This window comes from Ictidomys tridecemlineatus, unplaced genomic scaffold, assembly GCF_052094955.1.
Source record: "Ictidomys tridecemlineatus isolate mIctTri1 unplaced genomic scaffold, mIctTri1.hap1 Scaffold_91, whole genome shotgun sequence".
Lineage (NCBI taxonomy): Eukaryota > Metazoa > Chordata > Mammalia > Rodentia > Sciuridae > Ictidomys > Ictidomys tridecemlineatus.
Genome location: NW_027526141.1, coordinates 6,193 through 150,371, shown reverse-complemented (window position 1 = coordinate 150,371; position 144,179 = coordinate 6,193). Strand labels below are relative to the sequence as shown.

The following is a 144,179-nucleotide window of genomic DNA, read 5'->3' as shown; positions in this document are numbered from 1 at the left end:
CTTTTCTTCATGGTGGAGCTAGAGCCCATCTAGCCCAGCATGCTCATCAACCCCTGCCGGTACCTGGATTCCCTGCAGTACCATGTGTGGAAGAAGATGATCAGTTCCATCAAATCTGGTAAGGGGTTCTGGGAAGTGTTCGCGCCCAGGGAAGGTGCTTCATGCTAGCATAGAGCTGCCAAGCTCCACTCTGTCAGGCGCTACCCATTCTCTCCACTGACCTCCCAGCAGGCCCTTGACCCTGGTCATCTCCCTCCTGCCTGATGGCTGCAGCCCCTCCTGACAGACCACCTTCCTATAGATGCCCTGACCCTCTGTCCTCTTCAGAAAGAGAAATACTTCCTCTATTCAGAACTGTAACGTGTTTAATGAAAGGCTTTCTCCATCCAAGGTCACCAAAGGACCACACATGGGGTGCTTTAAATGACAGAAACCCATTCTCTCTTGGTTGTGAAGGCTAGAAGCTCATGCTCAGGTGACAGCAGGGCTGTGGTCCTCTGAAACCTGTGGCAGGGGCCCTCCGTGTCTCTTCTAGCTTCTGGTGTTGGCTGGCAGGCCTGGCTGCCCTTGGCCTGCAGCTGCAGCACCTCACCCTCTGCCCTCTGCCACATGGCTTTTCACCTCATGTGTTGTCTCCATTCCCCTTTTTATAAGGGCACAGTCAAGGTGGGTTCAAGTTCCACACTGCTCCAGTCTGACTTTGTCTTAACTGTATTTATAGTAATAAATACAGTTAAGTATTTATTACTATAACTGTATTTATAGTAATGCCCATTTCCAAATAAAGGCACATTCTGGGCCACTGGGTGGGGGTTAGGATTTTCACATATATTTTGGCCTTTACATTTGAACCCATGATTTCCATCAACCCAGGGAAACTAGAACTGAGGTGGTCATTTTGGGGCCCTGGGGACACCACCTGGTGTGGCTGGTGGGAGAGTATCAGGTTTGCTAACTGTCCCCCTTCTGCCCTCAGTGCCCTTCAGCTTCTATCCCAACACTGCAGCAGGCTGGCTTTCGGTGTCTGATGACCTCACCAGCGTCACTAACCATGGCTACTGCCTACAGGTGGAAAACCAGAGTGCTTCTCCTCAGCACCCTGCCTGCTGGGATCCTGCACCTTCTCTCAAGGATCCCATGCTTGGGAGGTGGCCCTGGGTGACCTGCAGAGCTGGCGGATGGGTGTGGTGGGGGTGCAGCCAGATACAGGTACAGAAGGCCACTCACACAGCTGCTACCATGACACACGCTCTGGCTTCTGGTACCTGTGCCACATGCAGGGTGTGGAGGGGGACCACTGTGTGACCTCGGACCCGGCCACCTCGCCCCTGGTCCTGACCATCCTGTGCCACCTATGTGTGGAGCTGGAGTGCAAAGAGGGTGAGCTGTCCTTCTATGATGCTGAACATAACTGCCACCTATACACCTTCCATGCATGCTTCTGGGAGGTGCGGCCCTACTTTTTCCTTGGGGGTGTGTGGGGTGATGGGCCTCCTGAGCCCTTGAGCATCTGCACCTTGCACATCGCTATAAAGGAAGAGCTGGACATCTGAACTGGCCCAGGCCTGCTGGATGCTGTGCCGTGGGCCTGCTTTATTCCTACCTCTTCCTGAAGCCCATCCCCGGCCTTGACACCTCTGCCCACTACCTTGTGAGGTGCCAGCATCCTCTGCCATTCTGTCTTGCCTTTTTTTGTGACTCTAGGGCTATGCCTCTTCTTTATTTTTGGTCTCTTCTCTGTTCAGTTAAAAGCCATCCAGGAAGTATCTCATTGGGTCCAGGCTCTACCCAGGGTGTGAATTTTTAAGTCCTCATTTGAGAATTTCTGGAGAAAATGTTTACTTCTAGAACAGGCCTGTTTTAAAATGTAGGTTTTATTATTTTCCAGGTATGGTTAAAACCAATTAATCAGGAGATGACTGCTATTGGAAAGAGTCTGTCACTCATTTCCCAGCCATGCCACATGGAGCCACACAGGAAAGCACTAGGGTCAGTCAAGATACAAAGGGAAAGAGGGGAAGGTGCTGGCAAAGCCTTTGTTGTGGTTTTCCTGGGAAGGAATGGGTGGGGCAGCATAGACCAGGTGGATGCTCGCCAGTCTTGAGTAGTTTTAGTAGGTTCTGGCATGGGAGGACTGCTCCTCGTTTCTTGCACCTGCCTTAGGATGATTAGGACAGGAGATGTTGACTTGGCAGAGAGCCTGCTACAGGAATTGGTGTGATTCCATGGTCTAGGTTGGCTGGACTCATGAGACAGGCAGCCTTCAGGCCTATTGGCTGCTTAGGGTTTGGCTAGCTTAAGAGCTGCAGTCACTCCAGTGCCAGAACATCAGGAATTCAGCAAAGAAGCAAACAGTTAGTGCAGGGCTCAGCTCAGCTACTGCTTTATGTTATTAATTTAAAACATTCACAGATCTTCCTGGGAGTCCTGTAAGGTAGGATGAAAAGCTGCCCATCTGTATCCATCAACTCCAGTTTATCTGGTTGTACATCAAGAGCTAATCTCCTGAACCAAGAGCTCCAGAGCACTTAACAAACTTAAAATCATGCTGTGCACCTGTTCCCTCGCTGGGACTCACTTTCCTCATCTGTACAATAGACAGTGGGACTAGAAGACCATGTCCTTCTATAATTCTGTGGGGTGAGTTCCTCTGGTGAAAGTATGAGAAGGGAAGGGAAGAGGTGCCCCCTCCAGTTAGAAAGAAAGGAAGGGTGTGATCTGAGGGAGGCCATTTGGAAGACAGGTGCTATGCAGTGGGAAGGAAGGCAGTGTCCCTCGTCCTCACTGCTATGTGTCACTGACCTCAGCCAGCTTGCTACCTGTTGGGTTCCATCCTGTTTCTCCTCTCCACTGTAAACCTCCACCTTTCCTTTCTCATGCCTGCAAATGCTTTCTAATTTCCAGCTCACTGTGTGTGTCCTGGGAACTGGCAACATGAAAGGAGATACTGTCCCGTGGGTACTGTGTTATAGTTAGGGGCACGTTCCAGCCTGGATTCCCCACTTTATAACAGCTGATGTTCTAAACAGCAATTAGGAGTCCTGGTTATAAGTGTGTTGTGCACATTGGTTATGTAACTAGTGGGGAGGGACCAAATGTGACATGCCACTGGGGCCAGCTTGGCAATTGGCAAATGAGCTCACATGTGTCAGATTCTCAGCCCCCACCGCCCCCACCCCCCAAAAAAGAGCTCTGGGCACTTTGGGAACCAAGCAGTTGTGAGTGTGTGTGCTCTGCTGGGGTTTAACCTGTCAAGTACACATTTTGTATGATCAGCCTGACTTGTTGGTTAGAATAAATGTTTAAAACTGTTTTCACCCAAGCTGTTAAAAGGTTTTTGTTTGTTTGTTTTGTTTTGTTTGTTTTAAGATATAGGATAATTTGGATAGCCTAGACCTCATTTTCAAAGAAATAAAAATGATGTGCTTTTTCTTTTGACATTATTTCTTTCGGTGTTCTTGTAAGCCAGAGTTTTTCCATGTTGTAGTGTGTATTCTTATTGTAATATTCCGTTGTATGAAATGATGTACTGTGTTTTATTGTTCGCCAGTTGATGGGTATTTGGCCTGTTTCCACATTTTGTTGGTTTTGAGCAGTGCTGCTGGGAACATCTGTGTACAGATTTTTGTATGGACCTGTCTCTCTTTCTCTTTGGGTCCACCCAGGCACAGACATGCTCTGTCTTATGGTGACTCTTCTTAACCTTTTGAGGAACCACCAAGTTGCTTTTCAATGCAGCCGTACCCCTTTGACTCCCACCAGCAGTGTGTGTGGATTCCGGGTACACAGCAACCTTGTCAGCACTGTGATCTGTGTTCTGACTTAGCCCTCCTGTGATGGTGAAGTGGTATGGCTTTGGCTTTGATATGCATTTCCTTGATGCTGATACTGAGTAGCTTTTTCATGTGCTTATTGGCCATTTATATATCTGTTTGGGGGGGACTGTCTTGAGCCTTTCCCCATTTTAGCTGGGTTTTCTTTATTGTTAAGTTTAAGGGTTCTCTATGTATTCTAGAGACTAGTCCCTTTGTCAGATATAGAACTTATAAACTTTCCTCTTTATTCTAGGTGTGTCCATTCACTTTCTTGGTGACATCCTTTGAAACCCCCAGTTTTTTAATTTGGATAATATCTGGTCTGTTTTTTTTTCTTTTTCAGTTGCTTACAGATCTTAGGAATCCTCCTTTTGACACTGCCCTTAAGACCATCTAGCCTGGATTCTGGATATGCTCAGGGTAAGGTGGTTATCCTGTTGGCAGCGAGCCCCTCTCCAAGGGTCTTCCTTGAATACTCTCCCACCTGTGCCTCTTTCTTCCCATTCCAGCGTCTACCCTGGAGGCAGCAGCCCACTGTACACTGCCTGTCTTATTCTCCTTTTGAATCCATCTATGTGCTGCCACCAGATGCACCATCTTTGGTCTCCAGTGGCCACCCAGAGTGGCCCCCACTCCTGACCTGCTCATGTGCATTTCTGCAATTCAGCTTTCAGAGCTCACTGTGGCTGGACTCTGTTCTACTGGGTGTCCTGCCTCCATCTCATATGGCTCCAGGCACACCTGGCTGTTACACACGCTGCCTGGTACTCACAGGGCCATTTGTATCACAGTGACCTGCTGTTGGTTACTCGGACTGTTCTGGTTATATTTGCTGCACCACCTGTGTGCACACTCCTTACCTGCCTGGGCTTATGTCCTCATCTGCAGATCTTCCCTAACCCCTAACTGTGTGCCCTTTAGATGGGAGCCTGGGGAGCAGACTTGTGAGTTCCAAGGCAAATAGTAGGAGAGTCCCCCCTGGCTCCTTGAACTTGCACGTTGGCACCAGTGATCACTTGATCATAACTCAAGTAATAGCCATTTTCTTCCTTTCTTCTTGCTTCTGAAGGGTGAAGTTTTGGCAGAATGAGATTATTGTTGGTTAACTATCAAAATGGCAGTCTGGTGAGCTCCGTGGTTATTGATGGTGCCGGGCAGGAGTGTTCCCAACACCTTAGAGAGATATTAACAAAACTCTGCCCAGTAGGCTTCTGCCTGCTTTGCCTCCATTGTTGTAGATCCTGCTCAGGGTTCCTGGGGCTGCTATTGCGTGTTGCCCCTCTTGCTGAAAGGCACCTGACTGTCTTCTCTGCTTGAATGTAGGGATTACATCATTCTCACCTTTGCTGTCCTAGGCCCAGGGATGTCCTGGGCCACAGTGGGTGGTTTTTTTGTAGATGCATCATGTCAATGATGGGTCATAATTACAAAGTAGGGGCAAGATAATAATAGGGCTGAAAAATTCTGATTAGCATCTTTCTGTGCCGTCTCTGTGTTTAGATATATACTGTGTCACGTTGCCCGACAGTGCCACTGCAGTAGCGTTCACACAGTTTTGCAGCCTTGGAGCAGGGGGCTGTACCACACAGCCCAGGTTTTGCAGTTGGCTCTGCCACCGAGGTTTGGTAAGCATACTCAGTGTTCACAGTGACAAATTTGCTGAAGAGTGCACATCACAGAACATATCTATTTCATTAATCAACATGCACCCTTTTGGAGGTATGACCTGCAGGTCAGGCAAGCTGTCCTCAACTACTCCACAAAACTACCAGCAGCATTTGGTAAGGCACAAGGGACAGGATCCTGAACACAGATTTCAACCCTGAGATGGAGAAGCTATCTGAGGCTTTTGGACATCTGTTGCAAGTAGAAAGAGGGTGTTAGTACCTGCCTCAGGCTTCTCAGGGATCCAGTGATGCAGACTTTGGAAAAATGCTGAATATTCCACCCTAAACCTAGTATAGGCTTATTACTGTTGGCTAATTCTTCAGCAAATGGGATGTTCTGCATGTTGAAATTCTGATTTACAGTCACGATGAATCCCAAAGAAAAGTGAGAAGCTGAGATGTGGAAGTTATGTTGGGAACTCTTACTTTCCTTCAGATTTTTGACAAGAGTATGTCTATACAACTTAACATTTGTGAAAAAGTTTCAATAACATGGAAAAGTGGTTATAAGTAACCAAGAAAAATAGGTTTCAGAGTTAAACATACAGACCTGGAATGCTCTTAGAAAAAAAGGCAAGCAGTAATTTGCCTTTAATTTGTGTGTGTGTGTGTGTGTGTGTGTGTGGGTGGGTGTGTGTGTGTGTGTGTGTGTGTGTGTGGTGCATGCTCACGTACATGTGTGCTTGTGTATGTTTGATAATCTGTTTACATAGCAATAAACCCAAAGGTACAAAATGTATTAGAACAATCTCACACCTCTGCACATTCAGCTCTTCTAGTAGGCAGTCCCTCCTATCAGTGTTTTTTCTCTTTACAGAGAGATTTTGTGTATGGCACGTAGCCTATAAGAGTATTCTGCCCCACCCTGCCCAGCACACTATAATTAAAATGCAGATTGTCCTATACTGTATCTGTAAGCAACCCAGCCATGAGGAGAAAACTCCAAGCATGTTATTAAAATAGTTTTCCCTTCTCAAGGGGGAGGTTTGTCTGGGATGTTTTCATGCACTCAGTTCAATTGGTGGATTTTACTTTATGTTTTTGTTTAAATATTGCATTATAATTGGTGTTTAAAACCAAGAGGAGAAAAGCTAAATGGAAACCTTAAACCTTATACTTCAACATAGATTTTTTTAAATCTCTATCCTCCCAAAGGTGTCCATTGGTTAAGAGGCTGGATATGGGATTGGATGCCCAGAGTTTAAACTGACCACCACTGTGACCCTGGGGAGAGACAACCCCTCTACCTCTTGGTGTCATGATGTGGAAAAGACCTAGTTCCTGTCTTTTAAGGTGGTTATAGACTTTAAGGGAGCAAGTATGTAAAACTCTGGAAGTTGGGCAAACACTAGTAGCCAAGTTCTCTATCGTTACTCCTGGCCCTGCTCCTTACATAGCTGCGAAGCTTTGGTAGAGCATCAAACTTTTGTAAACAGGGCAACCTGGACACTTGCATGGTTTTCCCCAGGTCGACCCATGTCATTGGCAAGAGCTGTGTGTCCCACAGAAGAGAAGACAGCTGCCTACCAGTATTAAAAAATCTGGGTGTGGTACCAGAGGCTTTGCCTCATGTTTTCAGCCTGGAGAAAAAGAGTCATAATGTTTTAGGCATAGCAGAAAATTTTAGAGAGGAACAGATCTTTATTACTCATCATATCATACACAATGAAATTGTGTTGTCAAGTTCCAAAATGGTTCATGTAGCTGTATGCATGAGATTAAAGATGATGTCAAATGCTGACTCATGCCCAGGGAAGGTGATCTTAATGATAGTGATTTGGATTGGACAAGACAATCGTTAGTGATGGGAGAACCTGCGCTTATTAATATCTCCCTTCAGGTTTTAAGAAAGAAGAGAACTTTGTGCCCTGGCCTGTCCCACCTGCTCCTTTCAACAGTAATCAGAGTGTGGGAAGACAGGTGAGTAAGGACTGAGTCTGATGGCAAGGGAAGCCTTCCTGCTCTGGGGTGTTTGTCCTTGTTTGTGGTTGTTGCTCCAGTGAGTTTCCTTTGCCAGGGAGCAGGCTGGGGAAGATGGGAGATTTGGTTTCTATGGATACTGGCTGGCTGGGATTTGCATAATGTAGTGTAGAGAACAGACAGTCTGGGAACACTGTAGACCAGGGAGGAACACAGAGGCACGTGGAAATGAGTTAGAGGGCCAGGGTAGCCAGGCTCCATTCAGCCCTCTTCTAGGGAAGGGAGTCTGTCCCTCCCTGCTCCCTGAACAGCAGCAGCGTGGAGCCTGAGGATGGAGGGAGGCATGGCACACACTGGGCTCAACCAATCCAGGGATTCTCTGCTTCCTCCCCTGAACTCCACTACTGGCAAAGGCTGCTCTTCCATGACCACCTGCTGTGTGGACCTCCAGTTTACTCAGAAGGCATTCCAAGTATGTTCTATTTTAATCCTTGCTTCCATCCAACCATGTGAGACAGGTGCAGGAAGCTTATCAAAGCCCCAAGAGTGATCTCTCATAAAGCCAGACCTTAAATACATCTCCTGGAGTTAATATCCCCAGATCCCAGCGCACCTTCTAGGCTGTACGCCAGTAAATGTGACCTAACTGGGATAATTCAGTTTGAGGATCTGACCCTAGGTAGGGAGTGTGGGATAAAGAGGAGAGATGCTATTGGAAATACTGAAGGAGGGTTGGATTGCCAGGCTGTGTCATGGATAGAGTGCTCTAGGTGATGAAAGTTGAGAGTCTGGTGGCTGTCAGGCTTCTGGCTTGAGTGACTAGTGGTGGCTACTGAGATAGGGACTAGAGGAAAGCATGTAAGTTTGTGCTGTGCTTGTGGAACTTTCTGGTGGAAGCCTGGAGAAGGCCATTGGTCACAAGAGCACTGTAACTCAGGGTCTGGATGTGAGAGAACAGGATCAGGAGCCATTGGTACATGGTCTTGTTGAGGTCACAGGAGTCTGGGCTCTCACATGGGAAGTTAAATAAGGAGATGGACAAAAACTTGGGGAGTGATGACCCTTTAAGAAGTATGCCAAGGGTTTGGTTAGAGAAATAAATTGAAGGCAGTACTGGAACCCAAAGAAAGTGATGTGATAAGGAAAACAAAATGAAAGTAATGACAAAAACCATGTTGAAGGTAGAAGGGAGTGAGCTGCTGGAGAGCCACATGAGACAGAGCTGTGAGATACTTCACTGACTCCACTGTAAGGTGGTGTGTGTGGTGGACGGCCCTGGAGCAGCTGTTCCCAATTCCAATGAAGACAGATGAAAACCCTTGTCCCCCACAAATGTGGCAGATGTCCAACATATTGACAGAAATAGGGAGGAATCCCCTAACTATAAAGCCATGGGAGATGGAGTTTTAGTGCCCACCTGGAAACAGACCCATGCCCACTTCTGCATCCTGAGGAGTGGGTGCTACTGAGGTTCTGACATTAGATTTTGGGGTTCCAGCAAGGTGGTGGTTTTTGTGCTGTAGAATTGAATCTATAGGTTAGTCCTTGGAGTCTTCCCTCTGGTTCTCTGAGGGCCTGGTCCCAGCAGTGGGAATGAACAGGAAAGGACATCGACACTAGGTGACAGAGAAGCTGGCTGAGATTTATGTCTGTTGAGTGTAAACAAATGAAGCAACTCCTCAGGTTGAAAGTGAATTTGGGAAACAAAAATTTAGGTTGTGGAAGCCGGCCATTCTGCTCACTAGAAAGTGACCTGCTGGTGGTTGAGGTTAGGGTCACGGCATCATTTTAATTGAGGGAGTTTCTGTACCTGTCCTAACTCTACTGATTCCATGCTATCTTTTTTAAAATAATTTTTTCACTTTATCTGATACACAAAAGTTGTACCTATTTCTGGGGTGCCAGGTGATGTTCAATAGATGCATACATTGTATCATTTCAAATCAAGATAAGAATCTCTGTCTCTTCAAACATTTATCATTTTTTTGTGGGGAAAACATTCAAACTCCTTTCTTCTAGCTTTTTGAAATGGACATTATACATCATTGTTCTCTATGGCCACCCTACTATGCATGGCACAGCAGAGCTTCTTGCTCCTGTCTATCTGTGACTTAGTCCCCCTTGGCCAACCTCTCCCCATCCCCTGCCCCCACTCTCCACAGCCTCTGGTAACCATCTTTATACTCTTCACTTGTATGAGATCAACTTTTTGTCTGAACTGCTTTTTTAAGTGGTCAGGGTTACTGTTTCCTTCTGTTTGTCTTGCTGTACCCATTCAGTTACTGCAAGCCCAAAAAAACGGTGATCAGAGGAGAGAGAACCAAGGATCACATCTTGCATCCTGGGAGGTATAATCCCTTCAAAACAGTAGAACAAAGATAGGAAGAACCCTTACCAGTATGCATGCATGTCTGTAGCTTACAGCTGGCTATGTAAGTTTTATTTATTTATTTTTTAGTTTTAGGTGGGTACAACATCTTTATTTTATTTTCATGTGATGCTGAGAATCGAACCCAGTGCCTCACATGTGATAGGCGAGCACTCTACCACTGAGCCACAACCCAGATCCTTATGTTTTATTCTAATCAGTCTACTTTTTCATAGTTGTGAGAGCTGTAGACACAGAAGATCCCACCTCCAGACAGATCACCCTACTTGATGCTGAGTGAAGCTGGGAAGGTACTGGGGCATCCACCTGCCCTCAGCCCTATGCATATCCTCATCCAATGGGTCCTACTGATGGCCAGTGAGTTTATCTTTTGGTAAACCAAGCTCATTTTTATTCTTTTGCAAATAACTAAATTTTTGTTGTGTTGTTTGTACCATCCTGGTTAGCAGAGTTTACTCTGTAAATTTTTTTTGAAGATAGAAGGGAGTGAGCTGCTGAACATTCCATACCCAAACCATAGAAGGCAAGTAAGAAATTCACTTACTTTACTTTTACAAAGTAAAAAAGAACTTTGTGCTATCCCTGAAGGCCGGTGGAGGGAGCATCTAAAGAACTGTAACAAGCCAGAAACTGGGAAAGAAACATGGAGGCAAATTCAGATAGCATTGCTAGAAGTTGGGAGAGGGGCTTTTCTTTTCTTTTTAAGAAAGAAAAAAGATGGAAGGCAGAAAATAAAAATCAGTTTCAAAAATCAGAACAGTGTGGAACTAAAATAATGGGTACAATTAGATTCAAATTCATGGGAGACATTCCGAATTACAGGAAACAAAGTAAATTCTAACATCCAGGATGGCACAGACAAAAAACAAAAATTTAGTTATTTGCAAAAGAATAAAAATGAGTTTGGTTTACCAAAAGATAAATAAATGGGGAAGAAGGCATAGAATCTTGAGCAAAGATTGTTCTGTTACTTTTGCTCCTGTTTCCTCTTTGCTGTGGCACAGTTTATGTGGCATGTTCTTGGGGCATTTAAAGAACCTGAGCTGTCACTAGTGGTAATTCTTTGATCACTTTTAAAACATGCATAATTTCTAGTCAATCCAATTCAATTAGTCAATTCTTTATTAAAATGTTTAATTTTAATTATTTCAGTTAAAATAATTAAAGTTTTAATTAAAAGTTTATTAAAAATTTCTTCATTAAATTTTTAAAAAGTTAGTAATAGTCACTTGGGTACAAATGCAAAATTCAAAAGGACGATAGTGAAAAGCATTTCTCCTCTGTTTCCAACCACTTATTTCCTCTTCCCATGAGCAACCCCCAATGCTGGTTTATTGTAGACCTTTCCAGAGATACCCTAAAAATAAGCACATTCCTTTTAAAAAAATCCACAAAATAATCACAGGTTACAAATACTTTTATTTTGCTTTTTAAAAAACATGATACATACTGGAGAGCATGTCTTAATTAGCACATGTAGAGTTAATTCATTCTTTTGAAGAGCTGTGTGATGTCCCATTGTATGGAACTTATTACTTGGTCACTTAATTTTTCAAAGGAAATTAGGATTACTTCTAATATTTACTATTACAAATAATGCTATGATAACTAAATTTACATGTATCAATCAAATATGTTAGTGGTTTCTTTTTTTTAAGCAAGTTTAGCCTATTTATAAGAAATAGCATGACAGATAAGCTTGGTGACTTAATTTTGTGCCAACTTCATATTATGAGTTCTGTTTTTATTACTTCTAAATTTCTTAGACTTTATTGTATGTCTGTTTGCTTTGTTCCTGAGCATGTAGTTGTCTCTTCTGAGGATTCAGAATATTTTACTTTTTGGTCTAGTGGTATCTTTAGTTAACTCTAGTCAAATAATTTTTTTTTATTGACGTCAAAGAATACAGTCTATAATGTCTCATATTTGTAATTGTTGATGCTTTGTGGTTTTGTATATAACCAATTTTCAAAAAGTGTCCTATACCCCATGTACTGGGTTTTTGAGTTTTTGTTTGTTTGTTTTGGTGGGGGGATTCATAAATTCTTTGATGCTCCTCCTTGTAAGGAAGGGATCCATTGAATGTGATTAAGGAGGTTCAAGGTTTGATCAGGAACAGGTTTCTTTTTTCTGTTCTCCTGGCTCCCAGCCCAGTGAAGTCATTCTTTGTACGAGATAGGCTGTGGTAATCACCTTACTTCTGCAGCCATGAACTCATTACCTAAAGACCTGTAGCTGCCTTGAGTCCCTGGAGTATGTGTCCAACAGCATCCCTCCGAATCTGAGAGAATCATTAGAGACCTTACAGGCTCAGTAAGCCAGGGTGATGTCATGCCCAATGTGACCTGCATCCTTCTGCCTCAAGGACAGCACTCTTTGTGCCTGTTTCTGGTGAACTCTCTCTAGGCAGGGAGGGTGTGCCCTCAGGCTGGGAAGGCCAGGTGGTTGGTGGCTTTGGTGCATTTCATTTTCCAGACCAGCTCTGGTCTGAGGTGGTGAGTTATCACTATGATATCAGGCCCTTCTGGATCAAGAGGGTGAACTGGGCCCAGTTCAGTGAAGACACTATAAAAAATGACAACCAAGTAATAAACTAACTAACTCTCACTCTCTCTCTCTCTCTCTCTCTCTCTCTCTCTCTCTCTCTCTCTCTCTCTCTCACACACACACACACACACACACACACACACATACACACACACACACACACACACACACACACACAGCTGGCCTTCTGTATCCGTGGATTCCACATCTCTGGACTTAACCAACTGTGAATCAAAAATATTTGAAAAAGTAATTCTAGAAAGTTCCAAAAAACAAAGCTTGAATTTTTTCATGGGCTGGATACTACAATGAATCCATACAAATGAAATTATATGTAGGCATTGATTAGATATTACAAGTAATATGAAAATGATTTAAAATAAATGGAAAATGAGCGTAGGTTATAGCAAATTATACACCATCTGTATCAGGAGCTTGAGCATTGTGGATTTTGGTATCTGTACAGGTCCTGGAGCCAATCCTCTATGGATGCTGAGGGATAGCTGGAAATAGCACCACGATGGGAAAGATGATTGACAATCTCTTTTCCTAGTTCTGGTGCACTCTGAAGTCAGTTTTCAAAATATAAACCATAAGCAGAGGCTCATCTTCCACAGATTTCCTTATACCCTCCCTCAGAGTCTATGGACCTTAAATTATAATGGATTGGGACCAACAGCTCATTTGGGGAGTGGTTGTGCAAAATTAGAAACCCATCACCATGAAGCAGTAAATGTGCTTCTGTTGCCTTGGAGTGAATTCTTCCTTGGCTCTGTCCTCCAGAGTCCTCATCTTCTTTGTTTCCCTTTTCTTGGGATGCTTCCTTTATGCTGGGCTCAGAGCCTGCTGGGCCGATTCCCAATGGCTGCCCTTGGGTTTCTACTGAAATGTACCAGAGTCCAAGGAGAGAAGGATCAGAGATGAGTACCCTCTAAGGAGAGAAGGGTCAGAGGTGAGTACCCTCTTCCTTCTGCCTTCTACTTCCTGGGCTCCTTGAGAGCTGCTATAACAACTTGGAAAGGGGCCTTAGAGATGACCCAGCTCAATGCCCTGTCAACCCACTTTCTCCATTCCAGAGAACACCCAAGACATCCTGCATATCTGTTGGGGTTTTTAGCCCCCTGTTCCCTCCTGATCTGCAGGAGAGATTGGGAGAGCATGCCCCAACCAGGAGAAACAAGAAAGGTAAAGGTCGACTGGCTGCTCACACCCAGCCCTCCCTTGCAGGAGGACAATCAGACATGCCAGGGAGAACAGTCAAAGCAGGATCTCATTTAATGAGAAAACACACACAGCTAATATAATGTACAGGAGCCAATCAGGGTAAAGGTCAGCAGGGTGGGGAGAATTTACATCTATACCTATCCTATAGGCAGTAATGGAAGACATGAACTGTCCATGAGGGCAGAAGGGTTCTGAGCCTATCCTAGAGGTAGTCCGATTCTTCATCACAACCCATGGCAATGCCTTCTGGCTAATCGCTAGGTGCTCTCTTAGCCACATGTGGCCCCAGGACTGGGAAGTGGGTAGCAGCCAGCAAGTTAAGTTTCCTCTCTTCTGATGCAACATGCCCCATGTTACATCATGCCCTACACATATCAAGTTCTATAACCATCTTCTTTATTTAAAATCTTTTTCATTTGTTATTTTTAGTTAGTTATGCATGGCAGTGGAATGTATTTTGACATATCATATATATATGGGGTATAACTTCCCATTCTTGTGGTTGTACATGATGAGGAGTCACACTGATTGTGTATTCATGTATGCACATAGGAAAGTGATGTCAAATTCATTCTACTATCTTTCCTATTTCCATCCCCCCTCCCTTTCCTTCATTCCTGTTTTTCTAATCCAAAGTACTTCTATTGTTCCCTCTCCACACCTCACCCACTGTGTGTTAGCATCCTCATATCAGAGAGAACATTTGGCCTTTGGTGTTTTGGGATTGGTTTATTTCACCTAGTATGATAGTCTCCAGTTCCATCCATTTACCGACAAATGCCATAATTTCATTCTTCTTTATGGTGGTGTAATATTCCATTGTGTATATATGCCAAATTTCTTTATCTATTCATCTGTTGAAGGGCACTTCGGTTTGTTCTATAGCTTAACTGTTGTGAATTGAGCTGCTATAAATATTGATGTAACCATGTCACTATATGCTGATTTTAAGTCTTTAGGGTATATATCGAGGAGTAGGATAACTGGGTCAAATGGTAGTTCCATTCCAAGTTTTCTGAGGAATTTCCATACTGGTTTCCCAAGTCGTTGTATCAGTTTATATGTGTACATTTCCCCCCATATTCTCACCAACATTTATTGTTGCTTGTATTCTTGATAATTGCCATTTTGACTGGAGTCAGATGAAATCTCAGTGGAGTTTTAATTTGCATTTCTCTAATTGCTAGAGATGTTGAACATTTTTTCATATATTTGTTGACCTATCATATTTCTTCTGTGAAGTGTCTGTTCAGTTCCTTTGCCCATTTGTTGATTGGGTTATGTTTTTTGTGTATGTGTGAAGTTATTTGAAAGTCTTTATATATCCTGGAGATTAATGCTCTGAGTTGAAGGTGGCAAAGATTTCTCCCATTCTCTAAGTTCTCTCTTCACATTCTTGATTGTTTCCTTTGCTGTGAATAAGCTTTTTAGTTTGATACCATCCCATTTATTGATTTTTTATTCTACTTCTTGTGCTTTAGGAATCTTGTTGAGGAATTGAGTTCCTAAGCCAACATGATGGAGAGTGGGACCTACATTTTCTTCTAGTAGGTGCAGGGTCTCTAATCTAATGCCTAGGTCCTTGATCCACTTTGAGTTGAGTTTTATGTAGGTTGAGGGGTAGGGGTTTAATTCCATTTTGCTACATATGGATTTCCAGTTTTCCTAGCACAATTTGTGAAGAGGCTATCTTTTCTCCAATATATGTCTATGGTGCCTTTGTCTAGTATAATATAACTGTATTTATGTAGGTTTGTCTTTGTATCTTCTACTATAACTATATTGAGACCAGGTCGAGGTATCAATGGCCAGTTTACTCCCTTTTTTTTATTCTGTCCCTAATTCCAGTTTTTGAGCCCCTACCAGACACTGAGATTCATGCAGAGAGGATGTTGGGTTACAAAGCCACAGTTCTTACCCTCAAAGACCTCATACACAAATGAGAGAGTCAAATAAATAAAATACATGGTGATAGTGCAGTGTCAACATTGTGTTTAAGCCCTGAGAGGAGAAGTGGGGTGCGGTGGGGTGCTATAAGGAGATGGCACAGAAATGTAGAAGAGAAGGAGAAGGCAATAACATATGTCCTCTCTGAGTTGCACACTCCTTGAAGGCTGGTGCACAACCCAGTTTCCTTTCACAGCATCCACCTACATAGAATAACACTCCTGGGTATACTGACCACTTCTGCCACATAGCAGTATGACCTTGGCCAAGTTGGTTAATGTTCCTGAGACTCAGTGTCCTCATCTTTAGGATGGTGATAGTCATTCCCACCAGGTTGATTTTTCATTAAAATTAAATATGGTGATCTATGTCAAGAACTTAGCAGAGGACCTGATTTGTGTAGGAGTCAGTATGTCTGAGCTCTTAGTGGTGTCATTTCAGGCTGAGATTCTAAGAAAATAAGACCAACCACTTTCCTATTTTAAAGAAAGGAGCAGGACCCTGAAGGATAGTGTGGAAGGGGTGTGGATGACCTCTCTCCTTCAGCCCATAACAAGTGGAAAAACCAAAGGGAAGAGCTGAGTTCAGAGGGAGTATTTCTTGAAGGAGCCTTGTTGGTGTGCTGTGGATCCATGTTCCTTCCAAGCCACCAACTCCAACTTCTTCCCACCCTGAGCATGAACAGCCTTGGAGAATGAAAGATGTGTTTCTCTCCAGCTCCATGACTAATGAACTACGTGGAACACCTGCTGTGCGACTTCAGGAGCTGGGAGGTTACAGTGGACTGGTGTGACCAAGGCTTGAGGAATCACACCGGAGGGCTGGTGTTGGACTGGCAGAGGCCATGTCAGAGTCTAGGAAGGCTGCCCCAAATGGGTTGTACCTTGCTGGGTTGCACCTGTAAGCTCTGTTAGAGCAACATGGATGCTAGGATCCCCATGGGAATCAGAAGTGGCCTGTAAGTCATGATACTTAGATTCTGTCCCGGGGGGGCTGCCCCAAGAGGAGAGAAATCTCATATAAAGAAGCTGAGGTGTACCCCCACCCCAACTCACAGGGACTGCTACAGATGACTTGGCAAGAACAACATAGATGAGGAGGAAAAGTTTACTTGGGCTCAAAGTTTCAGAAGTTCCTTCCATGGTTGCTGACTCCATTGCTCTGGGACCAAGTGAGGCAGAACATCATGGCAAAAGGGTGCTGTGGAGGGAAGCACCTCAGATGGGAGAGAGAAAGAGGTGGGAGGGTGGAGATCTGCTCTCCAGGATAAACTATAAACCCCAAAGGCATGTCGTCATTGGCCTGCTTCCTCTGTCCCTCCCCACCTGCCTACAGTAACCACCCGCTCATCCCTGTCAGGGGACTCATGCACTGGTTAGGTCAATGCCTTAGGACCCCATTGTTTCATCTCTGAACTTTCTAGTGTTGTCTCACACAGGAGCTTTGAGGGGACACCACAGATCTAAACTGTAATACCTCCCTTCACCTGGCAAGGGACCTGCAAGGGAAGAAAGGTCAGGACATGGGGGAGGACTCTTTGCTCCAAGAAAAATAGTATTTTTAGACACCTGTAAGGCCCACAGCGTGACAAAGAGTGACAAATTCATTCCCACGAGTGAATCCTTAGATGACCAATACTTTCCCCCTCACCCCCTACACTGCACCCATCCTGGTACAGAGGGTAGGAGCAGCAAATGCCAAGGCAGAGGGCAGAGAGGGAAGTGCCCCCAACCCCAAATGCTCCCGGGTCAGAGTGGGTGGGACCGGTAACTTCAAAGCTGCAAACCTGGTGGGGTGTGTGGGTTGTTGAGCCCCAGTTGTTTGGTGCCCTATTATTTGAGCACAACCCCCAGGCACAAAGGTGAGCCCCCATTACAGTCTGCCCTGTCGACCTCCAGGCCAGGCCCAGGCTGGTCTCGGGGCTTGAATCACCTCCTTTCCCCACCACTGAGGAACGACCCTGCCCCTTAGTCTACCTGCAAGCCTTGTCCACATGGTCTGCTTTGGAGAGTCTTTCATTTTTTTTTCTTCATTGAGATATTATTCGCAAATAAAATCATACATAATTAAAGCATAAGATGTGAATTGCTGTACATGTCCATTGCCCAGTGAGTTCCAAAATCAAGTTAATTATCATGTCCATCACCTGATGTGCGTACCTGCACCCCCCAACACTTAACATTTACTTTCTCATGCTAAGTGTTAACTATAATGACTGTGCTGTATCACAGACCCTGAGAGCTCATGCATCTTATAACTGACCAAACCTCCCATCTCCACATGTAGCCCCAGGCCACCATGTGGAGTTTTGTGCCCTGGCCCTGCTGCTTTCCTCAATGGATAGAGGGAAGGCACAGCTCTTCTGTTTCAGGATGATGGTGCCCGCAGTGCTCCTGGGGCAGCATTCCTTTTCTCATCATAGATCTAGGTCTAGATATAGACACAGACATTGCATTACTGCACAACATTTTCTTGTTTACAAATTAGTTTTATTGAGATATATTCCACCACCAACAACAACAAAAATATTTATTTTAAATTGGAGAGTTTTGACAAATACAGAAACCTATTTAGTCACTACCACAGTCAAGGTGTGGCATATTTCCATTTCCCCAAAATTCCTTCCTGTTCCACACTCACCAAAGCTCAACCCTGACCCAGCCCCAAGCAGCCCCTGATGGCTTTTCCATCCCTTCCGATGGGATTCATCACTTTCAGATGAACCTCACGGAAGTGGATCATACGTGCAAATTCCACGTTAATCAAGAACAATCTGTCCAGATAATAAAATGCTGATATTTTTCTAGAAAATCAGCTGAAAACATGTTTTTTTTTCCTCCTAATGAGAAAACTGATAACCATTCTCTCTAGAAAGCACAATATGAAGCACAGACTTTTTGACCATATTCCAGTGACCTCTAAATCTACCAAGCCTCCTCCCTCATCACACTTCCTTTAATTTACCTGTATCTATTTTTCCTCTAATGCCCTACTTATTTGGCTGGAGTACAAGAATGCCACTTGTGTTCTGCTTATGATCATAATTTTCTTGAATTTTTGATTATGTACTGATTTTTCATGGGAAAATGTATTTTCAAGATTACTGTGCTTATATTCACCTATCATTTACCTAAACTGATTTTGGATCCATTGAACAGGAAGGGTAAGATCCTAAACTACACCAGAAAGTGAGTGAAAGTCACAGTGACTTTTTGTTAACTTTGTGTGTGTGTGTGTGTGTGTGTGTGTGTGTGTTTCTATCCTTCCCTTTTTGAAGCCTGCTTTCATGATCTTCCAATTCTCTGAGGTCCTTAAACCTTTATAAGGGGGGATTCCAAGTCTGCCCTGTCCCCATGTTTTCTATGTGCTTCTGAGTAGGGTAGGAAGGGAATGAGTCAGGATGACCCTAGTGCTGATTCCAGCACCCTGATTTTAGCACCCTGTGCATAGAGAAACGTGTAAACAGGCAGAACTGGCTGGCTTGGGAGGTGGCCACCTCATGTCCCAGGGCCTGACCCTCTGCTGAAGAGTCACTTGTGGGCTGTCTGCTCTGCATCCTTGGACTGTTCATCCCTTGGAATTTTTGTGTGGGGACAGAGACAACTCTAGAACTACAGATGAGGGCACCGGTACTGCAAACATTCTTCCCATCACCAGTTTTCTCAGTCCCACCTAATTCAAGTGTTCTGCAGTGACCTTGTGTTCAAAGACATTTAGATGATATGCACAACATTCCTATCTCATTGTGGTTGCTAAACCTGAGGCAGCGCACCTACTGGCCCTCCACTACCCACTTGGCCTCACCCGGAGCAGGACTCCCATTCCATGAAGATTTGCACTAGGATACCAACCCACTGGCCCAAATCCCAGGTGCCACACACACATCTGTCCTGAGCTGAGCCAGAGAGAGTCTGGAGCTCAGATAAAGAGAAGACTGGTCTGTCTTTCCAAGATAGGAAACACAGAATGGTCAGGGCTGGGGAGTCAGTCTGTCATGAGGTAGGAGGAAAAATAGTCTTTTATTTATTATTTATTTATTTATTTTTATTGGTTGTTCAAAACATTACAAAGCTCTTGACATATCTATTTCATACATTTGATTCAAGTGGGTTATGAACTCCCATTTTTAGATACAGAAAGAAAGTGTGCAGGGAGCACAAGTACGGGAGACAGAGCCCGAGACTTCCAGGTTCTGTTAGTTTTCAATTCCTGGCTCTAACCCAGCTGTCCTTTGTGTGTTGGTTTCTATGTGATATTCCTTTAAACTTGAATAAATTTTCTAACTTTGCTCATGGTAATTTGGAGTAGTTTCCTGTTCATTTATAGCCAAATGAACTTGGAATAAGGTGCAACCAGGAAATGAAGCTGCACATGACCACATAGCTGATCCATTTCATGGGTGAGGACACTTGGATTCCATGATGCTGGAACAGAAAGCTGGCCATCAGTGATCTGAAGACTGAAATCACTAGTGAAATGATTGTTGGGTGGGTTTTGGAACTTGGAACATTTTTCTAATGAGACTGAGGCATTAGGGGCTCAGAAGGTCAGGTTGAAGGATGTCAGGTTGTGCTGCAAACACCCTTGGGCTTCAGCAAGGTGCCAGGGCAAGTGTCAAATCTGAGACTGTTGCTGCAAGTGTATATCAACAATCAGGTCAGTTATGCAACCCTGCTCCTGAAGGCCTCTCTGCTCATGGTATAGGATCGGAGACTACAGAGAGTCCATCCTAGAAGGTAAACTGAGATGCTTCTGTTACACTCTGCAGCAACCTACATCCAGAACTAAATTTGGCACATCAATTATGAAACAGGGAAGTTCTGGCAATTGGGAAGCTCACAGAGCCAACCAGGCAGAGGCAGAATTTCTTTGCTGGTGTCCTCCACACCCAAAGGCATAATTCATTAGGCAGAGAACTCGGGCACAGCTCTCCAGCTTCCTTCTAAGAACTGAAGCCCACAGGCACAGCCCGGCTCTGGCTATCCTGCTTAGCAAGCTGTCTGGAGATGGCTTTGAGTAAACGCAGACTCCCTAAATTAAATCAACAGGCTGCCAGTTAAGATTTTACAGGATTTTTGTTGCCAAGAAAACCGTAGCCTGGACAACAGGGTCTTTAGATGGACACAACTGCACTGCCAGGCATCTTGGGCCTTCAGGAGAGCACAGGCCCAATCCTGGAGGCTGCCAGCTCCCCGCAGAAGGCTTCAGGAAACCACAGCCAGTTAATTCTGCCCCAAAGTTGCCCCAGGGCGGCTGTGAAGGACCCTGGAGAAGGGCAATATCTTCATGGACAGAAGATGGACTGGCACCACTGACTCGCCAAGGGATTAGCTCCAGGTGCCAGCAGGGGTCAACATGCAGATGACCATGAGCTTTGTCAGGTGTCCAGCCGGAGCTAATTTGCACCTCAAGCTGGTGACCAATGTGTGGCTGTGGGCCTGAAGTTGCCTCTTTTCTTTTTAAGTGGGAAAATGATATGGCTGTGTCTAGCCTTCCTCCCAGGGTTCCCTTCAGGTGGGACTCGAGGGTGGATGCTTATCATTTTCTCTACAGGCTGAATGAGTTTCTCCTGGAGGAGAAAGAGGCCTTGCCTGTGACCCAAGCCTCACCTCTGTGTGCAACAGGAGCCGAGAAGGAGCAGGTGTTGGCAGGTAGAAATGCACATGGGCTCCCTCTGCCGTGGATCTTGGTATGGAAACCTGGCCCACACAGGGCTGGAAGATTTTATTTTTCTGGGAATTTTGAATCGGATCTAGGAGACAGCAAATGGATTTCTCTGTGTGGCCTAACTACAAAGATGCCAGTGCCTCTACTTAGCAGTGGCAGCCATGGGCACAAACAGCAGAAAGGTGGTCTGCAGAGAAGAAGCAAATGTCTCTGCAAAGCAGGCCAGGGTGGGCTGGGGGACAAGAGAGATGCAGAGCTGCTTCGTGATTGCTTGCCTGACTCATTTCTGGGATGGAACCATCTTTGGGTTCCATGAAATAGTCTTGACTCCTTTTTTTACTTTTATGGTAACTGTCTATATTTAAATAATCATAGATTCAGAAGGACTTGCAAAGATAGTACAGAGAGGCCCCATGGTCCCTACTCTCAGTTTCCCCCACGGTTGCAATTTAGGTAACTATAGTACCATGTCAGGACCAGGAGCCCACAGTGGTGGAGTGTGTCTTGGGCCATTTTACGCCCCTCATAGATTTGTGTAGACACCGCCACCCTCAAGATGCAAAACTGCTCCATCCCAGGAGGATTCCTTTCTCTGATACCTCTTTAGTCACCCTCCACCCCCATTCCTAAGCCCTGATAATTACCAATCTGTTTCTAAACTCTGTCATCTGGTCTTTTTGTGACTGTTCTATCCATGGAATCATGTAGTTGTAACCCTTTGAGACTGGCCATCCTTCCCCCACTCTGAGCATAATTTCCTAGAGATCATTCAAGTCACTGCATCAGGAGTCTATTCCTTTTTCACATCCAACAGTAAGTATCCGTGGTGTAGATATACCGGTTTGTGTAGCTGTTCACCTCTTGAGGGCCTTCTTCGGACTATTATGAATAAAACTGCTCTAACATTTGTACACAGATTTATGTGTGAATATGAGTTTTCATTTCCCCGGGAACAATGCTGAGGAGAGCAATTGCCTGGCCCCTGGTGTTGTAGTTTGGATCTGGGATGTCCTCTAAAGCTTCCTGTGTGGAAGGCTTGGTCCCCAGCTGGTGGCATTATTGGAAGGTAGTGGAAATGTTGGGAGGTGGGGCCTAACTGGAAGAGGCAGGTCACCGGGGGCTGCTCTTGAAGTGTGTATTTTGTCCCTGGACCTTACTGCTCACCCCCACTCTGTCTGCTTCCCAGCTGCTGTGGGGAGGTAAGCAGCTCTGCTCCACCCTGGCCCTGCACCATGATGATCCACTTCACCATATGCCCAGAGACAATGAGGCCAGCCAACCATGGATGGAACCTTTTGAAACTATGAGCCAAAGTAAACCTTTCATTCTTTTAAGTTATCTCAGGTATTTTGTCACTGCAATGAAAAGCTGACAAACACATCTGGTAAGTGTGTGTTAAATCTTTTAAGAAACTGCCAAACTGTTTTCTGGAGTACCATTTTCCATTCCTTCCAGCAACATCTCACTAATCTAGTTTCTCTGCATGCTCAGTAGCATTTGGAGTTGCAACTACTTGTATTTTACTTTTTTAATAAGTGTGTCGTGATTGCTCACAGAGACTTACACTTGTATTTCCCTTATGGCTAGTATTGTTGAATACCTTCTCATGTGTGTATATGCTATCTGTATATTCTCATTGATAAAACATCTCTTCATATCCACTGTCCATTTTCTAATAGGATTGCGTATTTTTAAATGTTTTACTGTTAAATTTTAATATAAACTTTTCTTAAGAAAACAAGTTTGAAATGGGCCTCTGCTACTTGCACAACTGAGACTTATGGATTGTCTGTGTTGCACTTAATGACAATCACGATAATGGCTGACATTTATTAAGCCTGTACATGTGCCAGACACTGTTCTCTAGTGACATCCAGGTCTTAGCTTACTTGATAAATGTTTTGTTTTTCTAAGCAGAGTATATTTTGTTATAAACATTAATTGCCAATACAATTTAGTTTACAAATCTAATCGTTGGCATAAACAAACAGCACAGACAATACACATTGCTTAAATTCTAATTGACTGCATTTATTTGTGTCTCAATTTACTGAGAGAAATGCAAGCCACTGCTCTGAGTCAGTGAAATAAGCATTCACATTTTAAAAAGTGATGTCATGCATGCATGTTTTTCATTAGTGTTAGGTAAATTCCTGACAATTGTCAGTTCAACTAATTCCACATAAATCTCCCAAACCTTTGTCTCCTCCTAAAGTAAAGGCAGAAAATAAACACTCATTTATATTATATGTTTTTACAAAATCACATTGGTGCAAGTAATATGGACACACATGTGTTGATCACGGCTTCTGAAGTGAGGCAAACACCCCATTTTCTGAGGTTTAGAAAGAGGTCAGAGGCTCTGTGAACGTCCCCAGGGAGACTATCCAATTGGTCTTCAGTAGAACTACCTGGGTCAAAGGCAGGGGTCCCTTTGGGGACAGAGGTGCTCCTTGTGCCCCAGTGGCTGCAAGTGTGTGATTACAGGGTGATCAGGTCATTGGGCAGCAGCTGCCCTTGGATTCTTAGAGATAAATGAATCGGGTCCCCACGGTGCAGCCTGGCAGTGTGTGGAGATTCAGGGTCTGAATGCTGTTTCCACAGTGCAGCCTGAGCTGTGAGGAGCTGTGAGAGTCTGCACAGAGGCAGGGGTATGTATCTGCATGGCATGGGGGGCCACACACCTTGACTGAGGTCCAGAGGCAGCACCTAGGGAACCAAACCCCACCCACCCACCCTACCCAACACTGACCATTAAACACATACCCGCCCCACCCAACACTTACTCGGCAGGTGCAGAGACAGTCTCTGGTCTTGTCTTCTTTAGCAAAGTTTCCTGGGAACTTTGAGCACCAAGCTGTGACGAGCTCAGCCCCTGCCCAGCCTCTCTTCCGTCTTCTCCCTGGTCTCAGTGCCACCCTTCCAAGCTTCCTAGCTTTGACCTCGCTGATTCCTTTGGTCTCTCCCAACCCCTTCTCCTTTGGACTCGATGCCTGTCCCGTTTCCTACTAACTGTACGCTTTTCTTTTCATCACTGCTGCAGGTGACTTTGCCTCACCCCAGGAAGCCCCAGGACTCTCCCACTGGGAAGATGTCCAGGCAGTAGCTCTGCCCAACCCTCACTCCCTCTCTTTCCAATATTATTTTCCCTTCTCTGCCCCAACATTCAAATTGAGGCCTCACCACTGAACAGGTGAGGTTGTTTGCAGAGTGTCTATTTGTTATAAATGGGGTAGATGCTCCCTGTACAGATTTTGTGTGTGTGTGTGTGTGTGTGTGTTGCCCACAACAACCTAGCACTCAAACAGAAGCTAGATAGAAATGGAGCAGCCCTCCCCACTTCTCCTCTTTCTTCTTTGGTCTCTGCTCTCAGGTAGTGATGTCCTGCTCCCCCTCACCCCCACTGTCCCCACCCCACCCTCCTTCCCAGTGAACATGGAGGACTCCACCAGGTGCTTCCCTCCCCTGGCAGCAGAGGATCCCTTATTGGGTGCCATCACCATGGCAACCCCCTGTCTCCACTCCCCCTCCCTCACTTTTCAGAGCCAGCAGATCTGTGGAGTTCAGCTCCTTAGGGCCGGGAGGGAAGGCGGGTGGAGAAGGAGGGAGGGATCCTGACAGCCAGGGCATTCGTACATTTGAGGTTTGCTTGGAATCCAGATCCTAGCTTGGCATGCAGTGCAGCCTCCATTGCCTCCACGCACTGAAGGAAATGCTTTTGCTATCCGCAGGCAGTTCAGTTCCCTCTGACATGGGCCATCTTGGCCTGAGACTCCTGGGTGGTGGCCTGGGACACTCATGGAGAGTGTGTTGTACAAAGGCACTTACTGGATGTGGAGCAGAATGATGTCTCTCCTGCTGTCCCTGCAGCCCTGTGGGGGGAGTTCAGGAGAGGACAGCTGCATAAGCTGCAAACCCCAAAGTCAGGTAGGGCTGTTGGTCATTCTGACACCCCCAGGCACCCTGACAAGCATCCTTGAGTCCTGATGAGGAGTCATCTTGGGAGATATATGTCCATGTGACCCCCCTGCAGAAGCTCGCAGGGCCTGGGCCCCAGCTGCGGGAAGCAGGCCGGGGTCTCCGCAGAGCAAACATTCCACTCATCCTCTACATTCAGCAGGCCACCTTCAGATCCTTGACAATGCTGTTGTAGTTAATAAAAGGATTTCAAAGCATGGGCTGAGTTCAAGGTAACCTTTAATCATTATGTGCAGTCTCAGTGACCAGAGGTGTGGTGGTCGAGGGTGAGGATGATGACATTGATGGGAGGTGATGTCATTCTGAAACATACTGCACAGGGATGATCCTCAAAGTCATCAAGTCATGTGCAAGAATCCCAAAACAAAAGGACAAATACTACATGATGTCGCTTATATGATATACTTAGAATCAGACAAATTAATAGAGTTGGAAAGTTGATCAGAGGTTAGGGAGAAAAGAATGGCTTTAATTGTTACAGATGAATGTTGGCGAGATGAAAAACTTCAGGAGATGGTTGGTGACAGTCACACAACACTGATTGTATAGAGTGCCACTGAATGAGATACTTAACAATGTCAGTGGGCTGGGATGTGGCTCAGTGGTACAGGGCTTGCCTAGCATGTGCAAGGCCCTGGGTTTGATTCCCCACACTGGAAAAAGGGGAAAACTTACATTTTGAATGTTTTACCACCATTAAAAGTGAGTCCTTCCCAAGAAAACTGAGTGAGGAAGGTTGGGTAGTAGATAGTGAGGATGGTCACATGGAGGTGCCCCCAGGAGGAGTCCTGCTCTGCAGGGCACTTCAATCCTCCTGCTGCACCTGCCCTCTCCTGTCTACAGGCTGATAGTGAGCAGCTAAGCCTCCTGCATCAGGGGCTCCCTCCTGTGTTCCCTGAGGGCACAGAAGGCACTATAGATGACCTATCCTCTCCCTCTAGGATCCCACCACACTTAGGAACCTCCAGGGTAAAAATTAGTCTGGGTTTCTACCTGTGGCTCCCTCTGGTAGACCCAGGCTGGTCATGTGGGCTGTGAGGACTCACTGGTCCTGAGGAAATGCCACAACACAGATGTGGCTGACACCTCCTGAGGGCTGCCAGGGGGATGCCCTGCTCTCCTGGGACCCCTGCATGAAGCCCTTGCCAGCTCCAGGCCTGGGCTTCCTGCAGCCCCTTCCCACCTTGTGAGTCACTGTCCTAACCCACCAGCCTTCTGACAGAGCTGGAAACAGGCATCAAGCATTTTGGGAAGCTATTTTTAGGGTTCATCTGTTCTATCTTCTTGCTTCTCTAGATTCCATATTCTCTCACCCCCAGATTTGAAGGAGCTAAAGATTCTCAAAAATCATTCATGGTTCCCCCAATGTGCAGGCTGTGCCTCACCCCCACCTTCCCCCTACCACTCTCTCCCTTCCCTCTCGCCACCATCACTCTCTGCCTCCCCGGCTCCATGGGCAGTGGGGAAAGCAGCCCTTTGTCTGACATCATCTCCCACTCCCTGGCCTGCTAAGAGTTACTTGCTCAGTCAATCCCCATTCCACCAGAGGAGACTGTCCAATTGCCATGAAACCTACTGCTGGCCAATCAGAGAGCTCGGAGGTGATGTCATGGTGAGAGAGGAGCAGTGGTGCTGATGTTGAGAGAAGCCGAGGGTACCACTAATTGAGGGAGTGAGGAGAGAGCAGGTCGCTTGCTTCAAACTGGGCTGCAGGTAAGAAGACATGAGATGCAAAGGGTCCGAGGTTTTCAAACAAAAGAAAGAAACAAAATAGCAGCCACCAAGAGGAGAGGTGGAGGGTCTGGGCCCTTTGTGTTGCCTTTGGTTTCACTCAGTCATTTAAACTTTGTCAAGCCTTGGGGAAAGCAGGACCAGGCAGGAGATGGTGCTTGGCGAGGGGCGAGGGGCCAGGGTGGGACCCTCACTTTTGTTCCAGAGCTCAGGAGAGAGGAAGTGTGTAAGGAGGTCCTTGGTGAGTTATTTTTGCATTAAAATATTTTGTTGCTGAGGGAGAAAGGGTTGGCTTGGAACCTGGTTTCCCCTGGAACTGCTTCTGACCTGAAGACCCATTTCAAGCCTGAAGCTGCCCTGTGTTTGACAGTTTCAGCTTTCCTGGTCTTTCTTTCCCATTTTCTTTTTTTTTTCCTCTGGAGGCAACTTTTTTTATTAAAGTATAATTGGCAAAAAAAAGTATATATTTTTTTAATATCTGTATACGTTATGGTATGATTAATTCAAGCTCATTAACGTATCCTTTACCTTGTATACTTAGAATTTTTTGTTGTGAGAACATGAAGTACTCTGTTAGCAGTATTCAAGTATACTATATGTTATTAACTACAGGCTTAACAATAGATCTCTTTAACTTATTTATCCTGTCCAACTGAATTTTCACCCTTTGACAAACATATCTCTGGCAACCACCATTCTACTCCTGTGCTTCTACAAGTTAGATTTTTCAGATTCCACATGTCAGTGAAATCCTGAAGCATTTTTCTTTCTGTGCCTGGCTTATTTCACCTGACATAAGGATGTGTTCTGTAGATATATCTGTATGGTTGCAAATGACAGGATTTCCTTTTTTTTCCTACTCAGAGTAGAATTCCATTCTCTTTGTGTATGTGCATGTGTTGGGGGGGGTCTTCTTCCATTCATTCTTTGATGGGTAGTTACATTGGCTCCATATTTGGGGTATTGTGAAAATGTTGCAGTTAACATGGAATTGTAGATATGTATGTTTGATATAATGATTTCATTTTTTTGGATATTTACCCAGAAGTAGAATTGCTTGTTCATATGGTCCTTCTATTTTTAATTTTTTTGAGAGAATTCCACACTGTTTTCCATAATGGAAATTCCTACCAACAGTGAACAGGTTTCTTCATATTTCCATCAATCCTTATTGCTATTGCTTGGATCTTGAATATTCCATGTGTTGAAGGTATAGGTCTCAGCCTGAGGTGCTACTGGGAGATGGTTTTCTTTCCCATTTTCATCCTTCTCCTTTGTCTCTCCATCACCTTACTTTCTCCTCTTGGTACTAAGGATTCAATGAGATCATCCCCTCTGCCTCGCCCCACCCCACCATGAGGTCAACCTGATCCTACCTGGCGGGGGAATGGATAAAAAAAAATGTGGCATTTATACACAATGGAGTATTACTCTACATTAAAAAATGACAAAATCATAGAATTTGGAGGGAAATGGATGGCATTAGAGCAGATTATGCTAAGTGAAGCTAGCCAATCCCTAAAAAACAAATGCCAAATGTCTTCTTTGATATAAGGAGAGTAACTAAGAACAGAGTAGGGACGAAGAGCATGAGAAGAAGATTAAACAGGGATGAGAGGTGGGAGGGAAAGGGAAAGAGAAGGGAAATTGCATGGAAATGGAAGGAGACCCTCAGGGTTATACAAAATCACATACAAGAGGAAGTGAGGGGAAAGGGATAAATAATACAAGGGGGAGAAATGAATTACAGTATAGGGGGTAAAGAGAAAAGAGGGGAGGGGGATAGTAGAGGATAGGAAAGGCAGCAAAAAAAAAAAAAACTCTGAGGCTGCAGGAGCGCAGGCCTGCCACGCCCTGGTCCTCCCTCTTCACTCAGACCCCCACCATTCCAGGAGTTTAGGCATTTTCCTTTTCTCATGCCTGGGACCCGGGACCCGGAGCTTTGATGTCCAGTGGCCGGCTCTGTCTCATGTGGTGGTGCTGACTTTGTTTTATTTCTCCCAGGAAGATGTGATCAGGTGTGGAGGAGCCTCATTGTCCTGAAGCTGGGCAGGTCTGCAGGATATCATAGGCGGGTAGGTCAGACATGTTCAGGGTGCCCTTGTCTGAATACCCCAGGCAGGGATGCCCCTGTGTCCCAGGGACAAGAGAACACTAATAGGGGTTGCTGGAAGTGGCCTGCTGGAGCCCTGGGGAGTGAGAAGATCGAAGGGAATGTGGGAGAATCTGTCTCCATGGAAGCTGAGGCCCCCTCTAGGGGTTAGAGAGCTCTCCCACGGGTGGGTGCCAGGGGGAATGAGATCATACATCAGATGTGGAAATGATCATAGTGCTGGAGTGGAAGGAAGGCAGAAGGGGCAGTTCTGATCTGTGGCTCCACAGAAGTGAACCAGAGCCTCCCAGAGCCCTGTTCTCTCCTGTAGCTCACTGAGCCCCTCCCTGCCTTGCTGTTAGAAACAGTGCTTCTAGCCGGCTCTGAGGCTGCCTAGCTCCTGCCAGCTTGTCCCAGACCTCTTTTTATCTCCAGCTCTGCCCAGCCACACCTGCAGCTTTGGAGTGAGCAAGGATCTTTAACTGCTAGATGGGTTCACCACAGAGCATGCTTCCTTGTGGGAAGTGAGTTTCCCTCACTGAAGCCATTCAAGAAGAAGGGGGATGACCACCAGCAGAGAGGCATTAGAGGAGACTTCTGTGTTGCATTGGAGATAGGTTTAGTGTTCCTCACTAAGACCTGTTTAGTAGATTATGAAATGAATTTTGTGGATTATAACCAGTATTTCTTTTAATTATATGAGATAAGGTAGAAATGAAAAAATTAGAACACAGCCAATATAATGGGTAAATTAGGTTTTCTCTGCCTTTTTACTTAGTAATGTATTTTCAGTTATGTGTGTATTTGTGAGTATGTGTCTATATCAGGAAGTACACTATATATTGTACACTATATGTGCTCATTGGCAGATACAAAATGAATGCCTGAAAGTTACAGTTCATTCCAAGTGTTATTTTAATTGGGAGACTGTTTCTTTCGTGAGATACTGTGTTCTAAAGGTTTGGTCTAGCATGTTCCCCCAGAGTCCAGTGTTTAGTAGACATACAGTAGTCCCCTCTTATCCATGGTTCTGTTTTTCTCTTTTTCAGTTACTTGCAGGCAACTAAGTCCAAAAATATTAAGTGGGAAATTCCAGAAATAAGCCATTTGCAAGTTTCAAATTACTTTTATCAGTATATAATGATAAATACTCTATTTTATTACTAGCTATTGTTGTTTATCTCTTGCTGTGACTTATTTATAAATGAAGTCTTATCATAGGTATGTATGTGGAGGAGAAAGCAGTATATCCTAGATTTCAGGCACCTGTGGGATATTTTGGAACGTGTCTCCATGGGTGAGTAGGACTCCGGGTTATACTGTTGGTGGGGTGTTCCTCACATTTTTGCTTGGATGAGTGGTTCATATCTAGATTCCATCTTGGCTCCATGAAAGGGATCTGAGGGCCAGGTGAGACTGGCCACTTTCCCTCCTTTGACCAGGCAGTTTAAACCACGTGCCTTCTCTAGGAGGAAAGAGGGTTGATTGACAGTATTTAAAACATAGCAACACAGATTGACAAATGGGGATATAATAAGATAGTGGAACAGGAAAGGACACAGGGCAAAGAAAGCAGGATAGGTGAGGAGGAGAGAGGTCAGAGTCCACCTTCAATTGATACGCAAAAAGAACAGGAATGTTCAGATCTGTTTTTCTTGATTTTACATATAGGATTTCAAATTATCAAGATCATAATCAAAGAAAAGACTAATTTTTCCAGAACACTTAAGATCCTGCATTCTATGTCCCTTTTTACAGTTTTATATTGTTTCCTGCTTACCCAAGGACTTTCATTTGGAGACAGAATTCCTAGAAAGTTTGAAGTCATAGATGGAAAGAAATGAGTTTTTATTTACTTTTTTTGGAAGAGGCATAGAAATTTGGGTGGAATTTGTAATGAGGAAAAATTCAATTTTTTATATTGCTTATTAGAGGACCAAACTCTTTGTTAGCTTGAGAAATGAACATGCATCATGCATTACCTGGTTTGCTTGTTAAATTAGCTTTTGCTATATTTAGAAATGTAAAAGTGTGGGAAAGGTTGATTTTTCTGTTTTTGTTTGAGAATGAGCAAGGACCTCCCCCCCATCCAAAAACTCACCCTTACCATTTATAGTCCCAATAGGAAGGTAGGAGGATCACAGATACATGCACCCCACACATATTCCTCTCCCACCTGCCCCCACTCACATGTACATACCTATGTTTCTCCCCCACCAAAGCCCAAAGCTTTTTGCTCCTTTCTTTTAGAGCTATGTGCCCTGCCTGCTTTGGGTCCTGCTGTCAGAGATGAGAGGCAGAAGAACAAGACAGATCAAAAGGGGCGGGAGCCCGCAGTGGCTGGCCTGGTTTATGACAGGCACTGGCAAATCTAGAGTTTATAGAACAAGCTGGAGAATGTGAATCTGGGGGAAGGAGGACAGGAAGTGTGCTGGGAGTCGCTGGGTCCCTGGACGGGCATCTGTGCCTGAAATCCAGACAGAAAAGGGAGCAAAGTGCAAAGTGCAGAGTGTGTATGTGAGAACAAGTGGATAGACAGCATCCAAAGCTAACTGCTCCCTCCACATGCAAGGGACTGTTGACCCAGGGTCAGGGCTGCCTGCCACTTACATTCAGCATCTCAGACACAGCTGTCTCAAGAAGCATACCATGAGGGCTTTCTGGAGAAAATTATTCCAAGAAGTACTGTAGATAGTAAAAACTGATCAAATTAAAAAAAAACTTGAATACGAAAAGGACATATAATGGTCATGAACAACCAGAACAATAGCGTTTAGAGCCATCTAATTATAGTAAATGTATTAACAAAGCTGAATGCAAATGTCAAGTATCTTAGGCTAGGGATATGTTGAGTAAGGTGATCATGTAGTCTTTCTTACTACTCTGCATAGTGCATACAGTAGGTTTTAAAAAAATATTTGTTGAGTGAATAACATTAAAAAAAGAAATTGGTAATGATAATACAAAACTGAAAAATCCAGATCATTTTGATAGAACCAGGTTTGTAGAGAGAGGAAATAAATTTTGTTAAATCTCTTATCTCATGCAAAGAAAATCAGTGGACACTATTTTATACTTAACTTATACTTAACTTGTGTACTTATAGTTGTAAGTGATATCCATTTAAAGTTAAAATTAAAGTAATGCAAAAAAATAAGCTCTGGAGAAGAATGAAAGAAAAAAGAAATAAAAATGATGTTGCAAAAGATAAGGGGTCTCTTTCAGTATAGTTAAATTTGGGCTGGAATTAGAACTCTGATCTTTGGGCCTCAGACAGGCACTAGATTTCCTAGACCCTTTGTCTCTTCATCTGAGAAGAGATGGGAAATAAAAATCTAGAGATTCCCTTGACTCCTTTCATCTGTGGGACTGCAGAATGGGCAAAGAACTTGACCCTCTGGGGATGTTGACAAGTTCTCTTGCTTTTTCTGTCCAGATATGAAAAGGACTCAATTTATTATGCTTGATAGGTTAGGTGTAGGCTATCAAATGGGGATTGTCTGAGGCCATAGCTAAACCCAAGGACAGCTTAATGGTAAGAATTTAAAGCATGAGGTCACCCAGGATAGGGAGGCAATTTGGAGATAGTCAACTTCAACCATGTGCCATGGGCATCTCTTCTTGCTCCCATGTAGGGGCAGGGCTGGGTTTGAGAACAGCATGGAGCTTTGTCAGGAACAGTATGAAATTTGATGTAAAAAGATTATGGTTCAAATTATGCCTATCCCTTCCTGCTTGTCCCACTTCAGGGAAACAAAATTGCTAAACTGACCATGTGGAAAATGGGTCCAATCATATTCATTTCATAGGTTTCAGGGAGAGTGAATGGTAAAATGTATACACATGGATTACAATAATGCAAACATAATAGACACAGGAAAAAACAAGAAAATGCTGAAAGTGTAAACTCACTAGAGTGCAAATACTTATTTTCTTTTCTCTGTCAATAGATTTTTCTGACATTCAGGGCTAGTATGTTTGCAATTGAAGCAGTTTGTGTAAGGTGCATAAGCACACATGTACCGGGAAGCTCCTGGTTAGCCATGGTGCACTGTCAAACATCCATGTCATTGTCAGGAGTGAAATTACAGAGCTTGCTTCAGGTGCTTGTGCCTGAGACTGCTCCTGACTCTGGGACCCCACCCAGAGCCTGACTCACAATCCCAGTTCTCTGCCTGTCCTGAATAATAATTCACACCCTGAACTTGACTTCTGCCATGCTGAATCTCTTGTATATATTGAATAGGAGATTAAAAATAGCCTGGGAAGTCCCATCACTGTGGATTATCTGGGGTTGTCTAATGGCTTCCTCTTGGCATAGCCATTAGAACCTGGAGGGCCTCCTCAGACCTAGGCCTCCAAAGTTCTGCTGTCAGCAGCAGGTCATTCCTAGAAGCACAATTATGCTGCATTCTGAAGCTCTCGACCATTTGCCGTCTCCTCTTGAAGCCCTGAAAAGCAAACCTAAGAGGAGCTTTGATACTACCAGTCCCCAAAGCCAGTGAATCACATACCATTCTGTCTGCCAGCCCCCTCTATGACTCACTCATCCCTAAATGGTCTTTACTCTAATCCCCCTTTCTTCCTTGATGACATGGTCCACAGTATTGCAGGAGACCCTGCTGAAGACCTGCAGAGCATCTGTAGAACTCCCTAAGATTCCCCTCCTGGGGTTATTCTAGGACTTAACAGAGGACTTGGCATGGAATTCAATATTTATAAATAGTGTGGAAAGACTGAAAACCACCTTCATGAAAAAATAATTTAACTCCTTTTGATTTTAAACTCAAATAAGACACATGCTGCCCATCAGAGCCCCTGGTCAGCATGAAATAAGCTCGGTTACTGTTCTAAGATGGTACAATTCCAGTCAAATGTAAAGACATGTGACACTGAGGTCACTTAATGCAGCTAATACCAGGTGAATATAGAACTTGACCTGGACTCCTAAGAGGCCAGTCCAGTGCACAGCTGGAAGAAGCCCTTCCCACTCTGCCTGTGGCTGGAGGACCTGGCTCAGCCTTCATGGTTCCCCCACCGTGAAGCTGCCATACCAATTCTGTGACAGAGTTCCTATATTTGGCCTCCAATATCCTTGCCAAGGAGAGCTCTATTCAAACCATTTGGTCATCCATTAGCTGCTTATCCCTCAAAAATAGTCCGCGTGGGCCTGGGCACATCCTGAGAGTCCTATTTGGGCATTTCTTAGAGTGACAAGAACAGTGCGACTCACTGTGCCACGTGGGCAGTCAGAGCATCTGGGAGGCAGTGTGCATGCTGGGGGTGGCGGCACCAGGTGGTGCCTGATCACTCAGCACTCTCCCCTGCCTGTTCCTGTTACTAACCGACTTGTAGAAAGCCGGGGAGCATGGTCCTGCTGATGCTCCCTGTGGCGTCCTGTCTGCATGCTCACCTTTGGATGCTGCTCTGCTGGCCTCAGAGTGGGCTGTTCCTCTCATCCAGCCTGGTGTTTGAAGGGGTGAAGGGGCCAGTGTGAAGGAGAAAGGTGCCAACGCTGGAGTCCAGATGCTTGGGCTCCTGACCTTTCTCTGCCAGCAACTTGCTGTGTGACCTCAGGACCTCTGTCCCCAGGAGGAAGTCACTAGCATTTCTGATGGGATATTTTTCCTGCGTGGAATTGTTGTGTGCAATGCAGGACATTTAGCCTACCTGGGCCTGATGTATCTCATCATGTGCTCATCAGAAAGTCTCTCCTGTTCCCCAGAATTGAGACAGCTCCTCCGGGAGAGTTCCCTGTTCTGTGATCATGCATCTGTTTAGTGATTTCCTCACCTCTGACATTGTGGTGTTCAAGGGAAATTGCGGGTACTGATATTTTCACTTTAGGCATCTTCTCCTCCCCACCATCCCACCATGAGATCCCTCTCATCAACATCTTTCCTGATTCTAGGGCTTCCCCAGCAGCCAAGCCCTCCCCCATTCAAAACTTACCCCTCTGTGTCTGAGGCCTCGTGGCTGACTCTCTGCTTGGTGGGATGATCCCTCACCAATTTATGTACTGGAGCTTGAGCTGGGGGAAGTGTATGGATGAGTCTGTAGTTGGGAAAGCAGTGCTGGGTGGGACACAAATGAGAGCCCAGGTTGGTCTCCAGCCTGCCTGTACAAAACATTGCCAGCCTTCCCCTCCTAATCTTTTCCCCAAGCTGACACTGCTGCTGAATCTCCTTGTGCTTGTACTTGAACCTGCGCACAGAGAAGGTTTCCTGATGGAACACACACAGGCTCAAATCCCAACTCTGCTTCTTACTGTCTGTGTGACTTGGTGTCCTTTACCCAACTGTGCAGAGCTGCCATTTCCTCATTATCAAAAATAAATTGAGATATGCCTTTGCTTTTCCTTGTACAAAGTAGATGCTGAAGAAATGGCAGCCGTTGTTATTGCTGTCCCCGTAAGCCTCACCACTGCCCTCTACTCTCATTCAAAGAACACCAAAGCCTTTCTAACTGAATACAAGGTACAGACTCCTTCGCTGGTGTGGAGGCCTCTGTGATTTCCCTGTCCCATTCTAGTGTTCAGTCCCAATGTACCCTGCATCAACCCAGTGGGTCCCCTCTGTTCTGAATAAACCCAGTCCACCACTCATTCCACTGTCAAGATGCAAAGTCATTTCACCATTCTAGGCATTTCACCTAAATGGCATGATGGCCCTTCATCACCTGGGGTAAGGCCGCACTGGCATCTGGGCCAGCTGAAGCTGAAGTCCTCTCCTACCTGCTGTGCTGATGCATGCCCAGGCCCACAGGGGTCACTTGACTGACCAGTGGTGTTCCTACAAAGTGCATTGGAGCATGCGCTAGGCTGTGTTTTGCTGTGGTATGACATGGCATGAATGTTGAACCACCTGTGCAAGATGACACTTAGGTCACACCAGCAGGCCGAGTGCTGAGGAGGCTGCTGTCCTGGCTCCACTGACCACTGATGCCAGAGGCTAACCAGGGTGCCACCAGGCTCCTCTCAGGCTGGGTGCTCCTTGGCACTGCTGATCTCTCCAGAGGTCTTGCCTACCCTCTGCCCCCGTATCTTCTGGTCCTTCCTCAGAGCATCCCATACAGAGCAGATCTTTCAGATCTTGGCTGCAACAGAAATGGTGTAGCACTTAGCATGAGGGTTTTTAAGGGTCCCATGTACCCTGAGATTCTTGTACACAGATGCTCTTGAGGAACAAATCAGACCATGTGCAAATGCTGGTTGCTGAGATAAGGTGGAAGAATCATGACTTTGGCTCATGGTTTTGTTATTTACTGAGGGTACTGGTTTCCTAGGGCTGGAGTACCTCACCATAAAACAGTGGTGAGGATTTCAAACTCAAGGTGCCAGCAGGGTATGATTGCTCCAGAGTTGCAGAAAAGATCCTTCCCTGCCTCTTCCAGCTTTTGGTCACCCTGGGCATTCCTTGGCTTGAGGTTTCTTCACTCCAATCTCTGCTTCCATTTTTGTATGGCTTATTTGTGTGTCACTCATAGGGACTTGCCATTGAACTTAAGGCCCACTTGGGTAATCAGAGATGATCTCATTTTGGAATCTTTAATGACATCCGAGGAAATCTTTTTTTTTTCCCTAATAAGACCACATTCACAGTCATTAGGATTAAGATGTGGATGAATCTTACTCAACTCACTCTACTGAATGAAAATGTCACTTGGCCTCTCTGACCCTCAGTTTCTTCATTCATAAAATGCAGATAGTATTGCTACTTCACAACACAGTTATGAAAACTAAAGTAAAAGAGTGTTTACATTGCAAATATTCTATGAGTACCAATTTTATCATGCAGATTCTGATCCAATGGTCATCACCAATTCCTTGACCATGCACACTGCTGATCAGCTCTGTGACATCTCCTGTTCCCTCCTTGGTCTTCCTCCTCTGGCTCCTGACATTCTCTATGTTCCCCAAACTCCTAGCACAGTAGCTTCCATGTAGAATGTTCTTAAATACATGGCACATTTTAAAATTAATCCATAGCCCTAGGCCATGGCTTGAGTTCTTAGGACCATGGAGGAAGCAGTAGTGAGAAACTAGTTTCTCCCCTGGCCACTAGGGAGGAACTTAAAAGTCACAAGATGGGGATGCTCGACTTGGCTCTGCCACCTCAGAACTTTGTGACCTTAGTCTAGCATTTTAACTTCTTTGAGCCCCAGGTCTCTCATCTGAAAATGAAGCTGATGATATCTCTCTTGTTGGCCTAGCTCTGGCTCAGTGAAGCTCAGCTAGGATGCTGTGGGTGCGAAGTGCTCCTTGAGCACAGCCTCATCCTCATTCTGGCTTTGGCCAAGGGCTACATCCTTTGACTCCAAGTACTTGCCCCTGCTCAGCTCCCCTTCTTTTTTCAGGTGGGCTTCTCTGCCTCCTCTTCCATTTCTGATCCATCACCCAGGTTAAGGTCCAAGGCCGCTGCCTCTCCTGGCAAGAGCTTCCTCACTCAGCCCATTGCCTTCAGATAGCCCGGCCCTGAGCAGATTGTGCAGGCTGCAGACTCATGACTGGGGATTTCACATCCAGGCACTAGGCCTGACTCCCTGCTCGGGTCCCGCTGGCACCATCAGGAACAGCCTGATACCAGAGAAAGAAGGTCCATTGTGTGACTCAGGAGAGGCCTGGCAGGGGCCTCTGGACCCAGCACATTGAGGAGAAAGGAGACCGAGACTGTGTGGGCAGCTAGAGCTAGGTCAAGTCTGTGCGCTCTCTAGTCACACAGACCCTCTGAGCCTCATTCTCCTCACTTGTGAATGGAGACGACACTCCTAGCAGGGCTGAGGGGAGGACCACACTGACACAGAGGAAAGGACCCTGACATTCATGACGCATTCTGTGTGCTGGTGCAGGGCAGAAGCTTTTCTCATCTAATTGGTACATCTCTGTGCAGAAGGTCAGAAAAGCAAGGTTCGGACATGTGACATGACTAGCCAAGAGTTGACATCTACAATCACACTTCACTGGTCTAGCTCTTACCCCAGAGCTGGCCCCGCTACTCACACGAGCTCGGACCCTGGCTCCTAGTGGGAAGGCACCATGGCTCTTGGAGGAAAGGGGCTCCAGTTTGGCCTCAGTGTCAGCCACATGAGGATGTGAGAAGGCAGCCTGCTGGCTCGTACCACCTTCCACTGGCAGAGTGACCAGTGGTCAAAGATGGAGCGGCCTGGGTGACAAGCACTCTCCAGAGCCAGCCCTTCCTGTCTTCAGTGAGCTCCAGGCAGTGCCTTCGCTGCTCCTCCTACCTCCTAACTAGCTCAAGGGAGCCCTGAGGACACTGAGCTTTTTCACCCTGACCCTGGCCTGAGCAGTTCCCTGGCAGAATGACCTTTTCACCAGATTCTGACCTGTCTCTTATGCTCTGACAGGGGTCCCTCCCTGGCTCCCCTGGCCTCATGCTGAGTAGGGAGCCCATCTCTGGCTCCCACAAAGCCCTGATATGTCCATTTGTGTCTATGAATCAACCAGGTGTGATGACATTGGGCCTTGATCCTTCTCTTTTTGTGGTCCAGGGTTGTTTTTAGTGGGGTCAGGGAGGGCCTGGGCCAGTGGTTCTTGGAGGGCGGGCAAGAGAGAGGCCATCTAGAAAAAGTTTTAACATCTCTGTCCAACTCTCTCTCACCCCATGTCAGAGCTGGCTGGAGACAGGTGGGGTGTGGAGACAGAAGTTCAGAGGGGTGGTTATTTTTAAAAATATCTCTAGGCAATTCCTACTGGAGACTGGCCTCTCACTAGCATCCTTGCCTTGGGAAGGCCACTGAGCTGCCCAGGGAGACAGAGGAACACCCCTTGTTCATAGGGGTTTGGGAAACTCAAGTTCACATTCAGGCCTCGAGACAAGGAAGCCAACAGCAACATTGGCATTAGTGCCTGAACTTGACCCGGTTAAGTGGAAGAGTGTTAGTATTTGGGGTAGTGAGAGCTGGTGGAAAGAGGACCTAGGAGTGAGGGCAAGTGCAGTACCCCAAGGTTCCTCTGCAGTTGTATAGAGACCCTCCTTAGGCTGAAAATCTATCAGTGGTAAACTATTTCTTTTTTTGTTTCAGAGTTTGACCATGTCCTGAGCTGGTGAGAGATGCCTTTTGTGACTTTCAGTCAGATCAGCCACTAGATCCCAGCAAACATGATCCTCGCAGGTAGGTCCCCACATGGCATGGAAGCATGGGCTATTTCTCTACACATAATGATTTATGGACGCACAGAGACATGTCTACTTGCAGGGCCAAGTAGAACCTGACCCCAAAGTTAAGCAGAAAAGGAGACACACATAATATGAAAACAGGCCTTCAATTTCTGAAAAGCAATGCAGGCCAACATCATCATCTAAACTTGGCTATCAGATAACCCACAACCACACTAGTGGGAAACTAGTGCCATCTCCCAAATTAGTGATTTTTAATTTTTTTTTTTGTGTGTGTAGTATTGAAGATTGAACTCAGGGTGCTATGTCACTGCTACATATCTAGCCCCTTTTTAATATTCTATTTTGAGGCAAGGTCGCACAAATTTGCCAAGGGTGGCCTTGAACTTGTGATTTTCTGGCCCTAGCTTCTGAAGTCGCTGGAATTACTGAACATGCGCCAGTACACCTGGCCCCAAAGTAATGATTTTGAAAGTGAATAAAAATAAGTGCAATTAGAGTTTTTTGACCACCCTCTCTCCCCCCAGTAACAATTTCTTCTTGTGCAAACATTCTGCCTCTGTTCTTTTAGCAGGTCTAACCACAGGCCTGGGAAGAGAGCACAGGGGTAGAGCATGGAGATATCTCCCATGAGGAGGAAGGGCTTTTATTCTTGTCCCAGCCTTTGTCCCACCATGGTGACTCCTGACCATCTCAGTCCCTGGGTTGTGGGTGGGACTATAACTGAAGTTTTTCTTCCTTTTGCTCATTGGTGTATTTTTTCTTTTAAAGTTTTTTAAATGCCCATGCAGTATTTCTGCAGTCACTTATGTTTTCTTAGCTTCACCTTTGTTCATTTCTTGAACAAACAACACCAAGGGGACCCAGGCAGAGAGTCCACCCTCAGGAACAAACCAGAAAGGAAGAGGGGACATGGGGTGGTTGAGGGGTCTCCTAGGGAAAGAGGAGATGCTCCAAGAGTCTGGAGATGGGAAGAGGGCTTCCTGCCTGGGCTGTGGTGGCTGTACTGCTCGGGGCCAGTGTCAGAGATGGTTCCTAGACACTGCATGTCCAGGTTCTCCTGCTGGGTGTGGGGGACAGGTCACCTCCTATTTCCTGTTGAGAAGAAGGGGTGTGGTTGTCCTGGCAGTAGGTGACGGTGGGTTTGGATGACCTGGGATTGTCTTTTCTGTTTAGGCTGGTGTGGGAAACCGTGTAGGAGGAAAGATCAAAGCCAGATGAAAGACAGTGCTGAATGGACAGAAAGAAGAGAACAGGGTAGGAGCAGTCAGTGTCCACAGGCCACACAGTCAGTGGGTAGCAGGACGAGGAGGGGCCTGGGTGGGCAGTGGGTAAAATGCACCACTGTCTGACACCAGCAAGGACAATGGGTGAAAGAGCTAATCCTCGGAGGAGGCTGGTGGTAGAGGCAGAAGCCAAGGCAGCTGCTATTGCTGTGGCTGGTGTCAGATATCACATGTCCCCAGGGCCCTAATTGAGGAGCCTGGGGCCTTACTGTGGCTATGGACCTGGGGCTCTATCAGCCCTCTGACCTTAGGTAGCAGTGCTCAGGACAGAACCAGGCCCAAGGCCACTGGTTTGTCACAGGGACCCAGCTCTCCTGGTCCATGTGCATGTTTTAGGGGGGCCCAGCTATTCTTCAGCAGGTAAGCAGTCCTCGCTCTCATCATGCAGCAGACACAATGGACATGAACTGGTGCGTCATCTTGGACATGGAAGTCATTGAACTGAACAAATGCACCTCGGGCTAGTCCTTCAAAGTCATCCTAAAGCCACCTTCCTTTGATGGGATGCCCGAGTTCAATGCCTATTTTCACTGGCGGCGAGACCCATCACTGGAAGAGATCCAGAAGAAACTAGAAGTGGCCGAGGAACAAAGGAAGGTAAGTGATTCCCTTTTTTTTTTTCCGCTCCCTCTTAGCATGGGCAGGAGGGAGCTAGAGAAGATGGTTTCTTCTCCAGGTATCTGTACGTTGTGCAGGCCCTGGCTCTGGTCAGCACGTGCCAGCCCCTCACTCTGATGCTATCCTTTGAGGGGCACCAAGGCCTCTACCAAATACCCTGTGGGCGGGAAGCAATCTGGGTCTGATTTCAGGCTTCCCCAATTAATAAGGGATGACTCGAGACAAACTCTTGAAAAAAAAAATCTACAGTCACAATAGGAGGGGGCATGGGCTCAGAGGCCAAGTCCAAAACAAATAATTGAGGCTGGTCTGGTGATAGAGAGTTTGAAAGACTATTTGCAAACACTTCTGTCTCATTATACTACTGCCTCACAAGTCCATGGTGGTAAGCAGAACAGGCATTATCCTTGATGTAGATGAGCAAACCAGTCAGAGAGTCAGATGACTTGTGCTGGATGACATAGCTAACATGGGCAGAGTTGGGACTAGAAACCAGTGCTTCAGCTCTGCGTCCAGGTGGCTCTTTGCTTGCCTTTGTTAGAGAGAAAAGCCCACCATTGTGTCACTAGGCTTTCATCACTGAGAGGGCCTTTGGAGACAAGGAAAGGGGGGCTGGAAACCCAGGGCCCATGAGCTCACCTGAGAAGCAATTGGAAAGGTTCACACTGGGGAACATGAGCTGTGGAGGTAGGGTAGACTCCAGGCAGCAAGGTGCCAGCATAGACATTTGAGAGGGCATCTTTCTCTGGAACCTTGATCCTACTCACCTTTATTCACTGGAGGAGACAGCAGGTGGGGTGGGAAAACCTTCTGGGCCAGTCTTTGGGTCACCAGTGGTCTACACCAGAATTATTTGGTACAAAGTTTAAAACTACACATACTTGGACCCTGCCACACACCTCCTACCATGGCTTTCTAGGGTTGGTCTCTGAGGACCATAGAGGTTCCCAGGTGATGCTGACACATGGTGGAGTTTGAGAACTACTGCTTGATCTACACTGTTGTCTGCCTCCAACCCATGGGAAGTTCCAGGTCCTCTCTAGGGACAGAGCTCTAGATTAAGGTCTAGCTTGGGAGCCTGGGTTGCCTCAATGGGTCTACTTCAAATCAATTCTGCCATTTGAACATGATTATACCAGGGACTGTAAGGTGGGTCATTTACCCAGCACCTGCCAAATGCAAGGTGCCATTGTGGGAAATACAAACTAGAAGACAAGAGGATCTGAAAGTTTTCACAGTGAGCAGTAGCATGAGGCAGGCAGGATGCAGCACTGCAGGTGGACACTGCCTTCACAGAGCTCAGGAGGTGCCAGAGCCGCCCTCCAGGCCCGGCCCTGATCAGAGAACGTGGCCCACCTTGAGGAGTCGGCTGAGGCCATGCAGCTGGCCATGTAGCTGGCCATGCAGCTGGCGGGCCGCAGAGGGCGGGGCCTGCCTTTGGGCTGAATTACAAATGAAGGATCTCTTACCTTAAGAAAGCAGGTGAAGGAGGCGGAGGGGAGTGAGCAATAAGCAATAAGGGGAATGGACCAGGAATTCAGGCAGATGGCGCAGACTGGTGACTTGTAGGCGGGGCTTGCAGTGGTCCTGCTCTCCTAGGGGCTCCTCCCGCACAAGCTACCCCAGCAGCTCCCTATAATAAGTCAAGCCAAGCTGCCAGTCCAGCTGTCACAGTAGCCAGATAAGGGGGAAAGAGGCTGGGGGCCCTGCGGGAGGCTGGGCCCCACCTGTCCCTGGGCTCACTCACCTGCCGCATTCTGCCACTCCCAGGACGCCTTGGCCGACACTGCTCCGCTGTTCCTGATAGCCATCCTGTGCTGCCCTTCTCTCACTCCTCTGCCTTCCTTTAGGCCCCGGGAAGCCTGTGTGACCTGCCCTGTCCCTCCCTTTCTTCCCAGGACAAGCATGCGGAAGAGGTGTGGAAAAACAAGGAGCTGAAGGAAGAGGCCTCCAGGTAAAGCCAAGAGGCCAAAAAAGTTTCCAGGAAAGCTGTATAGTCCCGCAGCTCCGGTCCCAGCAGCCTCCCCGTCGACTGCTCTCCCAGCGCTGGGTTTGGGGAGGAGGGGGGGCCTAGGGGCGTTTCCTCTGCTTTTGGTGTTTGTACATGTAAAGAATTGACCAGTGAAGCCATCCTGTTTGTTTCTGGGGTGGGAGAGGGGAAAGAAGGAGAGTTTGGAAAGGAGAAGAAGTCACGGACATTGCGACACTACCCACTGCAGAATCAGGTGACCAAGGCCTCCAATTTTCACGGCTCTGCCTGGAAGAGCAGCCTCCAGGCACCCTGTTGAGGGAAGATGAGAACAAGGGGCAGTGGAAGTTCAGGGTGAATGATGGGCAGAGTCCTGAGGAGCCGTGGCTGCAGGGCCCACAGGATAAGAAGCCCAGCCAGAGCAGTGCAAGGCAGACATGTCACTCTGCCTAGCAGCAGGAGGAATGAGGTGTGTGTGTGTGTGTGTGTGTGTGTGTGTGTGTGTTAACCATCATCTTTTGATCATCATGACCAATGAAACGTTTACTACAAATCTCCAGTGCTTTTTTTTCCTGAATTTGTTTTTTGGGTGACTGGTAGAAAGTTCTAGAAATGTATCCGCCTCCCATCTGATAGCAGGTGCCTCTTAATTTTGCCATCTATGTATCTGAGGTGCTGCTGGGAGAGGTTGGTTAAATTATGCTGGCCTTTGGAATAATTGAAAGGTTTGCTTTTCCCTTCTTTTAAACCTTCCCTGTGGGTTGTTCCTGCCCTGTCCCTCCCTTTCTTCCCAGGACAATCAAGTGGATTGAGTGTAATGAATTGATAAGAAAAGAAACCCAATCTTCCTTACTATGGACTAACATTCTAATATGGTCCCCAGGATTCATTGTAAGAAAGAAGTTGCCTTTATGTGTTAGGCTGCTATAACAAAATACCTTATTCTGGGTCATTTATAAAGGAAAGAGATTTATTGCTCTCACTTCTAGAGTCTGGGAGGTCCAAGATCATCTGGTCAAAGCTGCTCTCCACTCAGTCCTCATATGGCAAAACGGTAAAATGAGGGTAAAGCCCTCATGAGCTCATCACCTCCTGAAGGTCCTACCTCTTAACACTATTGCATGGGGGGTAGGTTTCAACATAGGAATTTGGGGGGAACCTCAATAGTCAGACCCTGGCAGAAGCCTTTCTCACCCTGGAAGCTTTGGGATTCTCAGTGCATCAAACTGTGATCAAGAAAATAAAATGTTTGCTAGTGGAAGGCAGAAAGAGCCATTCAGTACCAGAACTCATGTTCTCCAGGACCAGTACCATGGCTGGAAACAGAAGCCCCTCCCACTCCTCCCCTGCAAACAGGAGCAGGAGGGCAGTCTGCCTGTCCAGGGGCCCAGAGAATTGCTACACCCTGCCCTGCACACTGTGGAGTTTTGTACAGCTTTGCAAATAAACTCTTTGATATTGCCTTTTGTTTTTTCCACCAGTGATATTGCAATTTAGCCTTGTTTTAGGAAAGGATAACTGGAGGATCAACATTGATGGTGGTGATGAAGAAGGAGGCGGCGGCAGCTAATGCTTTGAACATTCTTACTAGATGCCTGGAAATTTTCTGAACTTATATATTATCTCACCTAATTCTCACACCAGCTGGAGGAGAAACTTATTCTTATTATCCTATTATATAGGAAAAGAAATTGAGGTATAGAAAGCATAACTCTTGCCCAAATTCACAAAGATAGTTAAGTGGGAGAACAGGGACTTGAATTTGGCAGCTTGCTCCAAGGGTCTGTATTTTTAGCCACTTCACTGTGCTGCTTCTTTTTAAAAAAACTTTTTATTTGTTCATTATAATAATACAGAACGTTGGAATCCATTCTCATATTCATACATGCACACAATATAACACTATAATTTGGCCAACATCCTTACCCTTTTCCTCCCTATCTCCCCCCTTCCTCTACACTACTGGCCTCCTTCTATTTTCTGTGCTGCTTCTTGACACTTCCAAACTAGGCTGTGAGTCCTAGATCAGTGTTTCTGAAGCTGTGAGATATGACTCATTGGATTGTGAGCTCAGCTTTATTGGCCCTACTCAATCTTCCTTCCTTCAGAATAGAACAGAAAACTAAACATTAAAATGAATTCCAGGTAATAAGTACTTTTTCCACAGAAATTGTATCTCAATTTTAGATTTTGTATATGTATTTCTAGCATGCTGCATAAAACATATACATGTATATGCACATATGTATGCATATATAAATATATATTTTTAAATTTGGGGTGGCAATCAGACCCTTTTGAATGAGCATGGAGACAGGACCTGACCCTGAAATTTCAAATTATGTGCTCTGCATGGCGCACCTTCAAAGCATTAGGAAACAAATCCTGCCTTAAAAGTGTTTACAAATGGGGCAGGAAGCTAAGTGGCAAGGCCATGGTTTTTAAATTTCCAATTTACATCAAAATCTCTCAGAGCTTGATAAAGTGTGGATTTCTTTGCTAAGTTTGTAAATGAAAATAATTGACTAGGCTTATTGAAATAGGGTCTTTTGAGGGTTCCATCTGCCCTGGAACCTACAATTTAGCAATCGATTTCCATTTTTTTTTCCTTTTAAAAAATGGTTTAGTAGGATTAAATCTTATTTTAAGTTTTTTTTTCTGGGAATTGGCAGGATTTATACTAAGTTGGCATTCACCAAGATGGGCAAACTCGTTGTTGACAGCTTTTACCTGTCCTCATCTGCCAGTGTCCCTCTGTTTGGCTGCATACGGGGCCCTTCCAGCTGCACAGCCCCTTCCCTGGGATTCTCTGGGCCTCCCCACAGTCCAGGAGCTGAAGAGTTTTGGCACTGCAGGGGGCCTCTGAAGACTGTCACTTAAGCCTGACAGCTGCCATCTATTCTTATTGGTTGCTAAGTACAGTATTTACTTATTTTTAATTAACAGATAAAATTATATGATTCTTCATGAACAATGTGATGGTCACAGTTTAAACCGTTCTGAACAACAGAAAACTAAGCCATAGGCAATGCATCCAAGGGTAAGAGGATGACAGGTCTCTGTCAACTGGAGTGGGAGAAGCCTTCCTGGAGAAGAGGGAGCCTGGGAGCACAAGGACACTTCCAATAGGCAGAGCGGAAGAGGCGGGCTGGGGCACAGTGGGTGCTGTGCTGGGCACTGGGGCAGGAGCTGACCCCCTAGAAGGGAACCCATCCATCATCAGTCAGCAAGAGTGTGTGCAGAAAGGGCGCCCGGGGTCCCCATTATGATGCAGCAGAAGGAGGAACTGGGGCTGAGAAAGGGAGGACTGAAGCAGAGGTGTGTTTTAAATCCTGCTGCCCTAAATCAATGACCTTTGATGGAGCTATAGCACTCCTGACAGGGGAAGGTTGGAAATGTGGCAGCAATTTTGGTTAGAACAGGAGAAGGTGCAGGTGGAGGCCTGGGATTCCATGTGAGCACCAGACAGTGTCTCCAGTCTCCCTTGACCTCAAATTGTAAATGAGAGACCTGTTCAGGATGATCCAAGCCCAGGACTTACAGGACCTAGCTTAATTCTGCATAAGAACAGTGCCCAACCCTAGCCTTTCTAGCTCTGCTAATCCTGGGTTTTTCCCCTGATGGGGTAATGGCCTTGAGTTTAGATTGAGGAGTGGGATAGCTGCTTAAATTGTGGTTCCATTCCAAGTTTTCCAAGGAATCTCCATACTGCTTTCCAAATTGGTTGCTCCAATCTGCAGTCCCACCAGCAATGTATGAGTGTGCCTTTTCCCTACTTCCTCACCAACACTTATTTTGTTTGTATTCTTTTTTTTCAACTGCTCCCAGCTGTTGCTTCATAAAGGAGAAGGAATTTTAAACTAGGCAGTTGAAGAAACACTAACATCTCAAACTAACCCATTTTATATCCTTTTTTGAAAATTTTCTGAACATGAAAACTTTGCTTTAAAACATTTTTTTATTTTATTTATTTTTAAAAAATAAATGACAGTGGAATGCATTACAATTCATATTACACATATAGAGCACAATTTTTATATCTCTGGTTGTATATGAAGTGTATTCACACCAATTTGTGTCTTCATACATGTACTTTGGATAATGATGTCCATCATATTCCACCATCATTGCTAACCCTCTGCCCTCTCCCTTCCTCTCCCACCCCTTTCCCCTATCTAGAGTTCTTCTATTCCTCCCATGCTCTCCCTCCCTATTCCACTATGAGTCAGTCACCTTATATCAGAGAAAACATTCAGCATTGTTTCTTTGGGATTAGCTATGTTGTTTGTATTCTTGATAACTGCCATTCTGACTGAGAAGAAATGGATGGTGTTAAAGAATATCATGCTAAGTGAAGTAAGCCAATCCCCCCAAACCTGAATATTCTCTCTGATAAGTGGATGCCGGTCCATAATGGAGGGGGGCTTGGGAAAAATGGAGGAGCTTTGATTGGGCAAAGGGTAGGAAAGTGAGGGAAGGGAAGAAAAGATGGTGAAATGAGATGGATATCATTACCCTAGATACATGTGTGAATGCACATAATGTGCAATGCTATGTCTTGTACACCCAGAGAAATGAAAAGTTGTGCTGCAATATCACAGCAGAATGCATTACAACTTATATTATACATATATAACACAAAGTTTCATATCTTTTGTTGTATACAAAGTATATTCACACCATTCATGTTTTCATACATGTATTTAGGGTAATGATGACCATAACATTCCACCATCTTTTTTACCCCCATACCTTCTCTCTTTGCCTACCACCTTTTTGCCTATCTAGACTTCCTCTAATCCTTCCATGCTCCCCTCCCAAACCCACCATGAATCAGCCTCATTATATCAGAGAAAACATTCAGCATTTTTTTTAATTTTAGGGGGGGATTGGCTAACTTCACTTAGCATTACAGTCTCCAACTCCATCCATTTACCTGCAAATGTCATGATGTTATTCTCTTTTAATGCTGAGTAATATTCCATTGTGTATATATGCCACATTTTCTTTATCCATTCATCTACTGATAGGCATCTAGGTTGGTTCCACAGTTTAGCTATTGTGAATTGTGCTGCTATAATCATTAATTATGATTAATGTGGCTGTGTCCCTGTAGTATGCTGTTTTTAAGTCCTTTAGGTATAAACCAAGGAGTGGGATAGCTGGGTCAAATGGGTTCCATTACCAGTTTTCCAAGGCATCTCCATACTGCTTTCATATTAGCTGCACCAATTTGCAATCCCACCAGCAATGTATGAGTGTGCCTTTTTCCCCACATTCTCACCAATACTTACTGTTGTTTGTCTTCATAATAACTGCCATTATGATAGGAGTGAGATGAAATCTTGAGTAGTTTTGATTTACATTTCTCTGATTGCTAGAGATGATGAGCATTTTTTCATATATTTGTTGATTGATTGTATATCTCCTTCTGAGAGATGTCTGTTCAATTCCTTGGCCCATTTATTGGTGGGGCTTTTTTTTGGAAGGGGGGCATTTGGCTTTTTGAGTTTTTAATATACCCTAGAGACTACAGCTCCATTTGATGTGCAAGTGGTAAAAATTTTCTCCCATTCTATAAGCTCTCTATTCACCTCACAGATTGTTTCATTTGCTGAAAAGAAGCTCTTTATTTTGAATCAATCCCATTTATTGATTCTTGATTTTTTAAAAAATCTCAAAGGAAGAAACAAGGATTGTTTCAATCAATCCCATTTATTGATTCTTGATTTTTTAAAAAATCTCAAAGGAAGAAACAAGGATTGTTTCTGTTGGAGATCAGTATCTTTCCTGCTTCCCTTCTCATCCGATTTTGTGAGGTCGCTTGTTGTTAGCTGGTATCTCTGCCCTCAGGATGGCAAAGGTAACCAGGGAGGAAGGATTGGTCCTGGGTAGAGGGTACCTGGAAGTAGGGTATGGGACCTCTCAGTCCCCGAAGGGAGATTGCACCTCAAGGATCTCATTTTGGGCATGCTCGTGTGATGTGAGTGCCTGGTCTTATCTCTTTATCTCATCTGAAGACCTTCTAGTTCCTGGTCTCTGTGTTCGCCTGTAAACTGTATCACACTCACCATCTCCCTTACTGCTTTATAATAAGAGTCCTTTGTCTATGGGGCTTTTATATGCTGCGTACCTGCCATGCTAAGAGCTGTTTTGCATTGGGCAGTCACTGTGCCAGGTTAGAGACTGCTGGGGAGATGGGGGAGTAAGTAACTGGTACCTGACAAGCCTGAGTTCCAATGTGGGAGTTGCCCCCACTAAAGGTGGTGATGAAGGTGACCCAAGATGGAGGCGATTGCTTTCAGTGATGGGGTGTCAGTTGGGTGGGGAGAGCCAGGCGATGGCATTGAACGATGAGTTCAGAGACTAGCTCCACCATCCTGAGGGCAGAGATACCAGCGTGTGGCTATCAGCTGTCTTCAGAGCCTGGATAAAGTTCCCAGGTATAGGCAGGCTACCACACATAGGGGACTATCTTCGCTGCTGCAGAGTCCCAAGATGGAGGAGACAGGGGGGCTCCACGTTGGTATATGGGGGTCCACATGGGAGTGGAGGCCAGAGTTCCTGCATATGGGTAGCAGCCAGGTGTCCTGCAGGGGGGGCTGAATCTGGGATTTGTGCTTGGGTGGGTGGCCAAAAGTTCTGGCAGGTGCTGATGCCAATGGTCCCACTCAGGCACCCATTAGTAATGCATGAGCAAGTAGTTGGGAGACCTACTCAGACACTGAGGCCTGGGGCCCTGCATGGGCAGGGTGGCCATGATTCCTGCACAGGAAATAGGAACATTGCTTGCAGAAAGCAGTATTCTCACTACTTGAATCCCAAGTCACATAGTGACACAGAATGCTGCCTCCCTCTGGCCTGCCATCTTGGATTACCCCAATCTTAATTTTTAATATCTTAAACACTTCATATATATGTCTTATACATTATATATATAATTCATGTGATGTTAGTGCCTGGTCTTATCTCTTTATCTCATCTGTTCTCTTTAGTCTCCATTTTTCTTCAGCAATATACCTTATTAGGAATAATTGATTAAATTTCAGTATCCATTCTTTAACTTGTATTTGACTAGGGTCACTTTGATCAATTTATCTTTTGATCATGATCATGGAAAATCCCATGAGAAAACTGAATGTGACTGAAAATATGATTAAGGATGTTTCATTGTTTTGCTAATGTCTCAATTCAGGTTCTGTACTTGCAGCTTCCTCAACCTGGATGTGGTTTTTGCAGATTTTGCCTTTGAATAACCTAAAACACTGAGGTTCCAGACTGTTTCCCACAGAAACAACTTGGTCAGGTAGGGAGCTGTCCCAGCTGGTCAGGATAAAAACTCTTCAATTTGGACAAAATGGGGACTTGATGTTTTCTGAGCGACCTACTCCACTACAGTGGTTTACTTATATAAACAAGGTGTGGATTTCTTCTATCTTGGCACCTGTACTCAAAATAGAGTAACTTATAGCAAAGTGCTTCTAACATGGAATAACTCAGGGTTAAACACAGCCTGAAAACTACTGTTTTATGTATCACAGAATCACACAGAGTGGGGCACAACCTGCTCCTCACCAGTACAAAACAAAACAAGTCAAAACAAAATAACAAAACCCAGGCCCCAATGTGAAATTCAAAATATCTGACATCCAATACAAATCTATCAAATTTACAAGGAGGCAGGATAGAATTACATGTACTTATTAGGATATAATATCCATGGAAGCAAACATAGAAACAACCAATGGAATTGGTAGACACACATTAAACTAGTCACCAGAAACACACGTCCTGTGTTGAAGAAAGTAGAGGAAAGGAAAATGGAAGGAGACAGAAAAATATTTGAAGAAGTAAGGGCTTATATATTTATAATTTCCTAGAGTACAAAAGTATCAGATTTAAAATTTCAACAAGCTCTAAGAAAAAAAATACAGAATAAAAATTCTGGAAGAAACATCTTGAGCAAATTCTTGAAAAACAGTGGCAAACAAAATATTCAAAGAAACTATGGTGGTGTAGCTTGGTGGTAGAGTACCTGCCCAGCATGCACAAAGCTCTGGGTTCAATTCCTAATACAGGAAAACAAAACAAAACAAACAAACAAAACATTACATACATAGGCTCAAAGCTAATCATAGTACATTTCTTGTTGCAAAACGATTCTCATATCTGAATATATTCCTCCCAAATTCGTGTCTTGAAGTTCTAAACACAAAATACTTAAGAAAGCATAGAGACCTTAGAGGGAATTAAGTTAAAATAAAGCAATTAGGTTGGGTCCTACTCCATATGACTAGTCTCCTCATAGGAAGAGAATAGAACCCAGTAACACAGAGGGAATACCACACGGAGACTGGGAGATGATGGCCTTTCACAAGCCAAGGAGAGATCTCAGAAGTAACTCACTCTAGTAACACCTTGATCTGGAACTTGTCGTCTCCAAAACTGTGAGAAGATGAATTTCTGGGGAGCTTTGTATGGCAACCTGAAAAATTCTGTGTAATAATAGAGCAAAATCTTTAAAGGGCTGAAAAAAAATCCTGACAATATTGAACTCCATCTCCAACAAAAATATCTTTCAAGAATGCACGTGAAGACATTTCAAGGCTGGAGTTGTGGTACTAAGTTCAAGGCCAACCTGGGCAACTTAGTTTGACTCTTTCTCAAAAAAAAAAAAGTGGAGTGGGGAAGGAGTTCAGTTGTAGAGTAGCCAGAATTCAATCCAAAGTACTCTAAAAAATATTTTTTAGGCATCAATATCTAAGAGAATTTACTGCCAGCAGACCTAAACTAAAATAAATGATGACAAAAGTTTTTTAAGCAGAAGAAAAAATGCTATTAGATTTGTACAAAAAGCTAAAGAGAATCATAAATCATAAATATACAAATACAAATGCATAAGAATTATTTTTTCCATTTTTAAGTGTTAAAAGCAACATTAATAAAAGTTCACTGTGGGATTTACAATGTAAAACTAAAATGAACTACAGTAAGGCACAAAGGATGGGATGGGCAACCTGTGATGTAGAACTTCCGTCTACTGTACACACATGCATATAACTTCCTTAGATATACTGTTGTAAAGTTTCACACTATAGGTGAAGTGGTATTTTATTTTTTGTAGGTAGACTGAAATAAATTGAATATGTATGTTACAAAACTTAGAGCAACAGCTAAAACAACAATGAGAAGGATTTCAACAGAAACAAAGAGGTACAGATAACAAGCCATTTTAACTTGAGATAAAATGGAATACTAGAAATATGGCAAACCCCAAACAAGGCAAGTGAAGAAGAGAAAAGGAATAAAGAACAGTGTAAAAAGCAGGAAACAGGAAGCAAGCTGACATTTAATGATGATTTCATTAAATTTAAGTAGTCTAAATACTCAAGTTAAAAGACATAGACCATCTCAATGGGTCAGGAAGCAAGACTGAGCTATTTGCTAGATTTCAAGTTACACACTTTACATATAAATAGGATGATTGTTTAAAGTAACAGGATGAACAAAGATGTATCATGTAACCACTAATGAAAAGAAAGCTTAGTGGCCACGTTAATATTAGACAAAAGATTTCAGAGCAAGAATTATTATCAAGGATAATGAAGGATTATATCTAATCATGAAGATGAATTCATCAAGACAACATAATTCTAATATATTAACAATTAATTATAGAGATTTAAAATACATGAGGCAAACCTGATAGAACTAAAAGGAGAAGTAGTTAACAAAGTAGAATGTTTGTATAATTTTTCAAATTAATATAGAATAGCCATTAGAAAAGCCCATAATGTAGACCATAAAACCACTGTCAAAAGTTTAAGAGGATGAAAATCATATAAATTAAGTTCTTTGATCATGATGGAATTAAGAAATTAGTAACAGAAAGATAACTGAAAAATCCCAAATATTTGAGAATTAAATAATACACTCTAAATAATACATAGATGAAGCATAGATCACATGAATGGTTATAAATCTTTTGAAATGAATTGGAATAAAAATGCAGTGTATCTAAATTTATGGGATGTAGCCAAAAATGCTTAGAGAGGAACGGATATCTTTAAATGCCTTCTTGCGGAAGGCAAGTTTCTGTTTCTTCGGAACAGAGATGGGCAAGTCTTTATCTCTCAATGAGAGAACAAGACCAAAGACTGGAAAGTTTCTACCTCAAGTATGGGCAAGTTTCTATTTCTTGAGGATAAGAACAGTATTCATAAAGTGGGGGTGGGGAAAGGAGGATGGCTTTAGTCATGCCAACAGCTTCCTTTTGGTTTTAATATTGGGGTTTAGGGTGGCTTATAGATGGAGGTTTCTTCTTCTTTGGCTACTTCCTGCTGGCATGGGGGTGGGTGACAGGGGCAGAGGCAGTTCCTAGAGGGGTTTCTTCTGTCAAGAGAGTATATTCCCTCAGAAGTGTCTCATTGACCACTTGGTTGGTCAAGGTCTTAGTTCTTTTCATGATGGCTTCCTGTAAACACTTAAAAACACATGATAAAAAAAAACAACAGGCAGAGAAATGGCAGAGAGAGATCCCAGAAGGTGTAAGCCCCAAGTAAGGATGGGTTCCCTAGACTGGGAAGAGAGGAAGCAGGGAGTGGCCAGAGAACGTGAGTTTGAGCATAGCTGTTAGATTCAGTAAGGTTTCTATGTTTTGTTCCACTTTTCCTGATTGGTTGACATAGTAACAACATTGTTCTCCAAGGAAAAGGCCAGTGCCTCCATTTTTGGCTATTATTAGGTCTATTGCCCTCCTGTTTTGTAGGGTGACTTCTGCCAGGGAGAGGAGCTGAGCCTGTAGGAGGCAGATCGCCTCAGTTGAAGTGTCCATGGATTAGACTACTTCCTCGCCAAGTTGGTCAAGTTGGGAGGCCAAGTTAAGGCTATGTCCAAGAGCTCTTTCTTCTGTCCCCAGGGTTACCAGTGAGGATGTTTGACTGATGACTATGAGGACTGGAAGGACGACTGCCCACTTAGATTGTGTTGTCACGATGGAGGGGAAAATGAATACAGCCATCTCTGCTGAAGTATAGAGAGTGAGCTGGGAGAAAGGACAATCAAGATGCAAAGGCCTGGGGTGGAAGTATTGATGCATATTGTGAGGGAACTATTTTGGCATAAGAAGTGAGTTCCTGGGGGGCTCATGGAAGAGTCTGATCCCATGATGATATGGTGTAGAGAGCAAGGGAGCTGGTGTGGGTGTTAGTTGGGGTGTTCCAGCAAGACCTGTTTAGCCCTGCTGTATGAAAGGACAGCTGTCAGTGAATTTTTGTAAAATGGGGATACAAGAGTTGATGGGTAGGGCCACATTGGATAGGAGAATGGCTGATATAGGTTGATCATCCATTGGGCCACATATGAAGCAGTCTTGTTTATAAAGGGACTGATTTACTATATGGTGTAAGACGGAGAGAGAATAATACATGATTTAGAGCTAGGAAGTTTGAGGGTGTCTCTTTTGTAAGTTTTGGGAGATTTCATGGGAGCTGTCCTTTAAAATATCAATGACCTATATCTAATGGGGTGTGTGGTATTTGGTCATAGGTTCAGATTATCTGGGTGGATCCATGAGGGTCTGAGTTTTCTACATAAAGGTCTATGGAGCCAGTTACTCCTTTTTCCCATTTTGTGTCTCAAGGATCATCAATCCTGAAAGTAAGTAAAGGCAGGACCCTATCGTAGGGGTTTGGAGAAGTAGGGGGTTTGTCTGTTGAAAAGCAAAGGTCTGTTGGAAAGAGCCATATCTACTATCCATATAATGGTCATTGCAGGACCATTTGGAACATCCCTTCCAATCCATGTAGTTGCATGTATTGGAGTTATCAGAAGTTAACCAGAGATAGAAATGGTGATAGGAAAAGCTTGTTTGGGTGTATTTGGCCCAGTAAAACATTTGGTGATGCAGATCTGTGCAAGTTGAATATGACAGCCCTTAATGGGACAGAAGGTGGTGATGATTGAAAGTGGAGGTTTTCTGCCCATTGCATATATCTTAAACTGCCAAGCATAACGAGTGCCAGGAGGATTCTGGGAGCCGTGAGAGGGAAGCAGAGAAGGAGATGTAATAGGATGATCATGGCATATGGAAGAAGGAAAAGACGTAGAGGAGAGAGTGAGGAAAGAGGTTAGTTTCAGTTGGGATGAAGTCAATGAAGGATCCTTGAAAATATAAGTCCTGAAGGAGCTGGAAGTGAGAGGACTTTAAGTCCTGGGTCAGAGGCCAGATCTGTCCATAGGATGAAAAGAAATTGATAGTAATGAGAAGGGGAGAGGTCCTGGAGGAATTTGGTATGGTTAGTGGGTGAGGGTTAGAGATTGTATGGGAAAGTCACTTAGAGAAGACAGGTTAGGGGGAAGTAAGTGGTGTAGATAGTGAGGATGTAATGGGTACCTTGGGTAGTTTTGGGGATGTAGATGTCATTTGGACAGTGTCTGGGGGTGTAGAAAGAAAAATGGTGTTGGATTCTTTGTTGGGGAGGTAGAATAGAGCTGCCTGCTGGACCATTTGGTCTGGCAGGCTGTTGACGGCTGTCATAATAGAATTATCTGTCTGATATGCTTTGCAGTGTACTCTGCCAATAGGAGAGGAAGGAGGGAGCCTTTAGGATGACACTGATGTATGAAACATTGGATATAGAGGAGTCTTTGGTAGTCATGGGTCCCCGTTTTTTCCATATTGCTGTGTGAGCTAATAATATATGAAAGGCATATTTAGCATCTGCATAAATGTTAGAGACGTACTCTTTGCTAGGATAAAGGCTTAGGTTGGAGCTATTAGTTCTGCTTGTTGATTGTTAGTGTTAGGGGGTAAGGGGTTAGCCTCTATAACTTCTATTTTTTTTTTACATAAAGGCCTGTTATTCTAAGGCCTTTATATAAAAAGGGACTCCCATCCATGAACCAGGTATATGAGGGAGTTGGCAAGAGTCCTTCCTGAGTATGGGAGGGATGGGGAGCAATTGTTCTAAGGTCTCTGTACAGGAATGGAGAGGTTGATGTGGATTGGAGTCACTAGGAGGAGGAATCAGAGTTGAGGGATGGGCAAGTTTTGAAGGTTGGAGCAGGGTCTTCAATCATTGAGATCTGAAGGGAAAGAATGTGGGAAGGGGGCAGGGTCTCAAGACCCTTACGGGAGAGTAATCTAGTTAAGGGGTGGGGAAGAGGACAGTTAGAGGTGACCCAAATGTTAGTTTCTTTGACTCCTGGATCAGGATGTCTGAGGAGGCCAGTACCCAGAGGTAAGGTACCCGTCCCCATATTGCTGGATCAAGATGCTCCGAGAGAAATGCCACTGCTGCACAGGATGGTCCCACCTGGTGGCCTCGAGCTCCTGGGCGAATCCTTGTTTTCTGTTACATACAGAAAAAGGGGTGAGACGGATCAGGCAAGTGAAGGCCTGAGGCCTGCAGGAAGGCTTGCTGGAGGCCGAGGAGAGTGTTGATGGGTGTGATGAGAGGCTCCACGAGGGGGCCCTTTGTGCTGACATAAAGGGGTTGAGCCATCAAACAGTTATTGGGTATCCATGCCTGAAAGTCTTCTGTTAATTCCAGGAATGAGAGATCTTCAGCCTTGGTAGTGGGAACAGGAAGGTGAGAAATGAGTTTTTTTTCAATCCATCGTAATGGCCTTGTGGGACAGGATTAGTTGGAAGCCCAAATAAATGACTGCAGTAAGAGAGAGCTGAACCTTAGAGACGGAGACACAATATCCTTGCAAGGCCAAGAAGTTCAGTAATTTGGCTGTGTGGGTTTTACTTTGATATAGGGAGGGACTGCAGAGACGAAGGTCATCCACATATTGGAGGAGGAATGATGGTAACAAGTATAGGCAGGTGGGATTATCTCTAAATCCCTGAGGAAGGACTGTCCATGCAAGTTTAGTGGACACCTGGATGTCTGGGTCAGGCCAGGTAAGAACAAAGGGGTCTTGAGAATCTTTGTGCAAGAGAATGGAGAAGGAGGCATCCTTAAGGTCTAGAATTAAATAGTGTGCTGTGCAGGTGGTGATGGAGGACAAGAGAGTACATGGACTTGGAGCAATGGGGTTTAACTGACCACTGCTGAGTTGGTGAGGCAGAGGTCTTGGTCCGAACAGAAGGTGCCTGAGGTTACTTCACATGGAGAATGGATGTGTTATAAGGGGCATCTGTACAAAGCGAAAGCAATAGGCCTTTGGCTAGGAGGTCATAAATGATGGATCTGAGTCTCCTGAGCCTCTTTAGAGGTAGGGGGTATTGGGATTGGGATGAGAAAAGAGAAGGGTTTTGGGGTGTGATGAGGATGGGATCTTGGTGTGTGGCTACAGAGGGGTTGTGTATGTCCCATAACTGGGATTGACCAAGGATGGGGGCCAGGATATTGATGAGGGGGTGGTGGTAGGTGCTAGAAGGAGGAGGAGTGGGAGTGGAGGAGAGTCTTGGAGAGAGCCCCTCCTGGGAAAAGTGGAATATCCACATTTACTTAGGAGATGTCAACCTAGAAAGGGAACGGGGCTTGGGGAATAATGAGGAAAGAGTGGGAGAAAGGGATCTCGTGAATGGAGCATGTGAGAGGTGGGGTTAATAATAGTTGAGATGGTTTGCCTTCTACCCCAACAGTGGAGGTTATGGAGGTAGAAGTGGGTCCCCCAAATTGGACAAGTACTGAGAATATAGCCCAGGTGTCCAAGAGGAAAGAGATGAGCATACCTGCTACCACAATGGTTACCCTCGGTGCCTGTGATGGTAGTCTTTGGGTGCTGGGATCCTGGACCCTGTTAGTTGTCTGTAGCCAGTCTCAGAAAGTCTGCCTGTGGTGAGGTGGGTCTGTGTGACCTCCTATCTCTCTGGGCAAGAGGGCAATCAACAATGGTCCACCTGGGATATTTAGGACAGGGAGTGGGAAGTTATCGAGAATTAGAGCAAAATTTTGCCCAGTTGCCCAGCTGACCATACCTATAGAATGTTCTGGAGTGTTTTCTGTGGGTTGAAGGGGCAGTATCAGCAGCAGGAGATTGCAGAAATGCTTTGGTTAGCATTTGATATTCAACTTTGTGGGACTTTCCATCTCTGCCATTGAAGGCTTCCTCAAGTACTTGAGCCTGTGGGGTGAGGGGATCTTGCTCCAGCTTTTAAGTTTGGTTTTAATGTCAGGGAAGCTATAGGAGAAGTACGCCATGAGTAAGTTTGGACCATCAGGTGACTTGGGATCTAAGTTGGTATATTGGAGTAAGGCTTCAGTCAGGTGGTTTAAATAGGAGGAAGTGATTTCATTTTTATCTTGAATTACCACTTAGAGATGATCATAACTGATTGCTTTATGAGTTCCCTGTCAGTAGGCAGGTGATGAATTGGTCCCTTCTTGTCTGACCCTCTGGAGAATTATAATCCCAATTGGTATTTTGGTTAGGGACCTACTCAGTGCTCATGGGCAGGTGTAGTTTGGTGGACTTAATCAGCATAGTTGAGGGCTTGTTTCCAGACTCATCTTTGTTCCTCTGGGAGGAGGGTGTTGGATAGGAGCATGTGCATATCATGAAAGGTGAGGTTGTAGGCTGGTGTTATGGATTGTAACTCCTTGGTATATATGTGGCAGGGTTGAAGGTCAAAAACCCTACTGCTGAGAATGAGGGTTGCATCTCACTCATCCTTGTCACAGAGCCCGGGGTATGCTAGGATTTTAATATGTTTATTGAATGAAAGAATGAGTAGGTTTTCCAAACTAAATATTATTAATGTCCCTTTGGCTACAAAAACATTGATTTATTTTTTTCATGTGGTTAATATTTGCCCTGTTTTATTTGCTGCATTATCTTTAATCCTTTGAACAAATCTTTACAACCCTCCCAAGAAACTGGCTAAACATTCTTAATACAGCTTTCCAGGTGGCAGCTCTGCGGGGAGTCTGGGGGTGCCTCCCCTCTCTTGGCATTGCTCTTGAAATTGTCTGGAGGGGTTTCTCTTCAGGATTACCACACCCTGCTGTTCTCACCTTGAAATTATTTGCTTTTTTCTGGGAAAAATGTATTGAATACCCTGCTTCCTGGGTATTATGATTTCTTTCTCTCTTGATGGTGTACTTTGCTAGGGAATCATGAGAAATATTTTTGAGTCTTCACCAGCCTGAAAATGCTTTGATATAAAGCTAACAGCTCAGTAGTAGTCTTATTGAATATAGTTTTAGTCATTTTCACTCTTTTGAAGGCGTTTCTTTATTGTTATTTATTTACATACTGTTGTTTTTAAAGAATTCCCTTTTGAGATATATTTTTGTTTGTTTTCTCTCTGAAAGTTTCTAGGGTCATCTCTTTATTACTGATGTCCTGAAGTTTCATTTTTCTTGGAGTGAACTTGAAAAAATTCATTTTGCAGGGCACTGTGTAATGTAAACTTTTTAATCTGGAGACAAATCCTGATTTTTCTTTTTCTTATATTATTTCTGTGGTATGTTCCTACTTTCAATTTTTTCTTCTATAATTTGAAATCATATGAATCAGATGTTGAGCTTCTTAAATTGATCTATTTTTTATCATTTATTCTCTTTCAACTTTTTTTGTCTTTTTCTCCTACTTTCTGGATAATATCCTTAATTTATTGTTTGCATTTTGAAGTAACATTTTTGTTTTAGTAATTATATCTTTAAAAGTTAAGGAAAACACTTTTTTCATACTTTCTTATTTCTAAATGTTACATTTTATTTTTATAATATTTTGATGTTGACCCTGCCAACTCTTTCAGGAGATTATTTATGGTTTTCTGAAGTTATCTTTTTCCCCATTCATTGTGTCTTTTTTTTTTCTTTTGATTTGCTGTGCTCCCTTACTTCTCTGTTAGAGATTCTCATCAGGTGTGTTGACTTTTTGCCACAGATTCATATTTCAAAATGAGTTCATAAAACAGTGACTGAAAGCTCTGTTTGTTGGCTAGTAACTTTCATGGTAGAGCAGTATAAAACAAACTTCACACATGCACCGAAACGTGTGGTTTTCCTTGCAATATTTGAAATGTCGCCACTGTGCTTGGACGTATGAGAAAACCCCCACCCCTGTCTCCATCATAGCCTAGGCTTCCCTTCTGCATGTCCTGTGTTAGTATTTATTGCTTTATGCTGACGGGCACCCAGAGCCGCCACAGACTTGGGCCATGCCCTGCTTGCTGGCCCCTCCTGGTGCCCACGGCTATGGCTGTGTGTGCTGTGAATGGATGCTGCCATCCAAGAGGTGGTGCTCAGGTCTGTGTCTTTTTAGGGTGAATGTGTGAGTCCTCCCCTCACCTGTGTTGTGTGCCTCAAGGGAAGAAAACTTTGAAATTACCAAAAAAAATAATAATAATAAAATAGCAATATTAAAACATGTTACTATAAATACATTTTATAAATAAAACATATTATAAATATAAGACATTTACAAATAAAACATGTTTTATAAATAAAATAGAATAGGATTGGTAATTAAAAAGAATAATAAGAATCACAAAGGATGTGAAAGTTATTTTATAAGTCAGGTTATTCAAAAAAATGGAACAAATGTTTGATCACCTGGGGACAAAAGAGTAACTTATATTTCTATTTCATGGCTTATTCCAAAATAAATTCCAGAGAAATTAAAATTCATTATAAATAAATGAAACAGCAAACCTACCATAATATAATATTAAATATTTGTGTGATCTGTGGCAAGACAATACTTTTTAAGAGTTGCATATCTGGTACCAAAGGCAGAAACCATGAAGGAGATTACTAATGTGTTTAGCATAAAAATGCATACGATGTAAATATCTCTAAAACTAACATTTAAAAGTTAAAGGCATGATCTTCAAAGGTGTCAGAAGTCACCTTTCTGAGAGGAAGTGACTGAGAACCACACAGATTTTAATAGACCAAGGAGACATGAGGTCTAAGTGCCATGTGTTATCCTGAACTGGATTTGGTATTAAAACAAAACAAAAGACATTTATGGAAAATGAATAAAATTCAAGCACTGCTATTTATTTAATAGAATTCCAACAAATTTAATATTTTAGTTTTCATCATTATTTTGTGGGTTATATAAGATGTTAACACAATGAGAAGCTGGATATACAGTAGACAGGAGTTTTCTAGATTGTTTTTCCATCTTCTATAAATCCAAAGTAATCTTCAAATAAAACTGGAAAAAAGAAAGATAACAAGGTGGAAAGTTATTTTTAAGTTATGACTCATGAAAGATCAATATCCTTAATTTTTGAAGATCTCCTTCAAGTCCTTATAAAAATAATGCTCTAATGAAGAAAGGATTGAGTGATATCAATAGAAATTACACACACAAAAAAAAACAACCATAAATGGATAAAGATATATTAAAATGTTCAGTCTTAATCAAAAAACGCAAATTACATAATTTAAAGCTTTTTTCATCTAAGAAGTTGGCAAAGATTTCTTTAAAACATTTAGTATAATCTTAGGATATGAGAAAGTGTAAACATAAAATCTAATCATCTCAATATTTTTAGTAATGTATCCAAGTTTCGATCATCTCAGTGATTTATCCTAAGGCTTTTAACTCTCAACAGACACAAAGTTTTAGCCACAATGGAGCAGGACTAATAGTAAGAACAAACATTGTAAACAGTTTCTAAATAGATTCTAACATGAGACAGATAAAGTAAATTATAATTGTTCCATTAGTGGAATAGTATGCAATCATTTTTAAATGACATTACATGAATAGCCCAGCACAGAAGGATTTTTATATAAAAAGACCAGCACAGAGGGATTTTTAGGGCAGGGATTCTTCTCTACATGATACTGCAGTGGTGGTGTAGGTCATGCACATTTGCCCGGACCCAAGGCACATACAGAGCAATAGAAAACGCTAAGGTAAACCTTGAACTTTAGGTGATCACTGTGTGTTAATATGGATTCAGTGATTATAACAACTACACCATTCTAATGGGGCATATTTCTAATAGGGGAGGCTAAGCATGAGAAATAAAGGGGGAAGGTGTGCCATATTTGTAATCTCTGCTCATTTTTTTCTGTGAATTTAAATCCGTTTCAAAAACTAAAATCTAGTTTTTAAAAATATCATTACGAAGAAAAAAATAGTGATAGGAAACACAATAATATTTTTGAAATGCACAAATTCTAACAGAAACCTTTTCCCTTGACTGTGTCATGCTTTTCTGTAAAAAAAAATAAGTTTTTAATTTTAGGTTTAAAATAAATAGAATGCTGTGGCAAGGAGGGCAAGAGGACACAGAAATCATAGGCAAACCAAGTTGGAAAGTGGAAATAAAACAGAAAAATGTATTCCAGGTGAGTTAAAAAAAAAGACAGAATGAAGGTAGAAAGTAATTGGTTAGAGATTCAGGACTGAGTCATAACTGGAGAGTATCCACCCGAGATCTGTTGGCTCAATAAGTGATGTATATGATGGGAAACTCAGCTGAAGGATGAGTTATGCAGAGAAGAAATTAAAGGGAACTTTAGTCCAATTGTAGATTTCCCTAAGATCTCTTCATTCAGTTGACTGCAATTATTACAGAATATGAGGTCAACATTAAAATATTACTAGTATATCCATTTTACAGACGTTTAGCAAATTTCATGCAATGTAATTTATGAAGTGCTTAGCACAGTGCTTCACATAAAGTGACCAAAAATAATGAATATATTTTTTATTTATCACCTTATCATTCTTAGGATGATTATTATCAAATTGAGGCTCAAATAAGTTAACTGACTTGGGCAAGGGCACCCAACTAGAAAAGAATCTCTGCTCAGAATTGTATTCTAATCTATATAACTCTGAGAGCCTTTTCTCTCTTGCCTGTTTTGAAAATTGTATGGGTGTAGTATGCCAGCATTGGGATATTAAAAAAATGAAGTATTGCAACTCTACCCAGCATGGGAATGTAAAATTGCTATTCCAATGCATTTTTGTATCAATTCCATAGATGTTTAATTCTGAGAATGAAGACTCGAGGAAAGGGTGGCCAATAGAAGTGTCTTCCATTGAGTAATCATAGGTTTTAGTTAGTATTTTTTTTATTTAAAATGCTGTTAGCTTATAATATCACTAATCTGCCCAAGAAGATATATCCCACACTTATCATTTGTTCATTCAACTAATAAATGTTTTGCATCAGCATATACCGCGGTCTAGACTCTCACATTACCAAAATAAATTAGACCCATGATCCCTCCCATTACATCAATTAACCAACTAATATTCACCTTTTTCTTCTTGTCCCTCTTTCCTATGTCTACTTGCTTAGTCAAGCAATTATTCATTGCTGCAGTCCAGCTGCAGCAAAATAACTGGGTGGTGATGAATAACTTGTGTAGATTGATACAGCAGGAGTGGGAGCCCTGTATTGTAGGACAACAGAGGTATTTATACATTCCACACAGCTTATCTTAATTAATATAAACTAGATATAGCAGTCAACCAATGAGAAATCTCCACACTTAATGGATTACTGGCGCCACTTCATAAACCACTCCCCCTGGCAAAATGCCAGGCACCATCCTGACTTGTTTACAGACTCCAACAATTCATTACCTGTGTGTTTAGGATTGTCACAATGCTCTTACGTTATTTATAGTTAAGTTTTATTCCTGAATTTGATAATATAAACATATTTCAATTACTTTTAAATGATGGAGGCATTCTCTTGACCATGATTTACTATTTATACAATAATTTCTCTTTCTCTTAATCAGATACACCAGTAAAGTTGGTTATCTCTGTGATGTAGGGGTGCTTAGAACTTCTGGCTTTATCAAAAGTCTTTAGAGTGTAAACCAACACTAGAACAAAGAGTGTCATTATACCATTCTGTTGAATATATAAGGCTTATTCTCTGGTAATAAGAAAATGATGTTCATGTTCAGGAACAAAACTGACAGGAGGCTTACATTGCATTGCATGTGATTGACAGTGCATAAACAAATAAATATGTGGTGATAAGTGTTCCAAAATTAAAAGAAAATAAAAGAACCCTAACTATTGATTAAAGAACAATATAGGGAGAGAGCTTGCTCTTTAAATTGAGTGGTTCGTCAAAGCCACTTTGAAAATATATTTGAACAGAAATCTTTAGTAAAGTGAGGGGGAAAATCTGATAATAACTTGAGGCCTTCCTAGAAGAACAAAATGCATGAGCTAATAGCAGATCTGGTGTGTCCAAGAAGCATCAGGGAAACCAGATGTCTCACTGAGTAGCCTAGAAAAGAAGTTGTAATAAAAGATGATTTGGAGCAAAGGTGGGAGAACAGGTGAAGCAGAGCCTGTAAATCTGGCTCTGAGGAAGACAAGTCCTTAGAATGCTATGAGCAGGAACAGTGGCATGATCTCAGGTTTTTAAATTGTCACAATATTTGTACATACATATATTGTATGCATAGTTGACCCATGCATATGATATGTAATAATAAAATCAGGGCAATTAGCACTTCCAGATACTTAAACATTTATAATTTCTGTGAATTGGGAAAATTCAGATTCCTCTGGTTGTTTTGAAATATATAATAAATTGTTATAGACTGCAGAAATTTTTCTGTGCTATAGAATACTAAATTAGCTCCTCTTATGTTGTTGTGCTGTAGTACTCATTATCAAATCTCTCTTGATCCCCTCTCTCCTCTTCTTCTTAGCCTCTAGTGATCACTCCACTCTTCTTCTATGAGATTCGACTTTTCATCTTTTGCGAAAGAATGAGAACTTGCAATATTTTTCTTTGCCTTGCTAATTGTATCTAATAAAAGACCCTCCAGTTCCATCCATGTTTCCATGATGACAAGATTTCATCTATTTTATGGTTGAATAATATTCCTTTTAAATGACTGCCCCAATTGCTGTCTTAAAAAATAGCCTCAAAAGGAAAAGTTCTTTAGCAGGAAGATCAAGCTAGAAGTGCTGCTATAATCTAGGAAAGGGATGACAGATTTAGAAGCCACTGAAGAAGCCATGAGAAAGTGCTGGATATAATTTAGGATGTGTTTATAGATACTGTAGGAGGCTGAATAACATTTATCCAAAATATCAGCTCTTAATCCTTGAAACATGCTATATTATTTGAAAAAAAGGATCTTTTGCAGATCTGGTTGAAAATTTTGAGGAAAAAAAGATTATCTTGCTTTATTGGTGTGGGCCCTAAATGCCATCAGAGTGTGATAAGAAAGGTACAGGGAGCCTCAACATGAAAACAGAAAAAGTGAAGGCAATGCCACCACCGAAGTAGAGGTTGATTCTAAGTCAGAAGTCAAGGAATGCAAGGACTCACCCGAAGAGACAAGGAACAGATTCTCCTCCAGATCCTCTGGCACCTTAATTGGTCTGTTAAACTAATTTTGGACTTCTAGACTCCAGAACTGTTAGAGAATAAATTTTAAGGCAGTAATCTTTTGAGATACCTGGTAACAACAGGCTCACAAAACTAACAAAGGCTTGATGTCACATGTGAAAGGAAAAGAAGAGCCAGAGAAAACTGGAGGCAATTTTGTTTAAGTGAAGATATGGTGTTTCCAATTTCTGAGATAGAGACCTTTGGGACAGTAACAACGTTAGAGGAGAAAAATAAAATTATAGTTCAGACATGTTATGTTTAAGATTATTATCAGCATTTAAAGGTAGCAAATCAGAAGACTGTGAGTCTGAAATTGAAAGGACAATTCAGGGCTGGAGGTGGAGATTAGAGTTATTAACAACATCAAAAAAAGAGTCATTAGCAGTGTATAAGTGGTAATTAATGTCATAGTACAGAATGAGCTCACTTAGGAAGCACTGGAGACAGGGAATGTGTTCAATGACGTAGTTCAGAAACTTCCTCATTCGGACATCAAGAAAATCAGGAGGACCTAGCAAAAGACATGGAGAGTAAACTGTGATTAATCTGTGAAAAGAACCAAGAGAAGATGGTGATCTAAATTACAAATAAAGATTATTTATCACAATGCTGGGAGCAATTCTGTCAAATGCTGTGGAAAGAATATAGGATGGGGAAGTTTAGAGAGCTAATAGGAATTTTGGGGGAGTGGAGCTATAAGTGAAAGGAAATAGGGAAAATAACAGAGTATCAGGTAGGAGTATGTTTTTAAGATGAAAATTGTCCTAGCAATAACATATGGTCTTAACAGGGTCAATGATCAGAGGATGATGAGCATATGAGCTGAGTCAAAGAGGATTATGAACATAATGTTGGGAATGTATTCTGCAATAGGGAGAATCTAGTCTTTGAAATCTAAGAAGATAAATCGAGTCTTGACATGAAAACAAGAATATATATATATATGTATATATATATATATATATATATATATATGCATGTGAACACAATATCTTTATATTCTTTATTTATTTTTATGTGGTTCTGAGGATTGAACCCAGTGCCTCACACATGCAAGGCAAGCTTTCTACTCATGATCCACAGCTACAGCCCCTAAAAGAAGTTTTTTTTTTTTTAAATATCTTTGAGAAGGATGACATGATAACCGGTTTAACAACAATAAAAATAAAGTTAAGAAAATATATGTTTATATAATAACTTAATTTGTAAGGTCTTTCCTATGCATTATCTTTTTCTGTTCTTACAACTTCCATGTGTTGTTAAGCGGTAGTAACTACATTTGATAGAAGAGTGAACTGGTTGAAGTGATTTGCACAAGACCTAGGAAGCTAGTAAGCCATGACATGAAAATGTTTAAAGAAAAACAGTATTGAGTTAATGTAGCACATAGGTCATTAGGAGAGAATAATAAATAGAAAAAGGAAAAGAGAATGTAATAATCCAAATAGAATATATTAAAGATCCAATAAAGACAGTGGGTGCCAAAATGAGCAGAGTGTGTTTATGCATATATGTGTGCAAGTGCATGCACTTATTTTTATAGTCTCGGGCCATGGTATATTACTGGAGTGTGATTTTGCATCACCACCATCACAATAATACACTCCCTTTCAATCTACATTTTGTTCCAAACTTTTTTCATATTTATTACTTCATTTTACAGTTGTTTCTAAAATGAGTTGTAGATCACTGATATCTTATTGATATGAGAATACAATTTTCACAATGTACAACTTGACCAAAATTATGAGACTGGAATATAAATGAAAAGTTACTCAAAATTCAAATTTATAACTCTAGACCCAACCTAATGTGTTTTCTTAAATGAGGAAAATAGAAGAAGAAGGAAGAGAAGAATTAAATTAGACTGGAGAGGTCCAGGAGAATTACACAATAATGAATCTGGGATCATACTTACCAATTTGGTCAAAATATTATTGGAAATAATATCCTTAAGTAGCAACTAGATGTACTTAAGTAGATCTATCCCAGAGAAAATTCCTGGATTTTTGACATATATATCCACTGTACGTGAAATGCACTGTAGCATCTTGAAATCAGCATGCCCTAAATTCCCTTCCCAATCATGCTTATCTTTTTGGATTTCCCATTGGGATAAATGTTAATCCAACAGAAGTTTGACACAGAAATCTTAGAGTTATCCCCAGCTTTCCTTTCCTTACTCTCTGTATCTAATCAATTATGAACACCTATGAAATGTATACCTCCATTTCTCTTGTCTGAATCCTCATTGCTACTCTTTATTTATAACATCTGTCTTTCTTGCTTCCTTTCTGCAGTTTCCTCCAATTTGTTCTCTTTGCTGCTGGTCTTTTTATACTACAGTAAAATCTCCACATTTATATACTTGTAATTCTAAATTGAAAATAATATCATATCACTCTCTCAACTTAAACTTTTCAGAATATTTTTTACAATCTATAGTTCAAGCTCAAACCCATCACACAATATACATAAACTTGTCATCTTACTGCTATCTACACTTCATCTCCTTTCAATTCATGTAAACATTGCATAATGTTCAAATCAGGTTAAATATATTATCACCTCATTTATCATTTCTTTATGGTAAAAAAATCAAGTCTTTCTTCTAGTTTTTGAAATATACAGTACATTTTTGTTATCTATAGTTGCACTACTGTGCAAAAACAGCATACTAGAATTTCTTACCCTTAAGTAACTTCAACTTGGTACCCATTGATCAACCTTTCCCAAACTTCTGCTTTCCCCAGCCTCTTACAACCACCATTCTACTCTCAACTTCTATGAGATCAACTTTTTAAAAGTCTGCATATGAGTGAGATTGTGTGGTACTTGGCTTTCTGTGCATGGCTTATTTCTCTTAACATGATCATCTTCAGTTCCACTTGTATTGCTTCAAATAAAAGGGTTTCATTCTTTTTATGAATACTATTCCACTGTATATATACACCACCTTTTCTTTATCTATTCATCAGATGATGTTTAGATTTTTTCCATTTCTTGGCTATTGCAAACAGTGCTGTAATAATCATGGGAGCACAGGTGTCTCTTTAACATACAGATTTCATTTCATTTGATATAAGTACCCAGTGGTGGGATTGTAGATCTACTTACAATTTTTTGAGACACCCTAAGCTGTCTTTGATAAGGTTTGTACTAATTTACATTCTCACCAACAATGTACAAGAGTTCCCTTTTCTCCACCAGTTCTCATCACTACTTGCTATCTTTAGTGTTTTTGATGAAAGCCATTTTTACCAGAGTAAGGTAATATCTTATTGTGGTTTTTATTTGTAGTTCCCTGATGATTAGTTCCCTGATGATTAGGTGTTTTTTTTTTAATATATACATGGCCTTTTTTATATCTTCTTTTGAGAAATGTCTATTTATGTTTATTGCTCACTTAAAATTTTTCTTTTTTGGCATCGAGTTTTTGTAATTCCTTACACATTGCAGATGTCAACCATTGTCAGATATAATCCCATTTGATTAAATATAGCAACTTTTTAAATGTTCTGTTGGGTTTGCAGTTATTGTTTTTTCTTCACCATGTTATTAAACTCCTTGAGTTCAAAGGTTCTCTTATATATCTCTCTTTGTATCTCCAGTAGGCTTGGCACACTGTATGCCCTAAAAAACTAACTGATAAAGAATGGAAAATGATATATTAATGGAATGCAATGCCTGAAGAACTGAAACTCAGAAGAATGAGATCAACTCAACTTACAGCATAAATCTGCATATCTTTCTTTTATTTTTAGACCTTGGTTTTCCTATCTTTAAAATCATGCCTCTTGACTAAATACTCTCAGAGGCCCCTTCAGCTCTCCAATGTTCCAAGCATGTCTGTTTGAAATTGGGTTATGTTAATGTAGTTCTATGTTTTCTGCAAAGTCCCAAAGCATGCCAAACCCTCTAGCTACCTGAGAAAGTCAATTGTTTTCCAAACAGTGAACAATTTATTTCCTAACCATTGGCTGAAACACTGCAATCCTTTATAAAAAAGAAATCTTCCAGTAATATAAACATAATAGTTTGAACCCAGAGATTGAGATTTTGGAAAATATGAACAGCTCTCTCATCTCCTTTGGAAGATGAATATGATTTTGAGAGGTTTCATCTGAAGTCAGCTTGTACATGAAAATCACACTTTGGATGTAAATGGCACTTATGCTTGGATTCATTCTACTTAATCTCTAAAGTCCTTTGCTAAGTTAAAAAATATTTAGCAAAGTAAGGATTTTTTGACAGAATCTGTGTTTCTCTAATGGCATTTGGAACTAAAAATTTTTCTTGCTTATGCTTATGATACCCTGGGTGCTGTGGCTGTGTGGGGAGCTTCCCCGCAACACACAGGTTTGAGAGGCCTGCCCACTAGAGGGGAGAGTGCCCCTCTACCCTGGGTGCTTTGGCCATGTGGGGAACTCCCCAGACACCCAGGGGAGAGGGGCCTCCCCACTCGAGGGGGCAGTGCCCCTCTACCCTGGGTAAGCTGGTGGTGTGGGAAGCTACCACCAAAACCCAGGTGAGAAGGGCCTCACCCTGCGAGGGGGAAGTGCCCCTCGACCCTGGGTGTGGTGGCAGTGTTGGTAGCTCCCCACCTACAACCAGGTGAGAGAGGCCTCCCCCTGGAGGGGGGAGTGCCCCTCTACCCTGGATGTGGTGGCAGTGTGGGGAGCTCCCCCTTACCCCTAGGTTAGAGGGACCTTTCCCTGGAGGGGGTAGTGTTCCTCTACACTGGTGCGGTGGCGGTGTGGGGAGCTCTACCCCACCACACCCAGGTTAGAGGGGCCTCCCCGCTAGATGGGGGAGTGCCCTCTACCCTGGGTGCAGTAGTGCGGTGGGGAACTCCCCACACACACCCAGGGTAGAGGGGACCCACCCTAGAGGGAGAAGAGGCCCCCTACACTGGATGCAGAGGGGAGATCCCCCAAACACTCAGGGTAGAGGTGCCTGGACTCATAGTGGGGGGGAGTGCTCCTGTACCCGGATCGCAGTGGGGAGGTCCTCCCTGACACCCAGGGTAGAGGGGCCTGAGCCCTAGAGAGGGGAGTACCCTCCTACCCTGGGTGCAGTGAGTTGTCTCCCCCAGACACCCAGGGTAGAGGGGCCTGCCACTTAGAGGGGGGAGTGCCCCCTACCCTGAGTGCTGTGGGGAGCTCCTCCAACACCCAGGGTAGAGAGGCTTCTCCCCTAGTTGGGGGAGTGCTCCTTTAACCTGGGTGCTGTGGCGGTGTGGGGAGCTCCTCCCCTCAAACCCCGGTTAGAGGGGCCTCCCCCTAGAGGGGGGGAAAGTCCCTCTTCCCTGGGTGTGGTGGCGGTGTGGGGAGCTCCACCCCCCACATATTCAGGTGAGAGGGGCTTCCACCCTGAAGGGGGGAGTGCCCCTATACCAGGGGTGCAGTGGCGGTGTGGCAGTGTGGGAAGCTCCCCCCATCACCCAGGATAGAGGGGCCTCCTCCCTGGAGGGGGGATTGCCCTTCTACCCTGGGTGCAGTGGAGGTGTGGGGAGCTCCACCCCTCCACACCCAGGTTAGAGGGGCCTCCCCCCTCGAAGGGGGAGTGCCCTTCTACGCTGGGTGTGGTGGTGGTGTGGGGAGCGCCTCCCACACACACCCAGGTTTGAGAGGCCTACCCCCTCCACCAGGGAGTGCCCTCTACCCTGGGTGCAGTAGTTCTGTGGGGAGCTCTTCCCCACACCATGGGTGTGACGTCGGTGTGGGGAGCTCCCCCCTGACAACCAGGTGAGAGGGGCCTCTCCCTGGAGTGGGGAGTCCCCCTCGATCCTGGGTGTACTGGCGGTATGGAGAGCCCCCCGCCATGCTCAGGTGAGAGCGGCCTCCCCCTGGAGGGGGGAGTGCCCCTCTACCCTGGGTGAGATAGTGGTGTGGGGAGCTACCCCCAGACACCCAGGATAGAGGGGCCTCACCCCTCAAGCTCCACCCTGACACCCAGGTTAGAGGACCTTCCCCCCTAGAGGGGGGAGTGCACTCTACCCTGGGTGAGGAAGTGAGGTGGGGAGCTCCCCCCAACATCCAGGTTAGAGGGGCCTCCCTCATACAGCAGGGAGTGCCCTCTACCCTGTGTGAGATGGCGGTGTGGGGAGCTCCCCCTTGACACCCAGGTGAGAGGGGCCTCCCCCCTAGAGGGGGAAGTGCCCCTCTTCCCTGGGTGCTGTGGTGGTGCAGGGAGCTCCCCACACACACACACACCCAGGTTCCAGGGGCATCCCTCTGGAGGGAGAGTGCTGCTTACCTGGGTACAGTGGTGGTGTGGGGAGCTTCCCCGGACACCGGGTTAAGGTTAAAGGGGTCTCCCCACTCGAGGGGAGAGTGCCCCTCCACCATGGGTGTGGTGGGAAACTCCCCATGCCACCCAGGTACGAGGGGCCTAGGGGCAAGTGCCCCTCTGCCTTGGATGCTGTGGTGAGCTCTACCAGACACCCAGGTTCGAAAGGGCCTCCCCTCTGGATGGGGGACTGTCCCTCTGCCCTGGGTCCGGTGGGGAGCTCTACCCAACACCCAGGTTTGAGGGGCCTCACCACTGTAGGGTGGAGTGCCCCTCTACCCTGGGTGCATTGGGGAGCTCCATCCTATACCCAGGTTGGAGGGGCATCCCCCCTGGAGGGGGGAGTGCCCTTCTGCCTTGGGTGCCTTTTGGAGCTCCTCTGGACACCTTGGTTGGAGGCTTCTCCCCGCTGGAGGCAGGAGTGCCCCTCTGCCCTGCTTCCCCCTCGAGGGGGAAGACCCATCAAACCTGGGTGTTGGGGGGAGATCCCCACACCACCACTGTACCCAGGGTAGAGAGGCACTCCCCCCTCGAAGTGGGAGGCACCTCCAACCTGGGTGTCAGGGGGAGCTCCCCACAGCACCCAGGGCAGAGGGGCAGTCCCCCCTCCTTGGAGGAGGCTCATCTAACCTGGGTGTCGGGAGGAGCTCCCCACACCATCCCCCCTCCAGGGGCAGGTCCTCTCTGACATGGGTGTATTGGGGGGAGCTCCCCACATCACTACCACAAGGAAGGTAGATCGTAGTCCCTTGCCAGTACAGAGGCCCCTGTAACCTGGGTGTCCAGAGGGAGCTCCCCACACAAGTACTGCACCCAGGCTAGAGGCCACTCCTGCTCCAGGGGGGAGGGAATCTCCTCTAACCTGGGTGTCAGGGGAGAGCTCCCTACCCTACTATGGCACCCCGGGTAGAGGCCACTACCCCATCTAGTGGGGAGGCCCCTCTAACCCGTGTGTGGATGGGGAGTTCCCCACACCAATAGCTCACCCATGGTAGAGACTACTCTTTCCTCCGGGGGGGAGGCCCCTCTAACCTGGGTGTGGTGGGGAGATTCCCACACCACTATCCCACCCAGGGTTGAGGACACTCCCCCCCTCCCCCTCGAGGGGGTAGGTCTCTCTAACCTTGGTGTTGGGGGAATCTCCACACACCAATACTGCACCAAGTGTAGAGGCCACTTGCCAGTCTAGTGGGGAGGCCCCTCTAACTAGTGTGTGTGTGTGGGGAATTACCCACACTAATACTGCACCCATGGTAGAGACTACTCCTTCCTCCAGGGGGAGGCCTCTCTAACCTGGGTGTGGCTGGGAGCTCCCCATCCCACTATGACACAGAGGTTAGAGGCCACTCCCCAATTAGGGGGAGGCCCCTCTAACCTGGGTGTATGGAGGAGAGCTCCCTACAAAACTAGTGCACACAGGATAGAGGCCACTCCCCCCTCCAGGGAGGGGAGCTCCCCATTCCACTACTGCACCCAGGATAGAGGACATTCCCCCCTCCAGGGGGGTCACCCCTCTAACGACTACTGCACCCAGGGTAGAGGCCACTCCCCTTCCACAGCGCAGGCCCCTCTAACTTTGGTGCTGTAGGGGAGCTCCCCACAACACTACTGCACCCAGGGTAGAGAACACTCCCCGCTCCAGGAGGGAGGCCCCTCTAACCTGTGTGTCAGCGGGAGCTTCACATACTGCTACTGCTCCCAGGGTAGAGGCCACTACCCGCTACAGGGGTAGGCCCCTCTAATCTGGGCACTGGTGGGGAGCTCCCCACCTCACCCAGGACAGAGGGGTAGTCCCCCCTCCTGGGGGGAAGCTCATCTAACCTTGGTGTCCAGGGAGCTGCCCACACCACTATCACAACCAGGGTAGAGGCCACTTCCCCCTCCAGGGGTGAGGCCCCTCTAAACTGGGTGTCAGGGGGGAGTTCCCCACACCAATACTGCACCCAGGGTAGAGGACACTCTCCTCTCCAGGGTTGAGGCCCCTCTAACATGGGTGTTGGTGGGGAGATCCCCAAACCCCTAAAGCATTCATGCTTTTGGCCACTCCCCCTCAAGGAGAGAGGACCCTCTAACCTAGATGTGGAGTGGAAGCTCCCCACACCACTACCTCACCCATGATAGAGACCTCTCCCCCCTCCAGGGGGGAGGCCCCTTTAACTTGGCTGTCCAGGGGGAGCTCCCCACACCACTACCACACCTAGGTTAGAGGCCACTCCAACCTCCAGAGGGGAGGCCCCTTGAACCTGGATGTCAGGGGGGAGCTTCCCACAGAACTACTACACCCAGGATAGAGGCCACTCTCCCCTCCAGGTGGGAGGCCCTTCTAACCTTGGTGTTGTGGGGGAGCTCCCCACACCACTACTGCACCAAGGGTAGAGGCCCCTATAACCTGAGTGTCAGGATGAATTCCCCCAACCACTACTGCACCCAGGGTTGAGGCCACTCCCCGCTCCAGGGGTAGGCCCCTCTAACCTGGGTGTCCAGAGAGAGCTCCCCACACCACTAAGACACCCAAGGTACACACCACTCCCCCCTCCAGGGAGATGACCCCTCTAACCTGGGTCTCGGGGTGGGGAGGAGCTCCCAACATCACTACCACAACCAGTGTAGAGGGTAGTCTTCCTGCCAGTAGAGAGCCCCTCTAACCTGGGTGTCCAGGGGAAGCTTCCCACACCACTAATGCACCCAGGGTAGAGGGCACTCCCTCCTCCGGGGGAGGCCCCCCTAACCTGGTTGTGAAGTGGGAGTTCCCTGTACCAATACCACACCCAGGGTAGAGCCCACGCCCCACTAAAGGGGAGAGGCCCCTCTAACCTGGGTGTCGGGGAGGAGCTCCCCAAACCACTACCTCACACAGGGTAGAGGACTCTCCCACCTCCAGGGGGGAAGTGGAATCTTTTCTATGATGGAAGGCAAGTTTGACATTTAAAATCAATCAATTTAATCACATAAGCAAGCTAAATATGAATATCAAGTGATTACATAAAGTAAAACAGAAGGAGAATTTGATAAAATCCAACAATAATTCACGACTAAAACTCTTCATACATGTAAACAAATTGGGCTAGTTCATTAATTAAAGCATACCTACAATTATACTTAGTATCCCAGCTAATACCCTATCTAAAGCTGAGAGATTGTATACTTTCCCTCCAAGTATTGTTTTCACTACTCTGTTCACCTAGAAGTTCTAGTCCTTGCAGTAAAAGTAGGGAAAGAAATGCAAGGCATTATCAATTGAAAAGTAAAAATAAAATTATCCTCATTTGCATATATGATATAATTGTCTATATGAAAAATCTTAAGGATTCTATTTTCACAAAGACAAAATTTTCTTCTTTTTAAAGGCTATGTAGTTTTCATTGTACACACACACATATCACATTTAAAAAATGTTTATGCATTAATTGTATGCTTTAATGGGGTTCAGTGTCATATTTTAACACCTGTATACCAGAAAAACTGATCAAATCTACTTTTCTTTATCTATGCTACCCCTACAACCTTCCCAATCTCTCATGATTACTATTGTATTTTTAAAAATCATAAAACTGTTAAGTGAGTTCAACAAAATTTCAGGGTTTACAAATAAATTACAAAAATCAACTACACTTTTATGTACTAGAAATAAAATTTGAGACACAATTGACAATAGCTTAAAAAACATAAAAGGAAACATTATTAAGCAAAAGTCTAATATAACAGAGGATTTGCATCCTACAAATTACAAAATGAGATTGGAAGAAATAGAGGACCTATATAAAGGAAGAAGCATAGAATGTTTATGGGGTATAGAACTCAATATAATAAAGATGTCAATTTTCTCTGAATTGTTCTCTAGGTTTAATGCATCTCTTTAAAACAAAATGTGCATTGAAGATATACTTGACATTTAGGCAGTGTTAAGGTTTATATATAAAGTGTTCCCCCCAAAGCTCCTGTGTTAATACAGGAGTGCTTGGAGGTGAAATGATTGGATTGGGGGACCTGTAACCTAATCAGTTTATCCTAGTTTGAATGGACTGACTGGGTGATAACTGAAGGCAAGTGGGGTGTGGCTGGAGGAGGTGAGTCACTGGGGGTGTGCCCTAGAATGATGCATCTTTCCCATGTGCAAGCTTCCCCTCTCTCCAGTTTTATCTCCCCTTCTCCCTCCCCCACCCCTCTACCTCTCTTTCCTGACCTTGCCTTGTGTTGAGCAGCATTTCTCTGCTGGGCGTCTTCCCCCATGATGTACTGCCTCATCTTGGGTCCAGAGCAATGGTCAGCTACCAATGGACTGAGATCTCTGAAACCCTGAGTCCCAAATAAACTTTTCCTCCTTTAAGTTGTTCTTATCAGGTGTTTTGGTCACAGATGAAAAAGCTGAATAAAACAGACCAGCTTATATGCTGTACTTGCATTACAGAGAGTGATAAGTACTTACCTAAGTTTTCATGGTTTAGCCTTATTACCATTTAGTAAACTTCTTTATACATCTCACACAAGTTATGTCTAAAAAATTTACTTTTTCTTAAATTCAAGGTTTTAATATAAATCATCATTTGAGTTAAAGTGTTTTTTTTCATTTTTGATTGATTTCCAACTTATTGAATTTCTAAAAATGTTATTTAACAATACTTTTTATGTTGTAGATTCTGATATTTATTTCTTCAGCTTTTATTTAACAATATATGACAAACAAATGGCAGAAAGCAGTGATCAATGAATGAGAGGTCTTTGGCTAGGTAAGTTGGGAAGGGTCCTTGTCTCATTCTTCTCTCCTGATAGTAGATCTGGAGTTTATTGCCTTGTGATTTTTTTCCAACAAATGGAAAAAGCATTTATCTTTAAATGTTTGGAATGACCTAGTCTTCATCTGACCTTCAACATTTATATTAAGAAATCTAGGTCTTTGAAATAAAATATGTCCAAAAAGCTGCCAACAGTAAAAGATGAAATCTGAATTTAGTTTATTTGTATTATATCTCTTTACTGGATGACTATCGTCTTTAAAATTTCCCTCTATTTAAATTTAAAATACTACTAACTTTTTGGCTTGCATGAGAAAATGGTTCCTATTTACTTAACTCAATTTATTCTTACTAATGTTCTGGAATGTGAGATAATCAGTTAAGTGAGGTAATCAATTAAAGTAACATAGCAACGTTATTACTATAATAAATTTATGTGTATTATTTTTCCAAGTCCCTGAGTTCTTGAGGGCATAAATTACATGTGAGCTAATGTCTCATTTTGTGACTCAGTAAATCAGGAGATGATTTCATATTCAAGCCCATTCCAAAAAGAAAAGGAAGTTCATTATTTCACATAAGTGTTAATTCCAGGGATCTCTATGGCTTCAGGGAATATTGAATGAATGATGCCAACAGAAGTTCATCGCAGCTCTGTTGTCTTCTGTGCTGGTTCTCTACCCTAGGAAAGTTTCACCACACCTCAGCCTCTGGCAACACTGAGTTTATATTCTATAGCTCTGCAGGCCTGACAGAGAGATTGCTCCTCTTATCAAATTAATCCAGTAAAATTTCTAGGATTGAATATTAATAATGGTGCCATTTAATGATCCCTAATCCATTTACTATAAACAGAGTATGTGGCACCCTGATAAGATATACATGTATTACCCCCACCTAAATTCCTAGATGGAGTGTGATATTAGGGCAAGGGAAATGGAGAATGTATTATTTAAAAATAAAAAAGTGTTAGGCTGGCCCAGAAAAGAGGTATCCACTGCAACCTTGCAAACATAACACTTTCAATACAAATATGTTAAATGAAATAATTAAAACAAATTATTTTAAAATTAATTAGAAAACACTGGGGTTGTATTTAAAAAATCAGTATAGGTGTTACAGTTCTGCCATGTTTAAGCCCTATAGACTTCAGTGAATGACAATATCTGTGAACTTTATTTTCTGCGTTTTTAAAATTATTTTTTAAGAATGAGCAAAAATTTTATGAGCTACTGTTGAGATAATTGTGCACAAATAAAAATCCAAACATATTTTTACAAATTAGAATTTATGTAAAAGTTCCGCAAGTTATTGGGATTTATCCAAGACAATAAAATTAAACAAAACTTTATGCTTTAGCAAGAGTTCAAGACTGGATTTTGGAAAGCATTTCATCTAAAATAACATTATTGATATCAAGCATGTAGGAATAAAACTCCCATTAGTGTGTATAAAACCTACCGACAAAGTCAGGTTTATTGGTTATAATTCAAATATGATAGAATTATTTTTTTTCTGAGTTCAGTTCTATAATTTTTAAGACATGCACACAGCCATACAAGAATTGTCAAAATTAAGAGAATGAAACTTTAAAATTTATCTTTTTAGTTATACATGAATCCATTTTGGCATAATTATGAAAGCATGGAATATATCTTGTTCTAATTCAGTCCCCAGTGTCTCTCCTTCCCCATCCCTCCTCCCACCCCTGTTCCCTTCCCTCTTCTGATCTTTCTGCCACTTACCCATAGTGATTTTTTTTTAAATTAATTTCTTGTGGATGTATACATAGTGAGATTCACCATGGTATTTTTCACTTATGTACATGGGAATGTTATGTCAGATTCATTCCACTCTTTCCTTTTCCCATCTCCCCTCCCTTCTCTCATTCCCCTTTGTCTACTCAACTGAATTCTATTCTTTTTTATCCCTCTACTTTTATTGTGGGTTAGCTTCCGCATATGAGAGAAAACAGAGAATGAATATTCATATCACCCCACAAATTACCACATGGTCTTTTGTAGTCAATCTACTTCCTTCACATTTAGTCCTTTGGCTAAACTGTTTTCTTATAGTTGTAACTCTTCCAGGACATAACATGAATGGAATAATACAATTTGTAGCCTTTTGAATCAGTCTTATTTTACTTAGCATGATGAATGTGCAGTTCGTCCATGAAACTGCATGAATTAGTAATTACTTGTGTTACTGCTAAACAGCATTCCAATGCATGTATTCCATAGTTTATCTAGTCAACAGTTTTTTGGCATTTGAGTTGTTTCGAGATTTTAGCCATTATAAATAAAGCTGCAATAAACTTTGCCACCCAAGTTTTTTTTAAATAAATACATACTTCATTTCTCCACTTATATCAAATTATCAACAAAATTGCAAATAACCAAACTGATTTCTTAAATGTCTATCAATTTGTATTCCATTAATAACATATACATATTCTAGTTGCTCTACACTCTCACAGGTACTTGATATTATCAGTCATTTTACTTTTAGCTATTTTAATAAATGCATAATGATAGCTCATTTGTTGATAATACATTACACACTCATTCACATACACTGCTAGATTATGTTTGCTTAACTTATTCAATATAGTTACATTTATGTAGACAAAACAAAGTTATTCTATAATTTTCTTACATTGTCCTTATTTCTTTTTAATATCAAGTTATACTAGACTTATAAAGTAAGCCAAACATTTTCCTCTATTTTGCTTCTCTGAAATATTCTGTCTAAATGATAGCAAATGATTTGATTGTATCAATTTATACTTTTATCTTTATAATATCCTTTCTTCTGTGTACTTTACAAAATAAATCTATGTGCATGCAGAAATACACCACAATGAATTCCAGCTATATGTATATCTATGAAGCCTCATTAAAAATAAATAAGTGAGTGGAAGGTAGATCAGTAGAATAGAGGAAGGGGAGGGAGAAGGGGAGAGAAAGGAGAAGCAAGCATAGGGGACAGAAATGGAGTAAAGTCAATTTCATGCATGTATGATCATATCAAAATGAACCCAACTATTATGCACAACTACAATGCACTAATAAAAGCAAAGAATAAAAATTTTAAAAAGTAATAGCAAAGATTGGAAGCAAAATGTCTATTTAAAACACTGTATGAAAAAAATATAATTTATTTCCAAAATTAGAGATAGAGTGCTAAACAATAGTTAAGCTTAATTATAGATACCGTAAATATAATGTTGAACATAAAAATTTCCTTTTTTAAAAGGAAATGCATAGAGCAAAATAATTAAAATTTAAAACAGAGTAAACTATATTATATATTCTCAAAAGAAACATGTATATCTGGCTAAAAGGATGAAAAATTTGCCAAGTTATGATGATGTTTACTTCTGGAAGAGTAGGGAAGAGGTAAATTGTGCTGTGGTAAAAACAGAAAGGATTCTGATTTTTCCATAATCTTTAATTTTACTTTAAAAATCCATATTATGCATATGTGGGGAGCACTGATGATAATTTTATAAATTGTACAATTATAGATTATAATTTTAATTATATTTATATTATAAATTTATATTTGCATTATAAATTAGAATCTTATATAATCCTGTGCATTTCGATGTGATTTTAAAGATTTTGAACTAAAACAATATTTTCCATTTTTGTTAAGATCAAGGTAACCTAATAAAGGTAAAACTCTTCATAAAATTGCATGCATACTAAAAACATTACAACCCTTATTCGATCAAAGTTTAAACTAATGTCATGCACCCATCTCCCACAAATGGTGGCTTGATAAATGAATGAGCTTTTAAAATGCTTCAAATCTTTTCATCATGTGTCATGTCGTTGGTAATTATTAAGTGAATAACAAGCCAATGACCAACTTCAAAGTGCCAAGAAACATGACAATACTAAAATGAAGGAACCAGATGGAGGTGGGAGGGGGAATGTGCATAAATGAATGCCTTTCCAATATTCCACACCAGGCTTAGCACACTGTCAATATTCAATAAATGTTAAACAACAATTGTAATGATGAGTACCATCTGCATGCCAAATTTAGAGTGGTAGAAACATACAGGATTGACAGCCCAAAGGCCAGACTCCACTTTCTGAATAGGCCCAGTGTGTACAACATTTTTCTTAGTGCAGTTAATAGCACAAATATTCTTTCAGTCACTCAGAAAAATAGTTCCAATTATCCCTAACTCTGCTCTCTGCATTTTCATTCACAAACCCTTTTTGAAAAATAACTGTCTTCATTTTGTCCCTCCTAAGTCATGCTTAACATTTCTGTCAATTGTTTCTATAAAAATTTCAAGTCTATGTATTATTTCATACTCAGAAAACTCTGACCATGCTATTTTATCTACAATGACAAAAACTTAATTTTTTAGTTCTATTTGTAAAATTTTGTAAGGCTTTAATTTATGTTAGCAACATAATGTTACATGATGTAAGAACTCCATTTATCTATCTATCTATCTATCTATCTATCTGTCTGTCTGTCTTATGTCTGAACAAGGAAAAATGACAATCATATTTTTTTTCAGTCTTTGGTTCCCATGAATAGAGACTAAATAGGCCTTGGAATTCTCTAGTTACAAGCTGTTTTCCCCATGAGAATGATTAATAGCCATTTTGTGTTTCCTATCTGCAAGCTGAAGGTTGAAACTGCTCTAAAGATATTCTCAAGATGCACAAGTTCTTTGGAAGCCTAAGATCTTTGAGAATGTAAGGACAAATTATCCAGAAGGAAACCCTGGGGACTGTACAAAAAGAAGGTAGCCCTAGAATCTGGTTTGGTGTGCTTTTCCTCAAAACTAAAAAGAGCAACCATATGGAGGGGTGACATCAGCAAGACTGCTGATTAGAGATGTCTGGTGCACTTCCCTCCAAAGCAGAAGAAAAAAACACAAATAAAAATAACACATATTCCACTGAAGCATTTGAAGGAGAGTGCCAGAGTACACTAGGAATGTGACAGAAATGCTATGGAGAACAGAGACCCAGGATAGCCTTGTAAAGAAGGGAACAAACCCAGAACATCTACCATCTTACCTGCCTAGTTGAGATAAACCCCCAAATACAAGAGATTTAATATGGGAATCCGTAATCAGGAGGTCTCCAGCAGCCTTCACTAACATAATGAGCAACTGACATATTTGCCGCTAGAGAGACCTAAAGTCCTCACAGCTCCTGCGTTCAAGTTGGGGTGCTTCTAAGGAATTCAAGCTGCTACATTACCCAAGAGAAAGGGGTCAACCTATCCTCTCCCACTAAGTTCCTGCTACATGAACAATTTTGGAATTCTACCAACCCATGGTCCCAAGAAGCAGGCCACCCTGCCCCCCTATACATGGACCTAAAATGTACTGAGGGGGCTTTCTTTGAGTATCACAGCCCACAGAGGCCCTGAAAACTAGAAAACAGCCTGAATTACCTACTCACAACTGAAGGAATAACCAAGAGACCTGTGAGTGGAATAACCAAAGGCAATCAGCACAAACAAAGGCAATCAACACAGTCCTCTGACACTGACAGGCTCCTTCTGAGCACACTGGTGAGGTTGGGTCCCTACACTGTCCTCTGACAAAGACAAATACACCATCCCCACTGTTGGGGGCACTGTTTCATGCTACCCAGGGCCATGAGAGTGATCTGGCTCCATGCAGTCCTCAGAAATCGGTGGGTACCCCATGCCCTACTACTATACACACAGTGCCAAACCCACCTGGGCCTTCCAGAACAGCCCCTCACCCATGGGTTTATTAGTAATTGACAATTTCTTGCTTCTATTGTCACACCAGCCACATGGCACATGCCTAGGCCTACTAGAGTTGCCCCATTCCTACATGACCTACAGAAACTACAAGTACCTTTCACCTATGGCTGCAGATACTGTATCCAGAGCCACCAGAAAACCTGCCCTTCATAAGAAAGCTGAATCCCAGATCACAAAGCAATTCTGTAAACCACCCACACATCCACAAGTATCACTAGCCTGATTCTAGCTGGAAACACTACATAGAGACCAAACTGCTGTGCCCACCTAGAATTAAAGTGACAAAAAATATGAAAAACCAACATAATGTTATGCTTCTAAAGGATAAAATAATTCTAATGACAGATCTCACGGAAAGGGAAATTAATAAATTACCTGAAAAATAATTTGAAATGGTGACTTAAAGGAAACTCAATGAGAATCAACACAAACTAGACATCTTAACAAAACTAGAAAATCAGCTCATGCTTTCAGTAAGAAAATTCAGCAGAGGTCAGAACCAAACAGAAATCTTAGAACTAAAGCAGTCAAGAAATTGCATTCAAAAATGTAGTCAAGTGCCTCAACAATAGACTAGATCAAGCAGAATAACAACAACAACAAATTCTCAGATTCAAGACACTTCTTTGAAATGTCTTCAAATATCTTTTGAAATATCTTTTTTTACTCAGATGAACAAGTTTAAAAAATAAGTAAAAAGGAATAAGGAAAGACTATGACACTTATGGGATAATACTAAGCAAATACTTGCATTATTATGTTCCAGACGAAGAGAAGAAGAAATAGTTATAGAAAGCCTACTTAACATAATAATAACTGAAATCATCAAAATTTTAAGAAAAATGTGAAAATCTAAGCCCATGTAGTCCAAAAAAACCAAACAGATTTTCCAAAATAAAAGTATTCTTTGAGGCATAATATAGTCAAAGTGTTAGAAGTCTAGGAGAGAATTTTAAAAGCAGAAAGAGAAAAGCATCAGGACGTATATAAATGAAAAGCTGTTTTCTCAGAAGAAACTGTAAAGATAAGGAAAGATTGGGATAAGGTATTTAAAGTCAAAACATAAGGAAGGGAAGAAGGCAGGCAGGCAGGCATACTAACATTTAGAATTAAAAGATAAATTTTTTCCAAGATAAGCAAAAATTGAGAAAACTTGCCACCAGACCAGCCTTAAAAGAAATGCTTACCACAATGTGGAGATTCCTTTGAAAACTTGGAATGAAACCACCATTTGACCCAGCTATTCCACTCCTTGGTCTATACCCAAAGGACTTAAAATCAGCATACTTTGTTGACACAGCCACATCAATGTTTATTTATAGCAGCTCAACTCACAATAGCTAAATTGTGGAAGCAGTCTAGATGCCCTTTAATAGATGAATAGATAAAGAAACTGTGGCATATATACACAATGGAATATTGATTACTCAGCATTAAAAGAGAATAAAATTATGGCATTTGCAGGTAAATGGATGGAGTTAAAGAATATCTTGCTAAGCGAAGTCAGCCAATCCCAAAATACCAAAGGCCAACTATTATTTCTGATAAGTGAATGCTGATCCATAATGGGAGAGGGGGTGGGCATGGGGAAAATGGAAGAACTTTGGGCAAAAGTGAGGAAGTGGTGGGGAGGGGACATGGGAGCAAGAAAGACAGTGAAATGAGATGGACATCATTACCCTAGGTACATGTATGATTACACATATGGTACAATGCTACATTGTGTACAACAAGATAAATGAAAAGTTGTGCTGAAATTGTGTACAACGAATCAAAATGCATTCTGCTGTCATATATACCTAATAATAATAAATAAATAAATTCTTATCAGAGTCCTATTTCCAGATGTGAAGGCTTTGTCATTAAAACATGTAAAACTACAAAACTCACTAGGACAGCAGATATACAAAAGAGAAAAAGAATCACCTTATCCATACAGAAATCACCAAATCAAGGATAAATAAGAAAGTAAAGGACAAATGAAATAAAATGAAAGCAACCAGGAAAAAATTAATGATTTAATAGCAATATGTTCTTAACTATACAAAAGTTGAATGTAAATTAAAGTACCCAATTAAAAGATTAAGACTGGCAGAATGAATAATAAAACAAAATGTACTGTTATGCTGCTACAGTTCATGTGTTTTTAACTGTGCAGTAAAAACTTGTGAATTGAGGGATGAAGAAAGCTATTTCATGCAAACAGAAATTTAGGGGGTAGAAATAGCTATACTTATATTAGATAAACAGACTTTTAAAAGTAGAAATCTATTAATAGAGACAAAGATGGGCCTATAAAATGATTAAAGGACAATAATAATTATGAAAAATGAAAACATCAAAAGCTTTAAAATTTAGCATTTAAAACATAATCTTATCACCTGGGACATGCTGGCACAAACTGTAATCCCAGTGACTGAGAGACTGAGACAGAAGGATGGAAATATCAATGTCAGCCTCAGCAACTCTCATAATAAAAAATAAAAAGGGCTTTAGAAGTACCTCAGTGATAAGCACCCCTGGGTTCAGTCTCCTGTACCAAAAATACCCTGGTACAAAAAAGATTGGAGTGTAGCTGGCCATGGTGGGGCATGCCTATAAATCCAGTGACTCTGGAGGCTGAGAAAGGAGAATCACAAGTTCAAAGCCAACCTCAGTAACTTAGGTCCTCTGCAACTTAATGAGACCCTGTCTCTAATAAAAAGTAAAAAGACCTGGGGATGAAACTCAGTGGTAAAGCATCCCTAGGTTAAACCCCTAGCACACAACCTCCTCCCCAAAAAATGTCATATAGGTGATAGTCTGATGCATTATTTGGGGAGATGACCAAGACTGACCCCAACATCATGCAGGATCTCACCTTATTGAGCACATGCTCAGGAAATGAATGCAAGATACACGTCAGACTACATCTCATCAGATCATTGCAAAAATTGACAATATTGGTAATCACACGGTTGGAGAAAAGCACTCCAGGCTCCATAATTTAGGCTAGGGTGGAAAAGTTTGGAAACAAAAATCGGATATTGCCACACAGAAGAGTTGAAGGTTGCTAGTAGTTTACCCTGAAATTTGGAACACTATTTTCCTAAACTAAGAATGGTTTCTTGCAGCTAACTACTATGTGTAGAAAGATTTTATATTATAAGGTGCATTCTTATGACATACCATGTAGTGAGTTTATGGAGTGATTTTCCCCCCAGTTTCTTGAATATAGTATCTTAAAGTCTTGACCCTGGTCTTAATTATTATTAAACACTAACTTGGAATAATGCCAATTATCTAGTACACTATACATTAATAGTGAAGGAAAAACTCAACATAATCATTTGATGCAGAAAAACATTTGAAAAAATCTAATACCTTTCCATACTTCAAATACACACACAAAACAAAGACAAAAGAAAACTTCTTCAACATGATGAAGGGCATTTATGAAAAACCTAACATTATATTTATTAAAAGTTACAGCCAAAGAAATTAGGCAAGAAAAAAATTAAATATCTGATTGGAAAAAAAAGGAGAAAAATTATCTATTGGCAGATAGCAAGATCTTACATATAGCAAATCCTAAGCCAATTATGACACTGAATTCCTGTAAAGTCTTGGGAGGCTGTGTGGGAGGCTAAGAAAAGAGGACCACAAGTTGGAGGCCAGCCTGGTCAATTTAGTGAGACCATGTCTGAAAATAAAAAAGAGCTGGGACTGCTGTAGCTCAGTGGTACAGTGCATGCCTACCATGCAAAAGACCCTGGGTTGGATTTGATCTCCAGTACCACACATAATTGTTGAGAGCCACAGCCAAAGGGGCCCCAGCAAACTTCCAGCTGCCGGCTGATGATCCAGCTGCCAGCAAACTTCCAGTTGCCGGCTGATGATTGGCTCACAGTGGCCCCAGCAACATCTAGCTGATTGGCTCCTCTGCGGTGATGTTCATTGGGCTGTTTCCCTGCCCTTCAGATTGCCAGCTGATGATTGGCTCACAGCGGCCCCAGCAACATCTAGCTGATTGGCTCCTCCACGGAGCTGCTCATTGGGTGACTTCTTTGGCTCTGCCCACGCAACCCAGCCAATCGGCCTCAAGAGCAGGAGGATTGTGGGAGGTTGAGAGGCTGGTGTGGGGGAGGAGAGGCTTGTGGAAGCCGGTGGTGGCAGTTGGGCTCTGAGGGTTTTTTCCCTGAGGAGCTGTTTTGTTTGGCGTTTGTAGTTCTAAAAATAAAGTTAGTTTCTTTTTGACAAGTGGCTCCTGATTTGTGCCAAGCCAGACTTCGGCATTTGGTGGCTCGCACGGGGAGCAACTGAGGGTAAGTAAACTGCTCGCCCCTGAGGGCAGGGCGAGAGGATGGGTAGCCATTTTAAGTGTCCTCTTTTGTTTTGCTTTGTTTTTGTTTTAACTTTCCTGTCCCTGGAGATGAGTAAGAGGGAAGAAAAACCACTCACATCTGAGGAAAAACTATTTGCGTCTGAGGAACAGATAGGGAGAAAGGACGGATGCATATGTCAGGAGGATAGAAAGGCTGTTATAATGATTTTGTGTGGTTCTATTTTTATTGGATTCTGTCTCGGTTTGGTTTGGTGTTATCTTGCTGGGTTGTATTATAGTAGAAATACGGGATCAGCAATTAGTAAAAAACAAACCGAAAGAGTGTTAAGTAAATTGTTAGAGGAAGGAAGCTTCCCAGTAAAATCAAGAGCAGTCAGGGCATACGTTGATGTAATACAAGAATATAGCCCATGGCTTTTTAAGGAGGAGTTGTTAGATATATCACAATGGAACCATCATGGTGAAGATTTAAAAAGAATAGAAAAGAACAACCCAGGGACTCTGCCAGTTGGCACATTGTCATTGTGGACGTTGGTATCTGGTTTGCTTAGTCCAAAGCCTTCAGTTCAGACATAGGTAGAGGAAGAAGAAGACATATTGATTCAAGTAGAAGAGGAAGTCTCTCAAGTTAGTCAGAAAGAGGAAAAGATTCAAGTAAAAGAGAAGGTCTTTCGAGATAGTGAGACAGAGGAAGGAAGTTTAGAGCAGAAAAATCTATCAGGGGAAAAGTTAAAACAGGAGACTGCTAATAAGACCTTTTTATTAGAGAGCGTAAGTGTCCAACCAACAGCACCACCTCTACAGGAGACTGCTACTAACAGCATTCTATCACCAGAGGGCGTAAGTGTTCAACCAACAGCGCCACCTCTACTGGAGACTGCTACTAACAGCACTCTATCACCAGAGGGCATAAGTGTCCAATCAACAGCACCACCTCCATATGCTAGGAGACTCCCAACCCCCGCAGTTGATAGTTGGGATCCTGAGACAGGATCTCAAGTATGCCCTGTATTTGAGGTAGGAGGGCAGCGAACTTACCAGGGTTTAAATTTCAAATCAGTGAAGGAGCTAAAAGAGGCTGTAACAACCTATGGTCCTCAAGCACCCTTCACTGTAAGCTTGGTTGAATCCATTACCAACTTAAGCATGACGCCAGCAGATTGGGCTAGTATGTGTAAAGCTGTGCTAAATGGAGGACAATACCTGTTATGGAAGGTTGCCAATGAGGAATTTTGCAAGGAGACGGCTAGTCGAAATGCAGCAGCTGGTTATCCTCAGAGAAATCTAGATATGTTGTTAGGAAAGGGACCTTATGAGGATCGGCAGCAACAAAATGCATATGATCCTGGTGTATATTCACAAATTGCTGTAGATGCAGTTAGGGCATGGAAGACTTTACAAGAACATGGAGGTTTACAAGGTCAATTTTCTAAGATAATACAAGGAGCTAATGAACCTTACGCTGAATTTGTAGATAGGCTTATTCAAACAGCTACCAGAGTTTTTGGGAATACAGAACAAGCAATGCCATTAATAAAACAACTGGCTTATGACCAAGCGAATCGTTGGTGTAGAGATATCATTAGACCATGGAAACAGGAAGATTTAAACACATATATTAAATTATGTAGAGACATTAATGAACAAGGGCAAATGGTGGCAGCTGCAGTAAAACAAGCTTTAGATGCCAGAGACATTAATGAACAAGGGCAAATTGTGGCAGCTGCAGTAAAACAGGCTTTAGATGCCAGAGACATTAATGAACAAGGGCAAATTGTAGCAGCTGCAGTAAAACAGGTTTTAGATGCCAGAGACATTAATGAACAAGGGCAAATTGTGGCAGCTGCAGTAAAACAGGCTTTAGATGCCAGGCCAAGAACATGCTACAATTGTCAACAAACAGGACATTTTAAAAGGAATTGCCCCATAGGAAGAGGGTTTAACAAAACTAGGTATCAAACAAGTAGAATACCGGGTATTTGCCCACGATGCCGTAGAGGGAGACATTGGGCTAATGAATGCCGTTCTCAAACCACCATAGAGGGTACTCCATTATATTGGGCTAATGAATGCCGTCCTCAAACCACCATAGAGGGTACTCCATTATCAAAAAACGAACAAGGACAAGGTGTTTATCCACAATATCGTGGACAAAGGCATCGGGCTCCGTTGCCAAAAAATGGACAGGGGGCCCCAATGCTCCGGGGCCCCAAACCACAAATATACGGAGCACTGGAGGAACCCAGCAACCCCAGCAATCCCATCAAGGTAGTGCCCAGCACATCAGATCCCTCATCAGACAAACCAGAGGGAGCGCAGGGTTGGACATCTGCGCCTCCACCAAAATCAGTACTAACTCCAGAGATGGGAGTTCAAATCATTCCCACAGGGGTAAAAGGACCTCTTCCCAAAGGAACAGTAGGCTTATTATTGGGACGCAGCTCTTCTACTCTAAAAGGACTTTTGATAAGTCCTGGGGTAATTGATTCCAATTATGAAGGTGAAATAAAAATTATAGCCAGTTCTCCAAAGGGTATATCAATAATTTCACCAGGAGATAGAATAGCACAGTTACTAATAATACCAAGCCTACATGATAAATTTTCCAATCATGCTGTAGAAAGAGGTTCCAAGGGATTAGGCTCCACAGGTGTAGATTGGGCTATGCTTTCTTTAAATTTAGATTCTTGCCCCATGCTAAAACTAAATATTCAAGGACATGAATTTAATGGGCTACTGGATACAGGTGCAGACCTTAGCATCATCTCTCGTCAAGAATGGCCAAAACATTGGCCATTACAACAAGCCACTCAATCGCTTCGAGGCCTAGGAGTGGCGACTAATCCCGATAGAAGTGCAATGCTATTAGATTGGAAGGATCCTGAAGGATGTGAAGGAACTATACAGCCATATGTATTGGATCATCTTCCCGTAAATTTATGGGGACGAGATGTCTTAGATCAATTAGGTTTGACATTAATAAATAATATCAATCAAAATGCACCCACTATTATGGCTAGACAAGGTTTTAGGAAAGGAAAAAGATTAGAAAGACAAGAACAATGTATAGCAGCACCAATACAAATAGATCAAGGAACAGACAGACATGGGTTGGATTTTCACAAAGGGCCACTGAGACAATAAAAATTACATGGAAATCAGAAAGACCAGTATGGGTTCCTCAGTGGCCCTCGACTAAAGAAAAGACACAAGTAGCCCATGATCTGGTCAAACAACAATTAGCGGAAGGACATATACAACCTTCTGTATCTCCCCATAATACTCCCATTTTTGTCATCAAAAAGAAATCTGGTAAATGGAGATTACTGCAAGATTTAAGAGCCATTAACAATGAAATGGTCATTATGGGACCTGCTCAATCGGGGATTCCTCAATTGTCTGCTTTGCCAAAAACTTGGTATGTTTTAGTTATAGATATTAAAGATTGTTTTTTTTTCAATTCCAATTCATCCTGAGGATAGTCCACGTTTTGCATTTACTATCCCTGCACTAAATCATGAAGGTCCTGATCAGAGATATGAATGGAAAGTACTCCCTCAAGGGATGGCTAACAGCCCAACTATGTGTCAAATTTATGTTAACAAAGTAATCCAGCCACTTAGAAATCAAAATCCTGAACTACAAATATTTCATTATATGGATGATGTATTATTAGCACACAAAGCTAAAAACACATTGCTAGAATGTTATGTCACACTTACAAACTTATTAAAAAATTATAATCTAGAGATAGCAATAGATAAAGTACAATTAAATTTTCCAATTAATTATTTAGGAGTTCTATTATCCTCAACCATGGTCCGTCCACCAAAAATTCAAATACGAGTAGATCAACTCAAATCACTTAATGACTTTCAACAGTTATTAGGAGACATAAATTGGATAAGGCCTTATCTAGGTATTCCAACAGGAGAATTGGGACCTTTATTTGATATCCTAAAAGGTCCATCAGATCCAAATTCACCCCAAATGTTAACGCCTGAAGCAAGAAAGGCATTAAAAATCATTGAAACATATATGGAAAATATGCATTTGGATAGAATTGATATAAGTTTGCCTTTATTATTTATTGTACTACCAACAAAAAATATTCCTACAGGAGTATTTTGGCAAGAAGGTCCATTATTATGGATACATTTATCTTATTCTCCTAACACTATTCTTACTAGGTATCCTGAGGCTGTAGGACAATTAATACTCAAAGGAATAAAAACAGCAAAGGCAGTGTTTGGAATTTCTCCCCATAAAATTATTACTCCATATACTATGAATCAAATTGATGAATTAGCTAATGAGTTAAATACTTGGGCAATAATAATGTGCAAATCTAATGTTTCATTTGATAACCACTTACCATCTAATCCTTTATTGTCTTTTTGGTCATTGCATCCTGTAATTTTTCCAAAAATGACAAGAAAAACACCTATCATGAATGCTCCAAATATATTCACTGATGGGTCAAATAATGGTACAGCAGCAATAGTTACACCTGATCAAACTTTTACATTTTTAATACCCAAACAATCAGCTCAAAAGGTAGAGCTTAATGCAGTATTACAAACTTTTGTGATGTTTAAAGATTCTGTATTTAATTTATTTTCTGATAGCCAGTATATAGTTAATGCTATAGTATCCCTTGAAGATGCTGGTAGGATTTCCCCTTCTTCTACTGTTTTCTCTTTGTTTTCCACTATACAAAGTTTAATCTGGGACAGAAAAGATCCATTCTTTATAGGACATATCAGGGCACATACAGGATTGCCTGGAGCCCTTAGTTTGGGCAATGATTTAGCAGATAAAACTACACATGACATACATATTTTCTCTACACTAGAAGAAGCTATAAATTTTCATGAAAGATTCCATGTCAATGCTAATACTTTACAAAAGCATTTTAAAATAACTAAGGAACAAGCTAGGCAAATAATAAAACAATGTCAAAATTGTGTGACCTTTTTACCACAAGTTAATCTTGGAGTCAATCCTAGAGGATTGATGCCTAACCATATTTGGCAGATGGACGTCACACACTTGCCAGAATTTGGAAAATTAAAATATTTGCATGTTACAGTTGATACTTCTTCTGGATTTTTGATGGGCTCCCTTCATGCTGGCGAAAAAACTAAAGATGTTATAGCTCATTGCTTACAAAATTTTGCCACTGTGGGCATTCCAAAACAGTTAAAAACAAATAATGCCCCTGGTTATACGTCTACTTCTTTTAAACAATTTTGCTCATCATTTGGCATTACTCATATAACAGGAATCCCATACAATCCACAGGGACAAGGCATAGTTGAAAGAGCTCATCAAACTATTAAAATGTACTTATTAAAGCAAAAATATGGAATTGGGAAGGGGTATATATTCCCCAAAGATAAACTTAAAATAACCCTTTTTACTCTAAACTTTTTAAATTTGGATTCATCAGGACTTAGTGCTGCAGAAAGGCATATGTGTCCAAAAAATGTACATAAGCCCAAGGTACTTTGGAAAGATATTCTAACAGGACAATGGAAAGGTCCTGACCCAGTAATTGTCTGGAATCGGGGGTCTGTTTGTGTGTTTCCACAGGAAGAACAGCAGCCAATTTGGATTCCAGAGAGATTAACCAAGGTTCTGACCCAGAACAGCAGCCGATTTGGATTCCAGAGAGATTAACCAAGGTTCTGACCCAGTGATTGTCTGGAGTCGGGGGCCTGTTTGTGTGTTTCCACAGGGAGAACAGCAGCTGATTTGGATTCCGGAGAGATTAACTAAAATCCTGACCCAGTGATTGTCTGGAGTCGGGGGTCTGTTTTTGTGTTTCCACAGGGAGAACAGCAGCCGATTTGGATTCCAGAGAGATTAACTAAAGCGATTTCTACAGACCAAAAAGAAGATGATTTAGCTCAAATCCATAATAGCTGATATCCAAAACTCCAATTTGGCTATCCTTACATCTGCGACAGAACCAGGATGCTTTTTTCAATATCTATTTTATTATTGCCCTTTCCCATATCATGAAGTTCTATTTTATTTTTTTTTTTTGAGCTCATACAGACCTAGGTTAATGTTTTGCTGATCAGTTCTATTTTTTTTTGACTATAGAGTTTTTAAACATTGCAATAGAGATTTTACCTGTAAAAAGTTATAAGGCCTTTACTATTGTTATGTGTTGTATGTATTATATTATGTGTGCACACTTGTGTTTTGTGTTATATGTTTGAATGTACGTATGTCCAATGTACGTATTTCCATATATCATATATGATGAGTGCTCATGAAAAGATGGATCCAAATATTTTTTTTTTATTCACGTGATTTAAATGGTTTAATTTAAATTGGGTAAATAACTGTTAAGAATTGTTTTAATATGTAAACAAAAAAGGAGGTTAACAGATCTGTTTGTTTACTCTCACCTTTCGTTTTCATTATATTTAATAATTCTCTTCACTATAATGTAAATTGTTAAGAAAATTGTTTTCTTTTAGTGCCTTCTGGAATGTTACCTAATTTTTTCTTTAGCCATTATTGCCAGAATTTCTATCTTCAGATGAAGATAATATAAATTGTTAAGAAAATTGTTTTCTTTTAGTGTCTTCTGGAATGTTACCTAATTTTTTCTTTAGTCATTATTGCCAGAATTCCTATCTTCATCCCTGTGCTGGTGAAGACAAAGATAAAACTAATCTACAGTTTCTGCAATAGCCATCACTGAACTGCTTACAGAACTTGCACTGAACTGCTTACAGAACTATGTGTCACTTGTATGCATTGTGAACTATCTGTTGGTGCAGCGACTTGTGGTAGTGTTGGGGTATTTTTGCTGATGATATCATCGGTGGTACGATTTTCCCAAAAGGAGCCGTCAATTGACTTGGTATATCTTCCTCCCTTCTGCTTGTCATGATCATTCAGCTAAAATTTGGGGGTCAACAGAGGTGAGGCAAAGAACCTCACCCCCCCCCCCGCTGAGACCTCTCCACAGGTGTGGCTGTATACTGGACCGGTAGTCAATGACGGGTAAGATCCAATTACAATGGTACCAACCTAAGACAGGAGGCTGACGCCCTGAGGTCAGCTCATCCGAAGACGGGTAAGGACCATATGTAGTATTGGACAACCTAAGGCAGGCACGGTCCATAAGCCACATGCTTGTTGTTTAAACAGAGAGGGGGAGATGTTGAGAGCCACAGGCAAAGGGGCCCCAGCAAACTTCCAGCTGCCGGCTGATGATCCAGCTGCCAGCAAACTTCCAGTTGCCGGCTGATGATTGGCTCACAGTGGCCCCAGCAACATCTAGCTGATTGGCTCCTCTGCGGTGATGTTCATTGGGCTGTTTCCCTGCCCTTCAGATTGCCAGCTGATGATTGGCTCACAGCGGCCCCAGCAACATCTAGCTGATTGGCTCCTCCACGGAGCTGCTCATTGGGTGACTTCTTTGGCTCTGCCCACACAACCCAGCCAATCGGCCTCAAGAGCAGGAGGATTGTGGGAGGTTGAGAGGCTGGTGTGGGGGAGGAGAGGCTTGTGGAAGCCGGTGGTGGCAGTTGGGCTCTGAGGGTTTTTTCCCTGAGGAGCTGTTTTGTTTGACGTTTGTAGTTCTAAAAATAAAGTTAGTTTCTTTTTGACAAGTGGCTCCTGATTTGTGCCAAGCCAGACTTCGGCACATAATGACTCTTCTCACTCTCTCTCTCTCTCTCTCTCTCTCTCTCTCTCTCTCACACACACACACACACACACACACACACACACACACTCCTAAAGAATACACACAACTAAAACTAATAATAAGTTTTATTTCTGTGTTTGAGGTACATTTGGTATTATCCTGGATGATTGGTTTTCTCTCCCCTCATCTCCAGCCCTTGCCAGGAAGCAAGCCATGTCAGTCACTGTGATTATTACTGTCACCATATTTTAAGGATGAGAGAAATGTTAAGTGTCTTGCCCAAGGTCAAAGAGCCAGACAGTGTTGGTTCCTGAGCTTGGGTCTCCAGAGAGCTAGGATCTCCCCTTCCAGGAGGGCTCTGTCCCAGCCCCTCAGAGCCTCCCCATACCCTCAGGAAACAGGTTTCTCTGAATGTAGAATAGACAGGCAGGCCAGGGTTAAATAATATATATTATTTATGAAGGTGAAAACATCATGAGGGAGTGGGTGAGGACTCAGGACCCAGAGGCCTCCATGTGGAAATTTGGATTGTGAGAGTTGTAGCCTACTCACGTAGATGAATCCACTGATATGAATTAACCCAGTGATATCTGTAGAGAGATGGGTCAACTAGGGGCATGCCTTGGGGCTTGTATTTTTGTTCCTGGTGAACTGAAGTGCTTCTCTCTCTCTCTCTCTCTCTCTCTCTCTCTCTCTCTCTCTCTCTCTCTTTCCTGGCTGTCATGTTCTGAGCTTCTTTCTTCTGCCACCTTCTGCCCTCATGTTCTGACTCAGCTTGAGCCCAGCACTATGGAATCAGCTGACCATGGACTGAACCTCTATAAATGTGAGCTAAAATAAATTTTTCCTCCTCTAAATTGTTTCTTGTTGGGTATTTTGGTCACAGTGATGCAAAAGTTGACTAAAACAGTGAAATTATTCTTCAAAAGTGAAGCAGAAATAGAGTTTCTCACATAAACAAAAACAAAGGGTATTTATCACCAGCAACCTGCTCTGAGCCAACGTTCAAACAAGTTCTTCAAGGAGAAGAAAAATGATGTAACCTGGATCTACATAAAGAAAATGAGAGCACTGGTGAAGAAATAAATGTGAAATGCCATCTTTCTTTGTCTTATTCCTGATATAAAAGATAACCATGTGTTTAGAGCGGTAACAGTAACCATATATTGGGTGATTATAGCATAGGAAAAAGTGAAATTAATGAGAGCAATATCATAGAGTACCTGCCCTACACGTGAAAGGGTGGAGTATTATTTGAGGATGTTCTTATATTCTTATGATGTACATTGCAAACTCTGGGGCAACTACTAAACATCTGATAAAGGAGGATAGTTGATATTCTAAGAGAGGGAATAAATGAAATCATATAAAATGCTCATATAACCAGAGAAATGGGAAAATGCGTAAAGAACAAAGGCAATATAGAGAAAGAAGTTATAAATACAATAAATACTACTCCAACTCTACCAATAATCACTCTAAATGTGACTACTCTAAATATGCCAATTAAAAGAACAAAGTGTCAAACGGAATAAGAAACAAGACTCTACCATATATTGTCTGTAAAAAAAGCCACTTTGATTAGGAAGACCCAGTTACAATTAGAGCCAAATTATGGACAGAGATGCACTATAAAAACCAACTAATCAGTGGGCATCTGCAATAGCTATATTGATTTTACATAAAGTACATTTCAGAATATGGAAAATTATCAGCAATAAAAGGGACAAACTCCAAGAAGACATAGCAATTCTAAATATGTAAGAATTTAGCAACAGAAATCTAAATATGTGACACCAAAACTGATATAACTAAAGGAGAAATTGACAAAATTTACTACTATATAGTTGGAAACTTCCAAAAACTTCTGTCAGGGCTTGATAGATGAAGCAGGCAGAAAATCAATAAGGATATAGTTGACCAGAATGGCACTGTCAATCAACCTGATCTTATTGGAATTCTGAAATACTCTCCCCCAAAAGAATAGAGTACACATTCTTTTCAAGTTTACATAAAATTCAGAAAGGCACACTGTGTCCTGTATCATAAAATAGTCATCAATAAATTGAAGAGATTGAAAATCAAATATATTCTTATATCACAACGAAATTAAGCTGAAAATCACCAATAGAAAAAGAACTGAAAAATCCACAAATATTTGGGAATTCAATAATACATTTGTAAATAACAAATGAGTAAAAATAGTCCCAAGGGAAATTTTTAAATATTTTGAATTCAACAAAAGAAATTACAATTTATCAAAATTAACAATTTATCCAATGAACTCTGTAAGCATTTAGTGCACTTAGTGGAATTTATAGCACTGAAGACACAGATGAGAGAAGAACAGTGGGCTAAACTCAGTAATCTAGCTTTTAAAAGCCAAAGCCAAAAGAGCAATTTAAGCCTAAAGCAAGCAAAAAGAAAAATCAATAAAATTAAAAACTATAGAAAGTTACTACAAACCACTTTATGTCCACAAATTTGATATCTCAGCTAAAATAGATGGGTTCCTTGACAAACTAAACTACTCACACTCACACAGGGAGAAATAGACAATCTGAATAGGTCTGTTTCCATTAAGGAAAATAAATAAAAAGCCCACAACCTTCTAAAAGAGAAAACATCAGGTTTCTTTGGTTTTGCTGGTGAATTCTATGAAAAATTTGAAAAACTAAATGACCTCAGTGGTGTACTATTTCTCCATCATCTCTCCAGAATATACTGGTTCATCAATTCTAATAAGTGTGCCATATTAACAAAAGGTATAATAATAAGGACAGCTGGGTGTAGAGCATAGGAGAACTATGTCTTTATATCCATGCAATTTTTCTTTAAATAAAAAACTATTCTAAGAATAGTTTAATTTTTTAAACTAGAGCTGAAAGGAAAAATTGTCAAACTAGAATTCTATATCAAGCCAAAAAAACCAAATAACATCATAAACATGAATACACATAATGTGTGTATATATGTATATACTTTATATATGTATACACTTTGTATATTGAAATCAATATACAAAGTATTAAGAGAAAATGGAGACAATTCTGATAAAGAAAAGCTGGCAGATCCCATCACCAGCAGACCTGTACTCCAAGAAACACTAAATGAAGGTCTCTGGATGAAAGTAAAGTGGTACCAGTAGATGATCAGATCCTCAGAAAAATATGAGTGCCAGAAATGGTAACTATGTAAATTATGCAGGAGCATAGTTTCAAACTATCACATTTTCTCTTAATTCATTTAAAAAATATCCTACAGTTCAAAGAAAAATGACAGCATTGTATGGTGGGATTTATCAGGTATGGAACTGGAATTTTTCTCAGAACTGTGGCATATAATAGGAGGTTAAAATTAGTATGGACTGGGCGAGTGTGGTGGCACATGTCTGCAATCCCAGTGACTCAGGCTGAGGCAGGAGTATCAAAGCTAGCTTCAGCAACTTAGCAAGGCCATAAAAACTGTACTGAGACCCAGTCTCTAAAAATTAAAAAAAGGGGGCTGGAGATGTGGCTCAGTGATTAATTGCCCCTAGGTACGCCCCTGGTACCAAAAAAATAACATAAAGTAATAGTGTATGGACTTAGAAGGTTTTTACATTTTAAATAAAGACATTAATTCTAAGTTGATGGTTAAAATTTAAGACTGCAGAAAAGTAAGAACAGAAGAGCAGAGGTCAGATGGTACAAACTGGAAACAAAGAGCAAAATATGAGGCCTAAGTCCAAATATATCAGTAGTACATTGGACAGAATGAATTAAACACCTAGTTAAAAGGCAGAGATTATCAGAATGGGTTAAAAAATCAAGACTTAATCATGGCTACAAGAGATGTGCTTAAAATCTAAAGATACAGATAGATTGAAAGTTAAAAAGTCAGGAAAATAATAATGCAAAAATAAAGAACGAAAAGTTGGAACTGCTGTATTAATATAAGATAAAATAAACTGCAAAAGTATTAGCATAAATAGAAATCCTGAAGAAAGATATAACAATAATTAATGTTCTTGCACTAAGTAACAGAGCTTCAAAATATATAAAACAAAAATCAACAGAATGAAAGGGAGAAACAGTTACCAACCATTGCGGGAGATTTTGATACGTGCCTCTCAGTAAATACATTAAATGGGTAAATAGAAGGATGGAGGAACAGTATCAACTACCTCAGCCTAACTGATGTTATATAATACAACACCCAACAACTACAGAACTCCCGTTCCCTTTAAGGGCACTTCATAAATTAATTGAAACAGATCATATTCTGGGCCATAAAATGATATTCCTTACCAATGAATGGGATGGATTAAAACTCAGAAGCTTCTTCTCAGAAAAGGGAATGACCAACAATGTGAAGAGAGAGCCCACAGAGTAGCAGAACATCTTTACTACACACATATCAGATAGAGCACTAACTTCCAGGATATATAAAGATTTCAAAAATCTTAACATCCCCGAACCAAATAACCCAATCAATAAATGGTCTAAGGAACTGAGCAGACAATTCTCAGAAGATGTATGTTCATCAACAAATATGTGAAAAAATTTTCAATATCTCTAGCAATTCAAGAAATACAAATCAAAACTACTCTCAGATTTCATTTCACTTCAGTCAGAATGGCAATTATCAAGAAGACAAGCAAAAATAAATGTTGGTGAGGATGTAGGGGAAAAGACCCACTCATAGATTGCTGGTAGAACTGCAAATTGATGTAATCATCATGGAAAGCAGTATGGAGATTCCTCAGAAAACTTGGAATGAAACCACCAATTGACCCAGTTATCCCACTTCTCAGTCTATTTCCAATAGACTTAAAATCAGCATACTACAGTGATGCAGCCACATCAATGCTATAAAGTAGCTCAACTCACAAGAGTTTTACTATGGAACCAACCTGAGTGTCCTTCAACACAGGAACAGATAAAGAAAATGTGGTCAATATGCACAATGGAATATTATTCAGTTTTAAAGAAGAACAAAGTGATGGCATCTGCCAGTAAATGAGTGGAAGTTAAGAATATCATAGTAAGCAAAATAGGCCAATTCCAAAAACCTCAGTTTAAATGTTTTCTCTGATATTTGACACTAATTCACAATAAGGAGCGTGGCTATGGAAGAATGAAGTTACTTTGGATTAGGCAGAGGGGAGGGAAAGGAGGGGAGCCAGGTATGGGGTGGGAAGAAGAGTAGACATTATTGCCCTAGGTGCATGTGTGACCACATGACTGATGTGATTCTACATCACGTACAACCAGAAACATGAGAAACTATACTCCATTTGTGTATGATGTGTGAAAGTGCCTTCTACTGCCATGTATAACTAATTAGAACAAATAAAAGAAAAGAAAAAAGAATGGTGGCAGCCAGGGGTGGAGGAGGAGGAATGGAAATTCTTACTTACATGGTGGTAGAGCTTCTGTTTGGAGGGACAAAAGTGTGCTGGAAACAGAAGGTTGTACAATATTGTGAGTGTAATTAATGCCTCTGAGTTGTCCACTTAATAGGGCTAAAATGGCAAATTTAATGGTACCAGTCCTTCAAAACAATGAACCCTTTAATTATTAAAATTTTTAACATTTTCCTTTCCAGAAAATTAAAAGAGTAGGATACCATTCATAGTTTTTTTTCTTGAGAACCTCCTTGGCTCCCAAGATGTGAGGCATTAACTTGTGAGCCATTTCACCATGTTCAGGAGTGGGTACTGCAAAGAGAAAATAAAAAGTGCATAATTTAGAAGCAAAACATTTTATGTACTTTCAACTAAGGTCTGAAGACTACTTATGAATACAGTTGACTTAAACAACCCATATTTTAATACCTGCCCCAAACCTCTGTTAGTCACAACCATAACTTTTATAAGCTGTTTGGAAAACAGTTGTTTTTAATTGTTCTAAATTCTGAAAGTCAACAGTTAAACAGACCATTAATACACTCATGTCAGTATCAAAAGGACACGATATTTGATTGAACCCATGGTGGCTTTACCAGTGAACTACATCCCTAAACCTTCTTTTAAATTTTTCAGATAGGGTCTACCCCACTTCTTAAGGCTGGACTTAAACTTGTGATCCTCCCTCTTTAGGCTCCCCAGTCACTGGGATCACAGGTGTACAACCATTGAGTATAGCATTTATGACATTTATAAGGTAGCTCAACAAGTTATAATTTATCAAGTTACTGGAACTATTTTGAGTGTGTGTGTGTGTGTGTGTGTGTGTGTGTGTGTATGTGTGTGTGTGTGTGTGGTGTTAGAACCAAACTCCGGGCCTTGTGCATGCTGGCAAAGCACTCTACCACTGAACAACATCTCTAGCCCCTCTGCATTCTACAAAGAAAATCACTATAAATACTACAGTGAGTAAAATGAGGTTATCATTCTCTCTTCCTGCTTGAATTTTGTATCCTCCCGCCTTCCCCTTCCTTTATTGTTTCTCCTCCTCCTCCTCCTCTTCCTTCTCCTCCTCCTCCTCTTCTTCCTCCTCCTCCTCCTCCTTCAACTTCCCTCCTTTCCTCCCTCAATTCTTTCTTCACCAACTCCCCCCACCACTGCCCTTTCTTTGTAGGAGGTGGTGCAGGAACTGAACCCAGGAATATCCTAGGCAAATAAGTGCTCTCCCACTGAGCTATACACCAGCCCTCTTTTCACTTTATTTGGAGACAGGGTATCTCTAAGTGGCCCAGGCAGGCTCCAATTTGAGATCCTCCTGCCTGAGCCTCTCCAGAAGATGAGATTACAGGTGTGTGCCCCCAAGGCCTGGCAGCTTCATCTTTTCTGGGTTAAGTATAAATACAATACATTTGCTTAAAGAAAACAAAATCAACCTGGGATGCATAAAAGTATTAAGAAAAATGATGACAATCCTTCTATCAATATGGACTATCCTGTTAAAACTTCACAAGCTTTTTAAAAGTCACATTTCAAAATGATTTGGATATACTGACACTCTGTTCCTTCAAAAGCTATATGCCAGTTACATCATTCCTAAGAACTGACCAAAAAATGATTCTAATGGTTAAATTGAATAGTGCCTTAATATGGGTGTTTTCATAATTTAACCAATCCCCTTTATAAAATCTTTGTATTCTTTAATTTTTGATTATTACCTTTAAGTTTCTAGAAGTGAAATTATTTCTAATTAATGGACTTTTTAGTATAAATTTTAGGTTTAAAAGTGAGCAGACAATAGGGACCCTCGCTAAGTTGCCTCTGACACAGGAAGGACACTTAAGGGATCCCGCTGACCTTCTCCAAAACTGAAAAGACAACTAGATAGCCTTGCAAATGCTTTTTCCAAATGCATACTGGGTCTTAAAATGTGGATCCTGAAATTTTCCCATGTTGGCCCCTCATTTTCTTATTGATATCTTGCATTACAGTGCAGTATACTTACTACAATGATACCTATTGTGGATACATATCTATATATTAATACACTTTTGTTGATTTTTGGAGGTGCTGGGGCTTGAACCATGGGGACTCGTATATGTCGGGCAAGCACTCTACCACAAATGAACAAATACGAACTTACGTCTATTAATCCAAAGCTAACACTTGACATTAGAGTTCACTCTTTCTATTGGGTTATATAATTCTATGGGATTTGAAAAATGAATATCGTCCTGTGTATCTACCATTATAACATCATACTAAATAAATTCACTGCCCTAAAAACCTACTACTCATCCTCTTTACACCCCTGAATCCCTGCAATCAATGATTTTTTAAAACTCCTCATACTTGAGATGTCCTAAATTACATGCTAGGCAAGTACCCTACCATGGATTGAACACTTCTAGCCCACACGCTACACTTGGAATTGGAGAGCATCTAGCCCCTTTAGATGGAAGGGCAACACTAAGCACTATGCTCTTAAAGATCTTTCAGAGAATAATATGCCCACACCATAGGCATGTAGTCAATTATCCAAGTTATTTCTCTGTTATAAATAAAGAGATAAGATAAAATTCTTTCATGCCTTTTGGTGTTATGATATCTCAGTTTTAATCCATGAATACTATTCTACTGTATGGATGTAGCACATACATTGGATTTCTTTTGTTTATATTGTGGTGCTGGGGATGGAATCCAGGGCCTCAGCAGGCTAGCCATGTGCTCTACCACTGAACTGCACACAGTCCTCACATTCACTTTTTGAAACACATCTTGTTCCAGATTTAGCAAATATGAATAAAGATGCTATAAAAATTTTGCACAGGTTTATGTGTGGACACATCTCAATGCATGGGGGTAAATACCTAGAAACACATTGCTGGGTTATGTGGTAAGGTCATGTTTCATTTTGTGGGAAACTGAAAAAACCCTCTTCTGGAGTGGAGCCTCCCATTAGCAATGCAGGAGTATTCCTGTTGCTCCATCTCTCATTTTTCACTTTTTTATTCTTTCTTTCCTTAGTGATTAGCTAAGACTCCATCTTATTATTGAATGTTTGCATCTTTCAAAGATCACACTCGACTATCACATGACACACCATGTCACACAGAACAAGAATCTTAGGGTGGTTGTTCTTGGCCCGGATGCTCTTATTGTCATTTTACTAATGCATACCTCCTGCCTCCACTGTTACTATTTTTATTTAAATGGTTTTATCTTTTAAAGATACTTTTATAACAGACAGACATTTATTTGTTCAGGTAGGTAGAAGTACTTTTGACTTTACTTTATTTGAGGAAGCTATTATTTAGCTTTTGGGACATACATTTCTGGGTTAGTTTTTTCTATCAGAAATTCAATACACATGATGAAAACCCTTGAAACTGTCTCACAGCTTACTGATGCTATTGCATTTAAAAGTTTTCATTTCTATCTTTATGTTTCACTGTGGTAGTTTCCACTAAAATAATCTATCATTAATCAAGTCTCAAAATATTTTAACAAATATAATGCCTACCCCACCCTTTCACTTCAAAGAGCCAGTTGTAAGGAATATAGAAAACACAGCCTTCTGTCATGAGATGGGAATCCAATGGCAGTCCTCAGAGCCACCACATCACAGTCCAGCCCCCTTACTACTTCTCTCCCTGGCTCCACCTGAGCTCATTACTGTTGAAATTCTCCTCAGCTGGGGAGGAATTTCACTCTCAACTGTCTTTCAAATGCCATCAAGGCTTTGAGAGAAATGTCAAAATGAGAAATAGAGTACATAATCTGGGGAAGAGGAAAGATCTACGTTTTAGGTAGAAGAGTTACCCACATTATGAAACAGAGAAAAAACAGAGCAATAGATGACCTCTCTGGAAAAGAGGACAAAACATGGAAAGAAAAAAGCAGTGAGTTAAGTATTCTAACTTTTAAAGAAGCCATCGATTTTTATTTTTCAAAAAAGTGGTTTTTGATGAGTACTCTTTAGGTGAAAACTTTAATTTAATCTTAAATTAATCTTCTCAGAGTAAAATATTTCAAACTTGAAGCTTTTTGAAATTATCTCTGAAAGTCAAATGCAAACAGCAGTTTTTTCAACACACATGCACAGATGTGCACACCAGGGTCATTAGTCACTCACTTGTCTTGTATGGCCATGTCATGGGACAGTGAAAGGCTGCACCTCTCCATCACCATCATCTTCCTCCATTACTATTGCTAATGTTTCCGGCACCTTGGTGTTCAGCTGTGTTCAGGAGCAAAGGAAGACAAGCCAGGAAAAGACAAAGATTAACATGTGACCAGGTCTCCTTTTATTAAACAAACTTTAAGAAGTTATTTTTCCATAGCTAATTTTTAAATGACTAAACCTCACTGGTTACAATATATTCAATTAAAAAATAAAGATGATTTTCTGAAATATGGAAAAGTAAATAAGCATATATGATAAATATTCTTGAGTGCTATTTAGAAACATTAAATATTTCTTTACTTCATTTTATTTTTTTAAATATTTTTTTAAAGTTGTTGATGAACCTTTATTTTATTTATTTGTATGTGGTGCTGAGAATCGAACCCAGTGCCTCATGCATGCCAGGCAAGCACACTACGACTAAGCCACAACCCCAGTCCAACCTCTTATTTTAGAAATTAAAAAAAAATTAAAAACAGGTTTCTTTTGGTAACCTTAACTAAAGCAAGAACTATAAGAAATACATCATCAACTTACTGCAGGTGTTCCAGAAGGGAAGCAATCCTTCTCTGAAAATGAAAGAGAAAGGAATGTTAACAATTTACCACAGAAAACGTTTCTATGACAAAAAGAAAAATAATATAAAAGAGAAGCAAGTGAAATGTGTTAAAACCGATTTCATTTTAAGCAGAATTACTTATCTAGAAATATGATAGTAATAGTAACTTAAAAATAAAATTTATATAAGACTCAGCTAATAACTCTTTAATCTTAATGAAACCTTAAAAACACATTTTGAAAAACCTGAGTTGATCATTCAAATGACTGGATTTCATGGTATGTAAATTATACTTCAATCAAGTTATTAAAATGTAATGGAGTCCTGGCCTGGTAATTCCATGCCTATAATCCAAGGGGCTCAAGAGGCAGAGACAGGAGGATCTTGTGTTCCAAGCCAGCCTCAGCAATTTAGCTAGGTGCTTAGAAACTCAATGCGACCCTGCCTCTACATAAGATACAAAATAGAGCTGGGGATGTGGTTCAGGGATTGAGTGCCCCTGGGTTCAATCCCCGGTACCCTGCCCCCACCAAAGTGTAATGAAAACCATACCCACCCAAGTTGTATTAAAATAAAACATTCCTTGTTTAAGATACTTTCTTAAGCAGTAAACGTGATTTGATAAATATTCTTGAGTACGAAGGAGCAAGGGATATAAAGCCACCAAACATGGCAACTGGGAAAAGAATTATATTTGACATGGTTTGTTTCTTTGTAAAATGCAACTTACTGGTTGACACAGAAGTTCTAGGTAAAAGTAAGATGTTTTCCTAAGGATATCAGGTAAGTTTTTTATAGAAAAAGTCAAGATCAGTATTACTTGAAAAGAAGTCTACTTCTTTTTTAAACATAGCCTTTATCTCTGTGATGATGTAAGCATATTAAATACAATTAATCCAACCACATTTGATTTTTGCATACTTAAGATTATTTTTTAAAAAATATATATATGACTTTAGAGACGGAAAACATATTAAATAAAAATTATGAATCTTGGGGTTGTTATGGGCAAAATCTACCCAGAGAGAAATTGGAGAAATGATTTTGCATCTTTTAATGTATAGTACAAAGAAGTGAAAGCAGGAGAACCAGCGTGGAGAAGGAGAGTCTAACTAAATCTCCAAAGATATTCCAGGGATCAGTCAACCAACTGCACCACGTAGACTTAATTCTGATGCAGCCTTACACAAACTGTTTTTAAAAATCCAGTATACTTCAACTCTTACCCACTTAGATTCTATTTCTGAGGAATAAGTATTTCTTTGAGGTAAGGTATTTGTTTTATGTATTTGAATGTAATTTTTGAATAGAAAATGATTTTATTTCAAGGTCTTTGCATTTATAAACAAGAATTCCTTCTAGGCCAATGACAAAAAACATATCTCTAGCATAAACCATAAACATGTCTAGAAATCCACAATTTTTCCTTCTCAACTAAAAATCATTTAAACCCATGAGGAGGAAAAGAAAACCCCAAGTAAATGTAACAACATGGAACAATTGTGAATCCCACTATCATGTTGAATTATAACGTATAAGAAATATGGAGGAAAATGTAACAGATCCAATTCCATTTGTAACAAAATTATGAGATCAATGAAATCCTCAATCTCCAGATGATGTTCAAGAGCCTTCCCGAGAGTTGACAAAAAGCAGTATCTATGTAGGAGAAAGTAGGAACAATACAGTTTACCTTTTATTTTTCCAGAAATGATCTTTTTATCTATCAGTGCTTCACAAGTTTCCATGGGATTCAGTCTTTTACCACTGTCTGAGGTCTCACCAGTAGGAGGACATCTGAGATTTTTCTTCTTCAAGGTGCTGGCGTTATAATACTTGTTGACACCCCGCACAGCTAGAGGATGCTCCGTTGGCTTTCCTTTGAGGACCCTGAAGGTTTGTGGCAACTGAGCCCCCTGATCTGGCATGCCCTAACAAAGAGAAATTCAGACATGAGTTGTGGTTTGAATTGCTCTAATACCATCAATTTTCAGACACAAATATCAACATACATAAAACAAACCCATACACATAATTTTAGATTTGACTAAATTCTAAATGGTTTCCTTTTTTAAACTCTACTTTTCCATATTTATTTTGCAAATCAACAGGAAAGGTCCAAACAGAGGAATGGGAATGGAGTGCTGGGTTTGTTTGGGGAGAGGGACAGAACTGTCAAACCTGTATTTCCCCTGTTCATCACCCACCAGAGTAGCTCCTAATTGAAAAGCCTTAAGCCAAGAGTACAAGTCAGGGGACAGAAAACAGGAAGAAGGATGCTTGGTTATGTCTGGTTCTGCTCTAGCTTTACACAGATAGAGAACACAGGGAGGCAGGCCCATTCCAACTTCAGCAATTCAGGGAATACAAATGTAGGGATTTGAAACCAAGAACCCACTTTATACAGTTTTTAGTGTTTCAGATCTTTTTAGGTGGGAGGAGGAGGAGTACCAGGAATTGAATTCAGGGGCACTCAACCACTCAGCCATACCCTCAGCCTTTTTATTTTTTGAGACAGGGTCCCACTAAATTGCTTAGTTCCTGGCTTAGTTGCTGAGTCTGGCTTTGAACTTGCAAACCTCCTAAATCAGCCTGACTAGCTTCTGCGATTACAGTCATGCTCCACTGAACCCAGCAATACATTACATCATTTTTGTTTCCCTTAAATTCATTTGAAATAATCTAGTAGTACATTAAATGGTCATGCCATATTTTTAATTAATTTACTACTAATGATATTTGAGTTGACTTTTTGCTACATTTTGCTATCAAAATAATGGGACACAAACCATAGTCTATGCTGTTCCATGGTTTCCCTAGGACACACATGCTAAAAATTACATTTCTAGGTCAAAAGGTATGTAGGTGAAAGTAACATATTCATTTGTGATTTGCAATAGATACATGAAGGGATTTTTTTTAAAGTGATAGTGAGAGAGGAGAGAGAGAGAGGAGAGAGAGAGAGAGAAAGAGAGAGAAAGAGAGAGAGAGAGAGAGAGAGAGAGAGAGAGAGAGAGAGAGAGAGAATTTTTAATATTTATTTTTTAGTTCTCGGCGGACACAACATCTTTGTTGGTATGTGGTGCTGAGGATCGAACCCGGGCCTCACGCATGCCAGGCGAGCACGCTACCGCTTGAGCCACATCCCTAGCCCCCACATGAAGGGATTTTTAAACACATTTTTTTTATTTTTTCTTTTTTGTTGTTTGGTGGTTGGGATTAAACCAAGGCCTTAAGGTGCTTAGTGATTAGGTAACGCTCCCTCTTATTTTGAATGTTTGCATCTTTGAATGATCACACTCCACCATCATGTGACACCCCATGTCACACAGGACAATAATCTTAGGGTTGTTGTTCTTGGCCTGGAAGCTCTAATTGTCATTTTACAGGCATATCTCCTGCCTTCACTGTTATTATTTTTAGTTAAATGGTTTTATCTTTTAAAGATACTTTTATAAGAGACAAGACATTTACTTATTCAGGTTGGTAGAGGTGCTTTTGACTTTACTTTATTTGACGAAGCTGTTAATAGCTTTTGGGAGATAGACTTTTGGGTTGTTTTTTTCTATCAGAACTTCATTACACATCATGAAAACCCTTGAAACTGTCTCACAGCTCACTGATGCTATTGCATTTAAAAGTTGTTTTCAATTGTATCTTTATGTTTCACTGTGGTAGTTTCCACTACAATAATCTATCATTAATCCAGTCTCAAAACATTTTATACAAATATATTGCCTACCTTCCCTTTCACTTCAAAGAGCCAGTTGTAAGGAATATAGAAAACACAGCCTTCTGTCATGAGATGGGAATCCAATGGCAGTCCTCAGAGCCACCACATCACAGTCCAGCCCCCTTACTACTTCTCTCCCTGGCTCCATCTGAGCTCATTATTACTGAAATTCTCCCTCATCAGGTGAGGAATTTAACTCTCAACTGTCTTTAAAATGCCATCAAGGCTTTGAGAGAAATGTCAAAATGAGAAATAAAGTACATAATCTGGGGAAGACGAAAGATCTACGTTTTAGGTAGAAGAGTTACCCACAATATGAAACACAGAAAAAAAAGAGCAACAGATGATCTCTCTGGAAAACGGGACAAATCATGGAAAGAAAAAAGCAGTGAGTTAAGTATTCTAACTTTTAAAGAAGCCATTGATTTTTATTTTTCAAAAAAGTGGTTTTTGATGATTATTCTTTAGGCAAAAACTTTAATCTTAAATTAATCTTCTCAGAGTAAAATATTTCAAACTTGAAGCTTTTTGAAATTATCTCTGAAAGTCAAATGCAAACAGCTGTTTTTCGAACACAGATGTGCACACTAGGTCATTAGTCACTCACTGGTCTTGTGTGGCCATGTCCTGGGGCAGTGAAAGGCCGCACCTCTCCATCACCATCATTTTCCTCCATTATTATTGCTAATGTATCTGGCACCTTGGTGTTCAGCTGTGTTCAGGAGCAAAGGAAGACAAGCCAGGAAAAGACAAAGATTAACATGTGACCAGGTCTCCTTTTATTAAACAAACTTTAAGAAGTTATTTTTTCCATACCTAATTTTTAAATGACTAAACCTCACTGGTTACAATATTTTCAATTAAAAAATAAAGATGATTTTCTGAAATATGGAAAAGTAAATAAGCATATATGATAAATATTCTTGAGTGCTATTTAGAAACATTAAATATTTCTTTACTTCATTTTATTTTTTAAACATTTTTTTAAAGTTGTTGATGAACCTTTATTTTATTTATTTGTATGTGGTGCTGAGAATCGAACCCAGTGCCTCATGCATGCCAGGCAAGCACACTACCACTGAGCCACAACCCCAGCCCTACCTTTTATTTTAGAAATTTAAAAAAATGAAAAACAGATTTCTTTTGGTAACTTTAATCAGAGCAAGAACTATAAGAAATACATCATCAACTTACTGCAGGTGTTCCAAAAGGGAAGCAATCCTTCTCTGAAAATGAAAGGGAAAGGAATGTTAACAATTTACCACAGAAACCATTTCTATGACAAAAAGAAAAATAATATAAAAGAGGAGCAAGTGAAATGTGTTAAAACCAATTTCATTTTAAGCAGAATTACTTATCTAGAAATATGATAGTAATAGTAACTTAAAAATAAAATTTATATAAGACTCAGCTAATAACTCTTTAATCTTAATGAAACCTTAAAAACACATTTTGAAAAACCTGAGTTGATCATTCAAATAACTGGATTTCATGGTATGTAAATTATACTTCAATCAAGTTATTAAAATGTAATGAGTCCTGGCCAAGTCTATAATCCAAGGGGCTCAAGAGGCAGAGACAGGAGGATCTTGTGTTCCAAGCCAGCCTCAGCAATTTAGCTAGGTGCTTAGAAACTCAATGTGACTCTGCCTCTACAAAAGATACAAAATAGAGCTGGGGATGTGGTTCAGGGATTGAGTGCCCCTGGGTTCAATCCCCAGTACCCTGCCCCCACCAAAGTGTAATGAAAACCATACCCACCCAAGTTGTATTAAAATAAAACATTCCTTGTTTAAGATACTTTCTTAAGCAGTAAACGTGATTTGATAAATATTCTTGAGTACGAAGGAGCAAGGGGATATAAGCCACCAAACATGGCAACTGGGAAAAGAATTATATTTGACATGGTTTGTTTCTTTGTAAAATGCAACTTACTAGTTGACACAGAAGTTCTAGGTAAAAGTAAGATGTTTTCCTAAGGATACGAGGTAAGTTTTTTTATAGAAAAAGTCAAGATCAGTATTACTTGAAAAGAAGTCTACTTCTTTTTTAAACATAGCCTTTATCTCTGTGATGATGTAAACACATTAAACATAATTAATCCAACCACATATGATTTTTGCATACTTAGATTATTTTTTAAAAAATATATATATGACTTTAGAGATGGAAAACATATTAAATAAAAATTATGAATCTTGGGGTTGTTATGGGCAAAATCTACCCAGAGAGAAATTGGAGAAATGATTTTGCACCTTTTAATGTATAGTGCAAAGAAGTGAAAGCAGGAGAACCAGCGTGGAGAAGGAGAGTCTAAATAAATCTCCAAAGACATACCAGGGATCAGTCAACCAACTGCACCATGTGGACTTCATTCCGATGCTGCCTTACACAAACTGTTTTTAAAAATCCAGTATACTTCAACTCTTACCCACTTAGATTCTATTTCTGAGGAATAAGTACTTCTTTGAGGTAAGGTATTTATTTTTATGTATTTGAATGTAATTTTTGAATAGAAAATGATTTTATTTCAAGGTCTATGCATTTATAAACAAGAATTCCTTCTAGGCCAATGACAAAAAACATATCTCTAGCATAAACCATAAACATGTCTAGAAATCCACAATTTTTCCTTCTCAACTAAAAATCATTTAAACCCATGAGGAGGAAAAGAAAACCCCAAGTAAATGTAACAACATGGAACAATTGTGAATCCCACTATCATGTTGAATTATAATGTATAAGAAATATGGAGGAAAATGTAACAGATCCAATTCCATTTGTAACAAAATTATGAGATCAATGAAATCCTCAATCTCCAGATGATGTTCAAGAGCCTTCCCGAGAGTTGACAAAAAGCAGTATCTATGTAGGAGAAAGTAGGAACAATACAGTTTACCTTTTATTTTTCCAGAAATGATCTTTTTATCTATCAGTGCTTCACAAGTTTCCATGGGATTCAGTCTTTTACCACTGTCTGAGGTCTCACCAGTAGGAGGACATCTGAGATTTTTCTTCTTCAAGGTGCTGGCGTTATAATACTTGTTGACACCCCGCACAGCTAGAGGATGCTCCGTTGGCTTTCCTTTGAGGACCCTGAAGGTTTGTGGCAACTGAGCCCCCTGATCTGGCATGCCCTAACAAAGGGAAATTCAGACATGAGTTGTGGTTTGAATTGCTCTAATACCATCAATTTTCAGACACAAATATCAACATACATAAAACAAACCTATACACATAATTTTAGATTTGACTAAATTCTAAATGGTCTCCTTTTCTAAAACTCTACTTTTCCATACTTATTTTGCAAATCAACAGGAAAGGTCCAAACAGAGGAATGAGAATGGATTGCTGGGTTTGTTTGGGGAGAGGGACAGAACTGTCAAACCTGTATTTCCCCTTGTTCATCACCCACCAGAGTAGCTCCTAATTGAAAAGGCTTAAGCCATGAGCAAAAGTCAGGAGACAGCAGACAGAAAGAAGGATCCTTTCTTATGTCTGGTTCTTCCCTAGGCTTAGACAGAGAACCCAGGACGGCATGTCCATTCCAACCTCAGCAATTCAGGGAATACAAATGTAGGGATTTGAAACCAAGAACCCACTTTATACAGTGATTACTGTTTCAGATCTTTTTTGGTGGGGAGGAGGAGGAGTACCAGGGATTGAATTCAGGGGCACTCAACCACTCAGCCATACCTTCAGCCTTTTTATTTTTTGAGACAGGGTCTCAGTAAATTGCTTAGTTCCTCGCTTAGTTGCTGAGTCTGGCTTTGAACTTGCAAACCTCCTAAATCAGTCTCACAAGCTGCTGGGATTACAATCATGCCCTACTGAACCCAGGAAAACATTACAAAATTTTTCCCCTAAATTCATTTCAAATAATCTTGTAGTACATTACATGGTCATGCCATATTTTTAACCAATTTACTACTAATGATATTTGAGTTGATTTTGAATACATTTTGCTAGCTAAATAATGGGACAAAACCCATAATATGTGCTGTTCTCTGGTTCCTCAAAGACACACATGCTAAACATTCCATTTCTGAGTCAAAATGTATGTATGTGAAAAAGTACGATATTCATTTGTGATTTGGGATATACACATAAAGGATTTTTAATTTTTTTTTTTTTTTGCTGTTTGGTATTTGGGATTAAACCCAAGGCATCAAGCTGGTAAGCACCTGCTAAACATTACCACAAGTTACCTGTAGTCCCAAGTTCTTAATGTTATGGAGTCAAATTGGCTTTTTTCCACCCCCATCTGCTGGACTGGGGACTGCATCCAGGGGTGTTTTAACACTGAGCTTCATCCCCAGTCCCTCTACCCTTTTGCAAATTTGGGACAAGAGTCTTGTTAAGACACCAACACCTGCATCAAACCTGTGATCATCCTACCACTACCTGGAGCCTCTGGGATTACAAGGGTGAACCAACCAACGTGCTTGGCTACACAAGTTATTATTATTATTATTATTATTATTATTATTATTATTATTATTACTATTACTATTATTATTCGGGATTTACGGTCTCACCATTTTCCCCAGGCTTATCTCAAACTCATGGACTCAAGTTATCTTTTTGTATCAGTCTGCAGAGTAGCTGGAAATACAGGCATGTGCCACAAAGCCAAGCTTTCATGTTTATTTTTAATAAAAATATTAGTTGTAGATGGACACAATACCTTTATTTTATTTATTTTTATGTAGTACTAATGCTCTAACCCAGGGCTTCATGCCTGCTGGGCAAGCACTGTAACAGTGAGCCACATCCCCAGCCATAATGTTTTTATTCTTTAATTTGCTTTTGGAAGTACTAGGTATTGAAGCCAGGAGCATTATACCACTGAGCTACATTCCCAGCCCTTTTGACTTTGAGATAGGGTCTTGCTAAAACTGCCCAGGGTGGTCTCTAACTTATGATCCTTCTCCCTAAGCCTCCTGAGCTACTGGGATGATAGGCAGACATCACTATGCCCAGTCATCTTAAATTGCTCTTTTTTATTCTGGGATTCCTATCCCATGTAAAATGTCTTATCAATATGAGATTGTACAGCCAAGTGTGGTGGCATGCACCTGTAATCCCCCCTGCTCAGAAATCAGGAGCAGGAGAGTCACTGCAGCCTACAAATTTGAGACCAGTCTGAGCATCAGAGGAAGCCCCACCTCATACCACAAAAAATGGAAAAAAAAAGAGATAAAAGTGGGGTACTCTAATAACTAACAGTGAGAAAATAACCCAAATTTAAATGTAAGGTCTCTGGTGTGGCTCAATGGTAGAGCTCTTGCCTAGCATGCTCAAGGACATGAGTTTTCATGCTTATTCATACTAGCCCCAAAGCAGAAATCTAAAATCTCCTAATCCTCCTATATAATGAAATATATATATATCTTTATATCTATGTGTGTGTGTGTGCGTGTGTATGTGTTTGTACACTTTCCCCCAGCACTGGGGGGTTGAGCCTAAGGACATCCTACCACTTGGCTTTATCCCTAGCTGTTCTTATTTTGAGATACAGTCTTGCTAATTGCAGAGGCTGGCCTAAAGCTGCCTGAGTTCCTGAGTTGCTGGAATCAGTCATGTGCCACCAAACCCAGTTTACAATCCCTTTTCTAGCCAGTCCAGTGGTGCACACCTGCCTTCCAGGACTCAGCACACTTACATAGGAGGTTTGCTTGACCTCAGAAGTTCAAGACTGGCCTGGCCAACATACTGGGAACTCCACCTCAAACAAACAGAAAACCCACAAAACTGATGGTCAATTTTTCTTTCCTTTTCCACATCTGAGGATTGAATTCAGGGGTGTGTTACCATTGACCTACATCTTTTGATACAGAACACAATTCTCTTTAAGTTACTGATCCTTGACTTGTGACCCTCCTGCCTCAGTTTCTTGAGTAGCTGAGCTTATAGATGGGCACTCCTGTGCCCAACTGCATTATCACTTTTCAAGTGTGCAGTAAATTAACTGGAACAACCTTATTGACCATTATATCTCCAAAACTTACTCATGTTTAACTGAAACTTTGTAATTTCTGACTAATCTAATAGCCTATTAGGACTCATAATAAACAAGTTCCCTTCCTATTATATGGAATCCTTTCCGGCCAAGAGTCAGGCAGTGTTGGTTCATGAGCTTGAGTCTCCAGAGAACAAGGATCTTCCCTTCCAGGAGGGCTCTGTCCCAGCCCCTCAGAGCCTCCACCCACACTTCCCTGAACCTAGGACACATAGGCACAGCTGCCATAGGAAGCAGCACCAAACATGTGTATATAACAGACATGGGGTTCTTGGCACTCTCAACAGGGGAGTGAGGGCTCAGGAACAAGAGACCCCCACATGGGGCTCAGGAGATGAACTTCTGGTGCTTGTCCTGGCATTGCTGGGTGTGAAGGGAGAATAGGAGGCCAAGCCTCCCTTGGAAGCCTCCCAATGCACCACTGGGCTGATCAGAAGGTAAACACAGAGTCAGTACATGGGGGATCTCCCTACCCTCCACCCCACAACTCACAGTCAAGTCCCTTGGTGCCTAGAGTCAGGACAAGGGAGAGGGCTGGCACCACATTACTGCAAGAGACCATGGGGGACACTGTGGGTTACCCACCCCACTGTACACCTAATGCTCCACACAAATGTTTCACATTGTATGTCAAAAATTTCCATAAATAAAGAATCTGGAGTGCTGGGGTTGTGGCTCTGGGGTAGAGTGCTTGCCTCGCATGCATGAGGAACTAGGTTCAATCCATGGCATCACATAAAAATAAACAAATAAAATAAATATATGTGTCCATCTACAACTGATATTTATACATGTACATACATACACACATGCACACATACACCACACATACACAAACACATATAAAAGAAACTAAATTTTCTTTAAAACATAAACTACTAGATTAGTCTCAGTCCTCATTAATAGATGAGGAAACTGGGGACCAAAAAAGTAAGGACTGGCACCAAGCCAACCAGAAAGTGTGTTTCAGTCTTTTCTCTTTCTCTATCCAGGGACACCTGGGTGTGCTCTGAAGCCCTGTGACCTGGACCCTGCACCCTCCAGGTCCATAATCCCACTCCTTATGCTCCAAGTGCTTCAGCTTCAGGGCCAGCCCTACATCCGGGGCTTCCCCCAACACATGTGCAACCACAGATCCTCATGATTCAAAGCACACCCGATACTCCTTTCCTTCTGTACAGGTGCAGCCTTGTCACTCCTTGGGGGGGCCTGAGTGGTGCACCTGGGCCAAAGGAGGTCTTTAAGGTGTTCTTTTGGCCCCCAGTTGGTCCCCTGGTCCACCTGAATGCAGACCGCCTCGGACATGTACCTGGGAAGCAACAGGCCAAATGCAAGGAGTCACTACCCACCTTGGCCTGGACTCCCTGACCACTCTCACCCTCAGCTGGGAAAGCACAGAGCCCAGGAGCCTTATCCAGGCTGCCATTCCCCTCAAGCACATTTCTTGGGGCAAGAACCTACAACACCAAGGAAGAGTGAAATTCCCAGAAACTCCCAGAGTGCCCTGGAGAAAACCCCAAAGGAAAGGAACAGGAGTGTTAAGGCTGGGAGCTGAGGACAGGGACCAGGGAACTAGACCAAGCTTCACTCCCCCCACCAGCCCCAGGGTCCACCACTTGAGCCCTTGGTTTACCAACTTAGGTCCCAAGGGTGCACAGAGTGCGATGTAACAGTTTGTTGGGCAGCCCACATTGAATGCCTTGTCATACTGGAGGGAGATGAGGAAGGGAAGAGGAGCTCAGAATCAGCAGGACTGGGTACGGCCATCTCCCAGGGACACTTGCTAAGTTGGTCAGTCAATCCAGGGCTCAACCTGGGCCTGTGGCCAGGCTCTAGGTACAGGAGTGCCCTAGAGTGACCCAGGGCCTCCTGTCTTCCCAAGCTCCCAGGAAGCGTGACCTCCCTTGACCCACTTGTGAGCAGCTGTCCCCAGACAGTGCTGACCGAGCACCCACCTCTCCTGCCTTCTCAGGGCTCTCAACCCCTAGTGCTTCCCTTTGCAGGATCCTTGCTCTGTCTCCATTGGCCTCACCTGTCCTCTCACCTCATCCTTCCAGGTACCTTTTAAGGTCTGTCTCCTGGTGTTCTGCTCAACTGATCCAAAGATCATGTCACCACCCCACTCCCACTTGACTGTCTTACCACTCGATTTTTCTAAAAATCTACCTTCATTGAGTTTCACTATCTGGGAGACCAGTGGCAGCAGGGGATGCCCAGACATATTTCCCTAGTCAAAAATCAGATTTTCCAAGAAAATCTGAGCTGAAGACCTTCAGTACACAAAGCAGGAAAGGCCAAGCTCAAAGATCATGTCCTTCCCAGGACTCTGACTGGCTTCTCCTCTCCCTTATTCTACTTTCTCTTTCCCCTGAGTCCATCCATCAGCCTCGACCACTCCTCCTTTCAGAACAGGTTGAGTTTCACCCCAACTTCATGAGCTTTAGGTAGAAAATACTCTGTTATAGTAGAAAGTGGTCCAGCAGCACCTCTATCCACCCCAAGTCTCCAATGGCCTACACATGAAGACTTTCATCTTCAACACTCTCCTCTGCCAAAGGAAAGATGATTCCACATCAGAACAGCTCTGGAATATGTCCAAAAAAGCAACTCGAATCAATGTCCTCTATGAGGTTCTGCTTCCTTTAAGGTGTTCACAGCACATAAGAAATGAGTATACCACCAGGTACAGTGGCACACACCTGTAACCCCAGGGAATTGGGATTTTGAGGCTGGAGGATCACAAGTTCAAGGCCAGCCTCAACAACTTAGCAAGGCCCTCAACAATTTAGTGACACCCTATCTCAAAACAAAATAGAGCAAGGATTAGGGATGCAGCTTTGGTGGTAAAGCACCTGTGGGTTCAATCCCTAGTACCAGAAGAAATAAACTAATAGCAGAGCATTAAAAAATTACAGAATCTTTAAACTTTGAGAAAGAATATTTGATTAGATATATATCATGTGTAGAAAATATTGATTGTACATAAAGTATAGAAAATGTTTAAGGAATGATAGTAAATTTGTAAGAACTGAGTAGTAAATGTGAATACCGTCCTCCCCCCACATGGGACCCTATCACACACAACTGGAATCCAACAGCTCTGAGGCACCCAGACAAGCCTCTCTCACTGGCTCCACTCTTGGGGCTCCTGTTCCAATTCTGTGTCTCAAACACCCTCACACTCCACAGGACCAAAATTCAGCAGCATCTTCTTCTTGCCCCATCTTCTGCCCAACTTCCTGTTGTCTCTCCTTCTTCTCCTTATCCTGGGGGGTCAGGACACAATTCTTCTCTCTGTTCCTTTCCTCTTTCCTTCTATCCCCAAATGTTGGTTCTTCTGTTTGATGGTTCACTCATTGATTCAGATGTCTTTTCTCTGTGTGCTGGGGACTGAAGAATTCAGGGCCTTGCACATGCTAAGCACACACTCTACCACGGAGATGCACCCCCATCAGAAATATTTCAGGGCATCAAAAATGCTTGGGTCCAACCAGGAAGGGTGGCACACACCTGTAATCCCAGTGATTTGGGAAACTAAGGCAGGTTTGAGACCAGCCTCAGCAACTTAGTGAGACCCTGATTCATAATAAAAAGTAGCAGGGACTGGGAATGTAGCTCAGTGGTAAAGTGCCCCTGGGTTTAATACCGAGTAGCAAAAAAACAAAGCCCCGTCACTGCACTGGGGATGGAAAGCACACCGCAAACAGCATGGCCAGGCTACTTTCAGTGGGTGAGGGCAGCTGCAACCTGAGGCCCTGTGCACCAAGGGGAGTGGAAAGGGTAGAGCATAGAGAGAGTATCATGGGAACCATGTAGGCAACCCAGCTCACACCACCCAGGTACATGCAGAGGAGAAGCCCAGAGAGTTAAGTGCTGAGACAGCGACTTCTGGTTTCAGAGGCTGTGTCTAGACCAGAAAGAGTAGTCTGAAGATGTCTGCTGAATTTGGCCATTAATGAGAGCATCATCCTGACAGCAAGGGCTGGGCTGAGCTGGGCCAGAAAGTGAAGGGGGAGCTAGTGAACAAGATCAACTCTTTCAGGAAATAAGGCCCAGAAGGTACAACAGGTGGAGTGGAGGCCTGGGATGTTAAGGCTGGGACTTGTATGACTTTTAAGATGAGCACAAACATGTGTAGATGACCATGGGAAGGAATGGTAGTGATGTAACAGCAGCACACAGGGCACTCTCTGGTGCCATCCACTCTTCTATGAGGTTTACATGAATTAACCCACAATTCCCTGTTTTACAGATAGGGAAATTGAGTGACCAGGAGCTGAGTAGCATACCCCAGGTCTCCCTGCTGCTCAGTTCTAGAGCTCCGATTTGAACTTATGTGGTCTTCACCAGAGTCTTTGCCACCAACCACCAAGCAAGTGAGTCTAGGAGGAGTTGCAGTCAGGGAATGGAGTATGCTGGGAGTGAAAGCTGGAGCATGAAATCAGTGCCTGAAATTAGTGCTGCCATTAATAGAAAGGAGCCCTGTCTAGTGAATCTTAGAGGGCAGACCACATTTAGGTCCCTTGAGACTTGGGGATCCTGGACATGGAAGGCCTCACTCTGAGCAGAGGAGGAAGAGCAATGGACTAAGGCCTGACCTAGGGCAGGAAAAACCACAGGATGGAGGAATGGAACAGGCTGCCAGGAAAAGTCAATGATGATACTAGAAGCTGGAGAGAGGAGAAGACAGGCAGACCACAGGGCTGAGGAATAAGGGCCAAGCACAGGAGTCACAGCTGGGAGGGAACCACATATGGCAGTGGTGGATGGGAGGTGATGAGCAGACAGGCTCCTCTGTCTGTTCAGCTATCTCAGGGTCTGAAGCTTCCCCTCCCCCACTGATGCCGCCCACCAGTCTTCCTGAAAGAGCCTTTAGTTAAGAGATTGCCATACTAAAGGAATCCCAGGGCAAAGATGCCCACTATATCATTCCTAGTGGATGCTCAAAGAAAAAGCAATAAAGACACAGATGGGGAAGAAAGCAAAGAAACTGCTCCACAGGACATGAGGTTCCTTTTAGAGTGAACAACAACGAATGCTGGGGAAGAAGCTCAGTGATCGAGCACCCCTGGTAAGATCCTCAGTGCTGGAAAAACATCAACACTAAGGACTCCTGCTCTTTGGAAGATGCGATGAAGAAAATAAAATGTCAAGCCATGAATTGCAAGAAAAGATTTGCAACACATACATCTGAATCCAGTATAGAGAACTCCTGAAACTCAATAAGAAAACAACACAGTTTTTTTAAAAATGGGCAAAGTTTGGAGCAAACACTTCACCATCAATATACCCATGGCTTATAAGACACAAAAATATGCTCAACACCATTAGTCATTAGGAAAATACAGAGTGGAGCCCTAGTGATATACCACTACTCATTTATTAGACAGGCTACAATTTGAAAACAAAAAAGAATAGTGACCAATGACAGTATCAAATGCTAGTGAGGATGTGGAGCAACTGGAATTCTCATTCATTGCTGGTACAAAATAGAAACATTAGAGTTGTTTTCTAAAATGTCCCATAAGTTTATCTCATGACTCAGCAATGCCACCCTTAACAATTTACCCAACAGAAATGAAAACTTATGTCCACATGTCTATGCATCAATGGTTGTTGTATCAGCTTTATTTATAACTGCCTGAAACTGGCTGGGCACAGTTCCCCATGACTTTAATGGCTTGGGAGGCTAAGGCAAGTGGGTGACAAGTTCAAAGCCTCAGTAACTTAGGAAGGCTTTAAGCAACTTAGTAAGACCCTTTCTCAAAATTTTAAAAATTTTTCAAAAAGAAAACATAAGGGTGCTGGTTGTGGGGTGGGTGAGGCTGGGATTGTTGCTCAGTGGTTAAGCACCTCTGGGTTCAATCCCTGGTACAAAAACAAAACAAAAATTCTGCCAAAACCTAGATGCAAAGAAAAAATACTTCAATTGGTGAATGTACAAATAGTCTGTAGGGAAATACATACTACAAGAAACAAAAGAAAATAAACTACTGATATGAGCAACTACATAGATGAATCTCAAATGCATCGTGCTCAGTGAATGAAGCCAGACTAGAAAGCCCAAAACACCATTGATGCATGATTCTGGAAAGAGAAAAACCACAAGGACTCAGGGAGAGAAAATGACAACAAGAGATGAAAGGATTTTCTGGGGTAGTGAAACTGGTTAACCTTGATCTTGATGGAGAGTACACAATGTCATTTGTCAAAATCCCTAACTATAGATGAAAAAGGGTGAATTTACTGTTTCTAATTACCCCTCAATGAATGACATTTTCACAAAATTTTTCATGGCTCCCAGGTTTCCAGTTCTTCCAAACAAAATTCCAAGCTTGGCTTTCTGGGCCTTTCTAATCTTGACCCCCATAGGGTCAACCTCATTGCCCATGTCACCTTGTCCTTGAACTAGGATCCATTTCTTCATCATTCTGTTAACACCCTACTTTCAGATTTCTGTGCCTTTCTACAAAATTGTACCTCTCACAGTCAATGCCCTCCTGTCTGCCTCTCCAAAAGCACACCTAGGACACAAAGAGTGGCATGTTCTCCTCTACAGCCTGGGCTTCGCCAAACTCCCAGTCTCTTCCAGTTGGCTACACCACTCAGGACTGACCCCTTGCTCAGAGTGTTCCTGGTGTCTCCCAGTGTTATTCTGATGGCAGGTTGCTTATCAACACAAGGGCATGATGTACTTACTCACCCCTACACCCATCCCTCAAATAACTACCACCTAGAACACCCAGCACACAGTAGGCTTTCTTTTTTTTAAGAATTTTTTAATATTTACTTTTTAGTTCTTGGCAGACACAACATCTTTGTTTGTATGTGGTGCTGAGGATTGAACCCTGGCCGCACGCATGCTAGGCGAGCGCACTACCACTTAAGCCACATCCCCAGCCCACACAGTAGGCTTTCAATGCAATGCACCCAGGAGGCAAAATGGCCCCAAGCTCCAGGGTATAGAAATATCTGAGCTGCATCTTCAGAGGTGGGTCTGGAAGGACTCATGAGGCATCATCAAGGCCAAGGGCAGTGGAGAAAGTGCACAAAGTGTCTAATTGAAGAGGTGCAAGATGCCTCACACAGCCAAGGGCACACACACTCACCACTTACCTTCTCCTCATAGGGTCGCCTTGCGGTGCCCACCGCCACTGCCTTGATGAACAATTGCAGGATGAGCGGGACCAGGAGGGCCCCAGTGGGTACAGCCACTAGGATGCTGTGCACAGGCTAAGAATGGAAGCCATGGAAGAGCTCCTCCCTGGTCCGCTTTCGACCCCACTGCTCCCTCCTTACCTCCCACTCCAGGTAGCACTGCCCATGGCTCTCCCTCCATGGACTGGACAGTTAGTCCAGTACAACCAAGGGAAACCTCCCTCCACCACACTGTCCTCCCACCTGTCCCTTTTCAACTTTCATTACCCTACTCTGAGGGCCCCTAGATTCTTAACTCCACAGGCATCCTATCTCGTCCATGTTCCTGACTCCACTGGCCTTCCAAATGTCCTTCACAGGTCCTGCCAAGTGACTTCTCCCTCTAGCCCCGCCCACATCAGCCCCTCCCCTGTCACCCTGACCCTACTGGGCTGTTTGCCCCTCCCTCCCCACCACATCAGCACTTCCCAGTGTGCGCCCTTGGGAGTGTGTGGATACGTCATGATTTTGTCCAAAAACGCCACGTTCCTCCTGCATATGATGAAAACCACGCAGGTGGCCAGCACGGTACCCAGATAGAGGCACAGGGACACGAGGAGTAGCAGGTAGAGCCGGATGTTTCGGCGCCCCACGCAGTTATTCACCCACCTGCAATGGTGGTCGAACTCCTAGGGGAGAGGAGACAGGTCTGAGGGTCCTTCTGGAATGGCTTCTATCACTCCCTAATCCTGGGGCCTCCCCTAACGCAGCCCTCTAGGCCGCCTGCTGTTGACCTTACATAAGGGTTCCCATCTCAGTGAGAGCACAGTTAGGACCCCATGGCTCATCAAGTCACCTGTCCTGAGTGAGGTCTTTAGAGACAAGACCTGCCTGGTGTCACGTGGACCAGGACATGAAAACTCTGGGCCTCCATTTCCTCAAGTACTGGAAAAGGATGAAAAAAATGCCCTTCCACTACCGGCTGTCTGCTCTTGTGAACCATGTTCCCAGAGTGCCACATGAAGCACTCTGGGAATATGGTCTGATACCCCCACCTGGCCCACTCATGATGTGAGGTTCCTGGTCCTGGCCAGGTGCAAGGAGATAGGTTGGTGAGTGGACAGGGAGGAGGAGCACTCACCTCCACACAGATGTCACACCTTTTGCAGTGGAAGGTTCGGGGCAGGCGGTGAAAATAACACGTGGGACACCACGGCATGTGGTACAACCTGCCATTCACTCGTGCCATGTATACAGTCTCAGGGTCCTGCTTGAAGGCGCCTGGCAGGGAGAGAGGTGTGGGAATGGAGGAGGCCCTTGTATTACTCTGATGCTCAGGGCAGCCCCATAGCATCACTGGGCATCAAGAAGGTGGGGAGGAGGAGGGCAGGGGAACCCCAGTGCCTGTTGAGCAAGCTGACCACTCAGATGGGTGGCAGTCAGAGAGAAGGGCTGTCCAGCACAGGAGCTCTACATGGAGCTCCCCCTGTGGAATAGTGATCAGTGCTTGGAGTTGGATGTGAAATGGGAAGGAGGAAGGGGGAACTGCGTGGTTGGAAGAGCCTGCTGCCTCTCTTGGCCCGTCCTCCCTTCTAAAGCAACTGGAAAACCTCCAGGATTCTGTTTTTCACACTTCAGTGGCTTGGGAAATGAAGTGCCAGGGCCCAAGTAATAGTGACAGGGTAAGAAGGGATCCTGAGGCCACAGGTGGGGTCAGCCCTTTACAAATGACCCCTGTAGGCACCAGCCTTGGGGTGCCACCTCCCTCTCCCAGGAGTCCGAGGCCTTACCTCTGTTCAAGATTCCTGGGTCTGAAAAATTCATGCCAATGAGGCTATACAAACTCAGGAGGCAGAAAAGTCCGGAGACCACTGGGTAGGCCCACTCTCCATTTTGCGCCAGTGCTCGGCCTCTGAAATCAGAGCCAGACTCCGTTCTAGTCGGGGGCAACCCAGAGCCCCCATGAGGCCCGGCTCACCTGAGGTCAGACCCACACACCTTAAGGACAGATCTGAATATCCAGGCTAGAGACAGACCCCATTCCCTCCACCAAATGTCACCAGCATTACCAGCCTCCAACAGTCCCCCCAAATCCTCAGGCTCCCCACATCTCTGTGCTTCCCACTAAATATCCTCCTTCCCCTCTTGGCCTCCCTCCACCTCCCTGCCTCTGCACTCTCACTGTCTATTTCCCTTCTGTCTCTTTTTGAGAACCCACAGCTGGCCCGGAGACTCACGGAAATATAAAGAACACAGCACTTAGATACACCAGGGCTGCCACAGTGAAACAAGCCCAGAGGCTTGAGAATAGCCAGGATCTGGCTGGGGGTCGGGGTGGGGACAATAAATCGTTTGATACAGTCATGCTGCGATGCCTGCTCTCAAACAAATGAGAGCCAACTGCTCCTTCTCCTGGCTTGGCACCCAGAGTACCATGACTACAAATGTGACATCAGAGAGGTTCCGGAATGGGGGCTCTGGCTGCTTCCTGTGCCCACTGATATCAACCTTCCCCTGGCCTCAGATACACACTTCTGGACGGGGACATCCTGCTCTTACAATGTGGCTTTGTTGGAGCTTGTGAGGATGGATGTAGTTTATCCCCCAAAGGTTCTTAGGCTGGAGGCTAGGTCCTCGGTGTGGCAGTGTTGAGGGGGTAGAACCTGCAAGAGGTAAGGCCTAGTGGGAGGTAATTTGGCCACTGGGGATGAGGCCCTTGGAAGGGAGTAATGAACTTCTCATGGGTCCCTGTTAGTTCCTGTGAGAGGGGGTGTTATAAAATGAACAAGACTCATCCTCCCCAGTTTCTGGCCATTCAGTCTCGACCCCTTGCATGTCTTCCCACCATGATGCCATTCACCATGTTGTAATCACTCTCACCAAAGATCAGTCTCAGGGGCTACCAAATGTTGCATTCTGTGCTAAATAAACCTCATCTCTTTATAAAGTACCCATTCTTGGGTATTTTGTTAGAGCAACAGAAAGCATCTAATACAGAGACCATGTCATATGGTTTATGGGGAGAAGTTTGGTGATGGTTAGTTATCCCCCTTTCAGGCCCAGTGCTAATGGAAGTAGGCATAAGTGCTCCTCGCTTATCCTAGTGCCACTTCTTCCTTTCTGTTGTAACAAAGCTCCATTTTGGGGAGGAGGTAGCAAGCTACCAACTAAATATCTTCCCAGTTTCCTTCACTTCCAGGGTGGGTTTTATGACATACTTCTGTCTCAACATAAAACATAAAATGGGCTGGGGACGTGACTCAATGGTTAAGCAACCCTCCGTACAATCCCTGATGATGATGATGATGATAACATAATGATAATAATTTGTACATATTTATGGCATAAAACATATTTTGAAACATGTATACATATACATTATTTCATATTCTTTTTTGTGTTGAGAACCCTTGAAATCTATTCTCTGAGTCATTTTCCAGTATATATAACATTATCAACTGTACTCATTCTGTTATATGTTATTATTAACTGTAGTCATCTTATTGTACAATAGATCCCTTAAACTCATCCCCCTCATCTAAGTGCAATTTGGCTTCCTGGGACCAGCATCTCCCCCATCCACAGCCCAGCCACTCCTGGGCCCCTGGCAGTCACCATTCTGCTCTCTGTTTCTATGAGTTCAACTTTTATAGATTCCACATGTAGGTGAGATCATGTGATAGTTGTCCTATGCCTGGCTTATTTCCCCCAGTAAAATGTCCTTTGGCCTCCCTCATTCAATGCCACAAGTGACAGGACTTCCTAATTTTATTTAAAGACTAAATAGTGTCCCCTTATATTACTAAACCACATTTTTTATATCAACTCACCCACTGATAGACACAGCTTTTCCCATTTCTAGGTTCTGAGAATATTACTGCAATGAACATGGGGTGCAGATATCTATTAATACACTGATGCCATTTCCTTTGGATATATACCAAGTAGTTGGATGTCTGGACTGTAGGGTAATTTTTTTTTTTTTTTTTTTTTTTTTGGTGCTGGGGATTGAACCCAGGGCCTTGTCCATGCATGGCAAGCACTCTACCAACTGAGCTCTATTTTCGATTTTTAAAGAAACTTCCCATATTGATTTTCCTAATGACTAGACTAATTTAAATTCCACCAAACATTCTACAAGAATTCTAGTTTCTCCCTATCCAGACCAGTACTTAATATCTTTTGTCTTTCTTTTTCTTTTATTTATACTCAAGTTGAACCCAGGGGTACATTACCCAGATACACAACTGCAGACCTTTTTAAGTTTTATTCTGAGATCAGGTCTCACTAAGTTGCTGAGGTTTACCTTGAATTTATAATCCTCCCACCTCAGCCTCTTGAGTTACTGGTATTAAGGCATGTGCCGCTGGTTCTTTGGTCTTTTTGATAATAGTCATTCTAATAGGTGTGGGAGGGTATCTCATTATGATTCTAACTTGCATTTCTCTAAGGATTAGTAATGTTGAACATTTTTTTCAGCTTTCTCTTGGTCAATTGTGTTTCTACTGAGAATGCAATGATGTTTGAGTCACAGTCTACCTTCAAATTTTATGTCGATTTCTGTTTTAGCACAAGAAGGGATGACATGCATTGGGTCATGGAAAAAGGTCAGGAGTGGTTCTAGAATCATAAATACCAGGTCTATTGAGCTTTGTAGCAGACCATGCTAGCCTTAGGTTTTCTTTTTTTGTTTGTTTTTTGGTTTTTTAAATTAGTTATATATAACAGCACAATGCATTTTATTTCATTGTACACAACTGTAGCGCAACTTTACATTTCTATGCTTGTACCTGATGTAGCATCACACCATATGTGCATTCATACATGTACTTAGGGTAATGATGTCCATCTCATTCCACCAACTTTCCTATCCCCATGCCCCATCCTCACCTCTGCCTCCCCTTTGCCTCATCAAACTTCCTCCATTTTTTTCTTATCAGAGAGAACATTCAGCCTTTGGTTTTTGAGGATTGGCTTACTTCAATTAGCATGATATTCTCTAACTCCATTCATTTACCTGCACATAATTTTATTTTCTTTTAATGCTGAGTAGTAATATTCCATTAGGTATATATATACCACAGTTTCTCTATCCATTCATCTATTCACAGGCATCCAGGCTGTTTCCACAGTTTAGTTATTGTGTACTGAGCTTCTATAAACATGGATGTGGCTGTGTCTCTGTAATATGCTGATTTTAAGTCATTTGGAAATAGACCTAGGAGAGAGATAGTTGGGTCAAATGGTGGTTCCATTTAAAGTTTTCTAAGGAATCTCCATACTGCTTTCCAGATTGGTTACACCAATTTGCAGTCCCACCAGCAGTGTATGAGTGTACCTTTCCCCCCACATCCTCATCCACCAACATTTATTGTGGTCTGTATTCAACACACAGGGCACTTTCTGGTACAGCCACTGTTCTATGTGGTTTACATGAATTATACCACAATCTCTGTTTTACAGATAGGGAAGTTGACTGACCAGGGGCTAAGTAGTTACCTAAGGTCTCCCTGCTGGTTAGTTCTAGAGCTGTGATTTGGACTTATGAGGTCTGGCTCGAGAGACCTTGCCACCAACCACCAAGCAAGGGACTCCAGGAGGAGTTGCAGTCAGGGGGCAGAGTAGAAAGGGAGTGAAGTTGGAGCATGGGATCAATGCCTGAGATGGGTGCTTCCAATAATAGAAAGGAACCCTGACTGGGGAATCCCAGAGGGCAGACCACATTTAGGTCCCTTGAGAATAGTGATCCTGGACATGGAGGGCCTCATTCTGAGCAGAGGAGGAAGGGCCTATGGCCTGACCTGGGGCTGGAAGAACCACAGGATGGAGGAAGGGAAAAGGCTGCCAGGCAAACTCAATGATGGAGTGAAGCTGGACAGAGGAGAAGACAGGCAGACCACAGGGCTGAGGAAAAAGGGCCAAGCTCAAGAGTCACAGGTGGGAGGGAACCACATATGGCAGTGGTGGGGTGCTGAATAAAAGGATGGGAGGTGATGAGCAGACAGGATCCTCTGTCTTTTCAGTTGTCTCAGAGTCTGCAGCTTCACCTCCCCCCACTGATGCTACCCACCAGTCTTCCTGAAAGAGCCTTTAATCAAGCGATTGCCATACTAAAGGAATCTCATGGCAGAGATGCCCACTCCTATCATTCCTAGTCAACACTAAGAAGAAAAAAAAATAAAAACACACATGTTGGAAAGAAGAAAATAAAACTGTTCCTCACAGAGGACATGATTTTCCAAGTAGAATAAATAACAACACTCAGTGGCAGAGCACCTCGATTCAAACTCCAGAACTGGAAAAACAACACCACTAAGAACTTCTGTTCTTCGAAAGATGCTATGAAGAAAACTGAATGAAAAGCCACAGATTGCAAGAAAAATTTGGAAAACATAGATCTCAACCCAGTGTACACAACCCTTATAACTTAGTAAGGAAAGAAAACAATATTTTTTAAAAGAGAAGTAGATTGGAGCCAACACTTTGCCAAAGACCTACCAATGGACAAGAAGACATAAAAATAAGCTCAACATCATTGCTCATTAGGAAAACATAACCTGGAGCTTAAATGAGATGCCACTACTCATTTATTAGAAAGGCTTCAATAAAAAGAGAAAACAAAACAAGAACAAATGACAGTGTGAAATGTTGGTAAGGATGTGGAGCAACTGGAATTTTCATACTTTGCTGGTAGAAATTAGGAATGGTACAGTGATTTTGAAAGAAAAATGGCCATTTTCTACAGAGTTCCACCTACAGTTACCTTATGACTCAGCAATACCACCCTTAAGAATTGACCCAACAGAAATGAAAACTTAGGTTCGCATGCCTGTACACCAATGTTTGTAGCAGCTTTCTTTATAGCTGTGAAAAACTAGCTAGGCACAGTGGCGTGTGCCTAAGTTCTAGCCACTTGGGAGGCTAAGACTGAAGGATTGCAAGTTCAAAGCCAGCCTCAGCAAATTAGCAAGGTTCTAAGCAATTCAATGAGACCCTGACTCAAAAGAAAAAAAAAACTTTAAGAAAAATAAAGGGGGCAGATGGATCAGAGATGCAGCTCAGTGGTTAAGCACCCCTGGGTTCAATCCCTGGTACAAACAAAAGAAAACTAAAACACTGTGGAAAAACTAGATACAATGAACAATCCTTCAATTGGTGAATGTATAAATACTCTATAGGAATGCTATTCCCAGTGTGGGCCCTTGGGACTGTGTGGCTAGCAATGGCTTTGTCCAAGGATAATGACATCACTGTGGTGGCCACAAGGAAGACGATGCACATCACCAGAAGGGCACCCAGGTACAGGCAAAGGGACACAAGTAGCAGCAGGAAATGCCAGATGTTCAGATACCTCAAGCTGTTGCTCACCTGCCCACAGTGGTGGTCCAACTCCTAGGGGAGAGGAGGCAGACCTCAAGGGTCTATCTGACCTGACTTCCATCACCCCCAAATGCTCAGGTCTTCCCCAACTCAGCCCCCTAGGCTTCCTGCTCTTGGCCCTACACACAGGTTTTCATCTCAAGGACAACCTGGCATTTCCATGGTTAGGGCACAGTTAGCCCCATAGCACATCAGGTCACCTGTTCTGAGCGAGATTTTTAGAGACAAGATCCGCCTGGTGTCACTTGGAGCAGGACATAAAAACTCTGGGCCTCTGTTTTCTCAGATACTGGATGAGGATGAAAAAACACCCTTGCCCAACCAGCCGTCTGCACTTGTGAACCAGAGTAGGGTGGGCACATCAGACAAACACACTCAGAACCAGGAAACCCTACAACTAGGACACCCAGACCAAGGCATGCAATGATCCCCAGGACCAGGCAGCAGTCAGCAAAAAAGGCTGGGAATCTAGTATCAGCAAGCCAGGGGAGGGCACAGTCACTGCCTTTCCTCCCCCTGACTCCACCAGGCTCAGCACAGAGGGGATGCCCTTTGCATGTCAGCACCTGTGCAAGCAAGGCCAGCCTCCCAGGACAGGTGCAGAACTGGAGGCAATAACAGATGGAAGTGAGCAAGAGTAGCAGGGAGCCACTTTTAGCAGACTGGGAAGATGGTCTCATACCCACCTGTGGCCCACTTATGCTGTGAGTTTCCTGGTCCTGACCAGGTGTCCAGGGATGGGTTGGTGAGCGGACAGGGAGGTGGAACACTATGTCCACAAAGATGTTACAACAGGGACAGTGGAAGGTCTTGGGTAGGCAGTGGGAGGAGCAATGTGGGCGCCAGGGCATTTGAAAGGTCCTTCGATACATCCAGGCCACATATGATGCCCTCAGGGTTCTGTTTGATGGAGCCTGGCATGGGAAAAGTTTTGGGCAATGACAAGATCCCCTTCTATCACTCTGCCGCTCAGGGCAGCACCATAGCTGGAATGCAGGCATTATCTTCTTCTAGGATTATCTTCTATGTTGAATAATATATATATATATATATATATATATATATATATATATATATATATATATATATTGTTAGAGAGGGACCTACCTTTGCTACTGAAATTTATTTCTTCATACTGTGCCTGGTCTTACCATGAAACCATGATATTAGTAGCAGGAAGAACTCTGGTAGCTCTTGTGCTATTTAGCTCCAACATAAGTGTAAAGAGTTTTGAGAACATTTGATTTTTAATTGATATTCTTCCCAGGGTAAATAAACCCTTTCTAGTCAGTGCCACAGAGATGTTGTCAAGAGTAAAATTATACAATTTGATGTTGTCTGGGATGGACTGTTGAAATATATATATTTACATTGCTATAAAGAAGCTCAAATGAAAACAATGAAATAATAAAATTGAGGGAAGAATTCACAACCCTGGGTACTGGCCTCCAAATACTTCACCACTTTGAAGATGGAAGAAAATATTCTTAGTAACATACTGACTTTTCCAGGTGAAACTGGACTATACAAACAAAATTTGAATGTGTGATTTCACTTAAAATGTTTGTCCTGTCTCAGAGACCTGATACAAAACCAACCAATTCAATCAAATGCATAATCCTTCTCTTGGATTGCTTTACGAATAAGAGAGGACAGATTTTTTTAATAGAACAAGAATTTTATGCAAAATCTGAGCTTTACTATTCTTCATTGAGTGGGAGGAAAGGAGTGGAGGGAGTTTAGAAGGCTCTTTGAAGGAGAAGCCAAGTTATTAGAGCAAGCTCCAGGTTCTTTGAGACTCGTCTTCCTGTCTTTCACTGGGCACAGTCAGTACTTCCACAGCCTGTGCACCTGGGAGGAAGGCAAAGCATGGAGAGATGGCAGAGGGGGGAGACAGGCAACTGAGCATTTGAACATATGTGCTTGCTCTGAGTGGAGTGCATGGGTGTATGATTGGCAAATGGGGAATAGACTGATAACATTTGACTTTGAAAATGACTTTGAGCCCTGCTACACTAAAACTTGCTTTACCAGCTTGGAAGACAAATATGCCCGCATCTGTTTGTAAAGTTCTAACTAATCACTGTGCCACCCCACAAGCAAGTTCACAGGAAATGTTGTTTCCTTCAGGACTTCCCACTGGGTTTGCCCAAGAATTCTCTCCAGCTCTCTTTGCCTTTAGGAGCTTGGTGCTGGCAAAAGAGGGGAAGGAAGAAACCCATAGGGTCCTGCCTGAGGAGACTCCCTGCTTCCCCTCAGTCTTTCACACCAACCAGTGCAGGGAGCCCACACTTGGGGAAGAATGGGGTCCTTTTGTTTTCTGACTGCATATGCTGCTTCTCCTGGCCTCTCCATGGGAGCTTGTAGGGAGGTGGAAGGAGCTACTTGGAGTGCTTTCCTGCCAGCTGACCCCACACTTGGTCATCTCAGCCCACCAGAGAACTTCCAACATGTGAATTTTCAAAAGGAAGAAATCAGGATTGCTTTTGACCTCCCTGACTTCTGCAAATTTGCCAGCCCTGTCCCTCAGGTAGGGCAGTGGGGTGCAGGAGGGACACACACCTGGCTAAGAAAATCTCCATGTGGTAAACAATCCTAGGTGTAACTCTTCTCCTTGGCTATGGAGAATTCTGTCTGTGGTACAAAGCTTCCACAAGACATAGTGGACCTGTGATGTTTCACTGTTTTACTTCCCAAAGATTTTTGAGGCTTGAGGCAAGGGCTAGTAAGAGGCAAAGCAATTTACCTTGACCTCAGAGCACTGCCCCAAGTAGAAGAGCCATCTGGTAGAAGCAAAGTTAGTTTTAGAATGTGTGCTTAGGTAGGTGCAACTAACTCAGACTATGTAGAACTTTGTCTAACACTGTTTTTTTTTCCCATTAAAATGCTATTTTAAAATGTTTAATCCTATAGGAAAGTTTCAAGAACAGTAAAATAATGTGCACCATAATCTGTATACTTTTCTATATGTAAATGAGGTTAAGCAAAAATGAAGATTAGCATGACACCAATATGTATTCAGCTAAATTCATCAATTTTAATATTTTGGTATGTATAGGAAAATTTTCTTGTACCACCATACTAATATCACTTTGAGGAAATTTGATATTGATATGAAACTACTATCAAGGTATATATTCCATATTCAAATTTTCCTAAATCCATTATAGCTGGATTTTTTAAATATACAGGATATGATCAAGGATCACATGTTGCATTTTGTTGTCATTTTTCTTTAGAATCCTGTAATCTATAATGGTTTTCTGACATTTTTTATACAGCACTGACATTGTGGAAGTGTCCTGAACAGTTGTTCTGCAGAATTTGAATGTTTCTGATTGCCTCCTCATGATCTGTTTTAGGCAAAACATTTCTACAAGAATTGGACAGATGATACTTATTTCATGGAGTAGGGGGTGGGAAACTTAACATCTGTTGTCAAGTACAGTTAATGTTGAACTTTGATCATTCAGCATGATGCTGTTTGATTGAGAAGGTAAAGTGTTGTCATTCTGGTTTCTCCTAACTTACTGCATATGCAAAAATAAATGTTGGTGAGGATGTGGGGGAAAAGACACACTCATAGATTGCTGGTTGGACTGCAAATTGATGTAATCATCATGGAAAGCAGTATGGAGATTCCTCAGAAAACTTGGAATGAAACCATCAGTTGACCCAGCTATCCCACTTCTCAGTCTATTTCCAATAGACTTAAAATCAGCAAACTACAGTGATGCAGCCACATCAATGCTATAAAGTAGCTCAACTCACAAAAGAGTTTTACTATGGAACCAACCTAGGTGTCCTTCAACAGACGAACAGATAAAGAAAATGTGGTCAATATGCACAATGGAATATTACTCAGTTTTAAAGAAGAACAAAGTGATGACATATGCCAGTAAATGAGTGGAAGTTAAGAATATCAGACAAAAACAACTGATAATTAAATTTCCATGAAGCTTGAGTAAGACACACTGGACAAAATACACATCAAAGTATTTCAGAATGAAATACTTTGCACAGCAAAAAGGGAAATGCCAATGGATGAGTAATTGTACTTACTGGGAAATAGTGAACTAAAAAGCAAAGTAAATGAGGACTTACAAAAATGGTTTCCATAAAAATGATTGATTTAAAATATGAAAGTCATTGATATATAAACAATGAATCATTACAAATCACCTAATTGTAATAAAATAAAAGGTACAAGAAAAACACATAAATTATATGTACAGAATGTAGAGAATAGACTTACACTGAAAACTTGTAATTTACTCTTTTGGGGGGACAAACAAAAGAAAACACTGGCAGATAAAGTTTAGAACACAGCTTTTAAAATGATACACCATATGCACAACTTTAAAAATGATACATGCATACTCCCATTTAAACCAGGTGTTCCTCTTTCTCCCTTCAACATCCCCCCATTCAGGTTAGCCCCCAACCAAAGTTTCCCTTCACACTTACTCCCCCAACAAGGCCCCACTATTGAAGCCAGGTACCAGCCCTAAAACCTCTACCACACAAACTCAGCTGCCTCCAGGAGCACCCAGGAACAGCACCCAAGTGCCTCTGCCCCACTGCCCTGCAACCTCTGCCACACCCACTCAGCTCATGTCAAGAGCACCCAGGAACAGCACACTAACTCCTATGCCACACTTCCCCACCTCAACAGGCCTTAGCACTAATGCCCCCTCCAGGCACTCACTCAGAGCAGGCAGCCACTACCCCACATAGCTGCCAGTCCCTCTGCACCTCTCCAGCCAGGGTGGCGCCCCCAGAGGCCTCACCACCTGTGTCTGCTCCAGTCATCACCTTGCAGCCACAGGCACTGAGTGCCCCCTCCCCACACACTAACCCACCTAGCCTCTGGTCCCAGGACACCTCTCCTGCAAGGGTCCAACCCCCACAGGCCTCAGAAAGAGGCCCCTCTCAAGGGGCCAGCACAGCATGCCCCCTCCACACACACTACCCCACCCAGCTCTAACTCATCTAGCTCCAATCCCCAATGCCTCTCCAGCCAGGGCTGTGCGCCCCCTCCAGACCTCAGCATGAGCGCCCCCTCAAGTAACTGCCTCGCAGAGACAGGCACAGTGTGCCCCATCACCACACATTACCCACCAAACTCCTTCACCACCCAGCTCCGGTCCCCTAAAACCTCTCCACCCAGGGCCATATGCCACATACCACTGGGGACACTGGAGTCCTCACTACCTGAGACTGTCCTCATAAGTCCACAAGGACCAACAGGAGGTGGTGGTGAGGGCCATGCTGCCCCTGTGGGAGGCCCAACATCCTCACCAGGAACCATAAATGAGAAAGGACGGCAAGGACACCTTCCCAGAGGGTGACATAGTCTAGGGGCAAGACTGGAGCAGCCCAGGCAGCCATCAGTAGAAAGGATCTCTGTGATTTGAAGGCCCTAGCTTCTCCACAATCTGCAGTATACTTTTAGGCTGCCCAGAAATCCACTGTGCAGATGCAGTTTGGAATAAGTTCCTGCATGAATCAGTGAATGTGTGCAAACTGCATGCACATGTGTGTCAATGGCGGGAATATGTGCTGGGATGTTCCCAGGCCCTACCTCACAGTTATAAAAACAGTTCAGCCCTCCCAAGGTACTACCTCACCCAGCTCTGGTCCCCTAAGACCTCTCCAGCCAGGGTTGTGCCCCTACAAACCTCAGGAAAACTGCCCCCTCCAGCTAACCCCTAGCAAGAACAGGCACAGTGCACCTCTCCCCACAAAAGTTCCTACCCCACCAAGCTCCACCCCATTCACTCTGGTCTCCCAATAACTCTCCAGCCAGGACTGCACCCCCACAAGCCTCAGCACAAGCACCCACTGTAGGCATTGCATTGCAGTGACAGGCTCAGCAAGTACCCTCCCCATGTACTACCCCATCCAGTTCCTGGTGCCCTAACACCTCCCCAGTGAGGGCCTTGTACCCACAGGCCTCAGCAAGAGCGCCCCCTCCAGGCATCTCCTCACAGATACAAACACAGTGTGCCCCTCCCCACCAACTACCTCACCCAGCTCCGTTCCCCTGAAGCCTCTTCAGCCAGGGCGGTGCCCCCAAAGGCCTCAGCATGAGCTTCCTCTCCAGGCAACACTTTACAGAAACAGTGTGCCCCCTCGTCACACACTACCACACCTAGCACCTACCCCATCCAGTCTGGTCCCCCAACACCTCTCCAGCCAGGGCCATACACAACACATTGCTGAGGACACTGGAGGTCTCCCTACCTTGGCTCTGCTCCCAGTTTCAGCAGGAAGGATCTCAGGTACTTGAGGAACATGCTTCTCCACTGTCTACTGGCCACTTCTGGATGCCTGGAAACTCAGAGCACAGAAACAGCTTGCAATATGCCCGCCCAAGCTTGTGTGCCTCACGCACTCGCCTGTGTGTTGAGGGTGGGACTTTGCCCAGGAATGTTACAAGGTAATGTCTAGCAACAACAGGCACAGTGCGCCTTCTCCCCAGACACTACCCCACCCAGCTCGGGTCCCCTAAGATCTCCAGCCAGGACCCTTCCCCCACAAGCCTCAGCATGGTCACCCCTTCAGTCACTGCCTCCCATGGATAGCACAGAGCACACCCTCCCCTGCACTATCCCACCCAGCTCCTACCCCACGGAGCTCCTACCTCACCCACCTCTACCCCTCCCACCTCGTACCCCACCCTGCTTCTGGTTCCCTAAGAACTATCCAGCAAGGTTCCTATCCCATATAGGACTCAGCAGGGTCCGCGCATCCATGAACCACCTTACAGGGAGAGAGACACACTCTGCCTCCTCCTCATGCATTACTTACCCAGCTCTGGTCCCATGACGCCGCTCCAGCCAGTGCTGCACCCCACAAACTGCTGGACACACTGGTGCCCTCTCTACCTGAGGCTCTCCACTGGGATGCACAATGTCCAACAGGAGCACAGTGGTGAGTGCCAGGCTGCCTTTGTGGGAAGCCTCACATCCTCACCAGGAACCGCAAAGTTGAAAGCTAGAAGGGACTTCATCCCAGAGGGCGACAAAGCTTCTTGGCCAGGAGCAGAGCAGGCCAGGCAGCCTTGCAAAGGTAGGTCCTCAGCTACTTGAAGACACGCGCTTCTCCACCATCTGCCTGAAACTTCTAGGCCGCAGGAAACCCACTGCACAGAAGTAGTTAGCAGTGCGTCTGTGCATGCGTGCGTGCGTGTGTGTGTGCATGCATGTGCGCGTGGAGCATGACCGCGTCTTGCATTCGTTCGTGTGCGCATCATGCATTCACTTATGAGTTGAGGGCAGGGCTGTGCCCAACAATATAGGGGTGGGGCCACATGATGTGCAGGGAGGGCGAGCGGGAAGTAGAGTTCCCGGGAAGATGGGGAGGATGGCTTGTGTTGCAGGAGGGGGCGCTGCAGAACTTGCCCAGGAGGTGGCGTAGGGTGCCGGTTCCTTGTCTGGGCCACAGTATAGGAGGCAGTGCAGGAATGTTGTGTCGTACCCCCACTCCCCTGCAGTAGCGCTTGAGGTTGGGGTCCATGCACAACTTTTGCTGTTTGGAGCCAAGGTAGTTCTCACAGCCCTCCTGGCTTCAACTTCTGGGAGGACTGGAGTTCTGGCCAATGCGGTGCTCAGCACTAAATAACTCTGGCCAAACATGGAAACCTGCCGGTGCCAATCCAGGGACCTGGTAGTGATGATGCAATTGCTTGGCTGCACAAGACTGCTGAGGTCTCCTGTCAGATATATATATGTATATATACATACACACACGTACATATCTGAACCAGTAAGCACAGCTAGCACTCACAGGTACATATACACCTGATCACATGGATTTATGTAAAATTGGTTAATATGTAGAGGTAAGGTTAGGGTTAATATGAAATTTTGGTTTGAGTTAGTGGTAGGGTTAAAGATTAACATGTGTATGTGAAAATATGAACAGTCCTAAGTATTTACATTAAAAATGTACTGAAACATATATAAATATACATGTTATAACACAGAGAAGAATACAATATGAGTAATGTGATTATACATGTTGTATATAAGTGGAGGTGAGGATATAACCTATAAATTACATATATTAGTATAGATGCATATTTATCATTAAACAATTAAAATAGAAGTCAAAATACAATTTAAAATTTATTGGAAAACATGGATTCAAGTCAAACTGGATTTAGATAGAAAGGTAATGTAAAGATAATAAAAAATTTGGTTTGAGTTAGGATTAGGGTTAAAGAATGGACATGTATACTGGGAAATATCTGTATTCATAAGATGAATGTGTGAAAATATGTTAAAAATACATAAAAAACATGCATGGTATGACATTAGGGAGACTGTTATATGAATCATATGATGAGACATTTTGTAAATAGGGAGTTTCAAGGATATACCCTATAAATTATATACAGTGATATGTATGTGAATTTAATATTGATCATTGAAAATAAAAGTCAAAATACACTTTAAAATTCTTATTGGTGTACAAGGATTGAAGTAAAATTTGCCTTTCTTATAGAAGTAACATAAAGGTCAATATAAAATTTTGGATTGTGTTAGGGTTTTAGTGTAAGAATGAATATGTGAATTGGGAAATATCAATATTCATAAGAATATACTGTGAAATTATGTATGAAAGCATATATAAAACCACATGTTGATACAGGCATAAGTAAAATGTGAGTCATGTGATTACAAATTTGGTAAACATGGGGATGAAGAATATATCCTATAAACAATATATACCAGTATATATGCAAATTTAATATTGATAATTGAACATATAAGTCAAAATGCACATAAAATTTTATCATAGTGCACATGCTTTTAATAAAATTTAGTTCAGTTACTTATTTGAGGAGAACTGATAATGCAAGTTATATAATAGAAAGTATTTTCAGGGTAACAAATTTTTACCATGACAGTAGGATACCTGGTCATTGAATCTATACCTAGAAGCATTGCTTAAAAAACTATGCTTATATTTTAATGTAAATTTTTTTCCCAAAACATACTAAACGTTTCTAACTATGATGTGTCAGTACTCTTGGGAAGGAGGTTAACAAATGTCAACCTGACATTGAATAAGGAAAAACAAGAGACCAAACAGGGAAAGTCCTCCAGGTATAATTCCAGAACTGAAATGTTGATTTTGTGCCAGTTTTAGACTCTAATCCCTACTCCTGGGGGGAGTAAGGGAAGGAGAATTCATTTCATGAAATAAATTTGGGAAATGAGGTCAAAGAATCTGATCTCTTTCATAGAGCATTCTAATTAAATCTATTCCTCAACTGTCATGGAAATTCTTTTTCAGTACTGACACAGAGTGGAGTCAAGGTGTCATACCTGGGCTGGATGGCCCCTCAGGAGAGCTTGTTTCCAAAGCACTGTCTGGAGGAATCCCATCTACTAACTGCAGGGCTGAAAGGAACAACACAATTTATAAACAAGCCTCATACATAAAGCACCTTTACAGCTTCACTGTAGCTTTTTTATATATAATCCAGAAAGAATTGAGCCTTGACCTTGCTAAAAGTCATTTTACTACCCAACTGTGAAATGACAAAATTCCACTTAGATTCATTTCTCTCACTATATAAGTCAATCCTGGAGTGGCAATGTTTTCTAAATAAGTTTACAAATTACAATCTGCTCATTTTCGGATAATGAAGCCATATAATTTTGTCATTTTATTTTGTGTTGCAGATTCATAGAAAGTAGTCAAGTGAGAATAATCAGGGACTATTTATAAATCCTAAATATCATTATTTAATAAAAAGACAAACATATCATTTCTGTTTGTATTAAGCAGAACATAATACAAATGAAAGTGTTAATGTGGAAAAGTAACATTACCAGTCACTTGGCCATTTCCATCACTTGAATGCTGAGCTGCTTTGGAGGGTGGGGAAGGTGCTTTTCACTTTGTTCTCCTCAAAGATGAAGTTCCCCAATGGAGGAGCTACTGAGCCGCAGTGAGCCTGTTCTCACTATGCTTGCTTCACAGGGCCTCTGTAAAAAACAAAACCACCAAACACAATCCTATGAATAGAAATTAATTGCAAACCTTATGAAGACACTGATCTTTAAAACAAATCCATCATCTACCAAAATGAAGCACAATAGTAATTTATTAAAAAAAATAGTTTTGGAACAAAGAAAATCTGTGCAGAAGTAAGGTAAAATATAAGGAAAAATAAAATATATCCCTCCCCAATTAACTTAGACTAGGACAGGGGACAAATATGAAAATAACAAATTGAAATTTAAAAGGCTTTTGAGAAATACAGTTAAAAACTAACTTTTACAGAAGAATCAGAGAAATTATTGAATGTAAAGTAAGGTTTTAAAAGGAGAAGAGTACTGGTACACTAATAGCTGTCTTAGTTAATCTATCTCTTTTTAGCACCAGTGTATCAGTGGAAAATGTTTCAAGAATTTATATTTGCCCAAGATAAGGTCCTTGAGGTCACAGACTACAAGTGGCTACTGCTCACATTCCTGGCAGGTGAATGTCTGCAGAACCTAGGACTATCCTGCCTCCTCAGGCAGATTGATGCCTCCTGGCCAACTGCCACACCATCTTTGCTCTTTGACTTATAACAAAACTTAGAATTGTTCATACTTTATTTCTGCAATTTCTCTTTTCCCACTTGAGTTTCCCAATTAAATTTTTACCAACCCTTGACCCATTAACACTTTTCCTATCAAAATCACCAATGACCTTGACCACAAATAAATCAGTGGTCATTTCTCTCAGAACTCTTTTTTTTTGGACCTGTTAGCAGCAATAAACACACATGACCTCCCTTCTGCAGTGCTTTTTCTTACCCAGAACACCACATTTCTCACTCTCAACAGATCCATACTCTGGTTGCTCTGCTTTTTTGGTGCATTAGTTTTCATCTTCTGACCAACATTGGTGTCACCAGAACTCTGGCCATATTCTTGTTAATATCTATACTCACACTTTCTTGATGATTTGTTACCTGTAAGTTTTATATACATGCTGATGATTGTAAACTCATGTCTACTCCATCTGATGACCTGTTTTGGTCTCCACGGCAAGGCCACTTCAACTTAGCACGTCTAAACCTGAAATCTTAGCAGTCATTCCTTTTCTTCCTTCTACCCAAACCCTGTACTTCTCATGGTCTTTATCTCAGCAAAGAGCAAGTCATTTTTCTATTTGCTGTCATTTCCTCTCTCATCATCCATAACAAATCTACCCTGTTGGCTCCTCCCTTAAAAGACACTGAGCATCAGCTTGACTTCTACCATAGAGTCTGAATCATTGACAACACTCTAACAGGGCTCTGCTTGTACACTGAATGTCTACTGTCTTTCCTCAACATAGCAGGAAGAAAAGATCCTGTTAAAGTGTGTAAGTTACTTTAGGATGTTTTGTTCAAAACCTTCTAGTATTTTCCCAATTGGCACAGAAAATCTAAGTCCTTTTAATTGATGTCCTGGTTCCTATATGTCTCTGACCATCTGCAAGGACAGAATAGCTCACTCCAGTCACAATGGCTTTTTTGCTGCCTCTCATGGTGCCTGGAGAGTTCCTGGGATGGCTACCCTGGCTGTTCCTATACCTAGAACATTCTTCCTTCTGATAGCTTAATGTTTCTCTCCCTCATTTCCTTCTGGTTATTTCTCACATGTCACCTTTCAATGCCTTCCTCCCTGACTCCAAAATTTTCTATCCCATTTCCAAGCTTTACTTTTTTACTATAAGCCTTTAACAGCTTTTGGCTTATTTACTGGTTTATTATCTGCTTCCACTGAAATTGGCTATAAGGGCAGGAACTTGTTTTTCTATTTTGCTCATTGCTGTAATTCTGGAACAATTGTTTGGCATACAGAAGTTTCTCAATAAATATTTAAGTGAGTGGAAAATGAATTCTGTATTTTCTTCTTCATGGGTAAGAAGTCTTGATAAACGTGGACTAGATGTTTGTGTAAATTTGGGTCATTCCACTCTTACAGGACCATGTATGTACATCCAAGCAAAATAGTCCAATACATAAGAAGTTCCCTGTCTTTGTGCTTTGCTACACATCCAGAAAAAAGTGACGAATTTACTATTTCATAACTTTCTAATACTTCTGCCAGAGGAAAAAAACCTGCCCCAAAAGAAAAAAAATGATTTAAAAACTATCATCATTGCCAACTGTGTGAGATACTAAAGACAACGATGGATCACTACAGAGACAGAAACACAAGCCTACATGGCAGATTCTATACTATACAAACCCCTCATTCATAATTCCTCTTAAGGAAGGAGAGATAAGGTGGCTGGTGATCTCATCATCCCCCCAAATATTAAACTTCTACCATATCAGTTGATATATAGTTATAGCTAGCCCTTGCCATCATATTACGCTGTTCCTTCTTTCAGAACTCAAACCTCTAATAATCTAGCAAGAAAAGAAAACCTGCCACTCAAACTCATATTTTGATTCTGAACCACTAAAGTCAATTCTAATTAACTATCGTGATCATCCCCCACTGGGAGGTCATGGGATGGATCCCCAACAGACCTCTAAAATAATTCAAGAGAAGGATCCTCAGTAATAAAGAGATGATATAGAACATAGTGAGGAATTAGCAGTAAATACTGATTTGAGTAGATTATAATGCCTCTGTGGTCTGAAACTTTCACTTGATCTCTCATAGTATTAGCAAATTCAGAGAAACTCAAGGAGTGGTTAAATGCTAAAAGAACATTTTAAAATATTTCTCTAAAAATCTAAAGATGTTATTTCTTGAGAAACTGACTTCAGTTTAGCCTTATTCAAGCATCACTATCACTGCAGACCTGGTTTATTAGTAACAATGCAGTAAAAGCACACCAAGGAATGACATCTTTGATCTTCCTCCTTAGTTTCATCTTTCTCATGTTTTGACTGATTGCTTTCATGAGGTATATAATAAAAATACTTCCACCTTAGGCCATATTCTCAATCACTGTCACTTATGAATCTCACCTATTACATGCTAAAAGCAGTCATGATATGAACTTCACAGACAATAGTGTTTAAGAGCTAAAGACTTTCATAATACAGTAAAGCAGACAGCATAGAAATTTTAAAAATAGAGGAATTTTTATACTCACAAATTCATGTAAACATATCCATAACTCAAATACAGAATACCCACATATTCATATATTTATCAGTCTAGAGATCCTAAAATAAGCTAGCATTTTTGTACAGAATATGTATATTTCTATGAACAAGGAATTTAAAACTTGTCAGAATAAATAAATAGCATTTATGAAGACAATTGAGGGAATGCAAAGCTATGGATACCTTGGGAAGCATATATGTTATAGTCATTCTACAAAACACTGGTATAAATTGGCGTACATTTCTAGAGTTGCAGTTTGAACCACAGACCCTCAGAACAAGGACATTAGGAGAGACATGATTCTTACTAATTGATATGAGGTAGAACTTGTGCCTGTCATAACTAGATTCCATCTTATAATTAATAGTGAAAACTTGCTAAATAAAGAGACAAAATATAAATGTAACAATTAGTATAAGATGATCCAAAAGCAGGAGTTCTGAATTAATAAGAATTGTGAGATTAGTTAATCAACACAAGATTAATAATAGAAATGTAAATTTTGAGATGTAACACCAGTAATAGCATTTAAAAATAGCTTTATATTTTCAGTCGTCCTATGGGATACAGAAGAGGTTAGTTGTTTTTATAAAAAGAGACTCTCAGAAAAGAGCTTCAGTCAGCCAAGGTAACAGCCAAACAAAGTTACTAAAAGTCAAATTTGAAGTTTTTTGAGGTTGACTAAAATATCACTACTAAGAAAACCTGGAGGAGTACTTGGTCTTGAGGAAAAGATGGTCTGTATCTACTGAACATATCCTCTTCTTGGGTGAAAGTCTGCAGGAAAAATGGAGTATTTACATTAAAACCCTTTAGTACTTCTTGGTTAGATTGTAGCCAAGAAAGTAGACTTCCTAAATTACGACAGTTCTTTAAGTAATACACAAGTTTCCATTTAGAATATATTCTCCTGTGTCCTTCAGGATGTGCTTCCAATAGTCTCCAAGTAACTGTACTTTTGCACTGATCAGAATTCAATCACCTAGTGTGAACCAGAGGGAGGTTCATAGAAGTTTTTTTTTTTTTTTATGTTGGAAGATAGCTCACCATAATGGTGATCCCCAAAATGGACTATGGGGTCAACACTAGGGGGAGAACCAAGAAATGTGTCATTTACTGTCTCTGTGACCTTCAGTCTCCTCATCTATAAAAAGTAACCATATCTATGTTAAAAGGTGCTGTGATCCTTAAATGATCTCAGCATATATAAAATGGTGCCTAGTACACAGTACATGTTCCATATTTATCAGCTGTTATTACATGACATGTGAATGTATTCCGTAAACAAAATAAAAACATGATAGTTATTAAGGTTAAAGTGAAAAGTATGGATATTTAAAAAAGGAAATATTTATGACTGCCTTTCTCTTTGGTGAAAGTGAAATTGGGGGTCCTATTGGAATCAATCTCAGTTATGATCAACTTTAAAACCCAACAGTGTTCAATATTCAGGAACCTGTGCTTAGTCTGCTGCATAAGCCGAATTCGCTGTTCTAAAATTCTCCACCTTTAATCACCTCAAGTTATTTCATCATACCATGAAGGACTTTAATAAAAGTTAAATAATTAACACTAGTTTGTTAAATGCTGGTGATGAGTACGTGAATATGCATTAGAGTATATAAATCTGAACAATCTAACAGGTGAAGTTTACATGAAGAATTAATTAAAGAATAATTTATAAATGTTTACCTTTTATAACCAGGATACATTTCCTTTGGTCAAATTATATATGTGTGTGTGTATATATATATATATATATATATATATATATATATATATACACACATACATACACACATATATATTTAACAGTGGTTAAAATTTAATTATTTTAAGTCTAAAGGGTTTACAATATGAGAAAATAGGTTTCTATTTACCAGGAGAAACTGTTATGGTTAATCATTAGAGATATTCAATTATTTAATTTAGTTAAAGCTACTGATAAGTCTGTCTGCCATTAGTGACCACTGCACCTGTAATAGAAACACACATCACCAAACCGTGTGCTCTGTGAAAAGGGAAACACTACAAGGAAAAAACAGAATCCTCTAGCAAAAAGGGCAACGTCAGGTTGAAAACCAGGCCAGATCGTTAATGTCCCACAATTCTCATCCAAATCAAAATTCACTGGTTCAAATGAAACTAAATAAAAGTTGAAAACAGAATTAAATAATGTTCAAAAGACTGATGACTAGCTGAGGACTAGCTTTGCACTAGTTACTAGGTCACTTATTAATCATTAGGTGAATCATAAGATGTGGGTCACTGGAATCAATGCATTCTAGAAAAGAACACAAAAAGAAAAAAATCAATTAAGGCATATAAACAGTAGCCTAATTTTAATAATGTTATTTAATGTATCTATTAGGAGTTTTTTTATTATCTGTTTACAATATTATTTTCACATGTGGGGAGGATCGGGGTAAATAGAGAGAACCTAAGAAATCCTGTAAAATTATTATAAATTATATATATATATATTTTAAGGTACAGATCAACATTATTCTTTGCCAGCTATATATTCCTTGTAAATACTATGAGATAGTATGAAAT

At 42.1% G+C, this 144,179-nt stretch overlaps 1 protein-coding gene and 1 pseudogene across 14 annotated transcripts in view; one reads left to right on the top strand and one right to left on the bottom strand.

Moving 5' to 3' along the window:
• The window catches only part of LOC144374858 (E3 ubiquitin-protein ligase TRIM35-like), a 57,934-nt pseudogene extending 13,485 nt beyond the window's left edge, over positions 1 to 44,449 (top strand). Inside the window, exons 3-12 of the transcript XR_013434125.1 lie at positions 1 to 118; positions 977 to 1,989; positions 2,413 to 2,640; positions 4,159 to 4,235; positions 7,323 to 7,402; positions 21,063 to 28,960; positions 30,199 to 30,274; positions 39,019 to 39,108; positions 40,788 to 40,996; positions 42,916 to 44,449. The exon at positions 1 to 118 is cut by the window's left edge and continues 180 nt beyond it. The product of XR_013434125.1 is annotated as an E3 ubiquitin-protein ligase TRIM35-like (transcript). The remainder of the gene's footprint in view (positions 119 to 976; positions 1,990 to 2,412; positions 2,641 to 4,158; positions 4,236 to 7,322; positions 7,403 to 21,062; positions 28,961 to 30,198; positions 30,275 to 39,018; positions 39,109 to 40,787; positions 40,997 to 42,915) is intronic.
• A 16,482-nt stretch (positions 44,450 to 60,931) lies between these two features.
• On the bottom strand, positions 60,932 to 142,901 carry LOC144374857 (palmitoyltransferase ZDHHC8B-like). Of its 13 annotated transcripts, none has more exons than XR_013434119.1 (19): positions 142,329 to 142,900; positions 138,348 to 138,503; positions 137,838 to 137,912; positions 135,313 to 136,216; positions 134,746 to 134,839; positions 122,910 to 123,031; positions 122,261 to 122,400; positions 121,639 to 121,808; positions 121,099 to 121,204; positions 110,860 to 111,097; positions 109,155 to 109,186; positions 108,568 to 108,672; positions 105,921 to 106,158; positions 104,206 to 104,237; positions 103,618 to 103,722; positions 99,707 to 99,797; positions 99,498 to 99,535; positions 63,182 to 65,806; positions 60,932 to 61,112 (listed from the first exon to the last, which is right to left on the bottom strand). XR_013434119.1 is itself a non-coding variant. In XM_078037621.1 (17 exons), the coding sequence occupies exons 5-16, from the start codon at positions 135,326 to 135,328 to the stop codon at positions 103,636 to 103,638; spliced, it is 1,380 nt and encodes a 459-aa protein (XP_077893747.1). In that variant the 5' UTR covers positions 135,329 to 135,646; positions 135,906 to 136,216; positions 137,838 to 137,912; positions 138,348 to 138,503; positions 142,329 to 142,900; the 3' UTR covers positions 99,633 to 99,797; positions 103,618 to 103,635. The 13 variants fall into 13 exon arrangements, 6 of the variants coding, with proteins under 6 accessions (XP_077893747.1, XP_077893745.1, XP_077893746.1 ...); XR_013434122.1 differs by having other exon boundaries at positions 65,723 to 65,806; XR_013434118.1 differs by lacking the exon at positions 60,932 to 61,112 and having other exon boundaries at positions 63,657 to 65,320; positions 65,723 to 65,806.
• Between the last annotated feature and the right edge of the window lie 1,278 nt (positions 142,902 to 144,179).

What these genes read in the sequence shown, in the direction of transcription:
- LOC144374857 (XM_078037619.1), bottom strand. An exon ending in GGTGTGACATCTGTGTGGAG is followed by an intron (nt 121,809 to 122,260) that starts GTGAGTGCTCCT and finishes CCTCTCCCCTAG; the next exon opens with GAGTTCGACCACCATTGCAG. An exon ending in TTTTTGGACAAAATCATGAC is followed by an intron (nt 121,205 to 121,638) that starts GTATCCACACAC and finishes GCCTGTGCACAG; the next exon opens with CATCCTAGTGGCTGTACCCA.